Source organism: Vicia villosa, unplaced genomic scaffold (genome assembly GCF_029867415.1).
Source record: "Vicia villosa cultivar HV-30 ecotype Madison, WI unplaced genomic scaffold, Vvil1.0 ctg.001126F_1_1, whole genome shotgun sequence".
Taxonomy (NCBI): domain Eukaryota; kingdom Viridiplantae; phylum Streptophyta; class Magnoliopsida; order Fabales; family Fabaceae; genus Vicia; species Vicia villosa.
The window spans coordinates 241,740-385,918 of NW_026705493.1; the positions used below are offsets into that span (position 1 = coordinate 241,740).

The 144,179-nt window shown below is 37.6% G+C and overlaps 1 protein-coding gene across 1 annotated transcript; it reads left to right on the forward strand.

Moving 5' to 3' along the window:
• Positions 1-10,527: 10,527 nt before the first annotated feature.
• LOC131633471 (uncharacterized) lies at positions 10,528-11,061 on the forward strand. The gene has a single exon (XM_058904185.1). It carries the CDS (start codon positions 10,528-10,530, stop codon positions 11,059-11,061), a length of 534 nt encoding a protein of 177 aa, XP_058760168.1.
• Positions 11,062-144,179: the final 133,118 nt, after the last annotated feature.

A 144,179-nucleotide genomic window follows, 5' to 3' on the forward strand; every position in this document is an offset into this window, starting at 1 on the left:
TTGGTGAAATTTCTTCTTGGTGCATCTGGTCGATGCGTATATTTTGGCTGTTGATCTTTTGGAGGTGCAGATGCGGAGATCAGAACTGCCCCTACAGATTGATGCTGCTCACTTTTGCGACTTTTCTGAATTTGTGTTGCATTGACCTCATTCCTCCCGCTGATGGGCCTTTTTGTAGTACCAGAGGAGGAACCTATTTGAATTTTTCCATTTTGAATGCCACTTTCGACACGTTCTCCGGTCAGTATCAGGTCAGTGAAACCTGATGATGAGCTTCCCAGCAAATGGCTATAGAAAGGGCCAGTTAAAGTGCCCATGAACATGTCGATTAGTTCGCGATCAGATAAGGGTGGTTGAACCCTTCCAGCCATATCTCTCCACTTTTGTGCATATCCTTTGAAACTTTCTTTTGGTCCCATAGACATGCCCCTTAGTTGAGTACGGGTTGGCGCAAGATCAGCATTGTATTGGTACTGTTTGTAAAAAGCAGCAGCTAATTCTTCCCAAGTATGAACCTTGGTATTTTCCAGCTGATAGTACCACTCGATTTGTGTACCCGACAGACTTTCTTGGAAGAAGTGAATCCACAATTTGTTATCCGTTGTATGAGGTTGTATCTTCCTCACATAGGATCTCAGATGTAGTTTCGGGCAAGAAACTCCATCATATTTTGCAAAGACAGGAACTTTGAAATTTGGAGGGATAACAACATCCGAGATGAGCCCCAGATCATTGAAATCTAAGCCAGGTATTTTTTGTATCTCCATAGCTTTCATACGGTCTTCCAGCTGTTGGTATTTGTCATCATCCGGTTCGTCCCCAGAATGATCATTTTCTTCATTTGAAGAGAGAGAGGGTTTAGCAGAACCCTGGTTGCTTTGATTGTCTTCTTGTTCATCATCACCGACTGTTTCAGGGATCGGTGGCTTTTTGAACTTTTTGACTGGAATTTTGATTTTCCTTTTCAGGTGACTCAAGCCTACAGATCCTTTGGGCTTCTTTTTCTTCTTGATTATCAGGGCTTTCAGTTCTTGTTGCCCCTTTGCCAGTTCCAGAATTGCCACTTGAACTTGGGCATTTTGTGCTTCGAGATTCTTGATGCTCATTTCAGATTCCATCTCTTCTGACTGAAATAAACAGCGAGAAGATGAGAAATCCGTCATGTGAACCTGTTATGCAATGTGTATGACTGGATGCCATGTGTATGCAATGTATGAAATGTATGTGCAATGTATATGAATGCAATGTATGAAATGTATATGCAATGCATGAAGTGAAATGTGTGTGCAATGTTTCAAGGATCTTAGAGTTTAGATTTGTTAAAGAAGAAACAAACGTTAGTTAATCAATTTATTTCTTTTTTTTTGCTTCTTTTTTCTTTGCCTCATTTGGGCTTACAAGACAGAAATAAAATAAATGATCCTTCAGGTCTCTCGTGGACGCTTTCTCTTTGCCCCCAGGAATGTGTTGATCTGCTGTTCTTCTTGAAGCTGTCCGGTGAGCTCCAATATCCTTCTCTCATAGTCTTGACAGTATGATTTGAAGGTGTCTCTTTCCTCTTTGAGTTGAACCCAAGATTTTTGCAACTCTTCTAGGTCAGTTGGCATGTCCGGGTGTAGAATAACGTGAGGTTCATATCCTTCGACCTCTGGTTCAATAGTCACAGGTAGAACAGTAGGATATGGCATAAGGAGTTTCTGAGCATGAGTGCGGACCCATCTGAGGTAAGGTTCCATAGGGATAGAATTCCATTGCCCCAAAGTTTTACTTTCTATTCTATAGACACTGTCCCATGCATGTATGAACCTTCGTCGGTGTCTATGAGAATCATTCTCGTAATCAAACACAATGCCACGGATGATCATGTCATGAGGACCGTTGCTCCTTGCATATCCGAATTGGCGTAGAGCTAAAGAGGGATTGTAAGTGATGCCTCCTTTGATGCCAGGGAGTGGCACATTAGGGTACTCTCCACAATGATCAATGATAGTAATGTCTCTTTGAAAGAAGTTGTTCCACCGGATATCTGAATGAGACAAAGACATAATCCTGCGAGACCATTGCATTCTTTGTTCATTTCTCAACACTGATCGGGGAAGATGAAATGTAAACCACCTAGCCAGTAGTGGTATACAGCACATGAGAGTTCCTCGTTTCTTCATGGTACGAGTGTGTAGAGAATGTAGAATGTCTCCCAGCAATGTTGGTACCGGGTTACGGATTAGGAAAAGGTTGATGATGTGTACACTTATGAACTGGTCGGGATTTGGGAATAAAACCAACCCATAGATCAAAAGTGCCATAACTTCCTCAAAAGCTGGATAACTTTTGTTTTCTAGCAGTAGTCGAGCCTTTTCCAACAAGAACTTGGCAAGCAAACCCTTAACTCCACTCTTTGTTTCCCAATTGGACTCGATTTCTGATTTCCGCAGATGTAAAGCAGCAGCAATGACTTCAGGTTTTGGAATCCTTTCTAAACCAGTGAAAGGTAATTGATCTCGAATAGGTAATCCCATTAGTTCAGAGAATTCTTCCAAAGTGGGTACCAACTGGTAATCAGGAAAGGTAAAGCAATGATGTTCAGGGTCATAGAACTGGAACAGGACCCGTATCATGTCTTCTTCAAATTTTGAGGTAACCAAATGGAGTAAGTGACCATGCCTTTCGGTGAATTGAACATTCCTGGGGAATTCTGACACTAAGTCTTTTAGTTCAGATGGTACCGTTGAGATGTTGATTCGGATGTAATCTTTGGTGGCGGGAGCCATTACCTGCAAAAACAAAGGTAAACTCTTTGATCCTTGAAGTGTTTGGTGCAGAAATGATATGCTTATGATGCAAACATGTGGCACACAAAGACAAATCAAACAATAGCCTTAGGTTTAAAGGCTTGCATGGAGCTGATAGGTGATACCCTCCCCACTGAAGTTGAGTTGGTTAAAACCTGTCCTAGAATAGTATTCGGGTTCTATGATCCTTGGAAGTAACATCTCAATACGGCGCTCGAGCGGCCGATCAAAATATTCCTCGAGGATAACTAACTTCGATCAATTTCAAAGCTAGCCACTTAATAGGCCACAAGTCAAGTTCAACTAAAAAGGTTCTAAGACAAATTAATGTTTAATGACATTTCGGAAGCCTAATATACTCCTTGATCGTTTTCAAGGGACATCAGTATAAACCAAAGTATCGCACTAACGATGACTACCAGATCAACCGTATCGGTACATGCCGTACAGTTTCCTTGGTCTATTGTCATATACTTAAGGTATCTCGAGATTCGGGTTAGAATCTTTCACACAAGCAAAATACCCAAACAAACCTTTAAAAAATAGAGCAATCAAGTCAAACAATTGAAAACATCGAAGTGATCTTACTCTCTTAAGGTAACCCCTTTTGAAAACATTTTGTTTTTGAAAGTATCTCCCCAGCAGAGTCGCCAGTTCTGTGGACCTCCGTTTTTATCTGGGCCATACCTCTGTTCGGGAGAGATACGTGAACTGACTCTTTTTTATCGCTTAATGCTTTCGCATTTTTGAAAATTCACAGAGTCGCCACCGACCTTTTATTTTATCCAATTAAGGAAAGGTTTATAAAAGAAACAGAAAAAAGACCTTTAAGAAATTCTGGGTAAGGGGGTAGGTTATACAAAGGGAAGGTGTTAGCACCCTTTGTATCCATGGTTATCCATGGGCTCTTAAGTTTGCTTAGCTCACTTGTTTTTCGATTACTTTTCAATTGCTTTAGAATGCTCACATGTGGTTTCAAATACTTTTGTAAATTGAATTTTGTAATGATCCGTGTGTGGATGTATACAAAATGCTTGTTTATCTTTCGAAAGATGTTTTGAAAAGAACGTTAACTTTGTAATAATCCGTGTTTGGATGTATACAAAGTATTGCCTTTTTTTGAAAGTTTTGTTTTGAAAAACAACAGTGTATGAGAATTTTGTTTGTTTTGATTTGAGCAAGCAAACTAGGAGGTCTACCCTGAGTTATAAGGTCTTTATCCTATTTCCTTTAAAAATCTATCCTTTCACTAGATATAAACAAAAGGTTCGATTTTGTACTCAAAACAATGGAATTTTGACTTTGATTTTGAAAAGAATGAGAAGGGATTACCTTAAGAGGTGCAAGTGTGATTGTGTTTGTATTCAGATATTTTATCTTTGAAGTTAGTGATCTAACGGTTCAATTTTATCTTTGACATACACGCAGTTTATATTTGCTGGAAATTAAAATGCGGAAATGTAAAGTGCGGAAAGTAAATCTACGCTATTACATCGATTGTGCGGGAAATGTAAACTAGCCTATTTACATGAATTTGACATCCTATACATTTATCTAGGAATTTAAATTGCAAGAAAAATAAAAGGCATGTTTTTGGATTTTTTATGATTTATTTTAATTATGATTAATGCATGATTAATTAAAATAAAATGAGGGAAAAGATGAAAATAAATTTTAAACCTAAAAATTAAGTTCAAAATATGTGCAAAATATTTGTCAATTAATGTTAAAACAAAACTAATTTTTTTGGAATTTTTGAAATTGATTTGAAATTGATTAAGTTAATTAAAACATAATTATGCAAATAATTACACAAATAATTAAAACTTAGAGAGAAAATTATTCAAAATATGTACAAAATTAGTTTATAATATATAAACAGTATTTTATATAAAGAACAATTTTTTTATGATTTTTGATTGGTTAGAATAATTAAAAAGCAAATATATAAATATATACTAATTAATTATCCAAAATATTGAAATTTTGAAGAAAAATAAAATATTTTTATTTTAGAAAATAATATATTATTTTAGAAGTCTAAAAATATTTTTTGTGTATTTTTTGGATTTTCAAAACTATTTTTAATTAATTTTACAAAGAAAATTAAAATAAAATAGAAAGTAAAAGGATACCGATCATGTGTGGTGGGATTGAGAGTCCATGGTAAGGACTGCTTTGTCTGGGGCATTGGATTAAATTATGAGGAGATCTTGTGGCTCAGATTTAAAGTCACATGAGGCGCATGGATAAGGAGACAGCATGTGATCATGCAGAGTTTGAGAGTCCAACGTGGGACCCATTCTAGTTGACCAGCAAATGAGGAGCATGGGATGTGCCACGCGTGCAAATAGAATGGTCAATTTTGACTGACGAACCACGCTTGGACGCGTGGTCGTCTTCAACCTCCATCTCTGTAAGACCCATAGTTTTATGTAACTATAAGTATCAGGGTGTAAGATTAATAAGGGAGTTAGAGGTTTTCGATCATTAATTTTAATAAATAGTCTATAAATAAACATCGAGTGGTCGAAACCATACCGGAGCACTATCGAAAATTTAGTAATATTTTCCACGATGCTCTAATAGTTATAATTATCTATGAAAAAGATTTGTCACTTTTATCAAAAATTAAGTAGAAGTTTTCAGGTATACCGGTCGAAACAAATCATTATGCGAAAATTAGCGAGCGAAATATTTCGAGTTTTGATCCTTACCAGATTATTTTATTAATCTATATTACGCATAGAGCGAGTAGGTAAGCTCGTTTTATTTTTTTAACGCAATTTACGGTTATACTTTTACCTGTCAGAGCTTATTTAACCGGGTATTTTTATTTAAGATTTTGATAATTTTCAGTCTGTTTTATTAAACTTCGTACCGCGTAGATCATTTTAACATATTCATTTTTATTTTTTGATAAAATGCACGTTCGACTGTTATTCGTTCCGGGTATTTTTTTTCTATGTGTATACCTCGGTTAAAATAAAATAAAAACATGACATAGTATAACTATTTTTTTCTTACGTATGGTGTCTAAAGTTACTAAGCATCACTAACCAATAAAATATGATGATATTTTACTCAATGTCATAATGACTTTTACTTGTGGGAGAATGATCTAATGGTTAGGGGACAACCTTGTCTCCAACACTATTCAATCCTATGGTTCTAAAATGCATACTCTTAGTTATTAATACAAGATGTGATCTAACTCAAATACAGAAAGCACACAGTTCCTTTTCTCTCTCAACATACATCTATCCCATCTTTCTTTCATATTGTCTCTTCTTCCTCTCCTCAATTCCAACCCTTTTTGAAAGCTCACATTCTGGTATGATTTCTTCCTTCCCTATTAAAGATATAACTTCTACCAATTATTTGATTTTATATCTTATGACCTTCCAAGAGAATAATAATAATAATGTCTACTAATAACTACATGGCTACTGTAATACTTATAGTTAAGACTAGTGCTTTTAGAAAATGGTTTATATCGTGTTTAAACTATATTAATAATTTTATGAGTAACTAAAATGTTGTCTTGATTGTTGGGTTAATAATTGATTTGTGACTTTAACGTTAAAAAAATGGTTATTACATAAATCTGTACATATAACTCACTTATAAAAAAATTTCTTTTCGGTTTTGTTATATTCATGTTGGAGAATAAGAATTCTATTATACTTTTGGTCTAAGTTAAAAACTCACTTAGATATATAATTAAATTAAAAAAAAAAAGAAGAAGATGGAAGTTTCTACTGTGAGAGGAATAACATATATAATTAAATTAATTCATTTCTACTTTAGACCAATTTTATGTCACTTATTTATAAGTATAACTAACCTGTTGGATTAGCAGTATCAAAGTATCAAGTTACCGGATATTGGAATTTATACAAAAAAAAACAAAAGATAAGCATTTGGTTCTAATTTTCAAAATAAAGAATTTCAGTAGTGTGCATTTGTAACTATTCTCCAATTCCTATTAAAGAAAAATAATATATTTATATAAAGTTAATTTTATTTGGTATATTATTTTTGAGAAATATTTATGTTTAATGATTTTAAGGTTAACTTACAATTTCACATTTAATTAGAGGTATGATATAATGACTAATCGATTTCGTTTATACAAAAAGAGTATTAGGATGATGTGTATAACAATTCTCTACTTCCTGTTCTAAGATTTAAGTCCTCATTCATTTTAAATAAATATTTAAGTTGGTATGGATTCTTTTAAATATATATGATTATGATTATTTTAGAAATAAAATCAATATAATGATTTATTCTAAATTAAAAAAATTATATAGGGAATAATATTCTAAATTAGAATTTATAAGTTATTTTTAGAAGGAGACAAATCTAATTCGATTTTAAAATGTATGAAGTTTGATGACTTTGAAAATGATCTCACGGTAGTTTTTTTACGAATGGAAACTACTATCAATATTGTTTTGATAAATTATAAGTTTAAGTATAATAATTTATTTTCAATAGTTTTAATCAAAGTACTTGACAAATGAATTGATCAGAATGATAAATGAATTTAAAACAGTGACTATAAATTAGATAGAAAATTTTCTTTTGAAAGAGAAATTCTAAATTTCAATATGTGTCTCTTTAAATGTATAAAACTGAGCCTATATATTTTTCTATTACTTTGTAAGTTATTAAATAGGTTAAGTGATAATCTTAGTCATATCTATACATGATTTAGGATATAGGTGAATAAGTACAAACAAACTTGTTATAAATATAGTAAAGGAACTAGAATCGCCAATTTTTGGATAAAAGAAAGAATACTATATTTAATGGTAAAACGTTACTTGGTTTAGGGTTTGATAATACTCAGTCGGTGGAAAGTAGAGATAATCGAAAAGCTCGCTACGGTAAGGGCACTTTCTAACGATATTATATGTGATTGAATGCATATGTGTTGGTATGAATGATGGTGTGCCCGGTTGGGGTCTTGTGATAATTGTGTATCTTACTCAGAATGTTTAAATGATGTGTGCCCATATATGAATATGTGTTTATGCTGTGATGCTAAACTTGAGAATGTGTTTTCATATGATTTGTTGAAAATATATGAATTGACTTGTGGTTATGATTACATATGTGAAGATTATGTAAGTTCATATGATTTTTCGAATATATGAATTGACTATTGAGAAAATGTTATGATGCATTTGCATTATGTGCTCATGCATATCATAGTTGCGTGTATGTCGAGAGGACTGCACCGGGTGAGGACTCTAGTAGATTGAGCCCACCTAATCCTGCGGGATTTTATTGAGTTGGTTACTGTTGGGATCACTTCTAGTGAGGCAGTACCTTGGTTTCTGTTGAGATCACTTCTAGTGAGGCAGTACCTCGGTGTCTGTTGGGATCACTTTTAGTGAGGCAGAACCTTTTAGTGGAAAGAGGCCACGACTCTCTGCGGAGAGGTAAAATTCCGGAATTCATGCATGTGAGGAACCCGGTTAGGGGGATCACACCCATGTAGAGTCTGCATTAGGATATTTATACATCACTTCATGTATTGAAATAACTATGGTGACTGTTGTATATCATGTATTACTTGCATGTGTGTATTCTTTCATGTATGCTATTTTTAGATCGTGACCCTCTACTATTATTCTGTTGTGGCTAACGACCACCCAGGCTGTTAGCAATTGGGGATAGTTAAGGTATCCTGGTGTCGTGAAGACTTGCAAGATGTGAATGTCTTTGGCTAGGAGTTCAAGATCAGCTTAGGGTTTTGTTTCAGAGTGTTGTCTGTGTTTGTTTGGGAAGTTTGTTGTTAAAGCTGAATGCTTAATTTGTGTGTGTGGTTTTGACCTTTACTTGTTGTCAAATACTCTGTACGCAATTATATTCAAGTGGTCAAATATTTTATGACCTTGGGCATTGCGCTGGGCCTATTTATGGAAAAGACTTAGACCGAAAAGCTCGTACTCTGATTTATCATTTTTATTATTCCTAAAAGGACAGTGGTCCATATTTTGTAAGGCATTAATTTCGAAAAAAAAAATACACTCTCGCTGTTAAAAATCGGGGTGTTACATTGTGGTATCAGAGCTTTGGTCTAGATTTTCACGGGGCTTTGTGAGTCGGGTGTCCTAAGCTGATCAAGCGTTGGGTTTAGTGGGAGTAAATGTTTGGATTCCTATATGTTATGTGTTATGTGCTTTGTGTGTTGAGTCAAGCATGATATATGCTTAGGTAATCGATTGTTTCTTAATTGAAGTTAATGTACCCTATAGTACTTCAGTAAAAAGGATAGTTAAAACCCTAGAGCATTAGTCGACTTTGGTCGATATGTGTCTCTGAATTCTTTGGATGTGTTGGTTTAGAAGGAATAAATTTGAATCGAGTAATAACTACAAGGTATTCCTTTAGTAACTATATGGATTGGAAGTTGTGTTTGTTCTCGTCACTCAGAGATGCTGAGTGGGGACAAGTGGAAGTTAAACTTACAAATGATTACGAGTAAGAACCTTATTTGGGGGAACCTTTGTAGAAAAATTATTGGATGTTCATTCTGGTGAGATCAGAATGAGATGAGATAAAGTTTATTAACTATTAATAAGGTGATGTCTCTTTGGAATTGAAAAGCAGCCATGGATGTCAAAAAAAAAAACAATTACAATACTTGGATAGTAATGGAGCATCTTCTCTAGAAAGAAAACAGGCGTTTAGCATTTAAAGAGGTTAGGGAAATTAGACAACGATTATACGAATGGCAAGTACATTAAGGGGCAAAGTTGGGATGCTTAAGCTAGGTTAGATAAAAAGACTATTAAGGATGAATCATGTGATGATAAAAGGTAAGAAACAAATTATGACGTGGTAAAGTGATGATCTATATGTAGTTTGGGAGTTAGGAAGTATAAAGGTTGATATGAGATGATGGTACAGGTAGCACCATGAATTTAAGTAATCATAGGAGTTAAGTGGGGCAAGTGTTAAGTTATTCAAGTCATGGATGACAATGTTTGGAGATTTATTAGGAATTTGGAGGAATAATTTTTAGAGCGTTAGATCACGAGAAATATATTGGTTGGTACCTTAGTAAATGTTAGAAATGAATATGTAATCAATGAGTGAATAGATGTGTCTGGATGATTAGCAAGAACTTATTCGGAAAAGATTGAGTTGTGTTATAAAAAAATATTACGATATTTGAATAGTAACAATTTTTAAAGACGTTGTTTGCAATTGACAAAGATAAAGGTCATGATGTGTTGGGAAACAACTCTAGGCGGTTGATTTCTGAAATTTTGAAGTTCTAAATTTTCATATGATCGATGAAGATCTAGTATGAGGGTCTTTGGAGTTGGAATATCGAAAAGGAAGTCTATCGCAAAGGAAGATTGAAGTGGTGCACAAACAAGGAAGTGAGAAGGTAACTCACAATTTTTATTTATATACAGGTTGAGAACCACGTTGTTTAATTGGTTAAAGTTAAAAGGAGTTTTAAGAAGGACTACAATGAGATACCTCAATAGAAAATTAGAAAGAGACTGGGCATTACATGAAGGGTGTATGCTATAGATGATGAGGTCGCGTTCGGACTTAATGTCGATATTTAAGAAGTGATATAAGTGGAAAGAGACTAATCTCGCAGTTAGAAATCTTTTATCACATGGATAAGGAGTATTGTATTTATGACTAGAAGGAAACTTACATTCGAAATCAAGATGGAGAGAATATGATAGTGGGACCAGAGATGGTGCAACAAACTACCGATAAAGTTAAGATGATTCGTCAAAGAATGAAAGTTTCCCAAGATCGCCAAAAGAGCTATGCAGATAGGCGTCGTAGGCCTTTGGAGTTTGAGGAAGGAGAACATGTATTTCTTCGAGTCACCCCAACCACCGGTGTAGGTAGAGCTTTAAAGGCGAGGAAACTGACCCCTAAATTTATTGGACCATACCAAATCACAGAGAGGATTGGGAAAGTTGCGTACAGAATTGCACTACCACCGGTACTATCAAAAATTCATGATGTGTTCCATGTGTCTCAATTAAGGAAATATGTTTCAGATCCCTCGCATGTGATAACACCCGATGACATCCAGTTGAAGGAAAACTTGTCATTTGAAGTACCCCCGGTAAAAATTGGAGATAAGAAGATTAAGCGCCTCAGAAACAAGGAGATACTACTAGTTAAGGTAATTTGGAACGAAGCCACAGGAGATGCAACTTGGGAACTAGAAAGCATGATAAAGGAACAATATCCAGAGCTCTTCAACACCGTCTAAGTTTCGAGGACGAAACTTATTTTAGGAGGGGAGTAATGTAAGACCCATAGTTTTATGTAACTATAAGTATCAGGGTGTAAGATTAATAAGGGAGTTAGAGGTTTTCGATCGTTAATTTTAATAAATAGTCTATAAATAAACATCGAGTGGTCGAAACCATACCGGAGCACTATCGAAAATTTAGTAATATTTTCCACGATGCTCTAATAGTTATAATTATCTATGAAAAAGATTTGTCACTTTTATCAAAAATTAAGTAGAAGTTTTCAGGTATACCGGTCGAAACAAATCATTATGCGAAAATTAGCGAGCGAAATATTTCGAGTTTTGATCCTTACCAGATTATTTTATTAATCTATATTATGCATAGAGCGAGTAGGTAAGCTCGTTTTATTTTTTTAACGCAATTTACGGTTATACTTTTACCTGTCAGAGCTTATTTAACCGGGTATTTTTATTTAAGATTTTGATAATTTTCAGTCTGTTTTATTAAACTTCGTACCGCGTAGATCATTTTAACATATTCATTTTTATTTTTTGATAAAATGCACGTTCGACTGTTATTCGTTCCGGGTATTTTTTTTCTATGTGTATACCTCGGTTAAAATAAAATAAAAACATGACATAGTATAACTATTTTTTTCTTACGTATGGTGTCTAAAGTTACTAAGCATCACTAACCAATAAAATATCATGATATTTTACTCAATGTCATAATGACTTTTACATGTGGGAGAATGATCTAATGGTTAGGGGACAACCTTGTCTCCAACACTATTCAATCCTATGGTTCTAAAATGCATACTCTTAGTTATTAATACAAGATGTGATCTAACTCAAATACAGAAAGCACACAGTTCCTTTTCTCTCTCAACATACATCTATCCCATCTTTCTTTCATATTGTCTCTTCTTCCTCTCCTCAATTCCAACCCTTTTTGAAAGCTCACATTCTGATATGATTTCTTCCTTCCCTATTAAAGATATAACTTCTACCAATTATTTGATTTTATATCTTATGACCTTCCAAGAGAATAATAATAATAATGTCTACTAATAACTACATGGCTACTGTAATACTTATAGTTAAGACTAGTGCTTTTAGAAAATGGTTTATATCGTGTTTAAACTATATTAATAATTTTATGAGTAACTAAAATGTTGTCTTGATTGTTGGGTTAATAATTGATTTGTGACTTTAACGTTAAAAAAATGGTTATTACATAAATCTGTACATATAACTCACTTATAAAAAAATTTCTTTTCGGTTTTGTTATATTCATGTTGGAGAATAAGAATTCTATTATACTTTTGGTCTAAGTTAAAAACTCACTTAGATATATAATTAAATTAAAAAAAAAAGAAGAAGATGGAAGTTTCTACTGTGAGAGGAATAACATATATAATTAAATTAATTCATTTCTACTTTAGACCAATTTTATGTCACTTATTTATAAGTATAACTAACCTGTTGGATTAGCAGTATCAAAGTATCAAGTTACCGGATATTGGAATTTATACAAAAAAAAAACAAAAGATAAGCATTTGGTTCTAATTTTCAAAATAAAGAATTTCAGTAGTGTGCATTTGTAACTATTCTCCAATTCCTATTAAAGAAAAATAATATATTTATATAAAGTTAATTTTATTTGGTATATTATTTTTGAGAAATATTTATGTTTAATGATTTTAAGGTTAACTTACAATTTCACATTTAATTAGAGGTATGATATAATGACTAATCGATTTCGTTTATACAAAAAGAGTATTAGGATGATGTGTATAACAATTCTCTACTTCCTGTTCTAAGATTTAAGTCCTCATTCATTTTAAATAAATATTTAAGTTGGTATGGATTCTTTTAAATATATATGATTATGATTATTTTAGAAATAAAATCAATATAATGATTTATTCTAAATTAAAAAAATTATATAGGGAATAATATTCTAAATTAGAATTTATAAGTTATTTTTAGAAGGAGACAAATCTAATTCGATTTTAAAATGTATGAAGTTTGATGACTTTGAAAATGATCTCACGGTAGTTTTTTTACGAATGGAAACTACTATCAATATTGTTTTGATAAATTATAAGTTTAAGTATAATAATTTATTTTCAATAGTTTTAATCAAAGTACTTGACAAATGAATTGATCAGAATGATAAATGAATTTAAAACAGTGACTATAAATTAGATAGAAAATTTTCTTTTGAAAGAGAAATTCTAAATTTCAATATGTGTCTCTTTAAATGTATAAAACTGAGCCTATATATTTTTCTATTACTTTGTAAGTTATTAAATAGGTTAAGTGATAATCTTAGTCATATCTATACATGATTTAGGATATAGGTGAATAAGTACAAACAAACTTGTTATAAATATAGTAAAGGAACTAGAATCGCCAATTTTTGGATAAAAGAAAGAATACTATATTTAATGGTAAAACGTTACTTGGTTTAGGGTTTGATAATACTCAGTCGGTGGAAAGTAGAGATAATCGAAAAGCTCGCTACGGTAAGGGCACTTTCTAACGATATTATATGTGATTGAATGCATATGTGTTGGTATGAATGATGGTGTGCCCGGTTGGGGTCTTGTGATAATTGTGTATCTTACTCAGAATGTTTAAATGATGTGTGCCCATATATGAATATGTGTTTATGCTGTGATGCTAAACTTGAGAATGTGTTTTCATATGATTTGTTGAAAATATATGAATTGACTTGTGGTTATGATTACATATGTGAAGATTATGTAAGTTCATATGATTTTTCGAATATATGAATTGACTATTGAGAAAATGTTATGATACATTTGCATTATGTGCTCATGCATATCATAGTTGCGTGTATGTCGAGAGGACTGCACCGGGTGAGGACTCTAGTAGATTGAGCCCACCTAATCCTGCGGGATTTTATTGAGTTGGTTACTGTTGGGATCACTTCTAGTGAGGCAGTACCTTGGTTTCTGTTGAGATCACTTCTAGTGAGGCAGTACCTCGGTGTCTGTTGGGATCACTTTTAGTGAGGCAGAACCTTTTAGTGGAAAGAGGCCACGACTCTCTGCGGAGAGGTAAAATTCCGGAATTCATGCATGTGAGGAACCCGGTTAGGGGGATCACACCCATGTAGAGTCTGCATTAGGATATTTATACATCACTTCATGTATTGAAATAACTATGGTGACTGTTGTATATCATGTATTACTTGCATGTGTGTATTCTTTCATGTATGCTATTTTTAGATCGTGACCCTCTACTATTATTCTGTTGTGGCTAACGACCACCCAGGCTGTTAGCAATTGGGGATAGTTAAGGTATCCTGGTGTCGTGAAGACTTGCAAGATGTGAATGTCTTTGGCTAGGAGTTCAAGATCAGCTTAGGGTTTTGTTTCAGAGTGTTGTCTGTGTTTGTTTGGGAAGTTTGTTGTTAAAGCTGAATGCTTAATTTGTGTGTGTGGTTTTGACCTTTACTTGTTGTCAAATACTCTGTACGCAATTATATTCAAGTGGTCAAATATTTTATGACCTTGGGCATTGCGCTGGGCCTATTTATGGAAAAGACTTAGACCGAAAAGCTCGTACTCTGATTTATCATTTTTATTATTCCTAAAAGGACAGTGGTCCATATTTTGTAAGGCATTAATTTTGAAAAAAAAAAATACACTCTCGCTGTTAAAAATCGGGGTGTTACAATCTCCTTTATTTTTTAAACAGATAACGGGGGTTTTAAACCTCCTCTATTTGTACAGTAAAAATGCCATTTTTGGTAGCTTCATCAACCTGCAAAAATAAGTGTTAGGAATAAAAATAAATGACCCAGATCCCCTAATTAGGATGCTCTGAGTCCAAATATGACGTTAGTTTCGCTGTTTGAGTATTGTATTTATGGATTCGAAGAGATCAAAGTTGGAACATGCATGAACACTTGTTAATGGCATAGAGCTATCCTCACGTGGAAACTAACATGTTAGAGCCCAGATCTTCCCAATAGGACCTCATGAACACATTAGGATGATTAGATTACATTGAGACTGATTGAATATAGGAAAACGAAAATTGATCATATATGAATATGAAGAACACTATGCACGTGCTACGACTCTCATGGGACCATATTAAGGGTTCATTCTTACTCTATATGATCTCAAAAGATGATTGAAAGTGTTTGTTTGTATTGATATTGAGACTGATTGAATATAGGAAAACGAAAATTGATCATATATGAATATGAAGAACACTATGCACGTGCTACGACTCTCATGGGACCATACTAAGGGTTCATTCTTACTCTATATGATCTCAAAAGATGATTGAAATTAGGATGATTAGATTACATTGAGACTGATTGAATATAGGAAAACGAAAATTGATCATATATGAATATGAAGAACACTATGCACGTGCTACGACTCTCATGGGACCATATTAAGGGTTCATTCTTACTCTATATGATCTCAAAAGATGATTGAAAGTGTTTGTTTGTATTGATATTGATTGGAATATGGAAAACGAAAATTTACAAAGTTATGAGATTTTTTGAGAATTTTGTGAAGTTCTATGCTATGCCCTCTTGCTATTTTCGTTCTCCTTTGATTGTTGGAGTATGCTAGCCTATTTATAAGCCATGGAGTGCTTAAAAACTAAGCTAAGAAGCATTAATTGTCTTTGTTGGAATCTTGACTTTCAAACTTAAAATTCAAGCAACCATTGCTTCACTTTTCCACACTCTTGCCATAGACTTGCTTTTCACCTTCCTTGCTGCATAATTAAGTCCCATGTGGAGACTTTAGCTTAGAAAATAAGCTATGCTTTATCCTTTCTTTTTTTCCTTTTTAATTTAATCTTAAATGATAAAATTAAATCAAAAAATGGAGAAAAATGTTATGGGGTTGGTCTTGGTCGTGGGAGGCCCATAATATTATGGAAATGATGTTTGAACCATGAAAACTTGGCCCCTTTTGGAAAAAATGCATTTTTGAGCAATGTTGGTTTTATGCATTTTCCAAAATTTAGCCAACTTCAACAAGGTGTAAATCCCTCAATTTTTGTCATATGAAGGAGATCTTGCACTTTTTGGAAACCTCAAAGAGTCCTCTAACCAATGCCTTTGGTCTCATGTCAAAATGATTTTTGATGCTCTTTGTGTGTCCTTTTGAAAAAAGTGTCTTCTTGTTGACTTTGAAAATGACCTGTAATGTCTTTGATCATATTTTTCAAATGGTGAATCCAATGACCATGGGATCAATGGAATTTGAAAGATAATTGAATTTCCTTCAAAATGAGCTTTGGTTTGAATTTTTTGGATGAAGGATGAGAGAGTTATGATCAGTCAAAGTTGAGTTGACTTTTCAGGCAAAAACCCTAATTTTGAATCTTAGGGTTTTGTTGATTTTTGATCTTTCCTTGATGAATTATGATCATCCAATGATCAAATGATGAATCCTTTGACAAAATATGGACTTTGACAAAAAATTTCATTTTTGACTGTCTGTTGACTTTTTTGGTCAAACGGGTCGTCTGTTGACTGTTTGAGCTGCTGACGGTGCGTCTGAGTGAATTGAAGTTTGAAAATTTGTATGATGGTACTTTGAGTTATATGGATGTGCATGAAATCCATTTGAGGTCTCAAAAGCTTGTTTCTCCTGTAAAAACAAGAAAACCCTAGTCAGGGACTGTTTGTGTAGGAGACAGTTAAGCGTACCTGATTTTTGTGCAGTGTTGAGTCTCTGCTAATCGCGTGATATTCAGAAGACTTCTAGAACAAAAATCTTGGAATTTTGAATTGTAAAAGATTGATTTGATTGATGGTACAAAACACTGAGAATTGTACTGCCAGCAGTTTGGCTGTCAACTGACTGTTCAGGTATTGAATGAGTTCTTCAGAAGTTGTTGGAACACTCGTACTAACTTTTTCAGAGTTTCGATGAGCTTTTGTTCTTTCTATTTCAGAAGTTTTGCAGTTTCAACTTCTATATCTGCAAGAGATTCAAACTGCTTTGACTTTTGAGTGCCAAGCTTATCATCAAACCTTACATTAATGGATTCCTCCACAATTCGTGTTTCAGTGTTATACACTCTGTAGCCTTTTGAGCGTTCAAAGTATCCTAACATTAAACACTTTTTTAACTTAGAATCAAACTTGTTCAATTGATCTTTAGTGTTTAATATAAGGGTTAATAGTAATTCACCCCCCTGTAATGTTAGCGAATTTTGCTTTTTCCCCCTCCCTGTCTTTTGGCAATGGTTTTTTCAAAAAAACTGTTGCCAAAACCTGCCTTTGGCAACGGTGGGGGTGTAAACCGAAACTCGCTCATGTTATAGGGGGGTAAACTACTATTAACCCTTATTATAAAGGAGGTACATCCGAAAGGATGAAAATATGAAATGTTGGGCTTTCTGTTCTTCCACAATTCATAAGGAGTCTTTATAAGAATGGATCTTATAGAGATTCTATTTGGAATGTAGCATGCTGTGTTAACTGCTTCCGCCCAAAAGTGTTTATCCATGTTAGTCTCATTGATCACGCTTCTGGCCATTTCTTGTAGACTTCTATTTTTTCTTTCTACAACTCCATTTTGTAGAGGAGTTCTAGGACACGAGAAATCATGAGAAATGTCGTACTCATTGTAGAGTTTTTTGAAACATCTGTTTTCAAACTCTCCACCATGATCACTTCTGACTTTTACAATTCTAAACTATCTTTCATTTTGAACTTGGTTTCAGAAGTTAGAGAACATAGTATATGACTTATCCTTGTGTCTTAAGAACTTTACCCATGTCCATCTGCTATAGTCATTTGCGATCACTAATCCGTACTTCTTTCTACTGATTGAGGCAGTTTTCACTGGTCCAAACAGATCTATATGTAGAAGTTTTAATGTTCTAGAGGTAGAGACAACATTTTTAGATTTAAAAGTAGGTTTTGAAAACTTGCCTTTTTTACATGCTTCACACAGAGCATCTGAGCTGAACTTCAGGTTAGGAAGTCCTCTGACTAGATTGAGTTTGTTAATCTGAGATATTCTTCTCATACTAACATGTCCCAATCTTTTGTTGCAATACGAATTGATCATGAAAGTGAATTGGAAAACCTCCTCTTTGATGATTATTGTGATAAAAACTGTATTTAACATTATATTTCAATTCCAAGAATTCCATAACAAAATGGTGTTGCTGAGCGCAAAAATAAAGTTTTAGAGGAGTTGGCAAGAACTATGAGCAATGCAGGTGGTCTACCAAAATATTTTCGGGCCGATGCGACAAGCATGTCATGTTATATTTTAAATAGTATACTTATACGTCCTATTTTAAACAAAACTCCTTATTAACTTCTTAAAGGTAAAAAACCAAATTTATCACATCTTCACGTCTTCAAATGTAAGTGTTTCGTATTGAACAATGGTAAGGACAACCTTGAAAATTTTGATGTGAAAGCTGATGAAGGTATCTTCCTTGGATACTCTCAATCAAGCAAAGCTTATCTACTATCTATCTATTACTAAGAAATTGACCAAACTGTCAAAATTACCCTTTCCACTAAAAAACATTACACTACAAATTGGACAAAATAGTAACTAACAAAATCACCCAACCACTTTTCTATTGTCCAATGAAAATCAACTTTTTTTCCAAGTGTCAATTGCATGTTTATGATTCAACTTTTTCTCCCAAACACACATCTTCTCTCTCTTACTTAAAATTTCAAATTTCTTTTACATTTCATTTTCTTTCACTTTCTTACTTTCATTTTAATTTTTCTTAATTTATTTATTATCACAAAAAATATTAATAATCTATTTTTAAATTTTAATCTTACTAAAAATTTCAAATTTCTTTCACATTTCATTTTTCCATACTTTCTTACTTTCATTTTAATTTTTCTACATTTATCTACTATCACAAAAAATATTAATAATTGATCATTTAATTGTTGTCCCAAAAATATTTAATTATTTCACGGGTCACTATCAACTCAATATTTAATTTTTTTTAATCGATCATTACACATTTTCTCTATCTTAATTAAAATTTCAAATTTCTCTCACTTTTTTTTTTCGCACTTTCTTAGTTTCATTTTAATTGTTTTCTCTATTTATTTATTATCTCACGGGTCACTATCAAAATAATGTCTATTTTATTTTAATCAATCATTGTCTTTATTTGAGAGATATTATCTTTATTTTTATTTTTTTCCCCATCTCACGATTTTTTATTATTATTTAAAACAATTAAATATCCATGATTATTGTTTATTTTACATTTGTTTTTAAATATATTTTATATCGCATCAAATAATTTTTTATTTCACGGGTCATTATCAACATAGTAGCTATCTTATTTTAATCAACAATTACTATTAATTGAGAGATAATTTTTATTTTTAAATGTTAATATTTCATTTTTATTATCTCCATCTTATAGTATTTTTTATATGATTATTTAATATAATTGAATTTATATGATCATTTTTTATTTATAATTATACCATCCATTTTTAATTTATACGTATCTAATTAAATTTTATACAATATTAGAGTATTTAATAAGAGATTACTTACTTTTGAAGAGTTTCTTCATGTCACTTTTGATGAGTCTTATCAGATAAATATTGTGAAAGGTATTTCTATTTATGATACAGGTATATCTTCAAAAGACATACTCAAAGACACCGAAGAAGGAACTGATCAACCTGAAGCGGTAAAACCTAAGGAGGAAGAAGATGATGATCCTAAAAAAGGAAATGAGTAAAAATCCAACTGAAGTGGATAATATTCCCTTCGCTTAGAATACTTCCAAGGACCATCCAATTGACAACACTCATGGAGATATCACCAAATGCGTGACTACACGCTCTAAGATAAGTAATTTATGTTATTTTGCATTCATGTCACAAATTGAATCTAAAAATGAAAAAGAGGCCCTACTTGATGAGCATTGGCGTATGACCATGCAAGATTAGTTAAATCGATTTAAAAGAAATGATGTGTAGAACCTTGTCCCACCTCCAAGAGATCATCAAGTTATAGGCACTAAGTGGGTTTTTAGAAATAAATTGGATGAAAATAGAGTGATAACAAGGCTCAAAGCCCGACTATTAGCTTATAGATATAAACAAGAGGAGTGCATAGATTATGAGGAAACTTATTCTCCGGTTTCGCGACTCGAGGCTATCCGCCTTTTACTTGCCTTTGAATTCTCTAAAAATTTCAAATTATTCCAAATGGATGTGAAAAGTGTTTTCCTTAAGGGTTACATAAATGAAGAAGTGTAGGTTGCACAACCTCCCAGTTTTGAAAATCACGAGTATCCTAATAATGTCTTTAAATTTAAACGAGATTTGTATGGTCTCAAACAAGTCCCTAGAGCTTGGTATGAGTGACTTAGCAAGTTCTTTCTTGATCAAGGATATTCTAGAGGGAAGGTTGCTACAACACTTTTCACTAAACCTCAATGAAAACATATACTACTCGTTCAAATTTATGACGATGACATTATATTTGGTTCTACTAACATGCAATTATTCAAAGAGTTTTCAAAGATAATGCATGGAGAATTTGAAATGAGTCTAATGGGAGAGTTAAACTAATTTCTCGAACTTCAAATAATATAGCTCCAAGAGTGGACATTTGTGTGTCAAACAAAGTACTGCCAAGAGTTTCTTAAACACTTTGGAATGATAGAAGTAAAGTCAATTGAAACTCCAATAACCACAAATGAAAACTTGGAAAAAGATGAAAACGGTAAGGATGTTGACGTCAAGCAGTATAGAGGTAAGATTGGATCTATTTTATATCTTACTATATTTAGGCCTGACATTATGTTTAGTGTTGCCTTGTCAACTGTTGAGGTGGAATAAGTTGTAGCAGGATGTTTTATGTTCGAATTTTATGTCTTAAACAATAACTACTTAATTTCGACATTAAATTCCGGCGTATTCTTATAATGTGCGATAATACTAGTGCTATTAGCCTAACTAAAAATTTTATGCTACACTCTCGTAATAAATATATTGAGATACATTACCCTTTCCTACGTGATAATGTTTCAAAAGGGGATGTTGTGTTTGAGCATGTTGATAGAAAAATTTAACTTGCCGATATTTTCACAAAACCACTTGCAATTGATTCATTTTTCAATATTTATCAGGAATTGGGTATTCTCGATATCTCAAATTTTGCCTAAATATTTTGATACATGCACTCTTTACAAAACTATTTTAACATTCATTCGAAAGTTCTATTTCATTTGAGTGCATCCTTCATTTCTCATCCAATGAGGTAATATTGTTTCACTTATATCTTTAATCGTAAGTTTTTATTTCTTGTGTTGTTAATTTATGTATCTTGAAATTTGATTCTATGTTTATGTGATATAATCGTATGATGCAATCCGATTAATTTTAATTTCAAAAAATTTTATGGTTAATGTGTGAGTATTTTTAATCCATATGATTATAGTGACTTCATGTTTTAATCATTTGTATTTCATGATCATATGCATCTCATGATATAAATTCTGAACATTTGGATGCCATTGTGTTTAAGCATTTTGTTATCTATATTTTTTTCTAACTTTATTCTAAGAGATTTGTAATGAATTTACATTTCATTTTTGAAGGAGTGAAAAACACTTAGAAAGGGGGGATTGAATAAGTGTAACTCAAAAACTTTGGATGATAAAAACAATGAACACACTTATTTTTATCCTGGTTCGTTGTTAACGAAACTACTCCAGTCCACCCTTGACAAGGTGATTTACCTCAACTGAGGATTTAATCCACTAATCCAACTGATTACAATGGTTTTCCACTTAAATACCCTCTAAGTCTTCTAGAGTCAACATATCACAACTTGATCATTCTAGGAATCCTTTTACAATCAATGTAAAATAAAGTTTACAAGAGTTTGTTTGCTTCTAATAAAGCTGAAATCACAACCGTGATATTTCTCTTAAGTTCTAAACTTAACACTCACTAAATATTACAAGAGTTTATGAGGGTGAAGATGAAGTTCGTAAGCTTTTGAATTCGACGACGTTTCTGTATTTTTGCGCAAGTGTTATAAATATTAAAAGTGCTCTACTTTGCTTCTGTTCAGAACTTCTATTTATAGGCCTTGAGAGAAGATGACCGTTGGGGTGCATTTAATGGTATGCGTGTAAAGTACAACGCTGCATTTAATGTTTCACACTTTTGTCAACTACCTCGAGCCATGCTTTTTTTGCTTTTACTGACTTTGCCTTTTGTAGCTTTTAACGTTCCTTTTGTCAATCAGAGATTAGACTTAGTAGCCGGTCATCTTGTACTTTCTTCTGGACTCAAATTTGAAGATAAACAACATTTGAATATCTGAGTCAACAGCTTAGTGCAGAGCATCTTCTTGTCTTCTGCCTTGGAATAGCTTTGAGCGTGATACCATCAGAGCTTCAGAGCTTATGCTTCTGACTTCAGTCTTCTGATGCTTTACAGTCCATGTTCTGATTCTACTTGACCATCTTATGATGTCTTGCCAGAGCATGTTCTGATGTAGGCACCAGAACCTTCTGAGTCAGTGCTTCTGAGCGCTGCTTTGTGCATACTCTTTATATATTTCTTGAAATGGAAAATGCAAAGGATTAGAGTACCACATTGTCTTATACACAATTCATACATAATGTTATCATCAAAACTAAGAATATTGATCGGAACATTTCTTGTTCTAACAATCTCCCCCTTTTTGATGACGACAAAAACATATATATTTGATATGAATTTGTAACCAAAATATCAGATGAACAAAGATAATTACACAGATATAGCATAAGCATATAATAAGAGTGTGTGAATATGTCTCCCCTAAGATTAACAATCCCCCCCTGAAATTAATACTAGAAGAATTTATAAATAAAAGACTTCTCTGAGTATTTTTCCATTTTAGTCGAGACTTTCACTTTGAATAGAACTTCAGAATGTTCAGAACTTCTCGTTATTGCTTCCATAGGACAACTTCAGAGCTTTGAAATTCTCTTTGTAATCAATTGAATCAGAACAATCCTTGCCTCTGATCTTGAAGCTTCAGAGCACTAAGCTTGCTTCAAATCTTTAGGAGCTTTAGAATTTCTTTTCCCATGTACTTGCTTCTCATGTTTAGCTTTTTCAAGAATATCTCATTCCTGCAAAAACTATGAAAGACAGAGAACTTGCAAATAATGCTAGAAATGTTGAGACTTAATCCCACCAACTGATATAATAAATCAATTCAATTATCATGTTTCTCCCCCTTTTTGTCATAACATCAAAAAACATACAAGATTCAGATGAAAAAGACACACAGAGTGAAGAAGGAAAAAATTGCATTGATTAATCAGAAGATAACAATACAGAAGCAGATGCAAGAAACAGATGCAAAAAACAAAGAAAATAAACTAAGACACAAGACAGACTACGACTGGCTAAGCTTAGAGGCTAAGACGACCAGAAGGTTCTTAATCTCAGTAGTGTCTTCAACTTTCTTCTGAGTAGCTTCTTTCTGATCCTTCATGAAAGATCTGAACTCAGCATGAGTGTCTGAAGGAGTGAAAAACACTTAGAAAGGGGGGATTGAATAAGTGTAAGTTCAAAAACTTGAATGATAAAAACAATGAACACAATTATTTTTATCCTGGTTCGTTGTTAACCAAACTACTCTAGTCCACCCCTTTAGAGTGATTTACCTCAACTGAGGATTTAATCCATTAATCCAACTAATTACAATGGTTTTCCACTTAGATACCCTCTAAGTCTTCTAGAGTTTACAGATCACAATTGGATCACTCTAGGAATCCTTTTACAATCAATGTAAAAATAACGTTTACAAGAGTATGTTTTGCTTCTAATAAAACTGTAATCACAACTGTGATATTTCTCTTAAGTTCTAAGCTTAACACTCACTAAATATTACAAGAGTTTGTGAGGTTGAAGATGAAGTTCGTGAGCTTTGAATTAGACAATGTTTTAGTATTTTGCACAAGTGTTCTACTTTGCTTGTGATCAGAACTTCTATTTATAGGCCTTGAGAGAAGATAACCGTTGGGGTGCATTTAATGCTATGCATGTAAAGTACAACGCTGTATTTAATGTTTCACACTTTTGTCAACTACCTCGAGCCATGCTTTTGCTGCTTTTACTGACTTTGCCTTTTGTAGTTTCTAACGTTCCTTTTGTCAGTCAGAGATTAGACTAAGTAGCCTGTCATCTTGTACTTTCTTCTGGACTCAGGTTTGTAGATAGACAACGTTTGAATTTCAGAGTCAATCAGCTTGGTGCAGAGCATCTTTTTGTCTTTTGATTTTGAAGAGCTTTGAGCGTGATACCATCAGAGCTTCTGCTTCTAACTTCACGTTCTTCTGATGCCTCATAGTTCATGTTCGTATTCGGCTTGACCATCTACTGTTGTCTTGCCAGAGCATGTTCTCATGTAGCCATCCAGAACCTTCTGAGTCAGTGCTTCTGAGCGCTGCTTTGTGCATAATCTTTATGTATTTCCTGAAATGGAAAATGCAAAGGATTAGAGTACCACATTGTCTTATACAAAATTCATATATAATGTTATCATCAAATCACAGAATATTGATCAGAACAAATCTTGTTCTAACAGTGTCCTCGTGCTTGTCAAGACGAGTAGCAAAGCTTGCTTGATTTTGTTGAAGCTTGTCCAAAGTGTTCATCAGAACAGAGACAGAAGGTCCAGCAGAAGTAACATCAAAGCTATTGTCCATAGCAGGAGGATTTGCATCAGCTTCAACCATCAGAACATCTTCATGATATTCCGAAGCAGGAATCTCAGCATCTGGATGTTCTAGAGCTATAAGAATGGCAGCCAGATTCTCTGGAGGAATTAGAGCAACAGGTTCTGGTGGGTATTCGACTTCTGGATATACCATATTTGGTGCTTTAACAGAGGGATTCTCCCTAAGCCAGTTGAATAGGAATTAAACGTCTCTAGTTAGAACTCTGTAGGAGTGTGGCTTCCATACAACTATAGCCAGAGGTTGTACTTCTTCAAGCTCATCAACAATAGACTCCTTATCTATCGCTGGCTTCCAATTTGTTATTGGATGATAGTATTTACCATCATCGAACTCCAAAAAGTAACTAGAAGGTCCAGGAGCATTAGCCAAACACTTCTTCTTGATATCCAGAAAATCAATCTGAATACCCTTCTCAATAACTCTCTATAGTTTGCCTGCAACAACATGATCCATCTTGGAATCATGTGCAGCTTTCAGATCATCTATGCTTGTTCTTACCTTAAGTGTTAACAATTCACAAAGTGTATCAACAGAAGATTTAGAGGGGGATGTTCTGAGAGGAGAGATTGGGATTGGGAGATGGAGAGAAGAAATTGGTTTATTTGAGTGAGAGAGGGCATAAGGTTGAGAAACTCTATCAAGAAAAAACAAAGATTCGGCTTCGTTGTCAGAGTCCAAAACTACAACAACGGGGTTATATTTTTGTTTGGGCTTATAGTTACAAGAACGCATGAGGTCGTTGTAAGAGTCAGAATTTGTGGATTCAGATACGGTGGTATTGCAGTTAATAGGATTGACTACAGGAGTGTAGTTTGAATGAGGAGGTGGTTGAGAAGTTGATATGATAGCGTGAGGTGTGTCATACCCTAATTTTGACCCCCCTGAGATGTCATATCATCAGGCTTCTCATCAGATCAAAACAGATCCTCGGAGCAGCCACTTATTCATCTGGAGCTCAATCGAGGGTTGATCAGTGGTTTTCACACGTATTTTTACCGCTGTTTTTAGTTATCTTTAAGTATTTTATTTTATGTTTTAATTCATTATTCGTCATGTTATGCTTTGGTTTTGTGTTTAAGTGTTTGCAGACTCAGATGAATGAAGTGGAGAAAATCAGTGCAAAACGTGAAGAAATTGATGAAAATGCAGATGGCCTGGCCAAACGCGTCTCCACACGCGTGTGGAGCCTGCACAAGTATATCCTGCTGCTCAAACGCGTCCCCAGACGCGTGTGGAAGTGAAATATTGAGGTCTGCTGGCCAAACGCGTGCCCAGACGCGTCCCTGACTCCCACACGCGTGCCCACACGCGTCCCAAAAGCCACAACTGCAAAGGAAATGCCTGCCCCTCCCAGGACGCGTCCCAGGACGCGTGTCACAGCACCAGACGCGTGTCCACACGCGTGTGCACGAGATTTTTGGGCCTGTTTTGCTGAAAAGCCCAGAATGACAGTAATAAAAGAACCAGAATGCGTTTGGACAGGGGTTCGACGAATTTGGGAGCGAAAATACATTAGAGAGGCTGGATAATTCAAGATTGATGCAAGGAGTGAAGGATTCTATGAGCATTAGCCATTGAAGATCTGATTCCTTCATTTATCTGTAATGTCTACAATCAAAACTATGTTTTCCGTTATTTTTATGAGTAGCTAAACCCCCGATTGCTAGAGGGGTGATCTTGATTCTGAATGTGATAACTTTATTTCTTTGATGCAATAATAATTTGGTTTTCATATAATTGATTTGGTTTACATCTGTTCTTTATGCCTTAACCGTCGGACAAACGGATAATGAATTTGTATGAATAAATTTAGCTGGACAGCAATTGTTCATTGACATGATTAAGAACATAGGATAATAATTATCACCTAGGACTAGGGATATTTTATCTTAACCGGAAATTCTTGGTATTGGAATGCTTGATCATAATTATAATTATCTATGGACATAGCAATTAGGTTGTGACGTCAAAGATCTTTTCACTAAGGCCTTAGGATTAGATATTCTTGAGAACCGGTAATCAATTGTGAAACTATGTTATTGCATTGAGAAGGATAGTTGTTACAGGAAGAATCATTCACCGACCCCTAGCAACCTACTCATCTCTGATCATCGTTTTAATATTTTGCTTATTTACATTATTTGCTAAACCAAGCAAAACCCCTTTTGAACTTTTGTTTAATTGAAACACTGATAAAACTCTATATCGTCAAGCAGTCCTTGAGATTCGATACTTGGGATTTTCCCATTACTACTACATAGGCAAAAATAGTACACTTGCTATTTTCCTATCAAGTTTTTGGCGCCGTTGCCGGGGACTGCCGAAGATAATTGAGTTTTAGATTTATTTCAATTAAAATTTTGTTGCTCTGCGACTAAAATTTTATTTTCTACACTATTTATTTTTCCTAATTATAATAATTAACTAATCTGTTTATGCGAGGCAAGGCCTCAGCTGAATTTCTTTTTGACGCAGAAATTGAAAGAACTTTGCACGCAAGGCGTAGGCAAGCTCGGTTGGCTAATCTGGAACCTGAAGAGGAAATTTTGTCAGTTCATTCCGATTTAGAGTCTGAAAGTGAAGAAGAAACCATGGGGGAAAATCCTCCTCCTCCTGAGAGGCTTCTTGGTGACTACGGTGTTGCAAACAACCCGGGAGGAAGACTCACAATTGTCAACCAACCGGTAAATGCGGCAAATTTTCAATTGCATCCGAGCACAATAAATCAGCTGGAAAGAAAACCTTTCACCGGAAAGGTTAATGAAGATGCAAACAAGCACCTACAGAGATTTCTAACCATGAGCACAACTCTAAAAATTGATGGTCATACTGAAGAAGCAAAGAGACTGAGGATGTTCCCTTTTACTCTAGCAGAAGAGGCAGAAGAGTGGTTCTATTCGCTACCAGCGGGCAGTATCACATCGTGGGGAGAGATGGAAAAAGCTTTCCTAAATGAATATTTTCCAGCTTCAGTTTTTCTACGAAAAAGGTATGAAATTCTGAACTTCAAGCAAAAGGAGGGTGAGTCGTTGGGGGATGCCTATAAAAGGTTCAAGAGGACTTTGGTGGCATGTCCGACACACAATATGGACAAAACTGAACAAATGCAAATGTTTGTGAACGGGTTGAGAATCAAGACAAATCAGTTAATCGACACAGCAGCTGGAGGCTCAACAAATTTCACAATAGCCTCTGGTATCATCAAGATCATTGAAGCAATAGCTGCAAATGAGCATTTGGAGCTGTATGATAGGTGTGCCAGTAAACCAGAAGGAATCATTGATCTCAAGCTGGAAACCTCAAAAATCCGAGTTGAAGATGCAATATCGGCTGAAGTTGAAAAAAGATTGAAGGCTATGAATATATGTACACAACAGGTGGCTCAAGTGCAACAAGCTCAACATGTAATCTGTGAAATTTGCAATGGTCCTCATCAAACTGTTTGTTGTGTTGCGACTCCCAAGCAAATTGAAGAAATCAAATTCTTGAGGCAAAATAATCCTTATTCTAACACCTATAATCCTGGGTGGAAGAATCATCCCAACTTCGCATGGAAAGATCAACATCAACAACAACAACAAGGCCCTCAGAAGGCGGAGTGGGAAGTAGCTATCGAGAGATTGGCGGGACAATGCTCTCAGTTTCAAGAAGAGACAAGAAACAACCATAGGAACACCACAGCTTCAATCAAAAATCTAGAAGTTTAAGTGGGTCAAATAGCACAGCACCTCACTCTACAGGCACAAGGCAACTTTCCGGGTGCAACCGTGAAAAATCCGAAAGATCAAGAGAAGATTAATGCTGTTACAACAAGAAGCAAAAGAGTGACTGAATCTGAAAAAGAAAAAGAGGAAATAGATGATCCTATGGTAATAGAGGTGGATTTGGAAATAAGAGAAAATCCGAAAGAACCAGAAGTTGTGATACCACCGGTTAAACTAGTTGAAGAAAAAAAGAAGAAAGATGCTGAAACGGTGATCAAACTACCCTTCCCTTCCAGAGTGACAAAGAAGAATTCAAAAGAGAAGGACTTTAAGAAGTTTACTGCATTGTTCAAAAGGCTAGAGGTGAATTTACCCTTCTTCGAAGCACTTGAGCACATGCCATTGTATAAGAAATTTCTGAAGGAGGTAATGACAAAGAAGAGATCAGTGGAAGGAGAATAAAAAATTGCAACTGAGAAGTGTGGAATAATCTCGTCAGCAAGAAAGATCCCAATAAAGAGGAAAGACCCTGGAGCGGTGGCGATACCATGCACTATCAATAATACCACATTTAAAAAGGTACTCCTCGATTCTGGTTCTAGTGTGAGTTTAATGCCTTTGTCAATCTTTAAAAAGCTTGAATTGGAAAAGATTAGTGAGAGTAAGACACAGTTAAGGTTTGCTGATCACACCATTAAGAAATCATATGGGGTAGCTGAAGATGTACTAGTGGAAGTTGATAAGTTTGTATTCCCTGTTGACTTCCACATCATGGACATTCCGGAAGACGAAGAAACGCCTATCCTTCTTGGGAGGCCATTTTTGTCGACAGGCCGCTGCAACCTCGACATTGAAAAGGGGACACTAACGCTGAGATCTTTTGATGAAGAAGTAACCTTGAAGATGTTAGGAGTTAAGAAACATAGGGCGGTTGTGAATGATCAAAACTCTGGTGGTATGACAGAAAGTGAAAAAAAAGACAAAAAACCTGAGCAGCTCCAGGAAAAAGTTTCAAGCATAGCATCTCGGGTAGAAACAACTCATGAAGCTATCAAAAGTCCGAAGAAGGCTAAGAAAGTCAAGAAGAATGTGGTAAGTGAATTGAAGAGAAAAGTTGTCCATGCCTTTCATCTTCATGAGTTTTTGGTTGCAGAGGTGAAAAGCAACCAGGTGTGGAATAGAAAATACCCTCCATAATAAAGAGTAATGGACCGTCGAGCCATGCGACGTTAAACGAAGCGCTTCGTGGGAGGTAACCCACAGTTTTAATAATTAATTTCTCTGTTTGTTTGTTTTATTTTAAGGAAATAAAAGGGGCATTTCAAGTAGAAGCTATGGAGTGCATTACCCTCTGTGAGTCACCTCTCTCGAGCTTGTTCTAAAACATTGAGGTCAATGTTTCGTTCAAGTTTGGGGGAGGTTTTACTCTTTGCATTTTAATTTATATTGCTAGTATAATATGTGTAAGACCTACAAAATCATTCTCCCAAATTTTGACCGAAATTTTTAATTTTTGAAGAGTTTTGATCTTAAAGAGCGACCGGGAATAGTATATAGAGATGAAGGGAGGATTGTTTGAGGACAGGAAGTTCGGAATAATGTGACAAGAAGAGGTTTGGTTAAACACCCTTGGTTCCTTAAATGAAATACGAGTCCAACGTGTAGATTTGCACCATAGTACTTGTATCCTGAGAAGTACTCCTCGAGTAGTTTATTGATACAGTCTGGCATAATTCAGATTCACATGCATGATGATTGGTTGAAAAAAAAATAATAAAGGATATAAGGTTGGCACCAAATGATGAAAAGACGGTAAAAGGCAACCGGCTCGCTAAGTTGGGTAACTCTCACCCGGTTATTCAGCCCAAAGGAGGTTGATCCCCAAACGTCGTCCAAAAGGGCAATATATAACTGCAAAGTTTGAAAATTTCATCGGTAATAAAAAGGTAGCAAATGCTGCTCGTTTGGTGCTCGAAAAAGAAAATAAAAAGCCTTGATCTGTCTCATGCATGTGATGATTATAAGAAATACAGTGCCTTAATGTGATTGTTCGAATGAAAGAGGAGAAAAATCGGAAAGAGACTTAAGTGCAAAGCATAGTTGGAGAGGTATCCAAAAGAGGAGCTTAAGGTTTAAAGTGGTGGCAGAAACTCGTCGCGTCATGTGAATGTCGGACCAACTGTTTCTTGATCAATACAAACAGATATCTCACGTATGAACACTGGTGTACTCTGAAGATCATTGACTCTTGTATTTGTTGCTTGAGGTCAAGCAACGGTTTAAGTTTGGGGGAGTTTGATCAGTGGTTTTCACACGTATTTTTACCGCTGTTTTTAGTTATCTTTAAGTATTTTATTTTATGTTTTAATTTATTATTCGTCATGTTATGCTTTGGTTTTGTGTTTAAATGTTTGCAGACTCAGATGAATGAAGTGGAGAAAATCAGTGCAAAACGTGAAGAAATTGATGAAAATGCACATGGCCTGGCCAAACGCGTCTCCACACACGTGTGGAGCCTGCACAAGTACATCCTGCTGCTCAAACGCGTCCCCAGACGAGTGTGGAAGTGAAATATTGAGGTCTGCTGGCCAAACGCGTGCCCAGACGCGTCCCAGACTCCCACATGCGTGCCCAGACGCGTCCCTGACTCCCACACGCGTGCCCACACGCGTCCCAGAAGCCACAACTACAAAGGAAATGCCTGCCCCTGCCAGGACGCGTCCCAGGACGCGTGTCACAGCACCAGACGCGTGTCCACACGCGTGTGCACGAGATTTTTGGGCCTGTTTTGCTGAAAAGCCCAGAATGACAGTAATAAAAGAACCAGAATGCGTTTGGACAGGGGTTCGACGAATTTGGGAGCGAAAATACATTAGAGAGGCTGGAGAATTCAAGATTGATGCAAGGAGTGAAGGATTCTATGAGCATTAGCCATTTAAGATCTGATTCCTTCATTTATCTGTAATGTCTACAATCAAAACTATGTTTTCCGTTATTTTTATGAGTAGCTAAACCCCCCATTGCTAGGGGGGTGATCTTGATTCTGAATGTGATAACTTTATTTCTTTGATGCAATAATAATTTGGTTTTCATATAATTGATCTGTTTTACATCTGTTCTTTATGCCTTAACCGTCGGACAAACGGATAATGAATTTGTATGAATAAATTTAGCTGGACAACAATTGTTCATTGACATGATTAAGAACATAGGATAATAATTATCACCTAGGACTAGGGATATTTTATCTTAACCGGAAATTCTTGGTATTGGAATGCTTGATCATAATTATAATTATCTATGGACATAGCAATTAGGTTGTGACGTCAAAGATCTTTTCACTAAGGCCTTAGGATTAGATATTCTTGAGAACCGGTAATCAATTGTGAAACTATGTTATTGCATTGAGAAGGATAGTTGTTACAGGAAGAATCATTCACCGACCCCTAGCAACCTACTCATCTCTGATCATCGTTTTAATATTCTGCTTATTTACATTATTTGCTAAACCAACCAAAACCCCTTTTGAACTTTTGTTTAACTGAAACACTGATAAAACTCTATATCGTCAAGCAGTCCTTGAGATTCGATACTTGGGATTTTCCCATTACTACTACATAGGCAAAAATAGTACACTTGCTATTTTCCTATCAAGGGTGTTCAGAAACAAAAGAACTCAAGCAAAGGATCAATCAATAGAAGAATTAGTCTCTAATATAATCATGGGACCCAAAAGCTCCATGTTATTCACCTATGATTGATTAGACACCCAGTCATCTGAACTCAGGTGTACCCAGGTCACCAGACTAGGGTTTTGAGCCTATCAAGGACTACAATCAGGGATCACATTTGGGAAACCCTAAAAAGCCCTAAGGTGTCTATCAAAAGCTTCAATCATCTTCAAATGATCCATATAACAACATTCATTGGGCATTACACCTCAATTCAAGATCCACATCCATCAATTTCATCTGGTCGACAATTAGGGTTTTTGTCCTAATTCACCTGGACAGTTGACTTTTAATCAGGACATGAACCCAAAACTCAAAACATGGTTCAACAACTTCTATTACCTCAACATAGTCCATTCATACCATCCATTTGAGGAGAAGAACTTGGTTCATCACAAAAGTCCAAAATCTCACTTCATCTGAAAAAAGTCAATTGTACAGGACCACCTTTGACTTTTAGGGTTTTTGGTCAAATCATGACTTTTAAGGATCAATATCATCAATATATGATTATTAAAGTCATTTGACCAAAGAAATTCAAGAAAATTCACCAAGGATCAAAAAGTCGGGAATTAGGGTTTTTTAAGGGCATTGTAGGAACTCAAAATTTCACCTACATAACTCAAAAAACTTCCAACATGAAAGTTGTAGACCTTGCAAAATAAAACAACATCTTACAATGCAACTTTTTTCAAGAAATCAACCATTTAAGAGATTTGGAATTTTGAAGGTTTAGGTCATAAAAACTTAGAAATTTTTCTAAGTGTTTTTAACCTAGTTTTTTTCCAACTTTGGGCTCATTTTTCACAATTTTCCCAAATGATTATGAAGAAACTCCAAACTAATGATTTGAAGTAGATGTTTAGGGCTTTCCAAATTGTGCTCAACCTTCTCCAAATTCATTTTGAGCTAGGATTTATGCTTGTTCAAAGTTGGCCTCATGAAGTGAAATTATAGGTCATGCATCATTTTGGAACTTTGCAATTTTGTGCATATAGCCTCACTTATGGATGCTACACGACCCATAACACATCTGCAAACATGCCATGCATTCACTTTCACCATGGCATGAGAATTGAAGAAGATTCCCAAAACAAGAACATGTGATTATGTAATGATTACATTTGGGAATTTATGGCAAATAGATGAATCATCAAAGGAATCTTCCTACCAACCAATTAGAGCTTATTCTGAATCAGAAATGTCCCTTAAGATCAGATGGAATCAATGGATAGGGAGCTAGCTTGAAAATGCAATGATCACATTTTGGATATTCCTTGAACTCCTTCATGGCCAAGGAACCAAGTTAACCTCACTAAGCAAGCTCACTATGATCAAATGCTCTGCATCATTTGCCTATAAATAGAAGAGCATACCTTCATATTAATCACACCAAAGCAAATCAATTCCTTGCTTTCTCCTTCTCTCTCTCATGCTTATGGTTTTTCAAAGTTCTTTGGCAAGAAGAATCGTTTTCTTCAAACCAGAGCTCTTCTTTGGAAAGTAAGCATTCTAACATCTCAAGGGGGTTCATTTGAGGTGATCCAAGCACCTGGATCACTTCTGTAAGTGGAGGAACACCATTGTTGCTTTCATTTTGGAGCTCGTGTAGCTGAAGGTCCATAGAGCAATTCAGAAGGTGTCAAGCCAAGCTAAGTATCCAACCACGTTCCTTAGGGTGTGGTGAAGCTATTCAGATGGCTGCAACTCATCTGTAACTGCAGATTCATCAACCTCCATGTCCACTTGAAGCTCAATTTGAAGGGGTCGAGTAGAACAATTCTGAGGTATTCAAGTCACAATAAACATTCAGTTAGCATCAATGAGTCCCAAGGAAGCTTTTGGGATCGTTCATACAAGCCCAGGTGTTTTCCATCAAGCTCACAACCTCCATTTTCAGAGGTATTTTTTCAATCTCCAACTCAATAAATCAAGTACTCTTTCTTGTATATCTCGATACCAGTTTGTTCATCATCATCAAAGGATTGAAAACCCTCTATCATCATTCATTTATTCATCTTATGCATCATTTAATTTTAAAATTAGGTTTTATGTTTTCTTCGTGTTTTATGGAAAATTAGATAGTTATAGTTGATATAAATAAATGTTAGTTACATATTTGAAATCGTGATAGAATTTAGAGCAAGTTTGCTCTTTACATCTTTGCAAATGGTTGAGAATTGAGAGATTTCAGAAATTCAAAAATGAGAAAGCTTGAGGTTGAAGATGACAATGGTGGTGGCGCGCAGAAATTCAAATCCAAGGTCTAAGTTTATTTTATTTTGAGTGGGAGTTATTTTACAAACGACTACATCGTTATAACCCAGTGGTAAAGAGAGTTTATGTGTTGCGCGTGCCCAAGGTCTGGGGTTCGAATCCCCCTCGCCTCAGAGCTTTTGATTTTATTTTCTTTTTTCACTCTATGCACTAGACAACACACATATTGCAATGAAATCCCCTCTATAACACCATGCGCGCGTTGGCTGGTTGGTGTGTGTTTTGATTGTTGGCTTCAAGAGCGTGGGTTCAAACCATGGTGAGGCCAAGACATTATTTTTTATCACTTTTCCTCTTCATTTTCTTCACAACTTCACACAATTAATTCACTTATCAAATTAATTCATTTTAACTTCATTTTTCACACACTTGTTAATTAATATATATATATATATTTTATGAATAATCAAAAAAATCACAAAAATATTATTTATTTTATATATTTTTATTAGGTTAAAAAATGGTGTTATTTTGAGTGTTTTAAATCTATTTTAATGCATGTTTTCATTGAAATTTCAAAACCTAATATCTCATAAATATTTTAGTGGTAAAATCCTAATCATTTAGGTCTTAATTAGGTATAGATATTATCTTTACTCTAATTAAGTTGACTTTTCTCAAAGTTCAAACTGTTTTCAAACTTCAAAGTAAACAGACGATCGAGGTTTTCAAACAACATAACCTCGCATCTTCTCAACTGTTTCTCATAAACAGTAAATCAGTTTTAAAATCTTTGGGCCTCTAATAGAGTGTAAGACCCAACACCTTCTTTTTTTTCTTAGTTTGTTTTCAAAAACTGTATTTACAAAATCCTCTTTCTGTTTTCAAAACATTCTTCTGGTATTTGAAGGGCATTATTCCCGGTGAAACTCTTCAGATACCTATGTGACCTTTGTCCATCTTCACTTCTTCTGTTTTCAAAAACCCTTAATTGTTTATATTAAATATTCAAATGTTATCAATCAACTGCTGGTAAGGCTTTGTGCATACATCTTCAAAGGCCTCCACTCCATCCAGGTTAGGCTTTATAGCTTTCAATTTACAGTCTTTATTTAAATTACTGTCAAATATAGAACTGTTTATATATTGTTTAGAACTACGTCTGAGTGTAAATCTTAGGACAGTTAAACTATATATATATATATATATATATATATATATATATATATATATATATATATATATATATATATATATATATATATATATATATATATTATAGGACTATGACCTAGGACTGAGAATGTCTTCCCGGTGAAGGCTCTTTCCTAATTAGAGATCTTTAGTTCAAACCCTCAAGATGAATTATTCCCGGTGAAACATCTTGAAAAAAACCTTAGAACAAAAAAATAGGACACATCCACCCAAAGAGGAATTATTCCCGGTGAAACCTCTTACCCATTTGCTTAGAGCCAACTTAAGTTCAAAGCCACATAGCTTTCTCTTGTGCTATAACAAGGACCCTCGATGACCCTCGATTAGCCTCCTCTTGGGCTTTGTACAAGGACCCACAGGCTTCTTAAAAGCATTTCCAGCTTCCTCTTGAGCTTGTATACAAGGACCCATCAGGTTTCTTATAAACATAGGAACAGGTCTTTAGTTACCTTTCAACCTACCCTTGTGAGTTTCTTCCACTCTAAAACCATACTTTTAAACAAGCTAAGATTGTCTCAATCTCATATTGAGCACACATTTTGGAATGAGAGACATGGACAGTCTCTGTCACCCTTATCTTCATCAATCTTCCTTAGTAGAGTCTAGGATCCATATTTGCTTATCCTCAGCAAGAGTCAACCTTAATCTTGGGCTTTAAAACAAGAAGTCTTAATTAGATAATTTTTCTACCATAAATAAAACCCCTTTAAAATAAAAATCCCTGGAAAGGGTCAGCCTCCACACATTCCTTCATTAAAATAAAAACCCCTGGAAAGGGTTAGCCTCTAAAATCACTCTTTTAATTAAAATCCCTGGAAAGGGTTAGCTTCCAAAAAAAATCAGTCTTTTAATAGATAAATCCTCCAGTAGATTAAAACTCCCCAAAGAGTCAGCCTCAACCTTAGGCCTCATACAAGGCATCAAATAATAACTTCCCCAGTTAAGAGTCAGCCACCAACCTTGGGCTTTGTACAAGGAAGATAATAGAGTCTCCCTAGTGAGTCCTTCATCATCAAATAGCCACAACCTTGGGCTTGGTACAAGGAAGATAAACCACATTTCCTGTGTCAAAGATTCCTAACCTCTAGGATCTTTTCCCATAGAGTCATCCACACTTAGTTTCCTCAACAGTACCCACAACCTTGGGCTTTGTACAAGGCATAAAACAATGTTTTCCCTAGCCAAAGTAGCCACAACCTTGGGCTTCATACAAGGCACAAAATAGAGTATCCTTAAGTAGATTCAGCCATAATTCTGGGCTTTGTACAGAACACCAAATAAAATCCATCAAACAAATACTTTCCAACTAGAGTCAGCCTCAATTATGGGCTTTGTACAGAACACAAAAACTCTTTAGTTTAAATCCATCCCCAGTGGAGTTATCTCCCAGAGTCAATAAAATAAATCAATCAAAAGCCTCAAGCTTGGGCCTCATACAAGCCAACTAAAAAATCAAATCTTTCAAACAATAGATAGACATAGCTCATCTTCATAGGTAGATATTTCTCTTATCTCACCACAAACAAACAATCATTTCAAATAATCATCATTTCAAAAAAAAATCATCATTTCAAACATTCTCCCATTTAGGACTCGTGAAAGGCATGCTCTGGCAACACACTCAGACTTGTACGACCCTTTCCCTAATTTGGTTGAGAATCTTTCATTTAAGAGGCATTTTGGCTGCCATACTTGATCAACCAAGTAAGCTCCCCTCTTATTGAAACATCATTTTTTTAGCTTTTCTGCCACTTTAAAAATGTTTATGGTGGAATAGTAGAAATACCTCTCTGCAAAGATGATTTCATGCCTCTTTATTGTAAACAAAGATTTAATTTAAAGCTTCAACCTTGAGCTTCAAGCAAGGCACCAAAAATCATTAATTTCCCTAATTAGTTCCCCAGACTACATTAAGCTCTGACTTCCACTAGGGATATGTAGGCATGAGGTTCAAAAGGAATCTCAGCGAGCTAATAAAATACCAAAAATAGTCAGTCAGTCTGTCTTTCTTTTTTAATCAAATTCAATTCCTTCTCCTAACACAAAGGAGAAACTTTCCCAATAGCAGCAACAAACACAATCACAATGACACAGAGAAGGTTCCCGTAGAGTACTACGGATATGTAGGGTGCTTAAACTCTTCCCTATGTATAACCGACCCCCCGGACTCCAGAATTTCTAGTCTAGGTGAATCCCCACACTTAGCAAACTCCTAGGGTTTATTTGAAATCTTTTTCCCCTCTCCTACTCGTTAGGACAATTAAAAAGTTCGTGTGATATCGTAGGAAGAACTGAAACAAAATTCATCCCGCCACGGGCGCATTCTCCTTCCAAATTTCGCGTGAAGGGTCTAGCGTGCCGTCCTCCCAAGTGAAACGGGGAGGCAAAAAAAAACGACACCACAGAAAAATGGCGACTCTGCTGGGGATATAAGTGTTAAAAACCTTGGTTTTTCATCCAAACCAATGGTTGACCTGTTGCTGGTCCAGCCCCAATGAGGAATTAGGGATGCCAAATTCCCCCTCAAACAAGAGAGGTCCTGCCTAACCTCTGTGCCATTTCATGTGATTGTTGCATATATATATTTGTTTATTTTGTTTATTCGTTATCGGGAAAGGGCTTGATTCCCCCTTGTGGTGAGAAATCCTATACCCGGATTTAAGTGCAACATAAGATTGGATGGAGGATGTCTTCTCGGTGAAGGCCCTCTAATCTTGGTTCCCAAATCTACTCTTGGGATTTGCCTGGCTGGTTGTGATTAACTGCGCCAATGCATTCCGAGACTGATTTGTACCAGGAGGACCTAGAAACACATTAACCCCACTTAAAGCCTTTTTTAGGACGTAGAGCGGTGATTACGAAAGTAATTGTCACGCAGATACTACACTCAGAGAAAACTCTCTTATAGATACCAGACAACGTATCTTTAAGGTTGAGCAAAAACTCTAAGATCCCAAGAACCCGTTCTACAAGTACAAAAATCCTTATCCTTAGTTTACCCTGGGGCGAGGTTGCGTTGTGACTCCATGACCACTATACCCTTCTACGCCATGTTTGTTTAAAAACTCTTGTGTGTGCATTCATGCATTCATCATAATAACTAAAAAAACAAAAGAGTCTTTTTCGAGTCATTTTTCAAGGAAACTAAATAACGAACGTTTTGAACTTCAGAGTGTCATACCCCAATTTTTGACCTAAGATACCACCTCATATCATTGCATATGCATCATTTGCATCTCTAACAAATTGCATTAGCTTGTGTTAGCTACTTGTGACTCAGCAGGGTTTAATCAGGAAATCACTCATCAGTGAAAATAACACTCAATTAGAGTTTTGTTCTCCCTTCATCTCAAATGAATCATCTTCATCTACAATCAACATTTGGTCCTCAGAGATTCATTTCAACAAACTCAACAGCTTTGAATCGACTGAATTAGGGTTTTGACTAAAGATAGCATACTCCTGACTCTTGCTCAGAGTTTGACCTAATAACTTGGGACATGACCTCAAAACCCCAAGTACATCATTTTGATCTAATCCATTGGCTCATAACATCTCTATACAAAGATTGATCAGACAAATCCTCAGATTAGGGTTTTGAACTATCAGGGACTGAAATCAGGGATCACATTTGAGAAACCCTAAAAATCCCCAGGAAGTCAATCAAAGGTTTCAATCATCCTCAAATAATCCCTATGACAATATACAATGGAAGTTGTATCTCAATTCAAGACCTACAGGCATCAATTTCATCAGGTCGACAATTAGGGTTTTTGACCTAATTCACTGAACAACTGACTTTTTAATCAGGACATGGCACCACAACTCAAACCATGGCTCAATATCCTCTAATGCTTCAATGAGATCCATTCATACCACTCATTTGGTGAGGATAGCCTGTTTCATTTGAAATCTCCAGAAACGCGATTCGTCTGAAAAAGTCAACTGTACAAGATCACCATTGACTTTTAGGGAATTTTGGTCAACCATGACTTTTGAAGTTTTGAATCATCAATATATGATATGAGAAGTCATTTGATCAAGGAAAATCAAGAAAATCAATCAAAAATCAAAAGTCAAAAATTTGACTTTCCATACTTAGAAAAATTTCTAAGTGTTTTTCATGGTTTTTTCCAAACTTTGGAAGGGAATTTCTCAAAATTTCACCTACAAACTGAAAAAAACTTCCAACATGAAAGTTGTAGATTTTGATCCAATAAACAACTTTGACACATATAAATTTTTTCCATAAGATCAACCATTTAAGAGATATGGTGCTTCAAAGTTGGTATCTTATGAAAATTTCACTTAAAACTTCATTTTCTTCAAAGTTCATGGATCTTTTTCACCCATTTCCTTAAAGGTCTTGAAGAAACTTTCAACTAGGCTTTTGAAGTGTGTAACATGAGCTTTCCAAAATGTCTAAGAGCATGAAAAAACATGGAGTGTAGCTATGGTTTTGAATTTTGACATTAGTGACCATTTCACTTGAAATTTCAAGCCATTTTTGCAAAGTTATGAACCAAATTGCCAAATGGACCAAGTAATGATGCATAGAGGCAATAATTGGAGATATTTTTTCTGATTTGAGACAGATGGGAAAGAGATAAGAAGCTTGGCCAAAATAACCATGGTTTAGTTACTTTAACCATTTGCATTTAATGTGAAAGATTCCATTTTATCTCTTAAGCCAAATCACCAATTTTTGATCAACTTGCAAAGGTCTGAGTTCAGAACTCTTGGCCTATAAATAGAGGTCATTTCCACTCTTCAACTCACACCAAAACCTCACAATTATAGGTTTTCTCTCTTCTTTCTTGAATTGCAAGTTTCATAGTTTTCAAAGAGGTAGAAAACTCAACCTCCAAACCCTTTGAGTTATGGCCAAAGTGATGGTTCTAACATCTCATAAACATCAAATATGATGTGTTTGATCCACTCACACACCCCAAATCACCCTAAATCTCAGAATCACTCTTCAACCTCCATGTTTGCACATAATGAGCCTTATCATGCCAATTCTCATACCAGGCCATATCTGTCCAAGTTAATCATCCTAACACCATCCATATACCATATATGAGCTATCCCAACCATCATCCATGATCTGAAACACCTCCATCATCAGATTCGATTCTCACTTGAAGCAACTGCAGTTCAGGTTCCATAGCTTAGCTCAGATGAATTCAAACCACTCCAAGCATCCAGACACCTTCCATATGGTCCATTGAAGCTATCCAAATCATCAAACAACTTCTGTAACACCTCCAAGCAAGAATTCGATTCTCAGTTGTGCCGTTTTGAGGTAAGTGCACATGAACTTCAAACTCTATGAATCATGCATCATAAATGAAAAACTGGTTTACCATCATGTTTCTGCATACATATGGATCATTAACCCTCAATCAATTGCTATTTATCTTGCACATACACGATTTCATGATCAATCTCAGAATTAGGGTTCTTCGTGTTCATCACAAAATTGATCACCTTAGAGCAAAAATAAATGAATTATGAGGGCACCATCATGATCCTTGTAAAAAAACGAGTGAGATAGACCCTTCACTTGATCAATTTGGTTCAGTTTTCAGAAATTTCAAAATCAAATTGGGGATGTGTTCTTGGCGCCATTTTTTGCGAAGGAAATTTGAAAAATGAGTTTGAAATATAACCAGTTGAATGCGTATGTATTACAAGCTGCGCGCGCAGCTGGGTTGGCAAGTGTTTTGGTCTGCAAACACAAGGGCGTGGGTTCAAGCCCTTTGGAAGACAAAACCAATTTTTTTATCACTATTTTTCTTCATTTTCTTCACAACTTCACCAATTAATTTAACCAATCAAAATTCATTATTTTCACTTCATTTTTTGCATACTCTTTGTTTAATATACATATTTTATGAATACCAAAAAAAATCACAAAAAAAGATTTATTTAATATACTTTTAATTAGGTTTAAAATGACATGTTTTTAGGTATTTTCAAATACCTTAAATATTGTTTTATTTGATTTTTTCAAACTTAATTACTTGTAAATACTTTTGTGATCAAACCCTAATCACTTAGGTCTTAATTAAGCATTAAAACTTGTTTTAAACTTAATTAAGTTGACTTTTGTCATATTCAAATCGTTTTAAAACAAGCGATCGCATTTCTTCTCAAAAACGATAAACCATTTCTTTTTGAAACTTTTGATTAAACTTTTTTAATTGATCAAATGATTTTCAAAACGAAGTGGGGCCTCTCGAATATTAGAGAGTATAAGACCCACTCTTCTTCTTTTTTACAGTTTTTCTTTGTACAGAAAACTTTTTCAAAAACAATACTTTTCAAACTGTTTTTCAAAACAATAAATCTCACATCTTTTTTTCAAAACCATCCACCCTGTTTTATGGAAATAAAACAGGGGCCTCTCGAATATTAGAGAGTGTAAGTCCCATTTCTTTTCTTTTTTTTTGTACAGTTTTTCTTCAAACAGAATAAACTCTTTCAAAACAACTTTCAAACAGTTTTTCAAAAGCGAAACCTCGCGTCTGTAAATAAACAATCAACCATGTTTTAAAAAATACCTTGGGCCTCCATGTAGGTATAAGTCCCGAGCCCTTTCGTACATACCCATTCCTGTACATGAAATTAGGTATTTCATTGTACATACACATTTTTGTACATACCTCGATCAGTTTGTTTTTTAACTTTAATAACAAACCAAAAATGAAGGTTTTCTTTAAATCTTCCCAAAAATATACCATGGGCCTCCATGTAGGTATAAGTCCCAAGCCCTTTTGTAAATACCTGTTTACATAGCTTTGAATAAACTCAAGTGGACTTCTCCCCGAGTGTGAGTCCCGAGCCCCGTGTATACAAATGGATCATGCTTACAGGTATATTTCCTTCATAAACTCCATTATATACACACACTTTGTCATATACATATATAATTGTTCATACCTGTTCATGTTTGTTCATACTTGTTCATGTTTGTTCATATGTGTGATGTGTGTGCTTATTCAACTTAGTACAATACTAGGTTCCCCATAGCCTCCTATTGGGCTTCGTGCAAAGAATCTCCACTAGTTTAGGTTAGGACATAGAGTATGGTTTCCCGGTAAAATCGCTCTAAGAGCTCAAACCAACTATACCATGCCTCCCCTTGGGCTTTGTACAAACGAGTGACCCTCCCATAGCCTCCTCTTGGGCTTACAATGCAAGGACCCTGGATTGTCCCTCCCATAGCCTCCTCTTGGGCTTACAATGCAAGGACCCTCGGATAGCCTCCTCTTGGGCTTCGTACAAGGACCCACGGGCTTCTTATAAGCATCCCCAATATCCAAAACAAATACCCTAGGAGATTAGACATTTTTCATCTCTATGCTAGGAGTATCTCTTCTATATCATCACAAACAATCAATCAATCAATCAATCAAACTTCTTTTTGCCACAAGGCTGGCTAATCAATCAAACTTCTTTTTGCCACAAGGCTGGCTAATCAATCAAACTGTTTTACCACCGTACTGGATGATTAATCAAAGTTTTTTTGTCACAAGGCTGACTTCATTGAAACTTTTGCCACAAGGCTGGCTGATTAATCAAAGTTTTTGTCACAAGGCTGACTTCATTGAAACTTTTGCCACAAGGCTGGTTAAACAAAAACATCTTTATCATTCTAAGCACCCTAAGTGGCATGGCCCCGGGCTTATAATGAAAAGATTTTCAAACAAAATTAAATAGATGTATGTGATGATATAGATTAGATACATCTAGCATTTAGACGACATTTGTCTATTTTCCTTTGCTTCCACTAGCATAAGTGGGAACTACGATTGCTCTGACTTTCTCAACATCCCTTTGAGAATACGTAGGCACAAGGTCGATCCTTGGCGAGCAAAACAAAACACAAAAAAAAACCATTCAAACCTTAGCACCCGTAGACTCCGAGCTACAGATGCTCTGATTCCCTCTAGGGGATATGTATGCAGAGGATCGCGATGATCTTTGCGAGCATAATCAAACAAACACCTTAGGTCCCACCTATTTCACAACAGAACCTCTCAATAACATGGAATGAAAAACAAAGCAAAGAAACCTGTAGAGTACTACAGATACGTTGGGTGCTAATACCTTCCCTTCGTATAACCAACCCTCTTACCCAAGATCTCCCCCCACTTTTTAGGTTATTGCAGCTTTTTTCCTTTTCCTCCTTTGGAAATAATAAAAAGTTTGGTCGAAACAAAGAAAAATCATTTTTTTTGAGCACTCGAGCCCAAAGAAGGCATCAGGTGTCTCATCCCACAAAAAAGAGGAACAAAACGGTTTTTCGCCCGCGACAGAAAAATGGCGACTTCACTGGGGACCATCTTTTTATTGTTTCCAAAGGAAGGGTTAATTCTATTTGCTTTATTTTTCATTTCATTTTTTGTTATATGTGTGGTTCTGGTTCTGCTACTTGTGTGGTTCTGTTACAAGTGATTCATTATGGACAAATCCTAACCCGGATTAAGTACACATAAGAAATTAGGTGGAGGGTATAGTCATGTGCAGGCGCACTTGAGAATCCTTCCGCTCAGTGGAGGTTCCTTGTTGGTAATATATGTTTAGCATGTTTCGTAGCGAAGACATTATTACTTTCATTGAACTGTAGAAGCTGAGAGACCGTAGAACCCCAACCCATCCTGGCCTTATTAGGTTGTGGTGCAGAAACTATTCAGGTGAAGACTTGGATTAGTTGTCATGCGGAGAACCACACTCAGACGAGTTTTTCTTGAGAATATTACTGGCTCATGAGTTTAATTGTGGAAGGCCGGTAATATCCGAAAGAAAAATGTAGACTCTGACGTATCAGTAGAACATGTCATGCAGGTGATTAACTAGATCTATCCCATTTTTTGTTCTCTGACCTCATGCTCGTGACTTTGGACCTTTGAGCCTATGCGTACCATGTTTGCGTTACCATGTTTGTGTACCATGTTTGTAGTACCATGTATGCGTTACCATTACCCTGTTTGCGTTACCATGTTTGCTTTACCATGTTTGAATATGTGGCATCCATGCATCCATGCATTCATACATTCATTAAAAAACCCATCTTTTTCCATAAAAAACATGATTTTTCCAAAAAATTTAGAGAATTTTTCTTTGCAAACATTATAGGATTAAGTTATGAAAAAAAGGTATACCAAAAAGTACGGTTTCAAAACGCCTGATGTAGAAAGACTGATAGAGTTAGCATCTTCTGTACAAGATCCTTGCAATTTTAGGAAAAGTTATGGAAAGCTTTTGCCTATTTTGAACACTCATGTTGATGAAGGACTTCTCAAAACTCTGGTTCAGTTCTATGATCCCGTCTACCGGTGTTTTACCTTTCCAGACTACCAGTTGGTACCAACCTTGGAAGAATATGCCAATCTTCTAGGTATTCCTGTGTCTGACAAAATACCCTTCAATGGTTTGGAAGCCATTCCTAAGTCACACGTCATTGCATCAAGTATCCATATGAAAAAGTCTGAAGTAGAGAGTAATTGGACTACCAAAGGAAACCTCCCGGGTTTAACTTCACACTTCCTGATAAAGAAAGCCTTTGATTTCATCGAAACTGGTAGCATGATAGCTTTTGAAGCTGTACTAGCCTTGCTCATCTATGGGTTGGTTCTGTTTCCCAATATCGATAACTTCGTTGATATCAATGCCATAAAAATCTTTCTGATTAGGAATCCTGTTCCGACTTTGCTTGGTGACATGTATTTCTCTGTCCATCATAGGAATCGCCAAGGCGGTGGAATCATTGTTTGTTGTGCACCTTTGTTGTTCAAATGGATTGTTTCACACTTACCTCAGTCTCCTATTTTCACAGAAAACCGAGAAGGTTTGCGTTGGCCTCGAAGACTTATGTCTCTTACTAATAATGATATCCGTTGGTATACCTTGGCTCGCGGTGGTACAGAAACCATTGATAGTTGTGGAGAGTTTGCCAACGTACCCCTCATTGGTACGCAAGGAGGAATTAACTACAATCCGGTCTTAGCCCGAAGACAACTCGGGTATGCAAATTCAGTTAAACCCATTGGTCCTACAGTGGAAGGTTACTTCTACCGAGAAGGGGATAATCCTAAAAGTTTGAAAGCGAGAATGGTGAGAGCTTGGTACGATGTCCGATGGAAAGAAAAAGGTGAGGAAAGAAATTGCATTGCCATGGACACCTACACTTGCTGGGTAAAGAAAAGAGCAAAAGAGTTCCAAATGCCTTATGCTTATGAAAAACCCATGTTTCCTACAGTGTCTCAACGACCCAACATTCCCGCTATGGAGGAATACCAAGACACTTTGACCAAGATGAGGATAGAAAAAGACGCTTGGGAAGAAAAGTTTCGTAGCACTGAGGTGGAAAATAGAAAGTTGAAGAAAAGAGTGAAAGATCACGAAGAAACTCTCTATCATCAAGATGGATGGCTCATGAGTAAAGATGAGAAGATTCGTCAGAAAGACGCTGCAATCAGAAGATATATCAAAGAAAGCAAGAAAAAACCTGAAGGTTCAACTAGCAACGCTCCGACTCCTGATGATTGGAAGAATATTGTTGACAAGCTGAGGACTGAAAAGGCCGAATTGAAAGCTCACTATGGGAAAGAAATCATGAAGCTCAAGCTGCACAATGCATTTGGTTCTTCGTCTGATGAAGATGTTTAGGATTTGTTTAGATTTTTATTTACCATTTGCTTTTGTAAGGAGCTACGCTCCAATGTTGTAACATTTCCAATTGTTGTAATAAAAAATAAAAAAAATGATGAATAAAAGATTTGTTTGTGTTCAAATGTTTGCAAAGAAATAATCTTTAAAATATTTGGAAAAAAATCATAAATTTCTTTTTGCATGCATCATTCTGCATATCGAGTCTGTTGTATAGAGTCTTATCTTTTGGATCTTTCTCCAATAGATCGTCAAGCTGTCGCGTCTCAAAGTTTCTCGACCGCGCTCGCAATCAGATCACAGATACAATACTCGTTCAAATAGAAGAAGAGTAATGGAACACTCTGAACAAGAGAATATTGAGCTTCGTGGTACAGTGACCACCCTTCAGGAAAAGTTGGAAAGTCTCACTACTCTGGTTGACTCCTTAATGGCCGCACAGAATCAGCCGCCGCCACCTAACAGTCAAGCAACGGTAACATCTGAAGTCACTACTCCAGTTTCTACAGTTGCATTCGGTATTCCATCTTTCTCCATGCCAGAAGGTTGGGGCACGCCTTTCAGCTTTGGTACAGGTTTCCGCCATAATGTTTATGGGGTTCAAACATCCACAACTGAAGCGCCTGCTGCTCAGAGTTCACAGTTCACTCCAAATCAGGGGATAACTTTTTCTCAAGTTACTATGGCACTTTCTCAACCCACTATGACGGTTCCGACCCCTATGGTTCACACTGTTCCTTACGGAGACAATGAGGTTTATCATGATCAGGGTGATAGCACAAATCAGCGAAGCCTTGTAGGAGATCTCCAAGAACAATTCAACAAGATTCAGTTGGAAGTTAAAGCTATCCGTGGAAAAGATTTGTTTGGAAAAAATGCCCAGGAGCTATGTTTGGTTCCCAGTGTACAAGTACCTGCTAAATTCAAGGTCCCTGACTTTGAGAAGTATAAAGGTAGTTCTTGTCTGCAAAGCCATCTTGTGATGTATGCCAGAAAGATGTCTACTTATGCAGATAATCATCAGTTGCTTATCCATTACTTTCAAGACAGTTTGACTGGTGCCGCACTGAAGTGGTACACAGGTTTGGATAGCACCAATATTCGAACTTTCAATGACTTAGGTGAGGCCTTTGTCCGACAATACAAGTATAACTCGGATATGGCTCCAGACAGAGATCAGCTTCGATCCATGGCTCAGAAAGACCATGAAGCTTTCAAAGAATATGCCCAACGATGGAGAGAAACTGCTGCTCAGATTAATCCACCGTTAAAAGAGAAAGAGATGACAAAGATCTTTTTGAATACTCTCAGTCTGTTTTATTATGAACGCATGATTGCTAGTGCTCCAAGTGATTTCACCGAAATGGTAAACATGGGGATGCGTCTAGAAGAAGGAGTCCGAACTGGACGTCTAACTAAAGAAGGTGGATCTTCGAGTGGAACCAAAAAGTTTGGAAGTGGTTTCCCAAAGAAGAAGGAACAAAGTGTTGACATGGTATCCCAAGGAAAGCCAAGAGGAAATGTCAATCGTCAACGACAGGTAGCTGCTATCGCACCAGCCGTTAATACAACACCGAATCCGGGATTTACTCCGCAGTTTCAACAACAACAGCCTCGACCACAGGCTCAGCAGTTAAACAATAATCAGAACCGTGTACAAAGAGCTCCACAGTTTGATCCGATTCCAATGACCTACACAGAGTTGTACCCTGCTTTGATTGAAAGAGGTCTTGTTCAAACTAAAGCACCACCACCAGTACCTGAGAAACTCCCATGGTGGTACAAAGCTGAGGTCTCATGCCCTTATCATCAAGGAGCACCTGGCCATGATCTCGAGCATTGCATAGCTTTGAAACATGAAGTTCAGAGGTTGGTTAGATCTAATCTCCTCTCTTTCAGAAATTTGAATCCTAATGTGCAAGCAAATCCGCTGCCCAATCATGGAGGGCATGTTGTAAACATGGTGTATGGATGTCCTGGTCCATACCGAGTCTATAATATCAATTTCTCAAGAGCCGATTTGGTACAAATGCACGCCACTCTTTGTCGAGGGCAGAATTTTCGCCAGCATCACTACGGTTCCTGTAGAATATGTTGTGTGGATCCTCACGGATGTTTGATTGTGAGAAGAGATCTCCAAGTACTGTTGGATAATGGTACTATTCAGATCTACAGAAATAGGAATGAAAAATGAAGTTAACATGATAGGATGCTATCCGCATGAGCTTTTAGTCTCAGATATCAACTCGGAAATGCCTACAGTTAACGTCATCGTTCCTCATTTCAACATGCCTGAGCGCATGGAAGTTACTTACAACAAGCCGAAGGTTCCTATTGCTCCTTTGATCATTTGTCTACCTGGACCTGTTCCTTATGACTCTGACAAGGCAGTTCCATACAACTACAATGCTACAATGATAAAAGATGGACAAGAAGTTCCTTTGCCTACTCTCTCATCTGTTGAAAACATTGCTGATGTAAGTCGTGTAACAAGAAGTGGACGTGTGTATACTCCGCTACCTTCAAAGCAGCCTGTTGCTCCTGCAACCGGACAAAATCCTGTTAACACACCAGTGGGAAATCCTGTGGAAAATCCTGTCAGTAATACAAACACTAATGTTGGTCAATCCAGTGGAGCCAATGTGAATCCTGATTTTGATGAAATTTTGAAACTTATCAAAAGAAGTGAATACAAGATTGTGGATCAGCTTATGCAGACTCCTTCAAAAATCTCAATACTTTCATTGCTGTTGAATTCAGAAGCCCACCGGGAAGCCCTGATGAGAGTCTTAGATCAAGCTTTTGTAGATCATGATGTGACTGTTGATCACTTTGATGGGATAATAGCCAACATAACAGCTTGTAACAATTTAAGCTTCTGTGATGAAGAACTCCCCGAGGAGGGTAGAAATCATAACCTTGCTTTGCACATTTCTATGAACTGTCAGTCAGACTCTTTGTCCAATGTGTTGGTAGACACCGGATCTTCCTTGAATGTGATGCCAAAGACGACTCTTGCTCGCTTATCTTACCAAGGAATGCCTATGAAGTTCAGTGGTGTAGTTGTCAAAGCATTTGATGGATCGCGAAAATCGGTTATTGGCGAAGTCAACCTTCCCATGACAATTGGTCCACATACATTCCAAATCACCTTCCAGGTCATGGACATTCAAGCTGCTTATAGCTGTCTATTAGGACGACCATGGATCCACGAAGCAGGGGCAGTAACTTCGACGCTCCATCAAAAGTTAAAGTTTGTAACAAATGGAAAGTTGGTAACAATAAGTGGAGAACAAGCCTTGATGGTGAGCCATTTATCCAATTTCTCCTTCATTGGTGCTGATGATGTGGAAGGAACTCAGTTCCAAGGTCTCTCTTTAGAAGAAGAATCTTCTAAGAAGAAAGCATCAATCTCTTCTTACAAAGAGGCGGTAAAAGTAGTGAAAGATGGAACTACCACTGGCTGGGGGCAAGTTGTGATCCCTACCAAGAATGAAACTAGAGCAGGTCTCGGATGTTCACCAACATTCTCAAACTGCACCAAGAAGGATGAAACCCTTCGACCGATCAAAGAAACATTCATTAGTGGAGGATTCCTTAACCCAATTCCTCAAGAGGTTAATGTCCTTATCGAAGAATGCATCGAAGAAGGTCTACCTGATCCTGAAGAAGAATGGAAATGTTATCTCAACGACTCGGGATACATATCTCAGGAAGAACCACATCCTCCTTCAGAGAAATCCAAAGGCGATGAAACTGAACCTGTTCCTGCAGAAATTTGGGACACCTTGGGACAACCAAGTGGAAAGTTTGATTACATGATGAAATACACTGCACCTGAAAGTTACAAGATTGCGATGGAGGATATCCAACCAACTGGATGGGGAGATTCCTTTGAATACAATAGTCAACCAGAAGAGGTTTATCAGCACTGTCAATTTTCTCAGCAGCCTGAAATTACTGAAGATTTCGGATTCAATGCACCTGCCAAGATTGATAATCCTGATGATGGTTATTATCACATAAATGCCATTTTTGAAGATGAAGGGGAAGATGGTCCCGCAACTGACTCAGAAAGTGTCGCTGACAATGAGTCTCTTCATCCTGAAGACTGGGAAATACATCCTGAAAATTCTGAAGATTGTGACTCGTCATATGCTCTTCAAGAAGTAGAAAAAGACCGTTTCAACTCTACAAAGAACAAGAGTGACAAACCAGGACCTTCAAATCCTGCTCGACCAGCGGTCAATGTCAATACTGAAGATAATTCTGGGGAGAATTTTCCTGAATACATAATACACAGAGGAGTTCGTTGCTACTGGAAAGCTGTCGACGTTCCGAATGTTGTTCGCCGCTCAGAGTAATCACCTCGCTGTTATTTTGACCTCCTGCCTTGCCCAAAGCAGAGAGATGTTTTATAGGGCTTTGCTTTTAAATGTTCCGCCCAAATAACTTTGTGTATAGGGCTTTGTTTTAAAAGTTTCCCTCTTTGTCCTGCCCAAGACAAATGAGTTTGTGTTTAGGGCTTTGTTTCAAAAATTAATCATAAATAAAGTGTCATTTTGAATTCCCTACATTATATGTTTTATTTTTGCTTTTTTCTGGAAATGGTAATCCTAAAAAACCAAAATAAGAAAAAGCTTTTCAAAAAAATCTGCATACACTCTTGCATTCATAAATTTTCTGAAATAAATATAAATCACATGTGCAGATTTACTATTGATAAACCCATTGAATGCAATAACCCTATGCCCTCTCCCAACTTTGAGTTTCCTGTGTTCGAAGCCGAAGAAGAGGAAAAAGAGGAGATTCCGGACGAAATCTCTCGATTACTTAAGCACGAGGAAAGAACCATTCTGCCTCACAAAAAGCCTTTAGAAAAGATCAACTTGGGTTCTGAAGAAGACAAAAAAGAAGTGACCATTGGATCACTACTTGATGCTGATATCAAGAGTAAGTTGACAGACCTTCTCAAAGAATATGTTGACGTGTTTGCCTGGTCCTACCAAGACATGCCTGGGTTGGATACCAATATTGTTCAGCATTACTTGCCATTGAAGCCAGAATGTCCGCCGGTTAAGCAGAAATTGCGAAGGACTCACCCTGATATGGCTAACAAGATCAAAGTGGAAGTTCAAAAGCAACTCGACGCAGGTTTTCTTGTCACCTCCGAGTATCCTCAATGGTTGGCCAACATAGTGCCAGTTCCGAAGAAAGATGGCAAAGTCAGAATGTGTGTTGACTACCGTGATTTGAACAAGGCCAGTCCAAAAGATGACTTTCCATTACCACATATTGACACGCTGGTTGATAACACCGCCAAGTTCAACGTCTTTTCCTTCATGGACGGGTTCTCCGGTTATAATCAGATCAAGATGGCTCCTGAAGACATGGAGAAGACATCTTTCATCACCCCATGGGGTACCTTTTGCTACAAAGTGATGCCGTTTGGATTAAAGAACGCAGGCGCAACTTACCAAAGGGCAATGACTACTCTCTTCCATGACATGATGCATAAAGAAATTGAAGTTTATGTGGACGACATGATAGCCAAGTCCAGCACAGAAAAAGAACATATTGAATACCTTCTGAAGTTGTTTCAACGATTAAGGAAATATCAGCTTCGCTTGAATCCTAACAAATGTACTTTTGGGGTTAGATCCGGAAAACTCTTGGGTTTCATTGTCAGCCAAAGAGGTATCGAAGTAGATCCCGACAAAGTCAGAGCTATTCAAGAGATGCCTGTACCAAAAACTGAAAAGCAAGTTAGAGGATTTCTCGGACGATTGAACTATATCTCCAGATTTATCTCTCAAATGACTGCTACTTGTGGGCCAATTTTCAAGCTTCTCCGCAAAGATCAAGGGGTTGTATGGACTGAAGATTGCCAGAAAGCGTTCGATAGTATCAAAGAGTACCTGTTAGAACCACCAATATTGATTCCTCCAGTTGAAGGAAGACCATTAATCATGTACCTTACTGTGTTGGAAGAATCCATGGGTTGTATGCTTGGACAGCAAGATGAAACTGGTAAGAAGGAGCATGCCATCTATTACCTGAGTAAGAAATTCACAGACTGTGAGTCTCGTTACTCCATGCTCGAAAAAACATGTTGTGCTTTGGCTTGGGCTTCAAAACGTCTCCGCCAGTACATGATTAACAATACTACTTGGTTAATCTCCAAAATGGATCCGATCAAGTATGTCTTTGAAAAGCCCGCCTTAACAGGAAGAATTGCCCGATGGCAAATGCTGTTATCTGAATATGACATTGAATACCGTGCTCAAAAAGCGGTCAAAGGAAGCATTCTCGCCGATCACTTGGCGCATCAACCAATCAATGAATATCAATCTCTCAAGTTTGACTTTCCTGATGAAGATGTCTTGTACTTGAAGATGAAAGATTGTGACGAACCGTTACCTGAAGAAGGTCCTGAGCCTGGATCAAGGTGGGGCCTAATTTTTGATGGAGCAGTAAACGCTTTTGGCAATGGAATTGGGGCAATCATCATCACTCCCAAGGGTACTCATATCCCATTCTCTGCCAGATTGCTATTTGATTGCACCAACAACATCGCAGAATACGAAGCTTGTATCATGGGTCTCGAAGAAGCCATTGACTTAAGGATCAAGATCCTTGACATATATGGAGATTCAGCCCTCGTGATCAACCAAATCAAAGACAAATGGGAAACTTTCCACCCTGGCTTGATTCCTTACAGAGATTATGCAAGACGTCTGTTGACTTTCTTCAACAAGGTTGAATTGCATCATATACCTCGAGATCAGAATCGAATGGCAGACGCCTTGGCTACTCTATCTTCCATGTTCAAAGTCAGTCACTGGAATGACGTGACTAAAGTCAGAATTACGCGCCTTGAAAGGCCCGCCTATGTATTTGCAACTGAAGCAGTCATCGATGATAAACCGTGGTTCTACGACATCAAACGCTTCCTTCAAACTCAAGAGTACCCACTTGGGGCATCAAACAAAGATAAGAAAACTCTAAGGAGACTTTCTGGCAGTTTCTTCCTGAACCGAGATGTGCTATACAAAAGAAATTTCGACATGGTTTTGCTCAGATGCGTGGACAGACACGAAGCAGACATGTTAATGCATGAAGTGCATGAAGGGTCCTTTGGAACTCATTCAAATGGGCATGCAATGTCCAAAAAGATCTTAAGAGCAGGATACTATTGGTTGACAATGGAATCTGATTGTTACAAACACGTGAAGAGATGTCACAAGTGCCAGATCTACGCAGATAAGATCCATGTGCCACCAACTCTACTCAACGTTCTCTCATCTCCGTGGCCTTTCTCCATGTGGGGTATTGACATGATTGGAATGATCGAACCGAAAGCTTCAAACGGTCATCGTTTCATCTTAGTGGCAATTGATTACTTCACCAAATGGGTCGAAGCAGCATCTTACGCCAATGTTACAAGACAAGTGGTTGTGAGGTTTATCAAGAATAACATCATTTGCCGATATGGTATTCCCAGCAAGATCATTACTGACAATGGTTCAAACTTGAATAACAAAATGATGAAAGAATTATGTGAGGAATTCAAGATTGAGCATCATAACTCTTCTCCTTATAGACCAAAAATGAACGGCGCAGTTGAGGCTGCTAACAAGAACATAAAGAAGATCGTCCAGAAAATGGTCGTCACTTACAAAGACTGGCATGAAATGCTGCCATTTGCTTTACATGGGTACCGTACTTCAGTGCGTACTTCAACAGGGGCAACTCCCTTTTCTCTAGTATACGGCATGGAAGCTGTGCTCCCCGTAGAAGTTGAAATCCCGTCAATGAGAGTCCTCATGGAGACTAAGTTATCAGAGGCTGAATGGTGTCAAAGCAGATACGATCAGTTGAACTTAATCGAAGAAAAACGTATGTCTGCTCTATGCCATGGACAGTTGTACCAAGCAAGGATGAAACAAGCCTTCAACAAAAAGGTTCGACCTCGTGAATTTCGAGAAGGCGACCTCGTGCTTAAAAAGATCTTGTCTTTTCAACCAGATTCTAGGGGCAAATGGTCTCCTAATTATGAAGGCCCGTATGTTGTCAAAAGAACATTTTCTGGCGGCGCCATGATTCTTGCAACCATGGATGGTGATGAACTCCCATATCCTGTGAATGCTGATGCAGTCAAGAAATACTTTGTCTAAAAAATACAAAAGAACAGCTCGGTAAGTCGAAAACCCGCAAAGGGCGACTTAGGCAAAAATGAGCGTCTCGGTGGACTGAAAACCCGAAAGGGCGGTCCAGGCAAAAATTAGAGACAATAAACAGAAAAAATTCATCCTGGTAGATTGAAAACCTGAAAGGGCAATCTAGGCAAAAATTAGGGATTAATGACAAAGTAACTGTATCAGTCCGTACTTCGTCACCTGAGGAGTCTTTTTCATCAAAGGATCTTCAATCAAATCAACACCAATCTGAAGCAGCAAGCACAGTTGGAACTCAAAGTTGTTAGGGGGAATAGTGGTTATTGCTTTCAATGTAGCCTTTTCCGCATAATTACCATTTCCAACTTTTGTAAATACTCCATGGAATCACGCCTTTAGCGGATTTCCATCCTATTAAATAAATTTGAGCCTTGTGCCCATTTGTTTGCAATCTCTAATTTCTTTTAGCTTGCAAAATGACGCTTTAATTGTGTTATTCGTTTTTGGAAAAAAAAAAGAAAAATAAGTTTTAAATGAATTTACTTCACTTTTCTTTTTTCAAAATAAAAGCGAAATTTTCCTTTGAGTTGTGAACAACAGAAGGAACATCAACAACTATCAAAGATTATGACAAGAAGCTCTTCTATCCCCAGTGAAGAAGCTCTCCTATCCTCAGTGACGAAGATTTTCCATCTCCAGTGAAGAAGTTCTTCCATCTCAATAAGAAAAGATGCTCATCTTCCCCAGAGAAGTTTAAAGCACACAGCATTGTTCACCTGTGTTATCTACACCGTATTGAAAAACATTTGCCAAGTATCTGGTTGTATCGCGACGTCGGTCCTTCTCCAGTATATACTCCTCTGTCTGTCAGTATTGTCAGTATGCATGCTACATTCATGACATTCATCATTCATACATATTTGCATCATTTATGCATTCTTGCATTTTTCAATGTTTGCTTTAAAATCACTTGTTTAGGATATATTTATCCTCAATAAGAAGGAAAAGAGAAAAAAGAAGAAAGAAAAACAAATATGGGCGTGTCATCTCTCCAAGTAGGTTGTCACCCATAAGCAGAAAGAACATCTTCTTTCTCCAGTTCCCCACTGAGATCATTCCTCGTGGAAGAAGGTTGCTTTAGTTTCTCCTCTCAAAACAAAGGAGGAAATCCCCAGTTGAGTTTATTCCTCACGGGTACAAAGTCTTGTTTGACTGTCTCTTTCCAATTCATTCTTGGATAGAACCCTGTCTTTACCAAAGATTCAAATTCCGATTCCTCAAACAGAGTCGTGAAAAACAGACAATAAGCAATAGCCTCATCATCTGAGCAGCTTATGTCTCTTTCAAAATCTTTTTCCTCTCTAGGAAATCAATCATGAAGACCACTTGACAATCAGGGTCTTATTACTGTTCACAAGGCTGAATAACCAGTAATTTCCCTAGCAAAGTCTCCAGGATCATTTTATCACTTGGCTGATAATTGATCATGTCTTCAAAACCACTATCACGAGGCTGGTAGTCGGTAATCCTTTTGTTCTGGTTATATTATTAAACATGTCTATCCCAATGACTGATAGTCGGTAATATTAACCGAACCTTTGAAACTCTTTTTACCTTGTCAAGTCTATCACCATGCTGATAGTCGGTAACACAGTTTCATACCTTTCACCTTCGCATTATTAAACAAGTCTATCCCTGTGTTGATAGTCGATAATGTCGATTGGTAAGTTTTTTACAAAGCTATCATTCGCCGGTGAAGCATACACTTGCTTTCCCGAAAAACAAAAACGGGTTCTCTTCCTAAAACGGATTGAGACATCCTTCCCAATCTCTTTTCCCCAGTGGAGTCAGTTTTTGATATTCCCTCGGTAAAGATATCCTTGCATCATTCGCAATTTTGGTATCTTAGGTCCAAAATTCGCGTCTTCTGATATTTAAGTCTCTTCCACCCTATCAAAACGAAGATTTTCAATCTTCATATCTCAGGTTGAAGAAACTTAAATAGGGGCATCTGTCATACCCCAATTTTTGACCTAAGATACCACCTCATATCATTGCATATGCATCATTTGCATCTCTAACAAATTGCATTAGCTTGTGTTAGCTACTTGTGACTCAGCAGGGTTTAATCAGGAAATCACTCATCAGTGCAAATAACACTCAATTAGAGTTTTGTTCTCCCTTCATCTCAAATGAATCATCTTCATCTACAATAAACATTTGGTCCTCAGAGATTCATTTCAACAAACTCAACAGCTTTGAATCGACTGAATTAGGGTTTTGACTAAAGATAGCATACTCCTGACTCTTGCTCAGAGTTTGACCTAATAACTTGGGACATGACCCCAAAACCCCAAGTACATCATTTTGATCTAATCCATTGGCTCATAACATCTCTATACAAAGATTGATCAGACAAATCCTCAGATTAGGGTTTTGAACTATCAGGGACTGAAATCAGGGATCACATTTGAGAAACCCTAAAAATCCCCAGGAAGTCAACCAAAGGTTTCAATCATCCTCAAATAATCCCTATGACAATATACAATGGAAATTGTATCTCAATTCAAGACCTACAGGCATCAATTTCATCAGGTCGACAATTAGGGTTTTTGACCTAATTCACTGAACAACTGACTTTTTAATCAGGACATGGCACCACAACTCAAACCATGGCTCAATATCCTCTAATGCTTCAATGAGATCCATTCATACCACTCATTTGGTGAGGATTGCCTGTTTCATTTGAAATCTCCAGAAACGCGATTCGTCTGAAAAAGTCAACTGTACAAGATCACCATTGACTTTTAGGGAATTTTGGTCAACCATGACTTTTGAAGTTTTGAATCATCAATATATGATATGAGAAGTCATTTGATCAAGGAAAATCAAGAAAATCAATCAAAAATCAAAAGTCAAAAATTTGACTTTCCATACTTAGAAAAATTTCTAAGTGTTTTTCATGGTTTTTTCCAAACTTTGGAAGGGAATTTCTCAAAATTTCACCTACAAACTGAAAAAAACTTCCAACATGAAAGTTGTAGATTTTGATCCAATAAACAACTTTGACACATATAAATTTTTTCCATAAGATCAACCATTTAAGAGATATGGTGCTTCAAAGTTGGTATCTTATGAAAATTTCACTTAAAACTTCATTTTCTTCAAAGTTCATGGATCTTTTTCACCCATTTCCTTAAAGGTCTTGAAGAAACTTTCAACTAGGCTTTTGAAGTGTGTAACATGAGCTTTCCAAAATGTCTAAGAGCATGAAAAAACATGGAGTGTAGCTATGGTTTTGAATTTTGACATTAGTGACCATTTCACTTGAAATTTCAAGCCATTTTTGCAAAGTTATGAACCAAATTGCCAAATGGACCAAGTAATGATGCATAGAGGCAATAATTGGAGATATTTTTTCTGATTTGAGACAGATGGGAAAGAGATAAGAAGCTTGGCCAAAATAACCATGGTTTAGTTACTTTAACCATTTGCATTTAATGTGAAAGATTCCATTTTATCTCTTAAGCCAAATCACCAATTTTTGATCAACTTGCAAAGGTCTGAGTTCAGAACTCTTGGCCTATAAATAGAGGTCATTTCCACTCTTCAACTCACACCAAAACCTCACAATTATAGGTTTTCTCTCTTCTTTCTTGAATTGCAAGTTTCATAGTTTTCAAAGAGGTAGAAAACTCAACCTCCAAACCCTTTGAGTTATGGCCAAAGTGATGGTTCTAACATCTCATAAACATCAAATATGATGTGTTTGATCCACTCACACACCCCAAATCACCCTAAATCTCAGAATCACTCTTCAACCTCCATGTTTGCACATAATGAGCCTTATCATGCCAATTCTCATACCAGGCCATATCTGTCCAAGTTAATCATCCTAACACCATCCATATACCATATATGAGCTATCCCAACCATCATCCATGATCTGAAACACCTCCATCATCAGATTCGATTCTCACTTGAAGCAACTGCAGTTCAGGTTCCATAGCTTAGCTCAGATGAATTCAAACCACTCCAAGCATCCAGACACCTTCCATATGGTCCATTGAAGCTATCCAGATCATCAAACAACTTCTGTAACACCTCCAAGCATGAATTCGATTCTCAGTTGTGCCGTTTTGAGGTAAGTGCACATGAACTTCAAACTCTATGAATCATGCATCATAAATGAAAAACTGGTTTACCATCATGTTTCTGCATACATATGGATCATTAACCCTCAATCAATTGCTATTTATCTTGCACATACACGATTTCATGATCAATCTCAGAATTAGGGTTCTTCGTGTTCATCACAAAATTGATCACCTTAGAGCAAAAATAAATGAATTATGAGGGCACCATCATGATCCTTGTAAAAAAACGAGTGAGATAGACCCTTCACTTGATCAATTTGGTTCAGTTTTCAGAAATTTCAAAATCAAATTGGGGATGTGTTCTTGGCGCCATTTTTTGCGAAGGAAATTTGAAAAATGAGTTTGAAATATAACCAGTTGAATGCGTATGTATTACAAGCTGCGCGCGCAGCTGGGTTGGCAAGTGTTTTGGTCTGCAAACACAAGGGCGTGGGTTCAAGCCCTTTGGAAGACAAAACCAATTTTTTTATCACTATTTTTCTTCATTTTCTTCACAACTTCACCAATTAATTTAACCAATCAAAATTCATTATTTTCACTTCATTTTTTGCATACTCTTTGTTTAATATACATATTTTATGAATACCAAAAAAAATCACAAAAAAAGATTTATTTGATATACTTTTAATTAGGTTTAAAATGACATGTTTTTAGGTATTTTCAAATACCTTAAATATTGTTTTATTTGATTTTTTCAAACTTAATTACTTGTAAATACTTTTGTGATCAAACCCTAATCACTTAGGTCTTAATTAAGCATTAAAACTTGTTTTAAACTTAATTAAGTTGACTTTTGTCATATTCAAATCGTTTTAAAACAAGCGATCGCATTTCTTCTCAAAAACGATAAACCATTTCTTTTAGAAACTTTTGATTAAAGTTTTTTAATTGATCAAATGATTTTCAAAACGAAGTGGGGCCTCTCGAATATTAGAGAGTATAAGACCCACTCTTCTTCTTTTTTACAGTTTTTCTTTGTACAGAAAACTTTTTCAAAAACAATACTTTTCAAACTGTTTTTCAAAACAATAAATCTCACATCTTTTTTTCAAAACCATCCACCCTGTTTTATGGAAATAAAACAGGGGCCTCTCGAATATTAGAGAGTGTAAGTCCCATTTCTTTTCTTTTTTTTTGTACAGTTTTTCTTCAAACAGAATAAACTCTTTCAAAACAACTTTCAAACAGTTTTTCAAAAGCGAAACCTCGCGTCTGTAAATAAACAATCAACCATGTTTTAAAAAATACCTTGGGCCTCCATGTAGGTATAAGTCCCGAGCCCTTTCGTACATACCCATTCCTGTACATGAAATTAGGTATTTCATTGTACATACACATTTTTGTACATACCTCGATCAGTTTGTTTTTTAACTTTAATAACAAACCAAAAATGAAGGTTTTCTTTAAATCTTCCCAAAAATATACCATGGGCCTCCATGTAGGTATAAGTCCCAAGCCCTTTTGTAAATACCTGTTTACATGGCTTTGAATAAACTCAAGTGGACTTCTCCCCGAGTGTGAGTCCCGAGCCCCGTGTATACAAATGGATCATGCTTACAGGTATATTTCCTTCATAAACTCCATTATATACACACACTTTGTCATATACATATATAATTTTTCATACCTGTTCATGTTTGTTCATACTTGTTCATGTTTGTTCATACTTGTTCATGTTTGTTCATATGTGTGATGTGTGTGCTTATTCAACTTAGTACAATACTAGGTTCCCCATAGCCTCCTATTGGGCTTCGTGCAAAGAATCTCCACTAGTTTAGGTTAGGACATAGAGTATGGTTTCCCGGTGAAATCGCTCTAAGAGCTCAAACCAACTATACCATGCCTCCCCTTGGGCTTTGTACAAACGAGTGACCCTCCCATAGCCTCCTCTTGGGCTTACAATGCAAGGACCCTGGATTGTCCCTCCCATAGCCTCCTCTTGGGCTTACAATGCAAGGACCCTCGGATAGCCTCCTCTTGGGCTTCGTACAAGGACCCACGGGCTTCTTATAAGCATCCCCAATATCCAAAACAAATACCCTAGGAGATTAGACATTTTTCATCTCTATGCTAGGAGTATCTCTTCTATATCATCACAAACAATCAATCAATCAATCAATCAAACTTCTTTTTGCCACAAGGCTGGCTAATCAATCAAACTTCTTTTTGCCACAAGGCTGGCTAATCAATCAAACTGTTTTACCACCGTACTGGATGATTAATCAAAGTTTTTTTGTCACAAGGCTGACTTCATTGAAACTTTTGCCACAAGGCTGGCTGATTAATCAAAGTTTTTGTCACAAGGCTGACTTCATTGAAACTTTTGCCACAAGGCTGGTTAAACAAAAACATCTTTATCATTCTAAGCACCCTAAGTGGCATGGCCCCGGGCTTATAATGAAAAGATTTTCAAACAAAATTAAATAGATGTATGTGATGATATAGATTAGATACATCTAGCATTTAGACGACATTTGTCTATTTTCCTTTTCTTCCACTAGCATAAGTGGGAACTACGATTGCTCTGACTTTCTCAACATCCCTTTGAGAATACGTAGGCACAAGGTCGATCCTTGGCGAGCAAAACAAAACACAAAAAAAAACCATTCAAACCTTAGCACCCGTAGACCCCGAGCTACAGATGCTCTGATTCCCTCTAGGGGATATGTATGCAGAGGATCGCGATGATCTTTGCGAGCATAATCAAACAAACACCTTAGGTCCCACCTATTTCACAACAGAACCTCTCAATAACATGGAATGAAAAACAAAGCAAAGAAACCTGTAGAGTACTACAGATACGTTGGGTGCTAATACCTTCCCTTCGTATAACCAACCCTCTTACCCAAGATCTCCCCCCACTTTTTAGGTTATTGCAGCTTTTTTCCTTTTCCTCCTTTGGAAATAATAAAAAGTTTGGTCGAAACAAAGAAAAATCATTTTTTTTGAGCACTCGAGCCCAAAGAAGGCATCAGGTGTCTCATCCCACAAAAAAGAGGAACAAAACGGTTTTTCGCCCGCGACACAGAGAAAGAGAGAAACGGAGAAAGGACTTAAGGATCTATACCATGTATTACGGAAGAAAGAGAGCTAGGAAATACACCTTCAAGATTCCTAAGGTTGAGGAATTGGAAAAGCTCGGAAAACTGGTGGTCAACCCCCAGGCTTTCAAGGAGAGTATGGAAAACTTCTGCCTCTTCTCAGCACTAACATTGTGGAGGGGATCTTTCCCACATTGGTACAGTTTTACGATCCAACGTATCACTGGTTTATCTTTCCAGATTTTCAACTCATGCCTACGTTGGAGGAGTACTCTCGTCTGATTGGAATACCCGTGTACGCACAAGATTCGTACTCCGGTTTGGAAAAGAATCCTGACGACATTATCATTGCTGCAACTACTCCTTTGAACGTAGTCGACATCAGAACTCATATGGTGAGTAAAGGAGGAATTCATGGATTGCCCTCCAAGCTCCTATTCGATCAAGCTCGGTACTTCGTCAGCATCCAAGATATGAGCGCTTTTGAGGAAGTCTTGGCTTTGCTTATCTACGGATTGTTTTTGTTTCCTAACATTGACAATTTCGTCGACATCAACGCAATTAAGATCTTCTTGATTGGAAATCCAGTTCCAACCTTGCTTGCGGATGCTTATCACTCTGTGCATTCAAGAAACCTGCAGCGAGGAGGATTAATTACATGATGCGTACCGTTGTTATACGAATGGTTCGTCTCGCACCTGCCAAAGTCCAGCACTTTCTGGAACATGAGGGATGGCCTTTACTGGTTATAGAAAATCATGTCCTTCACTCATTCGGACATTGAGTGGTGTAGTCCTAACAACGACGAAACCAAGATCATTTTCAGTTGCGGAAGTTTTCCCAACGTACCCCTTATCGGAACTAAGGGAGGAATCAGTTACAATCCAGCTATAGCCCGTCATCAATACGGCTATCCCATGAAAAATATACCAAGTAGTATTCAATTGGATGGTCTGTTCTTCAAGAACATCGACGATCATGGTAACATGCTGAAGAAGGAAATTGTCCAAGTCTGGCGTCTTATTCGCACAAAAGGGAGAAGATTGTTAGGAAAACATCTTTGCATCTCCCTGGATCCTTACCTTCAATGGGTACGCGTCAGAGCATTCAAGCTCAGGATGCCATATCAACATCAAGAACCTATTCCCCTAAGAGAACCAATATTCCTTTTCTCCACCGATGTTGAAAAACTACAAGCAACATTAAACAAGGTATGCCAAGAAAGGAATGTTTGGAGAAACAAGTATCGAATCGTCAAAACGGAAAATGTTGAGATTCATAACATCCTAAGAAGGAAGGATGAGTTACTAGAAGTACTCGATCGACAAGTGACGCAATCGTCCCTTTCTCATCATATCCCTCCTGCTTCCTGGATCATCGATCAACTCACGTCAAAGAACGCTCAGCTCAAGAAACAGAAGAAAATGTTAGAACATGAAGTCAACTCTTCGTCAAAGTTTTAGAGTCCTTTCTCTCTGTTTCTCTGTATTTCCCTTTTCAAAGTGTGTAAAAAACGGTGTTTTCGCTTAATTATTAAAAAGTTTGATGTTTCATAACGTAATTATGGTGTGTCCTTGAAAAATATTAACTTAATTGCACATCATGCATCGCTTTAGTCGTACGCACTGACACGAGAATTGTCGCGGATCTAATAGTCACTTTCCTTTCTCCAGAAAGACAGGAGGAGAAGGAGGTGAACAAAGACATCCAAGCTGTCTCATCCATACAACACTCGTTCAAGTCGCAAGAAAAGAATGGAAGACTTTCAACAAGAGAATGGAGAACTCAGAGAAGAGGTTACTACTCTCAAAGATGCTGTTGAAAGGCTCAATAGTATGGTAGAAACCCTGGTGGTTGCGTAGAATCAACCAACGCCAGAAGAACCACAAAGGTTTGTGGTTTCCGAGATTGTTTCTACTCCTATTCCTCAGTATACGATGCCACCTAACCGACCTTGGGGCATGCCGTATAATTTTATTCCAGATGGGTACATACCCCCAGTTTCTGAAGTTCCAAGAGTTACAATGGAGATGCAACCACCGGAGGGTTACAGACCTCTGGAAATTGAAGTTCCAAGAGCAACGGCAATGGGTTTCGCACAACAAAACGCTGAGATACCAAGATCTGCTGTCATGGCTTCTCCACAACCGATTATGCATACTTTTCCTCCACCGGGCGGACAAGTATATCATCACGCTCTAAGTGAGGACGCTGGCGTGTATGAAAGATTGGACGAGTTCCAGGAACAGTTTCTACAAATGCAGAAGGAACTCAAGACCTTCTCGAGACAAGATTTATTTGGAAAGAACACTGCAGACCTCTGTCTAGTTCCAAATGTTAAGATTCCTCACAAATTCAAAGTACCAGAGTTCGAGAAGTACAAAGGGAATTCATGCCCACAAAGTCACCTCGTGATGTACGCTCGAAGAATGTCAACTCAGACTGATAATCAACATTTGCTCATTCATTATTTTCAAGACAGCCTGACTGGTGCTGCACTCAAATGGTACATGAACTTGGACAGTTCAGAGATTCGTACTTTTCGAGACCTCGGAGAGGCCTTCGTCAAACAGTATAAGTACAATCTGGATATGGCTCCCGACAGAGATCAACTCCGGGCCATAACTCAAAAGGATAGAGAGAGCTTCAAGGAATACGCTAAGAGATGGCGTGAAGTTGCTGCTCAAATTTGTCCTCCACTTGAAGAGAAAGAAATGACAAAAATCTATCTCAAAACTTTTAGTCCATTTTACTATGGACGAATGGTTGCAAGTGCACCAAGTGATTTTACAGAGATGGTAAACATGGGTGTACGTTTAGAAGAAGCAGTTCGAGAAGGACGCTTGAACAAAGAACCAGAATCCTCTATTGGTCCAAGGAAGTATGGAAGTTCTTTCCAGAAAAAAAAGGATCAAGAAGTCAGCAATGTCTTGCACAAAACCAGAAAGAGGTTTCAACCTCAGGTTGCAACGATAACTCTGGTTGTTAACCCAACGCCAACTTATCAACCTCAAGTTTCGCAATAACCATCTCAACAAGGGTCGCAGCAACCTCCGCAGCAGGTTCGACCTCCAAATTTCAACAACAATCGGGCTCAAAGGTATCCTCCATTTGCCCCCTACCAATCCCATATGTTGAATTGTTTCAAACACTATTGGCGAAAGGACTCATTCAGATAAAGAGCTCTCCAAATCCTGCAAATGAATCTTCGCCATGGTTCAAGGCTGACCAATCTTGTCCCTATCATCAGGGGGCACCAGGTCACAACATTGAGAGATGTCTCAACTTCAAGATCGACGTCCAAAAATTAGTAAAGAGTGGGATGCTGTCCTTCAAAGATACTAATCATAACGTCCAGGCAAATCCTTTGCCGCAACATAAAGAAGCTTTAGTGAATCTGATAGATCAACACCCCAACGTCATTCAAATCTACGACATTCGTCAGATAGGGGAAAATGTCGTCAAAATGCATGCTAGACAAGCTGGGTATGATCATGTACCACCTCACAACTACTTCACATGTGAAATTTGTCCAAAGAATAATCAAGGATGTGCTGTAGTTCAAGCTGCATTACAAGAACAAATGGACTTAGGATGGATTCAACACATCCGAGTCAAAACTGAACACGACGTCAACATGGTTCAAGGATGTCCAGGAGAATACAAAATCTACAAAGTTGAAGATCTCGAAGGATCAGTAGTCAGGTTCCATAAGACTTTAAATGGACTTGCCTACTTTGGAACGAATTTCCATCCTTACAGTAGATGCAGAATCTGTCGAAGAAATTCACGAGGATGTTTGCGCGTTCGCAACGACATTCAGTTCTTGCCAACAGAGAAGATGACGAAGTCTTTACCGTATCTCCTCAAATTAATCAAGATGAACCAGTGCAAGTTAAGTATGATAGCGGGAAGACAGCAATTGCTCCATTAGTCATCTACTTACCAGGTCCTGTACCGTATGAGTCCAGCAAGGCTATACTATACAAGTACAACGCTACATTCATTGAAAATGGTAAGGAAATACCATTACCGTTTGTTGTCAACATTGTTGATGTTAGTCGAGTCACCAGAAGTGGACGAGTCTTCAACAGGACAACAGAAAATATGGAGAAACCTTCGGAAGAAGCACCACATAGGCAAGACAATCATCCGAACAATGTTGTTCAAGCGAAAGAAAATGATTAGATCTTGAAATTAATCCAGAGGAGTGAATACAACATTGTAAGACCAGCTGCTACATACTCCGTCTAGGATATCTGTTCTTTCCCTGCTATTGAGTTCTGAGGCTCATAGGGAAGCTCTACAGAAAGTTTTAGAAAAAGCTTTCGTAGAACCTGGCGTTACAGTAAGCCAATTCAACAATATCATTGCCAACATCTCCGCAGGAACTAACCTGAGTTTCTGTGACGAAGATCTTCCAGGAGAAGGAGTGGACCATAATCTTCCACTTCACATCTCAGTTGGCTGCATGAATGATACACTCACAGGAGTCCTAATAGACAATGGATCCTCTCTCAACGTCATGCCCAAATCAACATTGTCAAGATTATCCTTCAAAGATTACCCGCTAAGGGACAGTCACGTCATCGTCAAAGCATTTGATGGATCAAGGAAGTCAGGTTTTGGAAAAATAGATCTTCCCATAACTATTGGGCCTCAGGCGTTCAAAATCACTTTCCAAGTTATGGATATCCCAGCACAATACAGTTGTTTGCTAGGTCGCCCATGGATTCATGAGGCTGGGGAAATTACTTCAACGCTCCGTCTGAAACTGAAGTTCATAAGAAATGACAAATTGGTAACTGTATGTGGAGAACGGGCTTTGATCGTCAGCAACCTGTCATCATTCTCCGACATAGAACCAAAAGAAGTCGTTGGAATTAAATTCCAAGCACTTTCCTTGGATAAGGAAAAAGGAAAGGAGAAAGCAGCGTATATTTCTTCTTACAAAGATGCAATCCAAGTTGTAAAGGATGGCACTACCAGTGGTTGGGGGCACATTAATATTCCTACCAACAACAAAAACAGAACAGGAGTTGGTTTCTTTCCAACATCATCAAAGACTATTCCAGGAATTGAGGTAGTTCTTCCAATTCAAGAAACTTTCCACAGCGGAGGTTTTCTTCAGCCTGTTCAACAAGCAGTCAATACCATCGGTACAGAAAACACCGATGAGAATTTTAAAGTGGAATGTATGTCTTACCTTCTTGAGGCAGGATACATATCCCTACCAGAGTCTGATTCACCTTGTTGTTATCCAACTAAAGGACCTGAAAGTAAGACTCAACCAAGCAGTGAGGAAGTTACAAACAGCTTCACCACCAGAAGTCATGATTCATCAGAAGAAGTTCCTCCTATCCCCGAAGAAACTTGGGATACATTAGGAGAACCAAGTGGAAAATTTGACTACATGGTGAAATACACCGCTCCTGAAAGTTCAAAAATCTCTCTTGAAGACATTGTTCCAACTGGATGGAACATTGACTATGAGTACCTTACTCAGCCAAAAGAGATATATAACCCTTTCTATTCATCATCATCGACTGGTGAAGTCATCATTGAGGATTATATCCCCAAGTCACCTTCCGAGGCTACGGATCTAAAATTTACATACCCAGTCAATGCTATCTTGGGAGAAGAGCAAGACCAAAATACAGAAGAGGATGATCTTGAAAGTTTCTCCGATAACGAGTCTCTCCATTCAGAAGATTGGAAGTTTCCTCAAAAGAAAGTCCGACATACTCCACTTGGAAATGGATATGCTCACACCGCTCAGTCTGCTGAAGTAGAAGAAGATCGTCTGAGTGTTTCAAAGACAGTGGTTGGTAAATCAAGACCTACCACAGGCCAACTTAAGCCTAAGGTGACACATTACCTAGTGCACAATGGGGTTTGCCACTATTGGACAGCTGTTGAATTTTCAACTGTTGTTTGCACTCCTAAGTAGGAACTTTCACCGTTATTTTGTCCTCTCACCATAGCCCAGGGTGAAGAGATGTTTCATAGGGCTTTGCATTTTACTATTTCATAGGAAAATGTCCCTTTTTGCTTCGCCCAAAGCAATAGAGTTTTGTTTTATAGGGTCTTTGTTTCAAGAAATGACTGTCAATAAATAAAAATGTCATTTTGTTCCTTCGTTAGTTTTTCCTTTTCTTTTTTCGGAAATTGGTAATCCTAAAAAACACCCTAAAAAACATCAGAATATTCCATTAACTGCATACACCGAGTCTTCCCTCGTTGTCTAAATAAAATCATCACACATATGCAGATTAATCATAAAACACCCCGTTGAAACGTGCGATTGTATGACTTCTCCAAGATTTGGGTTTCCTGTATTCGAGGCAGAGGAAGAAGAAGACGAAGAAACATCAAAGGAAATTTCACGGTTACTTCAACAAAAGGAAGAGGCCATTCAACCATACAATGAGCCTCTAGAGATCATTAACCTTGGTTCCGATGGAAACAGAAAAGAGGTTAAGATTGGAGCTTCGCTCAGTTCAGAGATCAGAGAGAGTTTGATACAGTTGCTCAGAGAATTCTCATATGTCTTCGCTTGGTCTTATCAGGATATGCCAGGGTTGGATACTAGTATAGTGGAGCATCACTTACCATTAAAAGCAGAGTGCCCTCCGGTCAAGCAAAAATTGAGAAGAACTCATTCGGAAATGGCCATGAAAATCAAAAAGGAAATTCAAAAGCAAATCAACGCTGGTTTCCTCGTCACTTCAGAATACCCTCAGTGGTTAGCCAACATTGTTCCCGTTCCTAAGAAAGACGGAAAAGTCCGCATGTGGGTCGACTACAGAGATTTGAACAAAGCTAGCCCTAAGGATGATTTTCCCTTACCACATATTGACATGTTGGTAGACAGTACAGCAAAATCCAAAGTTTTCTCATTCATGGACGGATTTTCGGGATACAACCAAATCAAGATGGCACCTGAAGACATGGAGAAAAGAGCTTTCATCACCCCCTGGGGCACGTTCTGCTATCGCGCTATGCCTTTAGGACTAAAGAACGCAGGGGCAACATATCAAAGAGCCATGACTACACTTTTCCACGACATGATGCATAAAGAAGTGGAAGTCTATGTGGATGACATGATTGCCAAATCAGAAAATGAGGAAGATCACATACAGAATCTGACAAAGTTATTTCAACGCTTACGGAAGTTTCAGCTTCGCCTGAACCCCAACAAGTGTACCTTTGGTGTCTACTCAGGAAAACGCCTTGGTTTCATCGTCAGCAAACGAGGAATTGAAGTAGATCTAGACAAAGTCAAGGCAATTCAAGAAATGCCTTCACCCATAACCGAGAAACAAGTTAGAGGATTTCTTGGACGTCTGAAATACATCTCGAGATTCATATATCTCATGACAGCAACTTGTGCTCCAATTTTCAAACTTCTACGGAAGAATCAAAGTTACGTCTGGACAGATGACTGTCAAAAAGCGTTCGACAGCATTTAGGAATATCTGCTCGAACCACCCATCTTGTCTCCTCCAGTGGAAGGAAGACCTTTGATAATGTACTTAACCGTCTTAGAAGATTCCATGGGTTGTGTCCTTGGACAGCAAGACGAGACAAAGAGAAAAGAGCATGCCATCTACTTCCTGAGCAAGAAATTCACTGACGGTGAATCTCGCTACTCCATGCTCGAGAAAACCTGTTGTGCTTTGACCTGGGCTGCCAAGCCTCTCCGCCAGTACATGATTCGACATACTACTTGTTTGATCTCCCATATGGATCCAATCAAGTACATCTTTGAGAAGCCTGCCTTAACTGGGAGAATTGCCCGTTGGCAGATGTTGTTATCAGAATATGACATTGAGTATCACGCTCAGAAAGCCGTGAAAGGAAGTATCCTAGCTGAGCACCTGGCTCACCATCCACTCAATGGTCATGAATCAACCAGTTTTGACTTTCCGGACGAGCACGTTATGTACCTTAAGATGAAAGACTACGATGAGCCACTACCAGACGAAGGACCTGAGATAGGATCCCGATGGGGCTTGATTTTTGACGGAGCCGTCAACGCTTATGGACGAGGAATTAGGGCAATCATTGTTACCCCTCGAGGTACCCATATTCCATTTTCCGCCAGATTAACTTTCAAATGTACAAACAATGAGGCCGAATATGAAGCTTGCATCATGGGTCTCGAAGAAGCCGTGGATCTAAGAATCAAACACTTGGATGTAAACGGAGATTCTGCTTTGGTCATCAATCAAATCAAAGGAGAATGGGAAACACGCCAACATGGGCTAATCCCTTACAAAGACTACGCGAGAAGATTGTTACCATTCTTCGACAGGGTAGATTTTCATCACATTCCTCGTGAAGTAAATAACTTGGCTGATGCATTAGCCACTCTCTCTTCCATGATTAGGATAAATCATTGGAATGACATTCCTCAGATCAATGTTATGCGTCTGGATAGGCCCGCTCATGTTTTCGTAGTAGAAGCAATCATCGACGACAAACCGTGGTATCACGACATCAAAAACTTTCTTCAAAAGCAAGAGTACCCTCTTAGTGCATCAAAGAAAGATAGAAAAACATTGAGAAAGTTAGCTTGCAGATTCTTCCTGAATGAAGATGTTCTGTACAAGAGAAATTTCGACATGGTTCTGCTCAGATGCATTGACAGAAAAGAAGCAGAAATACTCATGAGAGAAATACATGAAGGTTCGTTTGGTACTAACACCAATGGACACGCCATGACAAGGAAAATACTGAGAGTAGGATATTATTGGCTGACGGTGGAGTCAGATTGCTACCAGTATGCAAAGAGGTGTCACAAATGTCAGATCTACGCCGATAGAATTCATGTGCCACCATCTCTTCCCCTTGGCCTTTCTCCATGTGGGGAATCGACATGATTGGAATGATCGAGCCAAAAGCGTCCAACGGACATCACTTCATCTTGGTAGCCATAGACTATTTCACAAAATGGGTTGAAGCAGCTTCGTACGCAAACGTCACAAGACAAGTTGTCGTCGGGTTTATCAAGAATCACATCATCTGTCACTACGAAATTCCTAGCAAGATAATCACTGACAATGGGTCAAATTTGAACAACAAAATAATGAAGGAGCTTTGTGAAGAATTCAAGATTGAACATCACAACTCATCTCCTTAGAGACCAAAGATAAATGGGGCTGTAGAAGCAGCTAACAAAAACATCAAGAAAATCATTCAGAAAATGATCATCACTTACAAAGATTGGCATGAAATGCTCCCGTTTGCTCTTCACGCTTACCGTACATCTGTACGTACTTCGACTGGAGCAACTCCTTTCTCCCTTATATATGGCATGGAAGCAGTCCTACCCATAGAGGTTGAGATCCCATCAATGAGAGTCTTGATGGAGGCAAAATTAACAGAAGCCGAGTGGTGTCAAAGCAGATTCGATGAATTGAACTTAATCGAAGAAAAGCGCATGACAGCTTTATGCCACGGACAGCTATATCAACAAAGAATGAAGAAAGCTTTCGACAAAAAGGTTCGACCTCGCGCAATCAAAGAAGGCGGCCTTGTACTAAAAAAGATTCAATATTTTCTCACAGATTCGAGAGGGAAAAGGACTCCCAATTATGACGGCCCATACGTGGTCAAGAGAGCTTTCTTGGGAGGAGCCTTACTACTCACGACTATGGATGAAGAAGAATTCATCCGTCCTGTGAACGTCGACGCAGTCAAGAAATACTTCGCCTAAATAAAGAAAAGAATAGCTCGCTAAGTTGAAAACTCGCAAAGAGCGGCTTAGGCAAAAAAAGAGCGTCTCGGTGAATCGAAAACCCGAAAGGGCGATTCAGGCAAAAGTTAGAGACACAAAAAATAATAATCAATCCCGGTAGACTTAAAACCCGAAAGGGGTAGTCTACGCAAAAGTTAGGGATATATGGCAAGTAACTGTGTTCAGGACAAACTTGATCATTCAAAATCCATAGCGGAGTATTCATCATCGGTAGGTCATCTTCTACAAAGCCCGCATGCAGCGCAATTCAGAGTGGAAGGGAAAGATAACGGTCATCACGTTTCATCGTAGCCCTTTTTCCAAAAATTACCAATTTCCAACTTTGTAAATACTCTATGGAATCAAGCATTTGGCTGGTTACCATTCCATAAATAATAATTCGAGCCTTGTGCCCTTTCTTTGCAATCAAGTCTTTTTCAGTTTCTTAAAATGCATTTTCAGTTTAAATAGTCATTTTCTTGAAACAAAACGTTTTCATAAAATAAAATGAATTTACTTGCAAGATAAAGGTGAAATTTCTTTCTAAGGTTTACAAACAATAGGAAGAATGCAAACAGTTGCTCCAAGAACGGTTGAGACTCCGGGAACAAATTTCCCCATGAGGTCGCTTTGCGAACATCTCCCGATGCTGGATCATCACTTCACATCACTTCAAAACAGCGGGCAACTGATAAACCAGTTATCCCCAACGGAGTTCAAACTTCAAGGAGAAGACATCTTCTGATCATCACAAGATTCAAGTCGTATCATAGGATTTCACATCCGCGACAATTCTATTCATATTCACTTTACATTTTTATAATCATCATAATATTCATGCATACTTCACCTCATAATTAGCATAGTCTAGTTAGGCTTTGATCATGTTAATGCCCGAGTCACTCGGACATGTACTCGAGTTTCCCCTGCAAGTCGCGAAAGAACTTCCTTCTTCATGATGACGGTTCATACGCAAGGATCTCCCCAGCAAGTCAACAAATGGTAATCTCCTTCAAAGAGATAGTTTGTTCACTTTTGGATTTCCCCAGCTAAGATTCCCCCACAGAGCGACCCTCGACAATCTTCTTCAGATAAGATAGTTTGTTTCGCATGTGAATTCCTCACAGAGTCGGCAAGCGTTGTTTCTTCTCCAAGTAGTTCAGATTTCCCAGTAAATTTGACAAGTGACAATTTGTTTTTCCCTCTTGGAAAACAGTCGGATAAATCCCCAGCGGAGTCCATGAATGACAGTCTTCGTCATGAAAATAATTCTGATTCCTCAGCATAAGTCGATGAACGGCAGTTTTCATCTAAGAAAACAATTTGTTTCCCACCCCAGCGGATCGACCAAAGATGGTCCTCCCGCGGAAAACAGTTCATCCACCTTCAAGTAAAGTCATTAGCCCCTCAAAAGGACGCATGATCATATGGCATTCATTTAAGAGCTTTGAATTAAAAGAAAGCATAATGAAGTTTCTTATCAATCATCAAACGACATCTCTCCAAAAACGCTGGTGAGAAGTTTGGTGAGGGAACGAACCTTAAGAAATTTTCTCTTTATCTGAGATATTGTCCAAATTACAACTAAAACCAGTTTCGAGATATGGACATCCGAAACGAGGGGAGGTTGTTTATCGTTATTATAACTGAGACCAGTTCTGCGATATAGCCATCCGGATCGAGGGGAGGTTATCACAACAGAGATTAGTTTCGAGATACGGACATCCGAAACGAGGGGAGGTTGTTTATCGTCATTATAACTGAGACCAGTTCCGCGATATAGACATACGGATCGAGGGGAGGTTATCACAACTGAGACCAGTTTCGAGATACGGACATCCGAAACGAGGGTAGGTTGTTTATCTTTATTATAACTGAGACCAGTTTCGCGATACAGACATCCGGATCGAGGGGAGGTTATCACAACTGAGACCAGTTTCGAGATACGGACATCTGAAACGAGGGGAGGTTGTTTATCGTCATTATAACTGAGACCAGTTTCTAGATACGGACATCCGAAACGAGGGGAGGTTGTTTATCGTCATTATAACTGAGACCAGTTCCGCGATACAGACATCCGGATCGAGGGGAGGTTATCACAACTGAGACTAGTTTCGAGATACGGACATCCGAAATGAGGGGAGGTTGTTTATCGTCATTATAACTGAGACCAGTTCCGAGATACGGACATCCGGATCAAGGGGAGGTTATCACATCTGAGACCAGTTTCGAGATACAGACATCCGAAATAAGGGGAGGTTGCTTACCTTTTCTAAGTGTCAACACTCGGTTAAAGAAGATGGATTGCACGTTCTACATTGTCGTCCATTCACCAGAATCCACATAACATGTTCCTACAGGAGTTTGTCTCCCTATCCCCCGTAGAATGCGACGACGGGACCAAGACATGCAAAGAATTTTATCACTAAAACATCTTAAGAAGCGCCCAAAATTCGGGCATTCTTTGGTATTTAAGTCTCTTTCACGCAGAGGGGATCGAGATATCAATCTCTCTCCCTCCGGATGAAAGAAACTTAAATAGGGGCATCAGTCATAACCTAATTTTGACCCCCCTGAGATGTCATATCTTCAAGCTTCTCATCAGATCAAAACAGATCCTCGGAGCAGCCACTTATTCATCTGGAGCTCAATCGAGGGTGTTCAGAAACAAAAGAACTCAGGCAAAGGATCAATCAATAGAAGAATTAGTCTCTAATACAATCATGGGACCCAAAATCTCCATTTTATTCACCTATGGTTGATTAGACACCCAGTCATCTGAACTCAGGTGTACCCAGGTCACCAGACTAGGGTTTTGAGCCTATCAAGGACTACAATCAGGGATCACATTTGGGAGACCCTAAAAAGCCCTAAGGTGTCTATCCAAAGCTTCAATCATCTTCAAATGATCCATATAACAACATCCATTGGGCATTACACCTCAATTCAAGATCCACAGCCATCAATTTCATCTGGTCGACAATTAGGGTTTTTGACCAAATTCACCTGGACATTTGACTTTTAATCAGGACATGAACCCAAAACTCAAAACATGGTTCAAGAACTTCTATTACCTCAACATAGCTCATTCATATCATCCATTTGAGGAGAAGAACTTGGTTCATCACAAAAGTCCAAATAGTGATAGCTTTCTGCTTGCTTATCCAAATAGGATCACACTCAGAACCAGCTTCCCTGTGCATAGCGATGTAGTGAACAGTAACTTATGGTCGTTCATTCCTGAAGAACAACTCAAAATCAGCCAAAATAGGACCTCTTCTGGTCCTAACTTTTGGGTTTGCTTGAGGAGTAGAATCAATAGACCTGATTATACCCATTTTCTTCGGAGTATGAGCATTCAGAGTACTTCCATCAATGGTGTAAGGATTGTTGATTATACCAACAGTCTCCAGATGTTCAACAATCTTGGTTTGAACTAGAAGATTTGTGATAATCCTTCCAAAAGGAATAACATTCCTCTTTTTGTTTGGATACAGCATCCTGATTTCGTCTCTAGAATCATTCACAACACGCCACATCTGATTGAAGATGATGTAGAGAAGATCAACCTTTTATTGCTTTCCAATACAATACATGATGTATTGTTGGTCCTTGTTAACGAAGTTTGATGAACTTGTTTATTTTCTGTGATAAAAACAACCCAGAAGAATCTTAGTCCATACCTTTTATATAGTTTTCAGATCCTTAACCTCCTTGGATTTCTTCCCATTCTGAAAGATTTCTGTGTAAACAACATCCCAACTAGTTCTAGGAGTTGCTTCAGTAGCACCTTCAGCGTTCACCAATGCAAACAACTGTCTGAGAAGGGGTTCAGTTATTGAGAGAAATTCACCATGAACAATGGAGAGAATTGCTTTGGGCATAACGGTTGCATGAACCCAGAATTCCTTCACTAAATCTCGGTAGACTGTACCACACAGGTCATAGAATAAAGGTCCCCAACCTTGAAACACCATATTCTCTGTAAGATGAACTTCATGTTTCTCCAGATTATCAAAATCTACCATCAAATCGCAGATAACTTCCAACTGATCCCACAGAATAGAACAGGTTATCGGGGGAACAAGTTGTTGCTCTTGTTCTTGTTCTTGTTCTTGTTGATGTTGTTGTTTAGAATATGAACCGACATTTTGCTTTGAGGAGGAAGCCATTGAAGCACTTCTGAGATTTCTTGATTTAGGTTTAGGGTTTCTGAAAAGAGAAAAGAGGAGGCAGAAATGCATAAAATAGGATGAATGAAGAATGCGTGAAAAGAGTAAAAAGAATGAGAAAAGGGTTTAAATAGCCACGGATGTGAAACAAAATGCAATTAAATTATGAGAATGAACAGTTACAGAATGCAGATAATCAAAGCATTAAATGTTGAATGGCGTTAGGAGAGATAACGTAATATTTGAAATGATTTGCACAGTTACCTAGGGAGGCGTCTCATCAATTGCACGCATGCTTGTTCCTTTAGAGTTAACACGTGTTCATCATCTTGAATAGCTGGTGACAGCTGTTTTTCTTTAACAGAAATTCTGAATCAACTTAGACATATGAAACGTTAGCAAGAACAGAATCAGAATGTCTAAATGATCAACATATTCAAAATATCTGATAAGAAAAAATAAATAAGCATTTCAAATCTAATCCATATACCAGATCTTGTCATCCTTTCATTCTGGGCATAAATCCATAGTGATATTCTTCAGAATGAACTTAAACCTATCTTCAGCAAGGGGTTTTGTAAAGATATCAGCCCATTGATGGTCTATATCAACGAAGTTTAAAGATAGAACACCCTTGTGAACATAGTCCCTAATAAAGTGATGTTTGATCTCAATATGTTTAGCTTTAGAATGAAGAATTGGATTCTTAGATAAAAAAATAGAAGAAGTATTATCACAAAATATGGGAATGTTACTCTCATATATCTAATAATCTTCAAGCTGACTCTTCATCCAGAGCATCTGTGTACTACATCTAGCAGCAGCAACATATTCTGCTTCTGTTGTAGAGAAGACAACTGTAGCTTGCTTCTTGCTGTACCAAGAGATCAGATGACTTCCCAGAAACTGACTGTAACACCCGAGGCCGAAGAAGGCGAGGGGTGGTTGCACTGCATGGAACACCTGAGACCAGTGGGGGCTAGGGTGGTCGCCACATCGGAAGGAGAGGGATCCGGAGGCTGTGCAGGGATGAGACTGCATGGTTGAAAGATGTCTTATAAGGATTGATAGGTACTACCTATACCAACAAAATGCATCTTCTTTTCGGGAGCCCGTTCCGTAAGAACTCCACAGTTAAGCGTGCTTGACTTGGAGTAGTATTGGGATGGGTGACCTTCTGGGAAGTTTCCCGGAAAGCGTGCGAGTGAGGTCAAAGCATGCTGAAAAGACCCGTGTTGGTAATCAACATCACAATATTTGTGGGGTCAGTCGATCATCCCGAAAGCAGTCTGGGGCGTTACACTGACAGCTTCCAGATGTACTTTTCCTTTCAACTCTATCTTCAGCGTAATCAACATCACAATATCCTACTAAGTTGTATTCTTCAGATCTTCTGTAGACTAAGCCAACCTTAGTAGTACCTTTCAGATACCTCGGAATTCTATTAACAGCAGTTAAGTGAGATTCTCAAGGATCTGATTGGAATCTTGCACATAGAAAAACACTGAATAAAATATCAGTTCTAGAAGCAGTAAGATATAGAAGTGATCCAATCATACTGATCGGAAAAATAGCAAGTGTACTATTTTCTACCGATGTAGTTATTAAAGTGGAAGGTATCCAAGTATCGATCACAAGGACTGCTGTGGCACTATAAGTTTTGACAGTAATTCAATTGAACAAAAAGCACATGGGGTTGATTTGATTGGTTTGTTAAAGATTAAACTAAGTTGAAATAAGCAATATTTAAAAACGAGATTTTGTAATAAAATAAGAGAAAACATGCTAGGGTAGATGTATGAACCGCCTTGTAATTCGTATGACCCCTATTTCATGAAAGATTCGTTTGTATGAGTAAGTAACAATTCTTAATAGTTATTTTCCCTAATTCCTTAGCGGAAAATCATATGGTACATAAATTATGTTTTAATTCCTTAACAACCTAACTTTGTACCACTAACCATGTTCATGTAATCAAGAATGGATGATCACAATAGTTAAACCCTTATTCCTAAGCGATTCACTAATAGTGTTATAATTCAAAAAGCATTAACGTGGTTTGTCCGACCTAACGTTAATCGTAAATCAAGAATCTATTTTCCAATAGATAAAAGCATTAGACACTTTGAATATAAACTTAACTCATAAAACTTCAAAATCATAAAATAACGGTAATTCGATTCATTACATACTAGCAATTCAGGGACATCCCCCTACCATAAAGATGTTTAGCTACTCATAGTAATTAAGAAAACAACAAAGGTAATCGTAAACATTACAAGAGATGAGGATTTCTTCAATCTTCAATTGCTTCTGCTCTTGAAGATCTCCCTTTTCCAAACCCTTGATTGCTCTTCTCTCCTTTGTAGAAAATCTCCAATATGATCCAAGATCCTCAATCCTCCTCAGAATTAGGTTTTAGTACTGCTGATTCAAGTTAAAAACGTGCGAAAAGTCCACTCTACCCTTAATGAACTCGGAGCCCTCAAAAATAGAAAATTGGAAAAATTGCTCGCGCCTGCCAACACGGGCCGTGTCCTGTGACACGGGCACCCGTGTTGGCCTTCTGTCACTGCCCAAAGTTATTTTTCTTCCCAGGCTTCCTGACACGGGCCGTGTCCTGTGACACGGGTACCCGTGTCAGACCACTGATTTCTCCATTCTTTTGTTCCTTCTCCTGCTTCCTGACACTGGCCGTGTCCTGTGACACTGGTACCCGTGTCAGGCCACTGTATGCACCAAATCTTCATTTTTTCTTCGATTCATCTTTGTTCAGCCCTGTATTCTTCTCATGGACTTAAAGGCATAAACCTGAAACACAATCACTACCAAAAACAAGCATCAAAGCATCTTGAAAACATGAGTTCTTAGCATCAAAACAAAACACACAACTTAAACGAAACTTTCAAAATAAGAACGAAAACTATAAAAGACGGGCCATTGTGTTACCGAATTGACGAGATTTATGCCGAGAGATTGATGAAAACACCATACAAATTGGTGACCGATCACAACCCCAAACTTAGCTCGTTGCTTGTCCTCAAGCAATGCCTGAGACATCAAACAGAGGTCACCCCTAAATTTATGCTTCCACAATACAACCGTGTTTTTCACAACTCGACTTCCACCATTCCGGTCAATCATGCTAGCTTTTACTCCCCGAATTTTCCGCTCCACTTTCATGTTAAAATTCTCCTTCACCTGTAAGCTTTTTCACACTTCTCACCAAGTCTCTCACGGTTAAAAGCAATTCACTCATAAATCACGATATGCAATATCAACTTTTAAATTTGAACAAATTCTACTTTCATACACAAACACTTTGCACACACTTTTTGAGGTCTTCGGGTTGAAACGGGGCTTAGGACAGGTGGGATAAACAAGGAAACGGATACACAAAGGTTTTGGGGGCTCGGCAATCATGTTGTCTTTCTTGTTATTGTGCTCATTTTAGTACGATGGGGTTTAATCATTGACTCTTGACTTCACTCACTTATTCGAGTGTTTCAAATGTAACCAAGTCATTTAGTCAGGACAAGTGTGTTTTGGTGAGTTCTATAATTTTTTTTTCTTCTCTTCTTTTTTTTTTCACTTGCCCTTTTTGTATCACCACCCCAAACTTAGAATTTTGCACAACTTTTTCATCCACCACGTTTATGCCGAGCACGGGTAAAAGGGAATATTTTTTTCTTTTGGCCAAGGGGTAATATATGCGGGTTTTTAAAAACAAACAAGGGATAAAGGCTCAAAGGGGTTTGCAAATGGTAAACATGAATCAGGGATGGCTAAAAAGGCTCAAGGGGAAACACAAAAAACGTGCCTCAGTGTGTGTTATCAGGTAGTGTCATATGAATAGAACTTACGCAAATTCAAAGTGATAAAGTCATACCTGACTACTCTCTCATGATGATAAATGTCTGGCTTTTTATGATCTCACTATGTTGGGCATAGCTTACAGGATCCCGAGTGCTTATTGTGTAATGTCGCTTCTTTTCCGGTTCGTATGTACCAGCTTTCAATCTCAGACCAGTGTCATCGAGTTGCGTCCAACTATTTTTTTCAGTTGTATCAACTTTCAGGGGTGCCTCGGGTGCAAGCTTGGGTTGGATCTTTCATCCACTCGGTACTGGTTCACCTCTCTTTGACACAATCCTCGTCCTTCTGCAACACAATGTTCCTTCAAGCAAACTAATTAAAACAGAACGAAAAACTTAGCAAATAAACTGAAAATAAAAACTGAATGCAATAACCCCCCCCCCCCCCCACACTTGAACCAAACATTGACCTCAATGTTTAAATTCGAGATAGCGAGGGTGAACTCACAAAGGGTACTGCGACTTCAGCTTCCGCTTCCTAGCTTCCACCAGAGAGACCCATTTTTTTTATTTTCTGAAAAACAAAACAAAGAGTAAACTGCATTATTAAAGTCGTGGGTTGCCTCCCACGAAGCGCTTCGTTTAACGTCGCATGGCTCGACGATCCATTACCCTTTATTAAGGAGGGTACTTCCTCCTCCAAACCTGGTTGCTTGTCATTTCTCCAAACCTGGTTGGTTTTCTTTTCAAGTTATTATCCATTTTCATCTTCTCACTTTGATTGTCCTCTTTTTTCTTCTTTTTGACTTCTTGAATGAATGCAGAACTTATGATAGATGCATGAGCTGAGCCCACATGAGAGACTATGCTCGAGACTTTTTCTTGGATAGGTTTTGGACTTTTACTTTCTCCCTCACTTCTAATCATACCAACCGACGATTTATTATTTCCACATTCACCTTTCTTTTTGACATCCAAGACCTTCATTGTTACCTCTTCATCAAATGATTTTACTGTTAGTGTCCCTTTCTCGAGATCCAGATTGCATCGACTAGTAATCAAAAATGGCCGCCCAAGAAGGATAGGAGTTTCTTCATCTTCGGGAATGTCCATAATATGGAAATCAACTGGAAAGATAAACTCACCGATCTCCACCAATACATCTTCAACTATCCCATATGACTGCTTAATGGTATGATCAGCAAATTTCAATTTGGTCTCACTCTCACTTATCTTTCCAATGTCAAGCTTTTTGAAGATAGACAATGGCATTAAACTTACACTAGAACCAGAATCAATTAACACCTTCTTGAACGATCTGTCATTGATAGTGCAAGGAATTGCCACTGCTCCAGGGTCTTTCTTCTTGATTGGGATCCTCCTTTCTGGTGAGACTCTACCACACTTTTCAGTTATCACTTCAGGCTCCACTCCTACTGGTCTCTTTTTAGAAATCACTTCTTTCATGAATTTCTTGTACAAAGGCATATTCTCTAGTGCTTCAAAGAAAGGTAAGTTAATCTCTAACTTTTTGAACATTGCAGCAAACTTCTCAAAATCCTTCTCTTTCGAATCCTTCTTGGCCACTCTAGAGGGGAATGGTAATTTGACCACCGGTTTAGTTTCTTTCTTACTTTTCTCTTCCAGCGGCTTAGCCGGTGATATCACTACTTCAGGCTCTTTCGGATTTTCTCTCACTTCTAGATCTACTTCGATGATATCATCATACTCGGTTTCATTTTTTTCTTCTGGTTTTGATCTCCTCAGACTTCTTGTTGAGATGACATTCACATTCTGATGCTCCCTTGGGTTTGTAACAATTCCACTAGGTAAGGCACCTTGTGGTTGAGCATTGGCGAGTTGTTGTGCTATCTGACTCATCTGAACCTCAAGATTTTTGATGGATGCACCCGTGTTTCGAAAATTACTCCTTGTTTCTTCTTGAAACTGAGAGCTTTGAGCTGCCATTTTTTCGATGGCAATCTCCCAATCTGCTTTTCTGGGGGTCTGTTGTTGAGGTTGTTGATAATGTTGTTGAGGAGTTCTATACTGTTGCTGCGACTGCTGACCTTGATATAGAATAACCTCTTGTTTAGGAGCATTCCCTGGTTGATCCTTCCATGAAAAATTTGGATGATTTTTCCACCCCGGATTGTATTATTTGAGTAGGGGTTGTTTTGCTTCAAGAACTTTATTTCCTCCACTTGCTGAGCTGTAGCAACACACTGAACAGTAAAATGAGGTCCTCCACATATTTCACACCCCACCGGTTGACTTTCTTGAGCCGGTTGAATTTGTGCTACTGTTTGTTTTTCAAGACCCATTTGTTTCAATCTCCGCTCAACTTCTGCAGCTACCTGATCTTCTATTTTCACAACTTGCGTTGACAATTTCATATCCACTAATCCTTCAGGTTGGCTAACACTCCGGTCATATAACTCCAAGTGTTCATTGGCCGCAATAGCTTCTATGATTTTTTTAACACCAGTGGCTGTTGAAAAGTTGGATGAGCCACCAGCTGCTGTGTCAATCAATTGCTTAGTCTTCATTTTAAGACCATTCAGAAAATTCTGCATTTGTTCAGTGACATCCATGTTGTGAGTTGGGAATGCCACCAATAACCTCTTGAATCTCTTATAAGCATCTCCGAGTGATTCTCCCTCCTTCTGTTTAAAATTAACAATATCATACCTCTTACGGATATAAACAGCAGCAGGGAAATACTCATTCAGAAAGGTAGACTCCATTTGTTGCCATGTGGTAATACTCCCAGCAGGTAATGAGTAGAACCACTCTTCAGTGTCATCAGCTAACGTGAATGGAAACATAACCAACTTCTTGGCTTCTTCAGAGTGTCCTTCTATCTTCAGAGATGTTGTCATAGTAAGAAACCTTTGTAAATGCTTATTAGCATCTTCATTTATTCTTCCCAAAAATGGTTTCTTCTCCAGCTGTCGAATCGTTGCTGGGTGTAGCTGAAAGTGAGCAACATCGACCGGTTGATTTACAATTGTCATTCGGCCAGCTGGTGCATTTGCTCCACCATAATCACCTAACAACCTTTCTACGGGAGCTGCCATTGTTTCAGCCTCCGAATCTGAATGCTCAAAATGAATAGAGAGAATTTCCTCGTTATCAGATTCCGAAGCTGTCAGAATGTCTTCTAATGCTTCCAGTCGTTCTTGCTTCGCTTTTCGAAGCCTAGCTCGCAATGATCGTTCTGGTTCTGCGTCAAAAATAAATTCTGCTGAGGCTTTACCTCGCATACAAAGGTTAGACGATTATAATTAATAAGCAAATGAAATACCAGACAAATAAAAATAAAAATTTTAGTTGCAGAGCAACAAAAATTCAATTGAACTATTTTTTAACTTATAATTTGGCAGTCCCCGGCAACGGCGCCAAAAACTTGATCGGAAAAATAGCAAGTGTACTATTTTCTACCGATGTAGTTATTAAAGTGGAAGGTATCCAAGTATCGATCACAAGGACTGCTGTGGCACTATAAGTTTTGACAGTAATTCAATTGAACAAAAAGCACATGGGGTTGATTTGATTGGTTTGTTAAAGATTAAACTAAGTTGAAATAAGCAATATTTAAAAACGAGATTTTGTAATAAAATAAGAGAAAACATGCTAGGGTAGATGTATGAACCGCCTTGTAATTCGTATGACCGCTATTTCATGAAAGATTCGTTTGTATGAGTAAGTAACAATTCTTAATAGTTATTTTCCCTAATTCCTTAGCGGAAAATCATATGGTACATAAATTATGTTTTAATTCCTTAACAACCTAACTTTGTACCACGAACCATGTTCATGTAATCAAGAATGGATGATCACAATAGTTAAACCCTTATTCCTAAGCGATTCACTAATAGTGTTATAATTCAAAAAGCATTAACGTGGTTTGTCCGACCTAACGTTAATCGTAAATCAAGAATCTATTTTCCAATAGATAAAAGCATTAGACACTTTGAATATAAACTTAACTCATAAAACTTCAAAATCATAAAATAACGGTAATTCGATTCATTACATACTAGCAATTCAGGGACATCCCCCTACCATAAAGATGTTTAGCTACTCATAGTAATTAAGAAAACAACAAAGGTAATCGTAAACATTACAAGAGATGAGGATTTCTTCAATCTTCAATTGCTTCCGCTCTTGAAGATCTCCCTTTTCCAAACCCTTGATTGCTCTTCTCTCCTTTGTAGAAAATCTCCAATATGATCCAAGATCCTCAATCCTCCTCAGAATTAGGTTTTAGTACTGCTGATTCAAGTTAAAAACGTGCGAAAAGTCCACTCTACCCTTAATGAACTTGGAGCCCTCAAAAATAGAAAATTGGAAAAATTGCTCGCGCCTGCCAACACGGGCCGTGTCCTGTGACACGGGCACCCGTGTTGGCCTTCTGTCACTGCCCAAAGTTATTTTTCTTCCCAGGCTTCCTGACACGGGCCGTGTCCCGTGACACGGGTACCCGTGTCAGACCACTGATTTCTCCATTCTTTTGTTTCTTCTCCTGCTTCCTGACACTGGCCGTGTCCTGTGACACTGGTACCCGTGTCAGGCCACTGTATGCACCAAATCTTCATTTTTTCTTCGATTCATCTTTGTTCAGCCCTGTATTCTTCTCATGGACTTAAACGCATAAACCTGAAACACAATCACTACCAAAAATAAGCATCAAAGCATCTTAAAAACATGAGTTCTTAGCATCAAAACAAAACACACAACATAAACGAAACTTTCAAAATAAGAACGAAAACTATATAAGACGGGCCATTGTGTTACCGAATTGACGAGATTTATGCCGAGAGATTGATGAAAACACCATACAAATTGGTGACCGATCACATACCTCTGTAGAGCTTCTGATCTACTTTCTTACTTACCTCATCCTTACCTAATACACACGTTGGATGCATAAGAGTCTTTTCTTCTTTGCTTTCTGAAAGATTAAACTTCTTCAGAAGTTCTTTCACATACTTGGTCTGATGAACATAAGTTCCTTCAGAAGTTTGATTGATCTGGATCCCAAGGAAATACTTGAGTTCTCCCATCAAGCTCATTTCAAACTTTGCCTGCATAAACTTAGCAAACTCCTTTCCAAGTGTAGCATTAGATGTTCCAAATATAATATCATCAACATATATTTGAGAAATTAAAATATCCTTTTTAAAGGTTTTAAAGAAGAGAGTTGTGTCCATTTTTCCTCTAGTGAAGCCATTACCCAGAAGAAAAGAACTTAATCTTTCATACCAAGCTCTAGGAGCTTGCTTCAGTCCGTATAATGACTTCTTTAGTTTATAAACATGTTTTGGAGAATTAGAGTCTTCAAAACCAGGAGGTTGATTGACATAGACTTCTTCATCTATATAACTATTTAAAAAGGCACTCTTAACATCCATCTGATACAGAGTTGTCATACCCCAAAATTTGCCCAACATATTTATTCATATTTCAGTCCATCTGACTTTCAAATGCTCAAAGACACACAAGAAGAAAGCATGCAGTCTCTCTCATAAACAACAGTCTCTAAATTAGGGCTTCTGATTTAGTCTAGGAATTTGAACTTCTGATACCTCAAGTGGATTCCATGACCTCTCATATGATTCAAAATACCCTCATGCCAAGCTTCAAGCCCTGATTCAAAAGATTGCTCATTCAATGACCCAAATAATCAACAATCGACTGGTTGACTTAAAAGTCAAACTATGGTCAAATCACAGTCAAAGTTCCTGATTCTTTGTCAACATTCTCATTTTGAAGTTTCATTCATCATTTGATCAAGATTTGATCATCATCAAGAAAAGGTCAAAAATCCACAAAAGTACAAAGTTGCTAAATTAGGGTTTCTAGGTAAAAGTCAACTCAACTTTGTCTGATCATATCTCCCACATACTTTATCAGAAATTCCCCAACCGAAGCTCATTCTTAAGGAAATTTAATTCTCTACAACTTTGATGTAGAGCTCAAGGTCAAGAAATGCTCCCGCATAAGAGATATGAGCCAATACATTACAAGTCCTTCTAGAAGTTTGCAAAAAGCTGTTTTTGTCTGGAGCAATATCATCAAGATAAAATCTCCAAATGAAAAATATGTTCCAAAGTGGCTTTTAGAAGACATCTTGGGCTTCCAAAAAGTACTATAACACCTCCATATGATAAAAATTAATGGAGTTATGGCTTGCACAAGTTGGTCGATTTTGGAAAAATGCATGAAAGTTAAAATAGTGAATTTTGAGTTTGTGACTAAATGGGCCTAGGATATGGATTTCAAACTTGTCTGTGGGCTCTATAATGACTCTTAAAACAATTATTTTATTTTTTTATTATTTATTTGAATTTTAATTCATTTAAATATTAATAAGTCATATAAAAATTTAAATAAATTGTTTTACATCCAAGATTTGGTTTTCCAATCATTTTTATATCAAATATATTGTCTAATTTCATGGAAATCGAGATTGGAGAGAGATGAACAAGATTGGATCATGATTGAAACAAAAAAATCAAGTTTTAATGCAAATTGGAAATCAAATATTTTCTTCACAAAGACAAGATATTTTCCCATATTATTTGACCTAAAATCTTCCTCTATTTAAACACGAGAGAGAGAGAGAGAGAGAGAGAGAGAGAGAGAGAGAGAGAGAGAGAGAGAGAGAGAAACCCTAACACGAATTGGCAGCCTCAAGAGAAACCCTATCACTCACAAAATTTCTCCAAAATAGGGCAATCCTTATTTTCAATTACAGCCAATCTCGAGCTATTCATGGCATTGGATCATCTTCCTAAAGAGGTCAGGAGCTCATTCCAATCATTGCATAAGTCCTTTATTGCTCAGAAGGCTTGTGTTCAATTTCACCGGAGGTAAGGTTATTCAAATTTCGAAATCATTGATCCGAATCTTGCTAACCTATTTGTTGTTTATAGTTATGTTCAGGGACCTATTTAAGACTGAATGGACGTGCTACATGTGATTTAATGGACCTGAATCACGACCTGCCATTGGTAGGCATTAAGGTCGTGATTCTTCAAAACCGTATCTATAGGACGTTTTGACCTAAACTAAGTGTTCAATTGAATTCGCAATATTGCATTTGGTGGATCTGGGTGGTTTTGGTGTCTATTTTGGTTGAGTTTGCAGGTTTTCGAAAACAGTCTCGCCGGAGAGGATGGAAGAAACCACCGCCGGTGGTGGTTTGAAAACTCCAGGGTTCGGTCAAAGTACGCGTGGCTGCTTCGCCTCTTGCCATTGGCCAGTCAAAATCAGAACCTCATCTCTCTTCTTTTAATTGGTTCACCGTGACACTGCAGGGCCCCACATTACATGTTCTTTGACTTTATCCATCAGGGGTTTATTTCATATATATTTTATTTTAAGTGTGTGTTATATGACTAACGATGCGTAGCTCAACTGGCAAGAGGGAGAGGAACGTGACTACAAAATCCTGGGTTCGATCCCCAGTGTTGCAATGTTTTTTTACATATTATTTAAGTGCAGATCCAACGTATCTCATGCACAGGTGCCCACCATACAACATCACAAACCATCCCTCAGATCACCAGATATTCAGATCCAACGCCCTAGAATGCGAAAGCCTATCATGCATCCTCAGAGCTCCTCCACACAGGATCCAGAGCTAAGATTTCTAAACACTTTTTTTATAGATAATTAATTGCATTTTTCTTATATCAATTGTTTTAATAATTATAAATCATTATTAGTTATTTTCTTTTTTTCTAAAAATCATATAAATAAATAAAGATCATATAATTATGATATTTAATCGAATGTTCGACTTTTTTTTTACAAAACAACTTTTAATTATTATTTAAACATTAAAATTATTTGTTTTACATAATTCTTTTTTTTTCAATTATTTCAAATTAGGATTTAGGTTTTTACTAATTAATTTTGGTATAATTTTAAACCATAGTCCGTAGGTCTTAACCTTAGGATTTCTTTGACCTTTGCCCCTGACTCTAAAAATTTCATTCTGGTAGGTGTTGCCCATTAACCCTGTTTAACTTTTGGCTCATTCAGGGCTTGCCTTTTGCCATGCCCTTTTTGTTTGCTTAAATTATTACCATTTTAATTTTTGATCTGTTACATTATAACTGTTGAGATCTTTAATGCACTAACATTCCTCTTCTTTGTGCCCAATTTTCAGGGTTAATCAGAGATCTTTCAGCCACGCGCCCCGCCATACCAAAAAAAGCTAAGTTTCTATTTAACATCATTTTATTTTTATTTTGCCTTTTGAATTAAAATAAGGTTTGCCTCCATAGTTAATGAACCTGTAATACACTTACCCTTGTTTATTTTCCTTTTAATTTTCAGAGTCGATTGAGAGTTTGAGGGAGATCAAGGCATTCAAGGGTTTATCTTAATTATTGTTCCCTCTTATTTTATGTCTTTTATTTCCCCTCCCCCGCAGGTGTTTATTGTAAAAGGACATTATGTTTTTCTGCCTTTATTATTTTAACTGCGTGATTAGTAATCCTAGGGAGTGCAAGCCTTGTTTAAAACAAATTAGTTCACTAACTATAAGATAAATAACTGAATTGACTCACGTGATTGTTGCACCCACACACCTTTAGGGTAATCCCTCTGGTTTCCTTGTTGCCTTATACTGTTGCCTTAATTGTTGCCTATTGCCTCTAAGTGTACGAAATATTCAAGTCCCTCGATTCCGAGGATACCTCAAGCAAGGTTGCCTTAAAGAATAAAAATCATCTAGTCCCTCGATGTTGCCTCGAAAAAATAAGATGATTGTCCCCTTGCTAAGGTATCCTCGCATGATGCCTAAAAAGATTAATGACAATTTTATCCTTCCATTAGACTACCTTCCTTCTTTATGGCATGGGACAGTCTTATGGTGAACGATAATTTCGATGACCCTTCACATCCAATTGAAAGACTTACTGCCTTCTCATGGTATGGATAGATCCTTTCGCCCGAAAGACTTACAGAACACGAAAGACAAACTTAGGGTAGGTAGTTCTCAATTGCTTGCTCAATTTAAACAAAATACTTTTCCACACCTCCTTTCAAAACTATTCAAAACAAGGCTACGCTTATTTACAAGCTAAATTCCTTAACGAAATCTTTTACTATTCACACACGACACTTCAAACAATTCAAACAAACAAGTGAGCTAAGAAATTAAGAGCCCATGGATAACCATGGATGCAAAGGGTGCCTTACACCTTCCCTTTGTATAACCTACCCCCGAACTCAAAATATTTCAAAGGTCTTTCCTGTTCTTTTTGTCTTTCCAAATGGATAAAATAAAAGTCGGTGGCGACTCTTGCTTAACCGCGACATTTTCAAATAAAGTCAGTTCACCGTATTACAAGAGTGATATTCTTCTTAGTGGCAAATGAAATTAACAAGCGAATATATTCTAACCTGGCCACTAGTACAAAGGTTTCTGTATAGTCAATGCCTTCTTGCTAACTATAGCCCTGAGCAACCAGTCAGGCTTTGTTTCTTACAACTTCTCCTTTTTCGCTTAGCTTGTTTCTGAATACCCATTTAGTTCCAATGATGTTAAATCCTTTTGATCTTGGAACCAGATCCCAAACATCATTCCTTGTAAACTAATTTAGTTCTTATTGCATTGCAATTATCCAGACAGCATCTTCCAGAGCTTGATCAACAGAAGTTGGCTCGATCAGAGATACTAGACCAAATTGACATTCTGCATTGTTCTTAAGGAATGCTCTTGTTCTGATGGGATCATCTTTCTTTCCAATGATAACATCTTCTGAATAAATAAATTTGAGTCTAGAAGAAAGATCTTCTGGGTGTTGGCTCTTCAAATATTCTGAGATTCTCCAAAGAAGAAGCAACTTGATCTTCTGAAACTTTGCTTCTGGGTTCTTCTTGATCTGAGTTAGAGATATCTATATCTTCAAAATTTTCAAAGTGCTTTGGCTTTTCCAGACCAAGCTTATCATCAAATCTGATATTGATTGATTCTTCAACAACCAATGTTTCAGTATTGTATACTCTGTAGCCTTTAGAGCGTTCAGAATATCCAAGAAGGAAACACTTATGTGCCTTAGTATCAAACTTATGCAGATGATCTTTAGTATTCAGAATATAACATACACATCCAAATGGATGGAAATATGAAATGTTGGGGTTTCTGTTCTTCCACAATTCATAAGGAGTCTTATTAAGAATAGGTCTTATGGAGATTCTATTCTGAATATAACATGCAGTGTTAATTGCTTATGCCCAGAAATGCTTAGCCATATTGGTTTCATTGATCATGGTTCTGGCCATTTCTTGTAGAGTCCTATTATTTCGTTCTACAACTCCATTTTGCTGTGGATTCTAGGACAAGAGAAATCATGGGCAATACCATTTTCTTTGAAATAAATTTCAAAGAATCTGTTCTCAAATTCACCACCATGATCACTTCTAACCTTTATGATTTTACATTCTTTCTCATATTGGATCTGAGTGCAGATGTCAAAGAACACGGTATGTGACTCATCCTTGTGTTTCGAGAACTTTACCCATGTCCATCTGCTATAGTCGTCTACGATGACTAATCCATATTTCTTCCCTCTGATTGATACAGTTTTGACAGGGCCAAAAAGATCAATGTGTAAAAGTTCCATCGGCCTAGAGGAAGCGACAACATTTTTAGACTTGAAGGTAGGTTTTGAAAACATCCCTTTCTGACATGCTTCGTAAAGAGCATCTAATTTGTATTTCAAATTAAGGAGTTCTCTGACCAGATTAAGTTTTTTAATCTGAGAAATCTTTCTCAAACTAGAATGACCTAATCTTATGTGCCAGACCCATTGCTCCTCACTAACAGACAGAAGGCAAGTAACCTTTTGATTCTTAAGATCTGTAAGATCAATCTTGTAAATGTTGTTCTTTCTCTTGCCTGTAAATAGGATTGAGCCATCCTTCTGACTAATAGCTTTACAAGACTTTTGATTAAAGATTATGTCATAACCATTGTCACTTAATTGACTTATGGATAATAAGTTATGAGCTAATCCATCTACTAGCAGAACATTGTTATAGAGGGCGAATTACCAATGCATATGGTTCCAGAGCCATTGATCTTGCCCTTCTGGTTCCCTCCAAACTTTACTTCTCCAGCATACTTAAGCACCAGGTCTTGGAACATAGACCTTTTTCCCGTCATGTGCCGCGAGCACCTAGAGTCCAGGTACCATGACATGTTTTCCTTTGTCTTTTTGGCTGCCAAGGATATCTGCAACATGAATTATCTTTTCCTTAGGTACCCACATTCTTTTGGGTCCTTTTGGGTTAGCCTTCCTCAAGTTCTGATTGAACTGAGGTTTAGCATGAAAATTAACAGGAGGTACAGAATGATATTCCCTATTCTGAATAGCATGATATTTTATAGGACGTGCAACATTATGTTTCTTTGTGTGTGATATGTGGAAACTCTTGGCATGTGATGTGTGCCTAATATCATGGGAGTGGCCATACCTGAACTGATCATACAAAGGTTTGTATTTGATTTTCATCTCATCAACTGGTTCAAGTTTATACGGGGTTTCACCCTTATAGCCTATGCCAACTCTCTTGTTTCCACTAACTGCATATATCATAGAGGCTAGCTGACTTCTGCCAATGCCTCTAGATAGAAACTTCCTGAAACTCAAGTCATATTCCTTAAGAATATTGTTCACGCTCTGATTAGACTTTTCTGAACTAGAAGATGATTCAACATCTTTAGATAGTTTTAAAACTTTTTCCTTAAGTTCAGAATTTTCTAATTCAAGCTTCTTAGTTTCATATGCAAAGAGCTTCTTCAGCTTTTTATATTTGATACTAAGTTGAGCCTTGATTTCCAGAAGTTCATTTAGACTAGAAACCAACTCATCTCAAGAAAGTTCAAAAAATACCTCTTCAGAATCTGAGTTTGGTGTAGATTCTGATTCTTCATCAACAGTGGCCATCAGTGCTATGTTTGCCTGCTCATCTTTAGAGTCTGATTCTTGGTCAGAAGAATCTGATTCTTTACAAAGTTATGAGATTTTTTGAGAATTTTGTGAAGTTCTATGCTATGCCCTCTTGCTATTTTCGTTCTCCTTTGATTGTTGGAGTATGCTAGCCTATTTATAAGCCATGGAGTGCTTAAAAACTAAGCTAAGAAGCATTAATTGTCTTTGTTGGAATCTTGACTTTCAAACTTAAAATTCAAGCAACCATTGCTTCACTTTTCCACACTCTTGCCATAGACTTGCTTTTCACCTTCCTTGCTGCATAATTAAGTCCCATGTGGAGACTTTAGCTTAGAAAATAAGCTATGCTTTATCCTTTCTTTTTTTCCTTTTTAATTTAATCTTAAATGATAAAATTAAATCAAAAAATGGAGAAAAATGTTATGGGCTTGGTCTTGGTCGTGGGAGGCCCATAATATTATGGAAATGATGTTTGAACCATGAAAACTTGGCCCCTTTTGGAAAAAATGCATTTTTGAGCAATGTTGGTTTTATGCATTTTCCAAAATTTAGCCAACTTCAACAAGGTGTAAATCCCTCAATTTTTGTCATATGAAGGAGATCTTGCACTTTTTGGAAACCTCAAAGAGTCCTCTAACCAATGCCTTTGATCTCATGTCAAAATGATTTTTGATGCTCTTTGTGTGTCCTTTTGAAAAAAGTGTCTTCTTGTTGACTTTGAAAATGACCTGTAATGTCTTTGATCATATTTTTCAAATGGTGAATCCAATGACCATGGGATCAATGGAATTTGAAATATAATTGAATTTCCTTCAAAATGAGCTTTGGTTTGAATTTTTTGGATGAAGGATGAGAGAGTTATGATCAGTCAAAGTTGAGTTGACTTTTCAGGCAAAAACCCTAATTTTGAATCTTAGGGTTTTGTTGATTTTTGATCTTTCCTTGATGAATTATGATCATCCAATGATCAAATGATGAATCCTTTGACAAAATATGGACTTTGACAAAAAATTTCATTTTTGACTGTCTGTTGACTTTTTTGGTCAAACGGGTCGTCTGTTGACTGTTTGAGCTGCTGACGGTGCGACTGAGTGAATTGAAGTTTGAAAATTTGTATGATGGTACTTTGAGTTATATGGATGTGCATGAAATCCATTTGAGGTCTCAAAAGCTTGTTTCTCCTATAAAAACAAGAAAACCCTAGTCAGGGACTGTTTGTGTAGGAGACAGTTAAGCGTACCTGATTTTTGTGCAGTGTTGAGTCTCTGCTAATCGCGTGATATTCAGAAGACTTCTAGAACAAAAATCTTGGAATTTTGAATTGTAAAAGATTGATTTGATTGATGGTACAAAACACTGAGAATTGTACTGCCAGCAGTTTGGCTGTCAACTGACTGTTCAGGTATTGAATGAGTTCTTCAGAAGTTGTTGGAACACTCGTACTAACTTTTTCAGAGTTTCGATGAGCTTTTGTTCTTTCTATTTCAGAAGTTTTGCAGTTTCAACTTCTATATCTGCAAGAGATTCAAACTGCTTTGACTTTTGAGTGCCAAGCTTATCATCAAACCTTACATTAATGGATTCCTCCACAATTCGTGTTTCAGTGTTATACACTCTGTAGCCTTTTGAGCGTTCAAAGTATCCTAACATTAAACACTTTTGTAACTTAGAATCAAACTTGTTCAATTGATCTTTAGTGTTTAATATAAGGGTTAATAGTAATTCACCCCCCTGTAATGTTAGCGAATTTTGCTTTTTCCCCCTCCCTGTCTTTTGGCAATGGTTTTTTCAAAAAAACTGTTGCCAAAACCTGCCTTTGGCAACGGTGGGGGTGTAAACCGAAACTCGCTCATGTTATAGGGGGGTAAACTACTATTAACCCTTATTATAAAGGAGGTACATCCGAAAGGATGAAAATATGAAATGTTGGGCTTTCTGTTCTTCCACAATTCATAAGGAGTCTTTATAAGAATGGATCTTATAGAGATTCTATTTGGAATGTAGCATGCTGTGTTAACTGCTTCCGCCCAAAAGTGTTTATCCATGTTAGTCTCATTGATCACGCTTCTGGCCATTTCTTGTAGACTTCTATTTTTTCTTTCTACAACTCCATTTTGTAGAGGAGTTCTAGGACACGAGAAATCATGAGAAATGTCGTACTCATTGTAGAGTTTTTTGAAACATCTGTTTTCAAACTCTCCACCATGATCACTTCTGACTTTTACAATTCTAAACTATCTTTCATTTTGAACTTGGTTTCAGAAGTTAGAGAACATAGTATATGACTTATCCTTGTGTCTTAAGAACTTTACCCATGTCCATCTGCTATAGTCATTTGCGATCACTAATCCGTACTTCTTTCTACTGATTGAGGCAGTTTTCACTGGTCCAAACAGATCTATATGTAGAAGTTTTAATGTTCTAGAGGTAGAGACAACATTTTTAGATTTAAAAGTAGGTTTTGAAAACATGCCTTTTTTACATGCTTCACACAGAGCATCTGAGCTGAACTTCAGGTTAGGAAGTCCTCTGACTAGATTGAGTTTGTTAATCTGAGATATTCTTCTCATACTAACATGTCCCAATCTTTTGTTGCAATACGAATTGATCATGAAAGTGAATTGGAAAACCTCCTCTTTGATGATTATTGTGATAAAAACTGTATTTAACATTATATTTCAATTCCAAGAATTCCATAACAAAATGGTGTTGCTGAGCGCAAAAATAAAGTTTTAGAGGAGTTGGCAAGAACTATGAGCAATGCAGGTGGTCTACCAAAATATTTTCGGGCCGATGCGACAAGCATGTCATGTTATATTTTAAATAGTATACTTATACGTCCTATTTTAAACAAAACTCCTTATTAACTTCTTAAAGGTAAAAAACCAAATTTATCACATCTTCACGTCTTCAAATGTAAGTGTTTCGTATTGAACAATGGTAAGGACAACCTTGAAAATTTTGATGTGAAAGCTGATGAAGGTATCTTCCTTGGATACTCTCAATCAAGCAAAGCTTATCTACTATCTATCTATTACTAAGAAATTGACCAAACTGTCAAAATTACCCTTTCCACTAAAAAACATTACACTACAAATTGGACAAAATAGTAACTAACAAAATCACCCAACCACTTTTCTATTGTCCAATGAAAATCAACTTTTTTTCCAAGTGTCAATTGCATGTTTATGATTCAACTTTTTCTCCCAAACACACATCTTCTCTCTCTTACTTAAAATTTCAAATTTCTTTTACATTTCATTTTCTTTCACTTTCTTACTTTCATTTTAATTTTTCTTAATTTATTTATTATCACAAAAAATATTAATAATCTATTTTTAAATTTTAATCTTACTAAAAATTTCAAATTTCTTTCACATTTCATTTTTCCATACTTTCTTACTTTCATTTTAATTTTTCTACATTTATCTACTATCACAAAAAATATTAATAATTGATCATTTAATTGTTGTCCCAAAAATATTTAATTATTTCACGGGTCACTATCAACTCAATATTTAATTTTTTTTAATCGATCATTACACATTTTCTCTATCTTAATTAAAATTTCAAATTTCTCTCACATTTTTTTTCCGCACTTTCTTAGTTTCATTTTAATTGTTTTCTCTATTTATTTATTATCTCACGGGTCACTATCAAAATAATGTCTATTTTATTTTAATCAATCATTGTCTTTATTTGAGAGATATTATCTTTATTTTTATTTTTTTCCCCATCTCACGATTTTTTATTATTATTTAAAACAATTAAATATCCATGATTATTGTTTATTTTACATTTGTTTTTAAATATATTTTATATCGCATCAAATAATTTTTTATTTCACGGGTCATTATCAACATAGTAGCTATCTTATTTTAATCAACAATTACTATTAATTGAGAGATAATTTTTATTTTTAAATGTTAATATTTCATTTTTATTATCTCCATCTTATAGTATTTTTATATGATTATTTAATATAATTGAATTTATATGATCATTTTTTATTTATAATTAAACCATCCATTTTTAATTTATACGTATCTAATTAAATTTTATACAATATTAGAGTATTTAATAAGAGATTACTTACTTTTGAAGAGTTTCTTCATGTCACTTTTGATGAGTCTTATCAGATAAATATTGTGAAAGGTATTTCTATTTATGATACAGGTATATCTTCAAAAGACATACTCAAAGACACCGAAGAAGGAACTGATCAACCTGAAGCGGTAAAACCTAAGGAGGAAGAAGATGATGATCCTAAAAAAGGAAATGAGTAAAAATCCAACTGAAGTGGATAATATTCCCTTCGCTTAGAATACTTCCAAGGACCATCCAATTGACAACACTCATGGAGATATCACCAAATGCGTGACTACACGCTCTAAGATAAGTAATTTATGTTATTTTGCATTCATGTCACAAATTGAATCTAAAAATGAAAAAGAGGCCCTACTTGATGAGCATTGGCGTATGACCATGCAAGATTAGTTAAATCGATTTAAAAGAAATGATGTGTAGAACCTTGTCCCACCTCCAAGAGATCATCAAGTTATAGGCACTAAGTGGGTTTTTAGAAATAAATTGGATGAAAATAGAGTGATAACAAGGCTCAAAGCCCGACTATTAGCTTATAGATATAAACAAGAGGAGTGCATAGATTATGAGGAAACTTATTCTCCGGTTTCGCGACTCGAGGCTATCCGCCTTTTACTTGCCTTTGAATTCTCTAAAAATTTCAAATTATTCCAAATGGATGTGAAAAGTGTTTTCCTTAAGGGTTACATAAATGAAGAAGTGTAGGTTGCACAACCTCCCAGTTTTGAAAATCACGAGTATTCTAATAATGTCTTTAAATTTAAACGAGATTTGTATGGTCTCAAACAAGTCCCTAGAGCTTGGTATGAGTGACTTAGCAAGTTCTTTCTTGATCAAGGATATTCTAGAGGGAAGGTTGCTACAACACTTTTCACTAAACCTCAATGAAAACATATACTACTCGTTCAAATTTATGACGATGACATTATATTTGGTTCTACTAACATGCAATTATTCAAAGAGTTTTCAAAGATAATGCATGGAGAATTTGAAATGAGTCTAATGGGAGAGTTAAACTAATTTCTCGAACTTCAAATAATATAGCTCCAAGAGTGGACATTTGTGTGTCAAACAAAGTACTGCCAAGAGTTTCTTAAACACTTTGGAATGATAGAAGTAAAGTCAATTGAAACTCCAATAACCACAAATGAAAACTTGGAAAAAGATGAAAACGGTAAGGATGTTGACGTCAAGCAGTATAGAGGTAAGATTGGATCTATTTTATATCTTACTATATTTAGGCCTGACATTATGTTTAGTGTTGCCTTGTCAACTGTTGAGGTGGAATAAGTTGTAGCAGGATGTTTTATGTTCGAATTTTATGTCTTAAACAATAACTACTTAATTTCGACATTAATTTCCGGCGTATTCTTATAATGTGCGATAATACTAGTGCTATTAGCCTAACTAAAAATTTTATGCTACACTCTCGTAATAAATATATTGAGATACATTACCCTTTCCTACGTGATAATGTTTCAAAAGGGGATGTCGTGTTTGAGCATGTTGATAGAAAAATTTAACTTGCCGATATTTTCACAAAACCACTTGCAATTGATTCATTTTTCAATATTTATCAGGAATTGGGTATTCTCGATATCTCAAATTTTGCCTAAATATTTTGATACATGCACTCTTTACAAAACTATTTTAACATTCATTCGAAAGTTCTATTTCATTTGAGTGCATCCTTCATTTCTCATCCAATGAGGTAATATTGTTTCACTTATATCTTTAATCGTAAGTTTTTATTTCTTGTGTTGTTAATTTATGTATCTTGAAATTTGATTCTATGTTTATGTGATATAATCGTATGATGCAATCCGATTAATTTTAATTTCAAAAAAATTTATGGTTAATGTGTGAGTATTTTTAATCCATATGATTATAGTGACTTCATGTTTTAATCATTTGTATTTCATGATCATATGCATCTCATGATATAAATTCTGAACATTTGGATGCCATTGTGTTTAAGCATTTTGTTATCTATATTTTTTTCTAACTTTATTCTAAGAGATTTGTAATGAATTTACATTTCATTTTTGAAGGAGTGAAAAACACTTAGAAAGGGGGGATTGAATAAGTGTAACTCAAAAACTTTGGATGATAAAAACAATGAACACACTTATTTTTATCCTGGTTCGTTGTTAACGAAACTACTCCAGTCCACCCTTGACAAGGTGATTTACCTCAACTGAGGATTTAATCCACTAATCCAACTGATTACAATGGTTTTCCACTTAAATACCCTCTAAGTCTTCTAGAGTCAACATATCACAACTTGATCATTCTAGGAATCCTTTTACAATCAATGTAAAATAAAGTTTACAAGAGTTTGTTTGCTTCTAATAAAGCTGAAATCACAACCGTGATATTTCTCTTAAGCTCTAAACTTAACACTCACTAAATATTACAAGAGTTTATGAGGGTGAAGATGAAGTTCGTAAGCTTTTGAATTCGACGACGTTTCTGTATTTTTGCGCAAGTGTTCTAAATATTAAAAGTGCTCTACTTTGCTTCTGTTCAGAACTTCTATTTATAGGCCTTGAGAGAAGATGACCGTTGGGGTGCATTTAATGGTATGCGTGTAAAGTACAACGCTGCATTTAATGTTTCACACTTTTGTCAACTACCTCGAGCCATGCTTTTTTTGCTTTTACTGACTTTGCCTTTTGTAGCTTTTAACGTTCCTTTTGTCAATCAGAGATTAGACTTAGTAGCCGGTCATCTTGTACTTTCTTCTGGACTCAAATTTGAAGATAAACAACATTTGAATATCTGAGTCAACAGCTTAGTGCAGAGCATCTTCTTGTCTTCTGCCTTGGAATAGCTTTGAGCGTGATACCATCAGAGCTTCAGAGCTTATGCTTCTGACTTCAGTCTTCTGATGCTTTACAGTCCATGTTCTGATTCTACTTGACCATCTTATGATGTCTTGCCAGAGCATGTTCTGATGTAGGCACCAGAACCTTCTGAGTCAGTGCTTCTGAGCGCTGCTTTGTGCATACTCTTTATATATTTCTTGAAATGGAAAATGCAAAGGATTAGAGTACCACATTGTCTTATACACAATTCATACATAATGTTATCATCAAAACTAAGAATATTGATCGGAACATTTCTTGTTCTAACAATCTCCCCCTTTTTGATGACGACAAAAACATATATATTTGATATGAATTTGTAACCAAAATATCAGATGAACAAAGATAATTACACAGATATAGCATAAGCATATAATAAGAGTGTGTGAATATGTCTCCCCTAAGATTAACAATCCCCCCCTGAAATTAATACTAGAAGAATTTATAAATAAAAGACTTCTCTGAGTATTTTTCCATTTTAGTCGAGACTTTCACTTTGAATAGAACTTCAGAATGTTCAGAACTTCTCGTTATTGCTTCCATAGGACAACTTCAGAGCTTTGAAATTCTCTTTGTAATCAATTGAATCAGAACAATCCTTGCCTCTGATCTTGAAGCTTCAGAGCACTAAGCTTGCTTCAAATCTTTAGGAGCTTTAGAATTTCTTTTCCCATGTACTTGCTTCTCATGTTTAGCTTTTTCAGGAATATCTCATTCCTGCAAAAACTATGAAAGACAGAGAACTTGCAAATAATGTTAGAAATGTTGAGACTTAATCCCACCAACTGATATAATAAATCAATTCAATTATCATGTTTCTCCCCCTTTTTGTCATAACATCAAAAAACATACAAGATTCAGATGAAAAAGACACACAGAGTGAAGAAGGAAAAAATTGCATTGATTAATCAGAAGATAACAATACAGAAGCAGATGCAAGAAACAGATGCAAAAACAAAGAAAATAAACTAAGACACAAGACAGACTACGACTGGCTAAGCTTAGAGGCTAAGACGACCAGAAGGTTCTTAATCTCAGTAGTGTCTTCAACTTTCTTCTGAGTAACTTCTTTCTGATCCTTCATGAAAGATCTGAACTCAGCATGAGTGTCTGAAGGAGTGAAAAACACTTAGAAAGGGGGGATTGAATAAGTGTAAGTTCAAAAACTTGAATGATAAAAACAATGAACACAATTATTTTTATCCTGGTTCGTTGTTAACCAAACTACTCTAGTCCACCCCTTTAGAGTGATTTACCTCAACTGAGGATTTAATCCATTAATCCAACTAATTACAATGGTTTTCCACTTAGATACCCTCTAAGTCTTCTAGAGTTTACAGATCACAATTGGATCACTCTAGGAATCCTTTTACAATCAATGTAAAAATAACGTTTACAAGAGTATGTTTTGCTTCTAATAAAACTGTAATCACAACTGTGATATTTCTCTTAAGTTCTAAGCTTAACACTCACTAAATATTACAAGAGTTTGTGAGGTTGAAGATGAAGTTCGTGAGCTTTGAATTAGACAATGTTTTAGTATTTTGCACAAGTGTTCTACTTTGCTTGTGATCAGAACTTCTATTTATAGGCCTTGAGAGAAGATAACCGTTGGGGTGCATTTAATGCTATGCATGTAAAGTACAACGCTGTATTTAATGTTTCACACTTTTGTCAACTACCTCGAGCCATGCTTTTGCTGCTTTTACTGACTTTGCCTTTTGTAGTTTCTAACGTTCCTTTTGTCAGTCAGAGATTAGACTAAGTAGCCTGTCATCTTGTACTTTCTTCTGGACTCAGGTTTGTAGATAGACAACGTTTGAATTTCAGAGTCAATCAGCTTGGTGCAGAGCATCTTTTTGTCTTTTGATTTTGAAGAGCTTTGAGCGTGATACCATCAGAGCTTCTGCTTCTAACTTCACGTTCTTCTGATGCCTCATAGTTCATGTTCGTATTCGGCTTGACCATCTACTGTTGTCTTGCCAGAGCATGTTCTCATGTAGCCGTCCAGAACCTTCTGAGTCTGTGCTTCTGAGCGCTGCTTTGTGCATAATCTTTATGTATTTCCTGAAATGGAAAATGCAAAGGATTAGAGTACCACATTGTCTTATACAAAATTCATATATAATGTTATCATCAAATCACAGAATATTGATCAGAACAAATCTTGTTCTAACAGTGTCCTCGTGCTTGTCAAGACGAGTAGCAAAGCTTGCTTGATTTTGTTGAAGCTTGTCCAAAGTGTTCATCAGAACAGAGACAGAAGGTCCAGCAGAAGTAACATCAAAGCTATTGTCCATAGCAGGAGGATTTGCATCAGCTTCAACCATCAGAACATCTTCATGATATTCCGAAGCAGGAATCTCAGCATCTGGATGTTCTAGAGCTATAAGAATGGCAGCCAGATTCTCTGGAGGAATTAGAGCAACAGGTTCTGGTGGGTATTCGACTTCTGGATATACCATATTTGGTGCTTTAACAGAGGGATTCTCCCTAAGCCAGTTGAATAGGAATTAAACGTCTCTAGTTAGAACTCTGTAGGAGTGTGGCTTCCATACAACTATAGCCAGAGGTTGTACTTCATCAAGCTCATCAACAATAGACTCCTTATCTATCGCTGGCTTCCAATTTGTTATTGGATGATAGTATTTACCATCATCGAACTCCAAAAAGTAACTAGAAGGTCCAGGAGCATTAGCCAAACACTTCTTCTTGATATCCAGAAAATCAATCTGAATACCCTTCTCAATAACTCTCTATAGTTTGCCTGCAACAACATGATCCATCTTGGAATCATGTGCAGCTTTCAGATCATCTATGCTTGTTCTTACCTTAAGTGTTAACAATTCACAAAGTGTATCAACAGAAGATTTAGAGGGGGATGTTCTGAGAGGAGAGATTGGGATTGGGAGATGGAGAGAAGAAATTGGTTTATTTGAGTGAGAGAGGGCATAAGGTTGAGAAACTCTATCAAGAAAAAACAAAGATTCGGCTTCGTTGTCAGAGTCCAAAACTACAACAACAGGGTTATATTTTTGTTTGGGCTTATAGTTACAAGAACGCATGAGGTCGTTGTAAGAGTCAGAATTTGTGGATTCAGATACGGTGGTATTGCAGTTAATAGGATTGACTACAGGAGTGTAGTTTGAATGAGGAGGTGGTTGAGAAGTTGATATGATAGCGTGAGTTGTGTCATACCCTAATTTTGACCCCCCTGAGATGTCATATCATCAGGCTTCTCATCAGATCAAAACAGATCCTCGGAGCAGCCACTTATTCATCTGGAGCTCAATCGAGGGTTGATCAGTGGTTTTCACACGTATTTTTACCGCTGTTTTTAGTTATCTTTAAGTATTTTATTTTATGTTTTAATTCATTATTCGTCATGTTATGCTTTGGTTTTGTGTTTAAGTGTTTGCAGACTCAGATGAATGAAGTGGAGAAAATCAGTGCAAAACGTGAAGAAATTGATGAAAATGCAGATGGCCTGGCCAAACGCGTCTCCACACGCGTGTGGAGCCTGCACAAGTATATCCTGCTGCTCAAACGCGTCCCCAGACGCGTGTGGAAGTGAAATATTGAGGTCTGCTGGCCAAACGCGTGCCCAGACGCGTCCCAGACTCCCACATGCGTGCCCAGACGCGTCCCTGACTCCCACACGCGTGCCCACACGCGTCCCAAAAGCCACAACTGCAAAGGAAATGCCTGCCCCTCCCAGGACGCGTCCCAGGACGCGTGTCACAGCACCAGACGCGTGTGCACGCGTGTGCACGAGATTTTTGGGCCTGTTTTGCTGAAAAGCCCAGAATGACAGTAATAAAAGAACCAGAATGCGTTTGGACAGGGGTTCGACGAATTTGGGAGCGAAAATACATTAGAGAGGCTGGATAATTCAAGATTGATGCAAGGAGTGAAGGATTCTATGAGCATTAGCCATTGAAGATCTGATTCCTTCATTTATCTGTAATGTCTACAATCAAAACTATGTTTTCCGTTATTTTTATGAGTAGCTAAACCCCCCATTGCTAGAGGGGTGATCTTGATTCTGAATGTGATAACTTTATTTCTTTGATGCAATAATAATTTGGTTTTCATATAATTGATTTGGTTTACATCTGTTCTTTATGCCTTAACCGTCGGACAAACGGATAATGAATTTGTATGAATAAATTTAGCTGGACAGCAATTGTTCATTGACATGATTAAGAACATAGGATAATAATTATCACCTAGGACTAGGGATATTTTATCTTAACCGGAAATTCTTGGTATTGGAATGCTTGATCATAATTATAATTATCTATGGACATAGCAATTAGGTTGTGACGTCAAAGATCTTTTCACTAAGGCCTTAGGATTAGATATTCTTGAGAACCGGTAATCAATTGTGAAACTATGTTATTGCATTGAGAAGGATAGTTGTTACAGGAAGAATCATTCACCGACCCCTAGCAACCTACTCATCTCTGATCATCGTTTTAATATTTTGCTTATTTACATTATTTGCTAAACCAAGCAAAACCCCTTTTGAACTTTTGTTTAATTGAAACACTGATAAAACTCTATATCGTCAAGCAGTCCTTGAGATTCGATACTTGGGATTTTCCCATTACTACTACATAGGCAAAAATAGTACACTTGCTATTTTCCTATCAAGTTTTTGGCGCCGTTGCCGGGGACTGCCGAAGATAATTGAGTTTTAGATTTATTTCAATTAAAATTTTGTTGCTCTGCGACTAAAATTTTATTTTCTGCACTATTTATTTTTCCTAATTATAATAATTAACTAATCTGTTTATGCGAGGCAAGGCCTCAACTGAATTTCTTTTTGACGCAGAAATTGAAAGAACTTTGCACGCAAGGCGTAGGCAAGCTCGGTTGGCTAATCTGGAACCTGAAGAGGAAATTGTGTCAGTTCATTCCGATTTAGAGTCTGAAAGTGAAGAAGAAACCATGGGGGAAAATCCTCCTCCTCCTGAGAGGCTTCTTGGTGACTACGGTGTTGCAAACAACCCGGGAGGAAGACTCACAATTGTCAACCAACCGGTAAATGCGGCAAATTTTCAATTGCATCCGAGCACAATAAATCAGCTGGAAAGAAAACCTTTCACCGGAAAGGTTAATGAAGATGCAAACAAGCACCTACAGAGATTTCTAACCATGAGCACAACTCTAAAAATTGATGGTCATACTGAAGAAGCAAAGAGACTGAGGATGTTCCCTTTTACTCTAGCAGAAGAGGCAGAAGAGTGGTTCTATTCGCTACCAGCGGGCAGTATCACATCGTGGGGAGAGATGGAAAAAGCTTTCCTAAATGAATATTTTCCAGCTTCAGTTTTTCTACGAAAAAGGTATGAAATTCTGAACTTCAAGCAAAAGGAGGGTGAGTCGTTGGGGGATGCCTATAAAAGGTTCAAGAGGACTTTGGTGGCATGTCCGACACACAATATGGACAAAACTGAACAAATGCAAATGTTTGTGAACGGGTTGAGAATCAAGACAAAGCAGTTAATCGACACAGCAGCTGGAGGCTCAACAAATTTCACAATAGCCTCTGGTATCATCAAGATCATTGAAGCAATAGCTGCAAATGAGCATTTGGAGCTGTATGATAGGTGTGCCAGTAAACCAGAAGGAATCATTGATCTCAAGCTGGAAACCTCAAAAATCCTAGTTGAAGATGCAATATCGGCTGAAGTTGAAAAAAGATTGAAGGCTATGAATATAGGTACACAACAGGTGGCTCAAGTGCAACAAGCTCAACATGTAATCTGTGAAATTTGCAATGGTCCTCATCAAACTGTTTGTTGTGTTGCGACTCCCAAGCAAATTGAAGAAATCAAATTCTTGAGGCAAAATAATCCTTATTCTAACACCTATAATCCTGGGTGGAAGAATCATCCCAACTTCGCATGGAAAGATCAACATCAACAACAACAACAAGGCCCTCAGAAGGCGGAGTGGGAAGTAGCTATCGAGAGATTGGCGGGACAATGCTCTCAGTTTCAAGAAGAGACAAGAAACAACCATAGGAACACCACAGCTTCAATCAAAAATCTAGAAGTTTAAGTGGGTCAAATAGCACAGCACCTCACTCTACAGGCACAAGGCAACTTTCCGGGTGCAACCGTGAAAAATCCGAAAGATCAAGAGAAGATTAATGTTGTTACAACAAGAAGCAAAAGAGCGACTGAATCTGAAAAAGAAAAAGAGGAAATAGATGATCCTATGGTAATAGAGGTGGATTTGGAAATAAGAGAAAATCCGAAAGAACCAGAAGTTGTGATACCACCGGTTAAACCAGTTGAAGAAAAAAAGAAGAAAGATGCTGAACCGGTGATCAAACTACCCTTCCCTTCCAGAGTGACAAAGAAGAATTCAAAAGAGAAGGACTTTAAGAAGTTTACTGCATTGTTCAAAAGGCTAGAGGTGAATTTACCCTTCTTCGAAGCACTTGAGCACATGCCATTGTATAAGAAATTTCTGAAGGAGGTAATGACAAAGAAGAGATCAGTGGAAGGAGAATAAAAAATTGCAACTGAGAAGTGTGGAATAATCTCGTCAGCAAGAAAGATCCCAATAAAGAGGAAAGACCCTGGAGCGGTGGCGATACCATGCACTATCAATAATACCACATTTAAAAAGGTACTCCTCGATTCTGGTTCTAGTGTGAGTTTAATGCCTTTGTCAATCTTTAAAAAGCTTGAATTGGAAAAGATTAGTGAGAGTAAGACACAGTTAAGGTTTGCTGATCACACCATTAAGAAATCATATGGGGTAGCTGAAGATGTACTAGTGGAAGTTGATAAGTTTGTATTCCCTGTTGACTTCCACATCATGGACATTCCGGAAGACGAAGAAACGCCTATCCTTCTTGGGAGGCCATTTTTGTCGACAGGCCGCTGCAACCTCGACATTGAAAAGGGGACACTAACGCTGAGATCTTTTGATGAAGAAGTAACCTTGAAGATGTTAGGAGTTAAGAAACATAGGGCGGTTGTGAATGATCAAAACTCTGGTGGTATGACAGAAAGTGAAAAAAAAGACAAAAAACCTGAGCAGCTCCAGGAAAAAGTTTCAAGCATAGCATCTCGGGTAGAAACAACTCATGAAGCTATCAAAAGTCCGAAGAAGGCTAAGAAAGTCAAGAAGAATGTGGTAAGTGAATTGAAGAGAAAAGTTGTCCATGCCTTTCATCTTCATGAGTTTTTGGTTGCAGAGGTGAAAAGCAACCAGGTGTGGAATAGAAAATACCCTCCATAATAAAGAGTAATGGACCGTCGAGCCATGCGACGTTAAACGAAGCGCTTCGTGGGAGGTAACCCACAGTTTTAATAATTAATTTCTCTGTTTGTTTGTTTTATTTTCAGGAAATAAAAGGGGCATTTCAAGTAGAAGCTATGGAGTGCATTACCCTCTGTGAGTCACCTCTCTCGAGCTTGTTCTAAAACATTGAGGTCAATGTTTCGTTCAAGTTTGGGGGAGGTTTTACTCTTTGCATTTTAATTTATATTGCTAGTATAATATGTGTAAGACCTACAAAATCATTCTCCCAAATTTTGACCGAAATTTTTAATTTTTGAAGAGTTTTGATCTTAAAGAGCGACCGGGAATAGTATATAGAGATGAAGGGAGGATTGTTTGAGGACAGGAAGTTCGGAATAATGTGACAAGAAGAGGTTTGGTTAAACACCCTTGGTTCCTTAAATGAAATACGAGTCCAACGTGTAGATTTGCACCATAGTACTTGTATCCTGAGAAGTACTCCTCGAGTAGTTTATTGATACAGTCTGGCATAATTCAGATTCACATGCATGATGATTGGTTGAAAAAAAAAATAATAAAGGATATAAGGTTGGCACCAAATGATGAAAAGACGGTAAAAGGCAACCGGCTCGCTAAGTTGGGTAACTCACACCCGGTTATTCAGCCCAAAGGAGGTTGATCCCCAAACGTCGTCCAAAAGGGCAATATATAACTGCAAAGTTTGAAAATTTCATCGGTAATAAAAAGGTAGCAAATGCTGCTCGTTTGGTGCTCGAAAAAGAAAATAAAAAGCCTTGATCTGTCTCATGCATGTGATGATTATAAGAAATACAGTGCCTTAATGTGATTGTTCGAATGAAAGAGGAGAAAAATCGGAAAGAGACTTAAGTGCAAAGCATAGTTGGAGAGGTATCCAAAAGAGGAGCTTAAGGTTTAAAGTGGTGGCAGAAACTCGTCGCGTCATGTGAATGTCGGACCAACTGTTTCTTGATCAATACAAACAGATATCTCACGTATGAACACTGGTGTACTCTGAAGATCATTGACTCTTGTATTTGTTGCTTGAGGTCAAGCAACGGTTTAAGTTTGGGGGAGTTTGATCAGTGGTTTTCACACGTATTTTTACCGCTGTTTTTAGTTATCTTTAAGTATTTTATTTTATGTTTTAATTTATTATTCGTCATGTTATGCTTTGGTTTTGTGTTTAAATGTTTGCAGACTCAGATGAATGAAGTGGAGAAAATCAGTGCAAAACGTGAAGAAATTGATGAAAATGCACATGGCCTGGCCAAACGCGTCTCCACACACCTGTGGAGCCTGCACAAGTACATCCTGCTGCTCAAACGCGTCCCCAGACGCGTGTGGAAGTGAAATATTGAGGTCTGCTGGCCAAACGCGTGCCCAGGCGCGTCCCAGACTCCCACATGCGTGCCCAGACGCGTCCCTGACTCCCACACGCGTGCCCACACGCGTCCCAGAAGCCACAACTACAAAGGAAATACCTGCCCCTGCCAGGACGCGTCCCAGGACGCGTGTCACAGCACCAGACGCGTGTCCACACGCGTGTGCACGAGATTTTTGGGCCTGTTTTGCTGAAAAGCCCAGAATGACAGTAATAAAAGAACCAGAATGCGTTTGGACAGGGGTTCGACGAATTTGGGAGCGAAAATACATTAGAGAGGCTGGAGAATTCAAGATTGATGCAAGGAGTGAAGGATTCTATGAGCATTAGCCATTTAAGATCTGATTCCTTCATTTATCTGTAATGTCTACAATCAAAACTATGTTTTCCGTTATTTTTATGAGTAGCTAAACCCCCCATTGCTAGGGGGGTGATCTTGATTCTGAATGTGATAACTTTATTTCTTTGATGCAATAATAATTTGGTTTTCATATAATTGATTTGTTTTACATCTGTTCTTTATGCCTTAACCGTCGGACAAACGGATAATGAATTTGTATGAATAAATTTAGCTGGACAACAATTGTTCATTGACATGATTAAGAACATAGGATAATAATTATCACCTAGGACTAGGGATATTTTATCTTAACCGGAAATTCTTGGTATTGGAATGCTTGATCATAATTATAATTATCTATGGACATAGCAATTAGGTTGTGACGTCAAAGATCTTTTCACTAAGGCCTTAGGATTAGATATTCTTGAGAACCGGTAATCAATTGTGAAACTATGTTATTGCATTGAGAAGGATAGTTGTTACAGGAAGAATCATTCACCGACCCCTAGCAACCTACTCATCTCTGATCATCGTTTTAATATTCTGCTTATTTACATTATTTGCTAAACCAACCAAAACCCCTTTTGAACTTTTGTTTAATTGAAACACTGATAAAACTCTATATCGTCAAGCAGTCCTTGAGATTCGATACTTGGGATTTTCCCATTACTACTACATAGGCAAAAATAGTACACTTGCTATTTTCCTATCAAGGGTGTTCAGAAACAAAAGAACTCAAGCAAAGGATCAATCAATAGAAGAATTAGTCTCTAATATAATCATGGGACCCAAAAGCTCCATGTTATTCACCTATGATTGATTAGACACCCAGTCATCTGAACTCAGGTGTACCCAGGTCACCAGACTAGGGTTTTGAGCCTATCAAGGACTACAATCAGGGATCACATTTGGGAAACCCTAAAAAGCCCTAAGGTGTCTATCAAAAGCTTCAATCATCTTCAAATGATCCATATAACAACATTCATTGGGCATTACACCTCAATTCAAGATCCACATCCATCAATTTCATCTGGTCGACAATTAGGGTTTTTGTCCTAATTCACCTGGACAGTTGACTTTTAATCAGGACATGAACCCAAAACTCAAAACATGGTTCAACAACTTCTATTACCTCAACATAGTCCATTCATACCATCCATTTGAGGAGAAGAACTTGGTTCATCACAAAAGTCCAAAATCTCACTTCATCTGAAAAAAGTCAATTGTACAGGACCACCTTTGACTTTTAGGGTTTTTGGTCAAATCATGACTTTTAAGGATCAATATCATCAATATATGATTATTAAAGTCATTTGACCAAAGAAATTCAAGAAAATTCACCAAGGATCAAAAAGTCGGGAATTAGGGTTTTTTAAGGGCATTGTAGGAACTCAAAATTTCACCTACATAACTCAAAAAACTTCCAACATGAAAGTTGTAGACCTTGCAAAATAAAACAACATCTTACAATGCAACTTTTTTCAAGAAATCAACCATTTAAGAGATTTGGAATTTTGAAGGTTTAGGTCATAAAAACTTAGAAATTTTTCTAAGTGTTTTTAACCTAGTTTTTTTCCAACTTTGGGCTCATTTTTCACAATTTTCCCAAATGATTATGAAGAAACTCCAAACTAATGATTTGAAGTAGATGTTTAGGGCTTTCCAAATTGTGCTCAACCTTCTCCAAATTCATTTTGAGCTAGGATTTATGCTTGTTCAAAGTTGGCCTCATGAAGTGAAATTATAGGTCATGCATCATTTTGGAACTTTGCAATTTTGTGCATATAGCCTCACTTATGGATGCTACACGACCCATAACACATCTGCAAACATGCCATGCATTCACTTTCACCATGGCATGAGAATTGAAGAAGATTCCCAAAACAAGAACATGTGATTATGTAATGATTACATTTGGGAATTTATGGCAAATAGATGAATCATCAAAGGAATCTTCCTACCAACCAATTAGAGCTTATTCTGAATCAGAAATGTCCCCTAAGATCAGATGGAATCAATGGATAGGGAGCTAGCTTGAAAATGCAATGATCACATTTTGGATATTCCTTGAACTCCTTCATGGCCAAGGAACCAAGTTAACCTCACTAAGCAAGCTCACTATGATCAAATGCTCTGCATCATTTGCCTATAAATAGAAGAGCATACCTTCATATTAATCACACCAAAGCAAATCAATTCCTTGCTTTCTCCTTCTCTCTCTCATGCTTATGGTTTTTCAAAGTTCTTTGGCAAGAAGAATCGTTTTCTTCAAACCAGAGCTCTTCTTTGGAAAGTAAGCATTCTAACATCTCAAGGGGGTTCATTTGAGGTGATCCAAGCACCTGGATCACTTCTGTAAGTGGAGGAACACCATTGTTGCTTTCATTTTGGAGCTCGTGTAGCTGAAGGTCCATAGAGCAATTCAGAAGGTGTCAAGCCAAGCTAAGTATCCAACCACGTTCCTTAGGGTGTGGTGAAGCTATTCAGATGGCTGCAACTCATCTGTAACTGCAGATTCATCAACCTCCATGTCCACTTGAAGCTCAATTTGAAGGGGTCGAGTAGAACAATTCTGAGGTATTCAAGTCACAATAAACATTCAGTTAGCATCAATGAGTCCCAAGGAAGCTTTTGGGATCGTTCATACAAGCCCAGGTGTTTTCCATCAAGCTCACAACCTCCATTTTCAGAGGTATTTTTTCAATCTCCAACTCAATAAATCAAGTACTCTTTCTTGTATATCTCGATACCAGTTTGTTCATCATCATCAAAGGATTGAAAACCCTCTATCATCATTCATTTATTCATCTTATGCATCATTTAATTTTAAAATTAGGTTTTATGTTTTCTTCGTGTTTTATGGAAAATTAGATAGTTATAGTTGATATAAATAAATGTTAGTTACATATTTGAAATCGTGATAGAATTTAGAGCAAGTTTGCTCTTTACATCTTTGCAAATGGTTGAGAATTGAGAGATTTCAGAAATTCAAAAATGAGAAAGCTTGAGGTTGAAGATGACAATGGTGGTGGCGCGCAGAAATTCAAATCCAAGGTCTAAGTTTATTTTATTTTGAGTGGGAGTTATTTTACAAACGACTACATCGTTATAACCCAGTGGTAAAGAGAGTTTATGTGTTGCGCGTGCCCAAGGTCTGGGGTTCGAATCCCCCTCGCCTCAGAGCTTTTGATTTTATTTTCTTTTTTCACTCTATGCACTAGACAACACACATATTGCAATGAAATCCCCTCTATAACACCATGCGCGCGTTGGCTGGTTGGTGTGTGTTTTGATTGTTGGCTTCAAGAGCGTGGGTTCAAACCATGGTGAGGCCAAGACATTATTTTTTATCACTTTTCCTCTTCATTTTCTTCACAACTTCACACAATTAATTCACTTATCAAATTAATTCAGTTTAACTTCATTTTTCACACACTTGTTAATTAATATATATATATATATTTTATGAATAATCAAAAAAATCACAAAAATATTATTTATTTTATATATTTTTATTAGGTTAAAAAATGGTGTTATTTTGAGTGTTTTAAATCTATTTTAATGCATGTTTTCATTGAAATTTCAAAACCTAATATCTCATAAATATTTTAGTGGTAAAATCCTAATCATTTAGGTCTTAATTAGGTATAGATATTATCTTTACTCTAATTAAGTTGACTTTTCTCAAAGTTCAAACTGTTTTCAAACTTCAAAGTAAACAGACGATCGAGGTTTTCAAACAACATAACCTCGCATCTTCTCAACTGTTTCTCATAAACAGTAAATCAGTTTTAAAATCTTTGGGCCTCTAATAGAGTGTAAGACCCAACACCTTCTTTTTTTTCTTAGTTTGTTTTCAAAAACTGTATTTACAAAATCCTCTTTCTGTTTTCAAAACATTCTTCTGGTATTTGAAGGGCATTATTCCCGGTGAAACTCTTCAGATACCTATGTGACCTTTGTCCATCTTCACTTCTTCTGTTTTCAAAAACCCTTAATTGTTTATATTAAATATTCAAATGTTATCAATCAACTGCTGGTAAGGCTTTGTGCATACATCTTCAAAGGCCTCCACTCCATCCAGGTTAGGCTTTATAGCTTTCAATTTACAGTCTTTATTTAAATTACTGTCAAATATATAACTGTTTATATATTGTTTAGAACTACGTTTGAGTGTAAATCTTAGGACAGTTAAACTATATATATATATATATATATATATATATATATATATATATATATATATATATATATATATTATAGGACTATGACCTAGGACTGAGAATGTCTTCCCGGTGAAGGCTCTTTCCTAATTAGAGATCTTTAGTTCAAACCCTCAAGATGAATTATTCCCGGTGAAACATCTTGAAAAAAACCTTAGAACAAAAAAATAGGACACATCCACCCAAAGAGGAATTATTCCCGGTGAAACCTCTTACCCATTTGCTTAGAGCCAAATTAAGTTCAAAGCCACATAGCTTTCTCTTGTGCTATAACAAGGACCCTCGATGACCCTCGATTAGCCTCCTCTTGGGCTTTGTACAAGGACCCACAGGCTTCTTAAAAGCATTTCCAGCTTCCTCTTGAGCTTGTATACAAGGACCCATCAGGTTTCTTATAAACATAGGAACAGGTCTTTAGTTACCTTTCAACCTACCCTTGTGAGTTTCTTCCACTCTAAAACCATACTTTTAAACAAGCTAAGATTGTCTCAATCTCATATTGAGCACACATTTTGGAATGAGAGACATGGACAGTCTCTGTCACCCTTATCTTCATCAATCTTCCTTAGTAGAGTCTAGGATCCATATTTGCTTATCCTCAGCAAGAGTCAACCTTAATCTTGGGCTTTAAAACAAGAAGTCTTAATTAGATAATTTTTCTACCATAAATAAAACCCCTTTAAAATAAAAATCCCTGGAAAGGGTCAGCCTCCACACATTCCTTCATTAAAATAAAAACCCCTGGAAAGGGTTAGCCTCTAAAATCACTCTTTTAATTAAAATCCCTGGAAAGGGTTAGCTTCCAAAAAAAATCAGTCTTTTAATAGATAAATCCTCCAGTAGATTAAAACTCCCCAAAGAGTCAGCCTCAACCTTAGGCCTCATACAAGGCATCAAATAATAACTTCCCCAGTTAAGAGTCAGCCACCAACCTTGGGCTTTGTACAAGGAAGATAATAGAGTCTCCCCAGTGAGTCCTTCATCATCAAATAGCCACAACCTTGGGCTTGGTACAAGGAAGATAAACCACATTTCCTGTGTCAAAGATTCCTAACCTCTAGGATCTTTTCCCATAGAGTCATCCACACTTAGTTTCCTCAACAGTACCCACAACCTTGGGCTTTGTACAAGGCATAAAACAATGTTTTCCCTAGCCAAAGTAGCCACAACCTTGGGCTTCATACAAGGCACAAAATAGAGTATCCTTAAGTAGATTCAGCCATAATTCTGGGCTTTGTACAGAACACCAAATAAAATCCATCAAACAAATACTTTCCAACTAGAGTCAGCCTCAATTATGGGCTTTGTACAGAACACAAAAACTCTTTAGTTTAAATCCATCTCCAGTGGAGTTATCTCCCAGAGTCAATAAAATAAATCAATCAAAAGCCTCAAGCTTGGGCCTCATACAAGCCAACTAAAAAATCAAATCTTTCAAACAATAGATAGACATAGCTCATCCTCATAGGTAGATATTTCTCTTATCTCACCACAAACAAACAATCATTTCAAATAATCATCATTTCAAAAAAAAATCATCATTTCAAACATTCTCCCATTTAGGACTCGTGAAAGGCATGCTCTGGCAACACACCCAGACTTGTACGACCCTTTCCCTAATTTGGTTGAGAATCTTTCATTTAAGAGGCATTTTGGCTGCCATACTTGATCAACCAAGTAAGCTCCCCTCTTAATGAAACATCATTTTTTTAGCTTTTCTGCCACTTTAAAAATGTTTATGGTGGAATAGTAGAAATACCTCTCTGCAAAGATGATTTCATGCCTCTTTATTGTAAACAAAGATTTAATTTAAAGCTTCAACCTTGAGCTTCAAGCAAGGCACCAAAAATCATTAATTTCCCTAATTAGTTCCCCAAACTACATTAAGCTCTGACTTCCACTAGGGATATGTAGGCATGAGGTTCAAAAGGAATCTCAGCGAGCTAATAAAATACCAAAAATAGTCAGTCAGTCTGTCTTTCTTTTTTAATCAAATTCAATTCCTTCTCCTAACACAAAGGAGAAACTTTCCCAATAGCAGCAACAAACACAATCACAATGACACAGAGAAGGTTCCCGTAGAGTACTACGGATATGTAGGGTGCTTAAACTCTTCCCTATGTATAACCGACCCCCCGGACTCCAGAATTTCTAGTCTAGGTGAATCCCCACACTTAGCAAACTCCTAGGGTTTATTTGAAATCTTTTTCCCCTCTCCTACTCGTTAGGACAATTAAAAAGTTCGTGTGATATCGTAGGAAGAACTGAAACAAAATTCATCCCGCCACGGGCGCATTCTCCTTCCAAATTTCGCGTGAAGGGTCTAGCGTGCCGTCCTCCCAAGTGAAACGGGGAGGCAAAAAAAAACGACACCACAGAAAAATGGCGACTCTGCTGGGGATATAAGTGTTAAAAACCTTGGTTTTTCATCCAAACCAATGGTTGACCTGTTGCTGGTCCAGCCCCAATGAGGAATTAGGGATGCCAAATTCCCCCTCAAACAAGAGAGGTCCTGCCTAACCTCTGTGCCATTTCATGTGATTGTTGCATATATATATTTGTTTATTTTGTTTATTCGCTATCGGGAAAGGGCTTGATTCCCCCTTGTGGTGAGAAATCCTATACCCGGATTTAAGTGCAACATAAGATTGGATGGAGGATGTCTTCTCGGTGAAGGCCCTCTAATCTTGGTTCCCCAATCTACTCTTGGGATTTGCCTGGCTGGTTGTGATTAACTGCGCCAATGCATTCCGAGACTGATTTGTACCAGGAGGACCTAGAAACACATTAACCCCACTTAAAGCCTTTTTTAGGACGTAGAGCGGTGATTACGAAAGTAATTGTCACGCAGATACTACACTCAGAGAAAACTCTCTTATAGATACCAGGCAACGTATCTTTAAGGTTGAGCAAAAACTCTAAGATCCCAAGAACCCGTTCTACAAGTACAAAAATCCTTATCCTTAGTTTACCCTGGGGCGAGGTTGCGTTGTGACTCCATGACCACTATACCCTTCTACGCCATGTTTGTTTAAAAACTCTTGTGTGTGCATTCATGCATTCATCATAATAACTAAAAAAACAAAAGAGTCTTTTTCGAGTCATTTTTCAAGGAAACTAAATAACGAACGTTTTGAACTTCAGAGAAAGAGAGAAACGGAGAAAGGACTTAAGGATCTATACCATGTATTACGGAAGAAAGAGAGCTAGGAAATACACCTTCAAGATTCCTAAGGTTGAGGAATTGGAAAAGCTCGGAAAACTGGTGGTCAACCCCCAGGCTTTCAAGGAGAGTATGGAAAACTTCTGCCTCTTCTCAGCACTAACATTGTGGAGGGGATCTTTCCCACATTGGTACAGTTTTACGATCCAACGTATCACTGGTTTATCTTTCCAGATTTTCAACTCATGCCTACGTTGGAGGAGTACTCTCGTCTGATTGGAATACCCGTGTACGCACAAGATTCGTACTCCGGTTTGGAAAAGAATCCTGACGACATTATCATTGCTGCAACTACTCCTTTGAACGTAGTCGACATCAGAACTCATATGGTGAGTAAAGGAGGAATTCATGGATTGCCCTCCAAGCTCCTATTGGATCAAGCTCGGTACTTCGTCAGCATCCAAGATATGAGCGCTTTTGAGGAAGTCTTGGCTTTGCTTATCTACGGATTGTTTTTGTTTCCTAACATTGACAATTTCGTCGACATCAACGCAATTAAGATCTTCTTGATTGGAAATCCAGTTCCTACCTTGCTTGCGGATGCTTATCACTCTGTGCATTCAAGAAACCTGCAGCGAGGAGGATTAATTACATGATGCGTACCGTTGTTATACGAATGGTTCGTCTCGCACCTGCCAAAGTCCAGCACTTTCTGGAACATGAGGGATGGCCTTTACTGGTTATAGAAAATCATGTCCTTCACTCATTCGGACATTGAGTGGTGTAGTCCTAACAACGACGAAACCAAGATCATTTTCAGTTGCAGAAGTTTTCCCAACGTACCCCTTATCGGAACTAAGGGAGGAATCAGTTACAATCCAGCTATAGCCCGTCATCAATACGGCTATCCCATGAAAAATATACCAAGTAGTATTCAATTGGATGGTCTGTTCTTCAAGAACATCGACGATCATGGTAACATGCTGAAGAAGGAAATTGTCCAAGTCTGGCGTCTTATTCGCACAAAAGGGAGAAGATTGTTAGGAAAACATCTTTGCATCTCCCTGGATCCTTACCTTCAATGGGTACGCGTCAGAGCATTCAAGCTCAGGATGCCATATCAACATCAAGAACCTATTCCCCTAAGAGAACCAATATTCCTTTTCTCCACCGATGTTGAAAAACTACAAGCAACATTAAACAAGGTATGCCAAGAAAGGAATGTTTGGAGAAACAAGTATCGAATCGTCAAAACGGAAAATGTTGAGATTCATAACATCCTAAGAAGGAAGGATGAGTTACTAGAAGTACTCGATCGACAAGTGACGCAATCGTCCCTTTCTCATCATATCCCTCCTGCTTCCTGGATCATCGATCAACTCACGTCAGAGAACGCTCAGCTCAAGAAACAGAAGAAAATGTTAGAACATGAAGTCAACTCTTCGTCAAAGTTTTAGAGTCCTTTCTCTCTGTTTCTCTGTATTTCCCTTTTCAAAGTGTGTAAAAAACGGTGTTTTCGCTTAATTAATAAAAAGTTTGATGTTTCATAACGTAATTATGGTGTGTCCTTGAAAAATATTAACTTAATTGCACATCATGCATCGCTTTAGTCGTACGCACTGACACGAGAATTGTCGCGGATCTAATAGTCACTTTCCTTTCTCCAGAAAGACAGGAGGAGAAGGAGGTGAACAAAGACATCCAAGCTGTCTCATCCATACAACACTCGTTCAAGTCGCAAGAAAAGAATGGAAGACTTTCAACAAGAGAATGGAGAACTCAGAGAAGAGGTTACTACTCTCAAAGATGCTGTTGAAAGGCTCAATAGTATGGTAGAAACCCTGGTGGTTGCGTAGAATCAACCAACGCCAGAAGAACCACAAAGGTTTGTGGTTTCCGAGATTGTTTCTACTCCTATTCCTCAGTATACGATGCCACCTAACCGACCTTGGGGCATGCCGTATAATTTTATTCCAGATGGGTACATACCCCCAGTTTCTGAAGTTCCAAGAGTTACAATGGAGATGCAACCACGGAGGGTTACAGACCTCTGGAAATTGAAGTTCCAAGAGCAACGGCAATGGGTTTCGCACAACAAAACGCTGAGATACCAAGATCTGCTGTCATGGCTTCTCCACAACCGATTATGCATACTTTTCCTCCACCGGGCGGACAAGTATATCATCACGCTCTAAGTGAGGACGCTGGCGTGTATGAAAGATTGGACGAGTTCCAGGAACAGTTTCTACAAATGCAGAAGGAACTCAAGACCTTCTCGAGACAAGATTTATTTGGAAAGAACACTGCAGACCTCTGTCTAGTTCCAAATGTTAAGATTCCTCACAAATTCAAAGTACCAGAGTTCGAGAAGTACAAAGGGAATTCATGCCCACAAAGTCACCTCGTGATGTACGCTCGAAGAATGTCAACTCAGACTGATAATCAACATTTGCTCATTCATTATTTTCAAGACAGCCTGACTGGTGCTGCACTCAAATGGTACATGAACTTGGACAGTTCAGAGATTCGTACTTTTCGAGACCTTTGAGAGGCCTTCGTCAAACAGTATAAGTACAATCTGGATATGGCTCCCGACAGAGATCAACTCCGGGCCATAACTCAAAAGGATAGAGAGAGCTTCAAGGAATACGCTAAGAGATGGCGTGAAGTTGCTGCTCAAATTTGTCCTCCACTTGAAGAGAAAGAAATGACAAAAATCTATCTCAAAACTTTTAGTCCATTTTACTATGGACGAATGGTTGCAAGTGCACCAAGTGATTTTACAGAGATGGTAAACATGGGTGTACGTTTAGAAGAAGCAGTTCGAGAAGGACGCTTGAACAAAGAACCAGAATCCTCTATTGGTCCAAGGAAGTATGGAAGTTCTTTCCAGAAAAAAAAGGATCAAGAAGTCAGCAATGTCTTGCACAAAACCAGAAAGAGGTTTCAACCTCAGGTTGCAACGATAACTCTGGTTGTTAACCCAACGCCAGCTTATCAACCTCAAGTTTCGCAATAACCATCTCAACAAGGGTCGCAGCAACCTCCGCAGCAGGTTCGACCTCCAAATTTCAACAACAATCGGGCTCAAAGGTATCCTCCATTTGCCCCCTACCAATCCCATATGTTGAATTGTTTCAAACACTATTGGCGAAAGGACTCATTCAGATAAAGAGCTCTCCAAATCCTGCAAATGAATCTTCGCCATGGTTCAAGGCTGACCAATCTTGTCCCTATCATCAGGGGGCACCAGGTCACAACATTGAGAGATGTCTCAACTTCAAGATCGACGTCCAAAAATTAGTAAAGAGTGGGATGCTGTCCTTCAAAGATACTAATCCTAACGTCCAGGCAAATCCTTTGCCGCAACATAAAGAAGCTTTAGTGAATCTGATAGATCAACACCCCAACGTCATTCAAATCTACGACATTCGTCAGATAGGGGAAAATGTCGTCAAAATGCATGCTAGACAAGCTGGGTATGATCATGTACCACCTCACAACTACTTCACATGTGAAATTTGTCCAAAGAATAATCAAGGATGTGCTGTAGTTCAAGCTGCATTACAAGAACAAATGGACTTAGGATGGATTCAACACATCCGAGTCAAAACTGAACACGACGTCAACATGGTTCAAGGATGTCCAGGAGAATACAAAATCTACAAAGTTGAAGATCTCGAAGGATCAGTAGTCAGGTTCCATAAGACTTTAAATGGACTTGCCTACTTTGGAACGAATTTCCATCCTTACAGTAGATGCAGAATCTGTCGAAGAAATTCACGAGGATGTTTGCGCGTTCGCAACGACATTCAGTTCTTGCCAACAGAGAAGATGACGAAGTCTTTACCGTATCTCCTCAAATTAATCAAGATGAACCAGTGCAAGTTAAGTATGATAGCGGGAAGACAGCAATTGCTCCATTAGTCATCTACTTACCAGGTCCTGTACCGTATGAGTCCAGCAAGGCTATACTATACAAGTACAACGCTACATTCATTGAAAATGGTAAGGAAATACCATTACCGTTTGTTGTCAACATTGTTGATGTTAGTCGAGTCACCAGAAGTGGACGAGTCTTCAACAGGACAACAGAAAATATGGAGAAACCTTCGGAAGAAGCACCACATAGGCAAGACAATCATCCGAACAATGTTGTTCAAGCGAAAGAAAATGATGAGATCTTGAAATTAATCCAGAGGAGTGAATACAACATTGTAAGACCAGCTGCTACATACTCCGTCTAGGATATCTGTTCTTTCCCTGCTATTGAGTTCTGAGGCTCATAGGGAAGCTCTACAGAAAGTTTTAGAAAAAGCTTTCGTAGAACCTGGCGTTACAGTAAGCCAATTCAACAATATCATTGCCAACATCTCCGCAGGAACTAACCTGAGTTTCTGTGACGAAGATCTTCCAGGAGAAGGAGTGGACCATAATCTTCCACTTCACATCTCAGTTGGCTGCATGAATGATACACTCACAGGAGTCCTAATAGACAATGGATCCTCTCTCAACGTCATGCCCAAATCAACATTGTCAAGATTATCCTTCAAAGATTACCCGCTAAGGGACAGTCATGTCATCGTCAAAGCATTTGATGGATCAAGGAAGTCAGGTTTTGGAAAAATAGATCTTCCCATAACTATTGGGCCTCAGGCGTTCAAAATCACTTTCCAAGTTATGGATATCCCAGCACAATACAGTTGTTTGCTAGGTCGCCCATGGATTCATGAGGCTGGGGAAATTACTTCAACGCTCCGTCTGAAACTGAAGTTCATAAGAAATGACAAATTGGTAACTGTATGTGGAGAACGGGCTTTGATCGTTAGCAACCTGTCATCATTCTCCGACATAGAACCAAAAGAAGTCGTTGGAATTAAATTCCAAGCACTTTCCTTGGATAAGGAAAAAGGAAAGGAGAAAGCAGCGTCTATTTCTTCTTACAAAGATGCAATCCAAGTTGTAAAGGATGGCACTACCAGTGGTTGGGGGCACATTAATATTCCTACCAACAACAAAAACAGAACAGGAGTTGGTTTCTTTCCAACATCATCAAAGACTATTCCAGGAATTGAGGTAGTTCTTCCAATTCAAGAAACTTTCCACAGCGGAGGTTTTCTTCAGCCTGTTCAACAAGCAGTCAATACCATCGGTACAGAAAACACCGATGAGAATTTTAAAGTGGAATGTATGTCTTACCTTCTTGAGGCAGGATACATATCCCTACCAGAGTCTGATTCACCTTGTTGTTATCCAACTAAAGGACCTGAAAGTAAGACTCAACCAAGCAGTGAGGAAGTTACAAACAGCTTCACCACCAGAAGTCATGATTCATCAGAAGAAGTTCCTCCTATCCCCGAAGAAACTTGGGATACATTAGGAGAACCAAGTGGAAAATTTGACTACATGGTGAAATACACCGCTCCTGAAAGTTCAAAAATCTCTCTTGAAGACATTGTTCCAACTGGATGGAACATTGACTATGAGTACCTTACTCAGCCAAAAGAGATATATAACCCTTTCTATTCATCATCATCGACTGGTGAAGTCATCATTGAGGATTATATCCCCAAGTCACCTTCCGAGGCTACGGATCTAAAATTTACATACCCAGTCAATGCTATCTTGGGAGAAGAGCAAGACCAAAATACAGAAGAGGATGATCTTGAAAGTGTCTCCGATAACGAGTCTCTCCATTCAGAAGATTGGAAGTTTCCTCAAAAGAAAGTCCGACATACTCCACTTGGAAATGGATATGCTCACACCGCTCAGTCTGCTGAAGTAGAAGAAGATCGTCTGAGTGTTTCAAAGACAGTGGTTGGTAAATCAAGACCTACCACAGGCCAACTTAAGCCTAAGGTGACACATTACCTAGTGCACAATGGGGTTTGCCACTATTGGACAGCTGTTGAATTTTCAACTGTTGTTTGCACTCCTAAGTAGGAACTTTCACCGTTATTTTGTCCTCTCACCATAGCCCAGGGTGAAGAGATGTTTCATAGGGCTTTGCATTTTACTATTTCATAGGAAAATGTCCCTTTTTGCTTCGCCCAAAGCAATAGAGTTTTGTTTTATAGGGTCTTTGTTTCAAGAAATGACTGTCAATAAATAAAAATGTCATTTTGTTCCTTCGTTAGTTTTTCCTTTTCTTTTTTCGGAAATTGGTAATCCTAAAAAACACCCTAAAAAACATCAGAATATTCCATTAACTGCATACACCGAGTCTTCCCTCGTTGTCTAAATAAAATCATCACACATATGCAGATTAATCATAAAACACCCCGTTGAAACGTGCGATTGTATGACTTCTCCAAGATTTGGGTTTCCTGTATTCGAGGCAGAGGAAGAAGAAGACGAAGAAACATCAAAGGAAATTTCACGGTTACTTCAACAAAAGGAAGAGGCCATTCAACCATACAATGAGCCTCTAGAGATCATTAACCTTGGTTCCGATGGAAACAGAAAAGAGGTTAAGATTGGAGCTTCGCTCAGTTCAGAGATCAGAGAGAGTTTGATACAGTTGCTCAGAGAATTCTCATATGTCTTCGCTTGGTCTTATCAGGATATGCCAGGGTTGGATACCAGTATAGTGGAGCATCACTTACCATTAAAAGCAGAGTGCCCTCCGGTCAAGCAAAAATTGAGAAGAACTCATTCGGAAATGGCCATGAAAATAAAAAAGGAAATTCAAAAGCAAATCAACGCTGGTTTCCTCGTCACTTCAGAATACCCTCAGTGGTTAGCCAACATTGTTCCCGTTCCTAAGAAAGACGGAAAAGTCCGCATGTGGGTCGACTACAGAGATTTGAACAAAGCTAGCCCTAAGGATGATTTTCCCTTACCACATATTGACATGTTGGTAGACAGTACAGCAAAATCCAAAGTTTTCTCATTCATGGACGGATTTTCGGGATACAACCAAATCAAGATGGCACCTGAAGACATGGAGAAAAGAGCTTTCATCACCCCCTGGGGCACGTTCTGCTATCGCGCTATGCCTTTAGGACTAAAGAACGCAGGGGCAACATATCAAAGAGCCATGACTACACTTTTCCACGACATGATGCATAAAGAAGTGGAAGTCTATGTGGATGACATGATTGCCAAATCAGAAAATGAGGAAGATCACATACAGAATCTGACAAAGTTATTTCAACGCTTACGGAAGTTTCAGCTTCGCCTGAACCCCAACAAGTGTACCTTTGGTGTCTACTCAGGAAAACGCCTTGGTTTCATCGTCAGCAAACGAGGAATTGAAGTAGATCTAGACAAAGTCAAGGCAATTCAAGAAATGCCTTCACCCATAACCGAGAAACAAGTTAGAGGATTTCTTGGACGTCTGAATTACATCTCGAGATTCATATATCTCATGACAGCAACTTGTGCTCCAATTTTCAAACTTCTACGGAAGAATCAAAGTTACGTCTGGACAGATGACTGTCAAAAAGCGTTCGACAGCATTTAGGAATATCTGCTCGAACCACCCATCTTGTCTCCTTCAGTGGAAGGAAGACCTTTGATAATGTACTTAACCGTCTTAGAAGATTCCATGGGTTGTGTCCTTGGACAGCAAGACGAGACAAAGAGAAAAGAGCATGCCATCTACTTCCTGAGCAAGAAATTCACTGACTGTGAATCTCGCTACTCCATGCTCGAGAAAACCTGTTGTGCTTTGACCTGGGCTGCCAAGCCTCTCCGCCAGTACATGATTCGACATACTACTTGTTTGATCTCCCATATGGATCCAATCAAGTACATCTTTGAGAAGCCTGCCTTAACTGGGAGAATTGCCCGTTGGCAGATGTTGTTATCAGAATATGACATTGAGTATCACGCTCAGAAAGCCGTGAAAGGAAGTATCCTAGCTGAGCACCTGGCTCACCATCCACTCAATGGTCATGAATCAACCAGTTTTGACTTTCCGGACGAGCACGTTATGTACCTCAAGATGAAAGACTACGATGAGCCACTACCAGACGAAGGACCTGAGATAGGATCCCGATGGGGCTTGATTTTTGACGGAGCCGTCAACGCTTATGGACGAGGAATTGGGGCAATCATTGTTACCCCTCGAGGTACCCATATTCCATTTTCCGCCAGATTAACTTTCAAATGTACAAACAATGAGGCCGAATATGAAGCTTGCATCATGGGTCTCGAAGAAGCCGTGGATCTAAGAATCAAACACTTGGATGTAAACGGAGATTCTGCTTTGGTCATCAATCAAATCAAAGGAGAATGGGAAACACGCCAACATGGGCTAATCCCTTACAAAGACTACGCGAGAAGATTGTTACCATTCTTCGACAGGGTAGATTTTCATCACATTCCTCGTGAAGTAAATAACTTGGCTGATGCATTAGCCACACTCTCTTCCATGATTAGGATAAATCATTGGAATGACATTCCTCAGATCAATGTTATGCGTCTGGATAGGCCCGCTCATGTTTTCGTAGTAGAAGCAATCATCGACGACAAACCGTGGTATCACGACATCAAAAACTTTCTTCAAAAGCAAGAGTACCCTCTTAGTGCATCAAAGAAAGATAGAAAAACATTGAGAAAGTTAGCTTGCAGATTCTTCCTGAATGAAGATGTTCTGTACAAGAGAAATTTCGACATGGTTCTGCTCAGATGCATTGACAGAAAAGAAGCAGAAATACTCATGAGAGAAATACATGAAGGTTCGTTTGGTACTAACACCAATGGACACGCCATGACAAGGAAAATACTGAGAGTAGGATATTATTGGCTGACGGTGGAGTCAGATTGCTACCAGTATGCAAAGAGGTGTCACAAATGTCAGATCTACGCCGATAGAATTCATGTGCCACCATCTCTTCCCCTTGGCCTTTCTCCATGTGGGGAATCGACATGATTGGAATGATCGAGCCAAAAGCGTCCAACGGACATCACTTCATCTTGGTAGCCATAGACTATTTCACAAAATGGGTTGAAGCAGCTTCGTACGCAAACGTCACAAGACAAGTTGTCGTCGGGTTTATCAAGAATCACATCATCTGTCACTACGAAATTCCTAGCAAGATAATCACTGACAATGGGTCAAATTTGAACAACAAAATAATGAAGGAGCTTTGTGAAGAATTCAAGATTGAACATCACAACTCATCTCGTTAGAGACCAAAGATAAATGGGGCTGTAGAAGCAGCTAACAAAAACATCAAGAAAATCATTCAGAAAATGATCATCACTTACAAAGATTGGCATGAAATGCTCCCGTTTGCTCTTCACGCTTACCGTACATCTGTACGTACTTCGACTGGAGCAACTCCTTTCTCCCTTATATATGGCATGGAAGCAGTCCTACCCATAGAGGTTGAGATCCCATCAATGAGAGTCTTGATGGAGGCAAAATTAACAGAAGCCGAGTGGTGTCAAAGCAGATTCGATGAATTGAACTTAATCGAAGAAAAGCGCATGACAGCTTTATGCCACGGACAGCTATATCAACAAAGAATGAAGAAAGCTTTCGACAAAAAGGTTCGACCTCGCGCAATCAAAGAAGGCGGCCTTGTACTAAAAAAGATTCAATATTTTCTCACAGATTCGAGAGGGAAAAGGACTCCCAATTATGACGGCCCATACGTGGTCAAGAGAGCTTTCTTGGGAGGAGCCTTACTACTCACGACTATGGATGAAGAAGAATTCATCCGTCCTGTGAACCTCGATGCAGTCAAGAAATACTTCGCCTAAATAAAGAAAAGAATAGCTCGCTAAGTTGAAAACTCGCAAAGAGCGGCTTAGGCAAAAAAAGAGCGTCTCGGTGAATCGAAAACCCGAAAGGGCGATTCAGGCAAAAGTTAGAGACACAAAAAATAATAATCAATCCCGGTAGACTTAAAACCCGAAAGGGGTAGTCTACGCAAAAGTTAGGGATATATGGCAAGTAACTGTGTTCAGGACAAACTTGATCATTCAAAATCCATAGCGGAGTATTCATCATCGGTAGGTCATCTTCTACAAAGCCCGCATGCAGCGCAATTCAGAGTGGAAGGGAAAGATAACGGTCATCACGTTTCATCGTAGCCCTTTTTCCAAAAATTACCAATTTCCAACTTTGTAAATACTCTATGGAATCAAGCATTTGGCTGGTTACCATTCCATAAATAATAATTCGAGCCTTGTGCCCTTTCTTTGCAATCAAGTCTTTTTCAGTTTCTTAAAATGCATTTTCAGTTTAAATAGTCATTTTCTTGAAACAAAACGTTTTCATAAAATAAAATGAATTTACTTGCAAGATAAAGGTGAAATTTCTTTCTAAGGTTTACAAACAATAGGAAGAATGCAAACAGTTGCTCCAAGAACGGTTGAGACTCCGGGAACAAATTTCCCCATGAGGTCGCTTTGCGAACATCTCCCGATGCTGGATCATCACTTCACATCACTTCAAAACAGCGGGCAACTGATAAACCAGTTATCCCCAACAGAGTTCAAACTTCAAGGAGAAGACATCTTCTGATCATCACAAGATTCAAGTCGTATCATAGGATTTCACATCCGCGACAATTCTATTCATATTCACTTTACATTTTTATAATCATCATAATATTCATGCATACTTCACCTCATAATTAGCATAGTCTAGTTAGGCTTTGATCATGTTAATGCCCGAGTCACTCGGACATGTACTCGAGTTTCCCCTGCAAGTCGCGAAAGAACTTCCTTCTTCATGATGACGGTTCATACGCAAGGATCTCCCCAGCAAGTCAACAAATGGTAATCTCCTTCAAAGAGATAGTTTGTTCACTTTTGGATTTCCCCAGTTAAGATTCCCCCACAGAGCGACCCTCGACAATCTTCTTCAGATAAGATAGTTTGTTTCGCATGTGAATTCCTCACAGAGTCGGCAAGCGTTGTTTCTTCTCCAAGTAGTTCAGATTTCCCAGTAAATTTGACAAGTGACAATTTGTTTTTCCCTCTTGGAAAACAGTCGGATAAATCCCCAGCGGAGTCCATGAATGACAGTCTTCGTCATGAAAATAATTCTGATTCCTCAGCATAAGTCGATGAACGGCAGTTTTCATCTAAGAAAACAATTTGTTTCCCACCCCAGCGGATCGACCAAAGATGGTCCTCCCGCGGAAAACAGTTCATCCACCTTCAAGTAAAGTCATTAGCCCCTCAAAAGGACGCATGATCATATGGCATTCATTTAAGAGCTTTGAATTAAAAGAAAGCATAATGAAGTTTCTTATCAATCATCAAACGACATCTCTCCAAAAACGCTGGTGAGAAGTTTGGTGAGGGAACGAACCTTAAGAAATTTTCTCTTTATCTGAGATATTGTCCAAATTACAACTAAAACCAGTTTCGAGATATGGACATCCGAAACGAGGGGAGGTTGTTTATCGTTATTATAACTGAGACCAGTTCTGCGATATAGCCATCCGGATCGAGGGGAGGTTATCACAACAGAGATTAGTTTCGAGATACGGACATCCGAAACGAGGGGAGGTTGTTTATCGTCATTATAACTGAGACCAGTTCCGCGATATAGACATACGGATCGAGGGGAGGTTATCACAACTGAGACCAGTTTCGAGATACGGACATCCGAAACGAGAGTAGGTTGTTTATCTTTATTATAACTGAGACCAGTTTCGCGATACAGACATCCGGATCGAGGGGAGGTTATCACAACTGAGACCAGTTTCGAGATACGGACATCTGAAACGAGGGGAGGTTGTTTATCGTCATTATAACTGAGACCAGTTTCTAGATACGGACATCCGAAACGAGGGGAGGTTGTTTATCGTCATTATAACTGAGACCAGTTCCGCGATACAGACATCCGGATCGAGGGGAGGTTATCACAACTGAGACTAGTTTCGAGATACGGACATCCGAAATGAGGGGAGGTTGTTTATCGTCATTATAACTGAGACCAGTTCCGAGATACGGACATCCGGATCAAGGGGAGGTTATCACATCTGAGACCAGTTTCGAGATACAGACATCCGAAATAAGGGGAGGTTGCTTACCTTTTCTAAGTGTCAACACTCGGTTAAAGAAGATGGATTGCACGTTCTACATTGTCGTCCATTCACCAGAATCCACATAACGTGTTCCTACAGGAGTTTGTCTCCCTATCCCCCGTAGAATGCGACGACGGGACCAAGACATGCAAAGAATTTTATCACTACAACATCTTAAGAAGCGCCCAAAATTCGGGCATTCTTTGGTATTTAAGTCTCTTTCACGCAGAGGGGATCGAGATATCAATCTCTCTCCCTCCGGATGAAAGAAACTTAAATAGGGGCATCAGTCATACCCTAATTTTGGCCCCCCTGAGATGTCATATCTTCAAGCTTCTCATCAGATCAAAACAGATCCTCGGAGCAGCCACTTATTCATCTGGAGCTCAATCGAGGGTGTTCAGAAACAAAAGAACTCAGGCAAAGGATCAATCAATAGAAGAATTAGTCTCTAATACAATCATGGGACCCAAAATCTCCATTTTATTCACCTATGGTTGATTAGACACCCAGTCATCTGAACTCAGGTGTACCCAGGTCACCAGACTAGGGTTTTGAGCCTATCAAGGACTACAATCAGGGATCACATTTGGGAAACCCTAAAAAGCCCTAAGGTGTCTATCCAAAGCTTCAATCATCTTCAAATGATCCATATAACAACATCCATTGGGCATTACACCTCAATTCAAGATCCACAGCCATCAATTTCATCTGGTCGACAATTAGGGTTTTTGACCAAATTCACCTGGACATTTGACTTTTAATCAGGACATGAACCCAAAACTCAAAACATGGTTCAAGAACTTCTATTACCTCAACATAGTTCATTCATATCATCCATTTGAGGAGAAGAACTTGGTTCATCACAAAAGTCCAAATAGTGATAGCTTTCTGCTTGCTTATCCAAATAGGATCACACTCAGAACCAGCTTCCCTGTGCATAGCAATGTAGTGAACAATAACTTATGGTCGTTCATTCCTGAAGAACAACTCAAAATCAGCCAAAATAGGACCTCTTCTGGTCCTAACTTTTGGGTTTGCTTGAGGAGTAGAATCAATAGACCTGATTATACCCATTTTCTTCGGAGTATGAGCATTCAGAGTACTTCCATCAATGGTGTAAGGATTGTTGATTATACCAACAGTCTCCAGATGTTCAACAATCTTGGTTTGAACTAGAAGATTTGTGATAATCCTTCCAAAAGGAATAACATTCCTCTTTTTGTTTGGATACAGCATCCTGATTTCGTCTCTAGAATCATTCACAACACGCCACATCTGATTGAAGATGATGTAGAGAAGATCAACCTTTTATTGCTTTCCAATACAATACATGATGTATTGTTGGTCCTTGTTAACGAAGTTTGATGAACTTGTTTATTTTCTGTGATAAAAACAACCCAGAAGAATCTTAGTCCATACCTTTTATATAGTTTTCAGATCCTTAACCTCCTTGGATTTCTTCCCATTCTGAAAGATTTCTGTGTAAACAACATCCCAACTAGTTCTAGGAGTTGCTTCAGTAGCACCTTCAGCGTTCACCAATGCAAACAACTGTCTGAGAAGGGGTTCAGTTATTGAGAGAAATTCACCATGAACAATGGAGAGAATTGCTTTGGGCATAACGGTTGCATGAACCCAGAATTCCTTCACTAAATCTCGGTAGACTGTACCACACAGGTCATAGAATAAAGGTCCCCAACCTTGAAACACCATATTCTCTGTAAGATGAACTTCATGTTTCTCCAGATTATCAAAATCTACCATCAAATCGCAGATAACTTCCAACTGATCCCACAGAATAGAACAGGTTATCGGGGGAACAAGTTGTTGCTCTTGTTCTTGTTCTTGTTCTTGTTGATGTTGTTGTTTAGAATATGAACCGACATTTTGCTTTGAGGAGGAAGCCATTGAAGCACTTCTGAGATTTCTTGATTTAGGTTTAGGGTTTCTGAAAAGAGAAAAGAGGAGGCAGAAATGCATAAAATAGGATGAATGAAGAATGCGTGAAAAGAGTAAAAAGAATGAGAAAAGGGTTTAAATAGCCACGGATGTGAAACAAAATGCAATTAAATTATGAGAATGAACAGTTACAGAATGCAGATAATCAAAGCATTAAATGTTGAATGGCGTTAGGAGAGATAACGTAATATTTGAAATGATTTGCACAGTTACCTAGGGAGGCGTCTCATCAATTGCACGCATGCTTGTTCCTTTAGAGTTAACACGTGTTCATCATCTTGAATAGCTGGTGACAGCTGTTTTTCTTTAACAGAAATTCTGAATCAACTTAGACATATGAAACGTTAGCAAGAACAGAATCAGAATGTCTAAATGATCAACATATTCAAAATATCTGATAAGAAAAAATAAATAAGCATTTCAAATCTAATCCATATACCAGATCTTGTCATCCTTTCATTCTGGGCATAAATCCATAGTGATATTCTTCAGAATGAACTTAAACCTATCTTCAGCAAGGGGTTTTGTAAAGATATCAGCCCATTGATGGTCTATATCAACGAAGTTTAAAGATAGAACACCCTTGTGAACATAGTCCCTAATAAAGTGATGTTTGATCTCAATATGTTTAGCTTTAGAATGAAGAATTGGATTCTTAGATAAAAAAATAGAAGAAGTATTATCACAAAATATGGGAATGTTACTCTCATATATCTAATAATCTTCAAGCTGACTCTTCATCCAGAGCATCTGTGTACTACATCTAGCAGCAGCAACATATTCTGCTTCTGTTGTAGAGAAGACAACTGTAGCTTGCTTCTTGCTGTACCAAGAGATCAGATGACTTCCCAGAAACTGACTGTAACACCCGAGGCCGAAGAAGGCGAGGGGTGGTTGCACTGCATGGAACACCTGAGACCAGTGGGGGCTAGGGTGGTCGCCACATCGGAAGGAGAGGGATCCGGAGGCTGTGCAGGGATGAGACTGCATGGTTGAAAGATGTCTTATAAGGATTGATAGGTACTACCTATACCAACAAAATGCATCTTCTTTTCGGGAGCCCGTTCCGTAAGAACTCCACAGTTAAGCGTGCTTGACTTGGAGTAGTATTGGGATGGGTGACCTTCTGGGAAGTTTCCCGGAAAGCGTGCGAGTGAGGTCAAAGCATGCTGAAAAGACCCGTGTTGGTTTGTGGGGTCAGTCGATCATCCCGAAAGCAGTCTGGGGCGTTACACTGACAGCTTCCAGATGTACTTTTCCTTTCAACTCTATCTTCAGCGTAATCAACATCACAATATCCTACTAAGTTGTATTCTTCAGATCTTCTGTAGACTAAGCCAACCTTAGTAGTACCTTTCAGATACCTCGGAATTCTATTAACAGCAGTTAAGTGAGATTCTCAAGGATCTGATTGGAATCTTGCACATAGAAAAACTGGGGCGTTACACTGACAGCTTCCAGATGTACTTTTCCTTTCAACTCTATCTTCAGCGTAATCAACATCACAATATCCTACTAAGTTGTATTCTTCAGATCTTCTGTAGACTAAGCCAACCTTAGTAGTACCTTTCAGATACCTCGGAATTCTATTAACAGCAGTTAAGTGAGATTCTCAAGGATCTGATTGGAATCTTGCACATAGAAAAACACTGAATAAAATATCAGTTCTAGAAGCAGTAAGATATAGAAGTGATCCAATCATACTGATCGGAAAAATAGCAAGTGTACTATTTTCTACCGATGTAGTTATTAAAGTGGAAGGTATCCAAGTATCGATCACAAGGACTGCTGTGGCACTATAAGTTTTGACAGTAATTCAATTGAACAAAAAGCACATGGGGTTGATTTGATTGGTTTGTTAAAGATTAAACTAAGTTGAAATAAGCAATATTTAAAAACGAGATTTTGTAATAAAATAAGAGAAAACATGCTAGGGTAGATGTATGAACCGCCTTGTAATTCGTATGACCCCTATTTCATGAAAGATTCGTTTGTATGAGTAAGTAACAATTCTTAATAGTTATTTTCCCTAATTCCTTAGCGGAAAATCATATGGTACATAAATTATGTTTTAATTCCTTAACAACCTAACTTTGTACCACTAACCATGTTCATGTAATCAAGAATGGATGATCACAATAGTTAAACCCTTATTCCTAAGCGATTCACTAATAGTGTTATAATTCAAAAAGCATTAACGTGGTTTGTCCGACCTAACGTTAATCGTAAATCAAGAATCTATTTTCCAATAGATAAAAGCATTAGACACTTTGAATATAAACTTAACTCATAAAACTTCAAAATCATAAAATAACGGTAATTCGATTCATTACATACTAGCAATTCAGGGACATCCCCCTACCATAAAGATGTTTAGCTACTCATAGTAATTAAGAAAACAACAAAGGTAATCGTAAACATTACAAGAGATGAGGATTTCTTCAATCTTCAATTGCTTCTGCTCTTGAAGATCTCCCTTTTCCAAACCCTTGATTGCTCTTCTCTCCTTTGTAGAAAATCTCCAATATGATCCAAGATCCTCAATCCTCCTCAGAATTAGGTTTTAGTACTGCTGATTCAAGTTAAAAACGTGCGAAAAGTCCACTCTACCCTTAATGAACTCGGAGCCCTCAAAAATAGAAAATTGGAAAAATTGCTCGCGCCTGCCAACACGGGCCGTGTCCTGTGACACGGGCACCCGTGTTGGCCTTCTGTCACTGCCCAAAGTTATTTTTCTTCCCAGGCTTCCTGACACGGGCCGTGTCCTGTGACACGGGTACCCGTGTCAGACCACTGATTTCTCCATTCTTTTGTTCCTTCTCCTGCTTCCTGACACTGGCCGTGTCCTGTGACACTGGTACCCGTGTCAGGCCACTGTATGCACCAAATCTTCATTTTTTCTTCGATTCATCTTTGTTCAGCCCTGTATTCTTCTCATGGACTTAAAGGCATAAACCTGAAACACAATCACTACCAAAAACAAGCATCAAAGCATCTTGAAAACATGAGTTCTTAGCATCAAAACAAAACACACAACTTAAACGAAACTTTCAAAATAAGAACGAAAACTATAAAAGACGGGCCATTGTGTTACCGAATTGACGAGATTTATGCCGAGAGATTGATGAAAACACCATACAAATTGGTGACCGATCACAACCCCAAACTTAGCTCGTTGCTTGTCCTCAAGCAATGCCTGAGACATCAAACAGAGGTCACCCCTAAATTTATGCTTCCACAATACAACCGTGTTTTTCACAACTCGACTTCCACCATTCCGGTCAATCATGCTAGCTTTTACTCCCCGAATTTTCCGCTCCACTTTCATGTTAAAATTCTCCTTCACCTGTAAGCTTTTTCACACTTCTCACCAAGTCTCTCACGGTTAAAAGCAATTCACTCATAAATCACGATATGCAATATCAACTTTTAAATTTGAACAAATTCTACTTTCATACACAAACACTTTGCACACACTTTTTGAGGTCTTCGGGTTGAAACGGGGCTTAGGACAGGTGGGATAAACAAGGAAACGGATACACAAAGGTTTTGGGGGCTCGGCAATCATGTTGTCTTTCTTGTTATTGTGCTCATTTTAGTACGATGGGGTTTAATCATTGACTCTTGACTTCACTCACTTATTCGAGTGTTTCAAATGTAACCAAGTCATTTAGTCAGGACAAGTGTGTTTTGGTGAGTTCTATAATTTTTTTTTCTTCTCTTCTTTTTTTTTTCACTTGCCCTTTTTGTATCACCACCCCAAACTTAGAATTTTGCACAACTTTTTCATCCACCACGTTTATGCCGAGCACGGGTAAAAGGGAATATTTTTTTCTTTTGGCCAAGGGGTAATATATGCGGGTTTTTAAAAACAAACAAGGGATAAAGGCTCAAAGGGGTTTGCAAATGGTAAACATGAATCAGGGATGGCTAAAAAGGCTCAAGGGGAAACACAAAAAACGTGCCTCAGTGTGTGTTATCAGGTAGTGTCATATGAATAGAACTTACGCAAATTCAAAGTGATAAAGTCATACCTGACTACTCTCTCATGATGATAAATGTCTGGCTTTTTATGATCTCACTATGTTGGGCATAGCTTACAGGATCCCGAGTGCTTATTGTGTAATGTCGCTTCTTTTCCGGTTCGTATGTACCAGCTTTCAATCTCAGACCAGTGTCATCGAGTTGCGTCCAACTATTTTTTTCAGTTGTATCAACTTTCAGGGGTGCCTCGGGTGCAAGCTTGGGTTGGATCTTTCATCCACTCGGTACTGGTTCACCTCTCTTTGACACAATCCTCGTCCTTCTGCAACACAATGTTCCTTCAAGCAAACTAATTAAAACAGAACGAAAAACTTAGCAAATAAACTGAAAATAAAAACTGAATGCAATAACCCCCCCCCCCCCCCACACTTGAACCAAACATTGACCTCAATGTTTAAATTCGAGATAGCGAGGGTGAACTCACAAAGGGTACTGCGACTTCAGCTTCCGCTTCCTAGCTTCCACCAGAGAGACCCATTTTTTTTATTTTCTGAAAAACAAAACAAAGAGTAAACTGCATTATTAAAGTCGTGGGTTGCCTCCCACGAAGCGCTTCGTTTAACGTCGCATGGCTCGACGATCCATTACCCTTTATTAAGGAGGGTACTTCCTCCTCCAAACCTGGTTGCTTGTCATTTCTCCAAACCTGGTTGGTTTTCTTTTCAAGTTATTATCCATTTTCATCTTCTCACTTTGATTGTCCTCTTTTTTCTTCTTTTTGACTTCTTGAATGAATGCAGAACTTATGATAGATGCATGAGCTGAGCCCACATGAGAGACTATGCTCGAGACTTTTTCTTGGATAGGTTTTGGACTTTTACTTTCTCCCTCACTTCTAATCATACCAACCGACGATTTATTATTTCCACATTCACCTTTCTTTTTGACATCCAAGACCTTCATTGTTACCTCTTCATCAAATGATTTTACTGTTAGTGTCCCTTTCTCGAGATCCAGATTGCATCGACTAGTAATCAAAAATGGCCGCCCAAGAAGGATAGGAGTTTCTTCATCTTCGGGAATGTCCATAATATGGAAATCAACTGGAAAGATAAACTCACCGATCTCCACCAATACATCTTCAACTATCCCATATGACTGCTTAATGGTATGATCAGCAAATTTCAATTTGGTCTCACTCTCACTTATCTTTCCAATGTCAAGCTTTTTGAAGATAGACAATGGCATTAAACTTACACTAGAACCAGAATCAATTAACACCTTCTTGAACGATCTGTCATTGATAGTGCAAGGAATTGCCACTGCTCCAGGGTCTTTCTTCTTGATTGGGATCCTCCTTTCTGGTGAGACTCTACCACACTTTTCAGTTATCACTTCAGGCTCCACTCCTACTGGTCTCTTTTTAGAAATCACTTCTTTCATGAATTTCTTGTACAAAGGCATATTCTCTAGTGCTTCAAAGAAAGGTAAGTTAATCTCTAACTTTTTGAACATTGCAGCAAACTTCTCAAAATCCTTCTCTTTCGAATCCTTCTTGGCCACTCTAGAGGGGAATGGTAATTTGACCACCGGTTTAGTTTCTTTCTTACTTTTCTCTTCCAGCGGCTTAGCCGGTGATATCACTACTTCAGGCTCTTTCGGATTTTCTCTCACTTCTAGATCTACTTCGATGATATCATCATACTCGGTTTCATTTTTTTCTTCTGGTTTTGATCTCCTCAGACTTCTTGTTGAGATGACATTCACATTCTGATGCTCCCTTGGGTTTGTAACAATTCCACTAGGTAAGGCACCTTGTGGTTGAGCATTGGCGAGTTGTTGTGCTATCTGACTCATCTGAACCTCAAGATTTTTGATGGATGCACCCGTGTTTCGAAAATTACTCCTTGTTTCTTCTTGAAACTGAGAGCTTTGAGCTGCCATTTTTTCGATGGCAATCTCCCAATCTGCTTTTCTGGGGGTCTGTTGTTGAGGTTGTTGATAATGTTGTTGAGGAGTTCTATACTGTTGCTGCGACTGCTGACCTTGATATAGAATAACCTCTTGTTTAGGAGCATTCCCTGGTTGATCCTTCCATGAAAAATTTGGATGATTTTTCCACCCCGGATTGTATTATTTGAGTAGGGGTTGTTTTGCTTCAAGAACTTTATTTCCTCCACTTGCTGAGCTGTAGCAACACACTGAACAGTAAAATGAGGTCCTCCACATATTTCACACCCCACCGGTTGACTTTCTTGAGCCGGTTGAATTTGTGCTACTGTTTGTTTTTCAAGACCCATTTGTTTCAATCTCCGCTCAACTTCTGCAGCTACCTGATCTTCTATTTTCACAACTTGCGTTGACAATTTCATATCCACTAATCCTTCAGGTTGGCTAACACTCCGGTCATATAACTCCAAGTGTTCATTGGCCGCAATAGCTTCTATGATTTTTTTAACACCAGTGGCTGTTGAAAAGTTGGATGAGCCACCAGCTGCTGTGTCAATCAATTGCTTAGTCTTCATTTTAAGACCATTCAGAAAATTCTGCATTTGTTCAGTGACATCCATGTTGTGAGTTGGGAATGCCACCAATAACCTCTTGAATCTCTTATAAGCATCTCCGAGTGATTCTCCCTCCTTCTGTTTAAAATTAACAATATCATACCTCTTACGGATATAAACAGCAGCAGGGAAATACTCATTCAGAAAGGTAGACTCCATTTGTTGCCATGTGGTAATACTCCCAGCAGGTAATGAGTAGAACCACTCTTCAGTGTCATCAGCTAACGTGAATGGAAACATAACCAACTTCTTGGCTTCTTCAGAGTGTCCTTCTATCTTCAGAGATGTTGTCATAGTAAGAAACCTTTGTAAATGCTTATTAGCATCTTCATTTATTCTTCCCAAAAATGGTTTCTTCTCCAGCTGTCGAATCGTTGCTGGGTGTAGCTGAAAGTGAGCAACATCGACCGGTTGATTTACAATTGTCATTCGGCCAGCTGGTGCATTTGCTCCACCATAATCACCTAACAACCTTTCTACGGGAGCTGCCATTGTTTCAGCCTCCGAATCTGAATGCTCAAAATGAATAGAGAGAATTTCCTCGTTATCAGATTCCGAAGCTGTCAGAATGTCTTCTAATGCTTCCAGTCGTTCTTGCTTCGCTTTTCGAAGCCTAGCTCGCAATGATCGTTCTGGTTCTGCGTCAAAAATAAATTCTGCTGAGGCTTTACCTCGCATACAAAGGTTAGACGATTATAATTAATAAGCAAATGAAATACCAGACAAATAAAAATAAAAATTTTAGTTGCAGAGCAACAAAAATTCAATTGAACTATTTTTTAACTTATAATTTGGCAGTCCCCGGCAACGGCGCCAAAAACTTGATCGGAAAAATAGCAAGTGTACTATTTTCTACCGATGTAGTTATTAAAGTGGAAGGTATCCAAGTATCGATCACAAGGACTGCTGTGGCACTATAAGTTTTGACAGTAATTCAATTGAACAAAAAGCACATGGGGTTGATTTGATTGGTTTGTTAAAGATTAAACTAAGTTGAAATAAGCAATATTTAAAAACGAGATTTTGTAATAAAATAAGAGAAAACATGCTAGGGTAGATGTATGAACCGCCTTGTAATTCGTATGACCGCTATTTCATGAAAGATTCGTTTGTATGAGTAAGTAACAATTCTTAATAGTTATTTTCCCTAATTCCTTAGCGGAAAATCATATGGTACATAAATTATGTTTTAATTCCTTAACAACCTAACTTTGTACCACGAACCATGTTCATGTAATCAAGAATGGATGATCACAATAGTTAAACCCTTATTCCTAAGCGATTCACTAATAGTGTTATAATTCAAAAAGCATTAACGTGGTTTGTCCGACCTAACGTTAATCGTAAATCAAGAATCTATTTTCCAATAGATAAAAGCATTAGACACTTTGAATATAAACTTAACTCATAAAACTTCAAAATCATAAAATAACGGTAATTCGATTCATTACATACTAGCAATTCAGGGACATCCCCCTACCATAAAGATGTTTAGCTACTCATAGTAATTAAGAAAACAACAAAGGTAATCGTAAACATTACAAGAGATGAGGATTTCTTCAATCTTCAATTGCTTCCGCTCTTGAAGATCTCCCTTTTCCAAACCCTTGATTGCTCTTCTCTCCTTTGTAGAAAATCTCCAATATGATCCAAGATCCTCAATCCTCCTCAGAATTAGGTTTTAGTACTGCTGATTCAAGTTAAAAACGTGCGAAAAGTCCACTCTACCCTTAATGAACTTGGAGCCCTCAAAAATAGAAAATTGGAAAAATTGCTCGCGCCTGCCAACACGGGCCGTGTCCTGTGACACGGGCACCCGTGTTGGCCTTCTGTCACTGCCCAAAGTTATTTTTCTTCCCAGGCTTCCTGACACGGGCCGTGTCCCGTGACACGGGTACCCGTGTCAGACCACTGATTTCTCCATTCTTTTGTTTCTTCTCCTGCTTCCTGACACTGGCCGTGTCCTGTGACACTGGTACCCGTGTCAGGCCACTGTATGCACCAAATCTTCATTTTTTCTTCGATTCATCTTTGTTCAGCCCTGTATTCTTCTCATGGACTTAAACGCATAAACCTGAAACACAATCACTACCAAAAATAAGCATCAAAGCATCTTAAAAACATGAGTTCTTAGCATCAAAACAAAACACACAACATAAACGAAACTTTCAAAATAAGAACGAAAACTATATAAGACGGGCCATTGTGTTACCGAATTGACGAGATTTATGCCGAGAGATTGATGAAAACACCATACAAATTGGTGACCGATCACATACCTCTGTAGAGCTTCTGATCTACTTTCTTACTTACCTCATCCTTACCTAATACACACGTTGGATGCATAAGAGTCTTTTCTTCTTTGCTTTCTGAAAGATTAAACTTCTTCAGAAGTTCTTTCACATACTTGGTCTGATGAACATAAGTTCCTTCAGAAGTTTGATTGATCTGGATCCCAAGGAAATACTTGAGTTCTCCCATCAAGCTCATTTCAAACTTTGCCTGCATAAACTTAGCAAACTCCTTTCCAAGTGTAGCATTAGATGTTCCAAATATAATATCATCAACATATATTTGAGAAATTAAAATATCCTTTTTAAAGGTTTTAAAGAAGAGAGTTGTGTCCATTTTTCCTCTAGTGAAGCCATTACCCAGAAGAAAAGAACTTAATCTTTCATACCAAGCTCTAGGAGCTTGCTTCAGTCCGTATAATGACTTCTTTAGTTTATAAACATGTTTTGGAGAATTAGAGTCTTCAAAACCAGGAGGTTGATTGACATAGACTTCTTCATCTATATAACTATTTAAAAAGGCACTCTTAACATCCATCTGATACAGAGTTGTCATACCCCAAAATTTGCCCAACATATTTATTCATATTTCAGTCCATCTGACTTTCAAATGCTCAAAGACACACAAGAAGAAAGCATGCAGTCTCTCTCATAAACAACAGTCTCTAAATTAGGGCTTCTGATTTAGTCTAGGAATTTGAACTTCTGATACCTCAAGTGGATTCCATGACCTCTCATATGATTCAAAATACCCTCATGCCAAGCTTCAAGCCCTGATTCAAAAGATTGCTCATTCAATGACCCAAATAATCAACAATCGACTGGTTGACTTAAAAGTCAAACTATGGTCAAATCACAGTCAAAGTTCCTGATTCTTTGTCAACATTCTCATTTTGAAGTTTCATTCATCATTTGATCAAGATTTGATCATCATCAAGAAAAGGTCAAAAATCCACAAAAGTACAAAGTTGCTAAATTAGGGTTTCTAGGTAAAAGTCAACTCAACTTTGTCTGATCATATCTCCCACATACTTTATCAGAAATTCCCCAACCGAAGCTCATTCTTAAGGAAATTTAATTCTCTACAACTTTGATGTAGAGCTCAAGGTCAAGAAATGCTCCCGCATAAGAGATATGAGCCAATACATTACAAGTCCTTCTAGAAGTTTGCAAAAAGCTGTTTTTGTCTGGAGCAATATCATCAAGATAAAATCTCCAAATGAAAAATATGTTCCAAAGTGGCTTTTAGAAGACATCTTGGGCTTCCAAAAAGTACTATAACACCTCCATATGATAAAAATTAATGGAGTTATGGCTTGCACAAGTTGGTCGATTTTGGAAAAATGCATGAAAGTTAAAATAGTGAATTTTGAGTTTGTGACTAAATGGGCCTAGGATATGGATTTCAAACTTGTCTGTGGGCTCTATAATGACTCTTAAAACAATTATTTTATTTTTTTATTATTTATTTGAATTTTAATTCATTTAAATATTAATAAGTCATATAAAAATTTAAATAAATTGTTTTACATCCAAGATTTGGTTTTCCAATCATTTTTATATCAAATATATTGTCTAATTTCATGGAAATCGAGATTGGAGAGAGATGAACAAGATTGGATCATGATTGAAACAAAAAAATCAAGTTTTAATGCAAATTGGAAATCAAATATTTTCTTCACAAAGACAAGATATTTTCCCATATTATTTGACCTAAAATCTTCCTCTATTTAAACACGAGAGAGAGAGAGAGAGAGAGAGAGAGAGAGAGAGAGAGAGAGAGAGAGAGAGAGAGAAACCCTAACACGAATTGGCAGCCTCAAGAGAAACCCTATCACTCACAAAATTTCTCCAAAATAGGGCAATCCTTATTTTCAATTACAGCCAATCTCGAGCTATTCATGGCATTGGATCATCTTCCTAAAGAGGTCAGGAGCTCATTCCAATCATTGCATAAGTCCTTTATTGCTCAGAAGGCTTGTGTTCAATTTCACCGGAGGTAAGGTTATTCAAATTTCGAAATCATTGATCCGAATCTTGCTAACCTATTTGTTGTTTATAGTTATGTTCAGGGACCTATTTAAGACTGAATGGACGTGCTACATGTGATTTAATGGACCTGAATCACGACCTGCCATTGGTAGGCATTAAGGTCGTGATTCTTCAAAACCGTATCTATAGGACGTTTTGACCTAAACTAAGTGTTCAATTGAATTCGCAATATTGCATTTGGTGGATCTGGGTGGTTTTGGTGTCTATTTTGGTTGAGTTTGCAGGTTTTCGAAAACAGTCTCGCCGGAGAGGATGGAAGAAACCACCGCCGGTGGTGGTTTGAAAACTCCAGGGTTCGGTCAAAGTACGCGTGGCTGCTTCGCCTCTTGCCATTGGCCAGTCAAAATCAGAACCTCATCTCTCTTCTTTTAATTGGTTCACCGTGACACTGCAGGGCCCCACATTACATGTTCTTTGACTTTATCCATCAGGGGTTTATTTCATATATATTTTATTTTAAGTGTGTGTTATATGACTAACGATGCGTAGCTCAACTGGCAAGAGGGAGAGGAACGTGACTACAAAATCCTGGGTTCGATCCCCAGTGTTGCAATGTTTTTTTACATATTATTTAAGTGCAGATCCAACGTATCTCATGCACAGGTGCCCACCATACAACATCACAAACCATCCCTCAGATCACCAGATATTCAGATCCAACGCCCTAGAATGCGAAAGCCTATCATGCATCCTCAGAGCTCCTCCACACAGGATCCAGAGCTAAGATTTCTAAACACTTTTTTTATAGATAATTAATTGCATTTTTCTTATATCAATTGTTTTAATAATTATAAATCATTATTAGTTATTTTCTTTTTTTCTAAAAATCATATAAATAAATAAAGATCATATAATTATGATATTTAATCGAATGTTCGACTTTTTTTTTACAAAACAACTTTTAATTATTATTTAAACATTAAAATTATTTGTTTTACATAATTCTTTTTTTTTCAATTATTTCAAATTAGGATTTAGGTTTTTACTAATTAATTTTGGTATAATTTTAAACCATAGTCCGTAGGTCTTAACCTTAGGATTTCTTTGACCTTTGCCCCTGACTCTAAAAATTTCATTCTGGTAGGTGTTGCCCATTAACCCTGTTTAACTTTTGGCTCATTCAGGGCTTGCCTTTTGCCATGCCCTTTTTGTTTGCTTAAATTATTACCATTTTAATTTTTGATCTGTTACATTATAACTGTTGAGATCTTTAATGCACTAACATTCCTCTTCTTTGTGCCCAATTTTCAGGGTTAATCAGAGATCTTTCAGCCACGCGCCCCGCCATACAAAAAAAGCTAAGTTTCTATTTAACATCATTTTATTTTTATTTTGCCTTTTGAATTAAAATAAGGTTTGCCTCCATAGTTAATGAACCTGTAATACACTTACCCTTGTTTATTTTCCTTTTAATTTTCAGAGTCGATTGAGAGTTTGAGGGAGATCAAGGCATTCAAGGGTTTATCTTAATTATTGTTCCCTCTTATTTTATGTCTTTTATTTCCCCTCCCCCGCAGGTGTTTATTGTAAAAGGACATTATGTTTTTCTGCCTTTATTATTTTAACTGCGTGATTAGTAATCCTAGGGAGTGCAAGCCTTGTTTAAAACAAATTAGTTCACTAACTATAAGATAAATAACTGAATTGACTCACGTGATTGTTGCACCCACACACCTTTAGGGTAATCCCTCTGGTTTCCTTGTTGCCTTATACTGTTGCCTTAATTGTTGCCTATTGCCTCTAAGTGTACGAAATATTCAAGTCCCTCGATTCCGAGGATACCTCAAGCAAGGTTGCCTTAAAGAATAAAAATCATCTAGTCCCTCGATGTTGCCTCGAAAAAATAAGATGATTGTCCCCTTGCTAAGGTATCCTCGCATGATGCCTAAAAAGATTAATGACAATTTTATCCTTCCATTAGACTACCTGCCTTCTTTATGGCATGGGACAGTCTTATGGTGAACGATAATTTCGATGACCCTTCACATCCAATTGAAAGACTTACTGCCTTCTCATGGTATGGATAGATCCTTTCGCCCGAAAGACTTACAGAACACGAAAGACAAACTTAGGGTAGGTAGTTCTCAATTGCTTGCTCAATTTAAACAAAATACTTTTCCACACCTCCTTTCAAAACTATTCAAAACAAGGCTACGCTTATTTACAAGCTAAATTCCTTAACGAAATCTTTTACTATTCACACACGACACTTCAAACAATTCAAACAAACAAGTGAGCTAAGAAATTAAGAGCCCATGGATAACCATGGATGCAAAGGGTGCCTTACACCTTCCCTTTGTATAACCTACCCCCGAACTCAAAATCTTTCAAAGGTCTTTCCTGTTCTTTTTGTCTTTCCAAATGGATAAAATAAAAGTCGGTGGCGACTCTTGCTTAACCGCGACATTTTCAAATAAAGTCAGTTCACCGTATTACAAGAGTGATATTCTTCTTAGTGGCAAATGAAATTAACAAGCGAATATATTCTAACCTGGCCACTGGTACAAAGGTTTCTGTATAGTCAATGCCTTCTTGCTAACTATAGCCCTGAGCAACCAGTCAGGCTTTGTTTCTTACAACTTCTCCTTTTTCGCTTAGCTTGTTTCTGAATACCCATTTAGTTCCAATGATGTTAAATCCTTTTGGTCTTGGAACCAGATCCCAAACATCATTCCTTGTAAACTAATTTAGTTCTTATTGCATTGCAATTATCCAGACAGCATCTTCCAGAGCTTGATCAACAGAAGTTGGCTCGATCAGAGATACTAGACCAAATTGACATTCTGCATTGTTATTAAGGAATGCTCTTGTTCTGATGGGATCATCTTTCTTTCCAATGATAACATCTTCTGAATAAATAAATTTGAGTCTAGAAGAAAGATCTTCTGGGTGTTGGCTCTTCAAATATTCTGAGATTCTCCAAAGAAGAAGCAACTTGATCTTCTGAAACTTTGCTTCTGGGTTCTTCTTGATCTGAGTTAGAGATATCTATATCTTCAAAATTTTCAAAGTGCTTTGGCTTTTCCAGACCAAGCTTATCATCAAATCTGATATTGATTGATTCTTCAACAACCAATGTTTCAGTATTGTATACTCTGTAGCCTTTAGAGCGTTCAGAATATCCAAGAAGGAAACACTTATGTGCCTTAGTATCAAACTTATGCAGATGATCTTTAGTATTCAGAATATAACATACACATCCAAATGGATGGAAATATGAAATGTTGGGGTTTCTGTTCTTCCACAATTCATAAGGAGTCTTATTAAGAATAGGTCTTATGGAGATTCTATTCTGAATATAACATGCAGTGTTAATTGCTTATGCCCAGAAATGCTTAGCCATATTGGTTTCATTGATCATGGTTCTGGCCATTTCTTGTAGAGTCCTATTATTTCGTTCTACAACTCCATTTTGCTGTGGATTCTAGGACAAGAGAAATCATGGGCAATACCATTTTCTTTGAAATAAATTTCAAAGAATCTGTTCTCAAATTCACCATCATGATCACTTCTAACCTTTATGATTTTACATTCTTTCTCATATTGGATCTGAGTGCAGATGTCAAAGAACACGGTATGTGACTCATCCTTGTGTTTCGAGAACTTTACCCATGTCCATCTGCTATAGTCGTCTACGATGACTAATCCATATTTCTTCCCTCTGATTGATACAGTTTTGACAGGGCCAAAAAGATCAATGTGTAAAAGTTCCATCGGCCTAGAGGAAGCGACAACATTTTTAGACTTGAAGGTAGGTTTTGAAAACATCCCTTTCTGACATGCTTCGTAAAGAGCATCTAATTTGTATTTCAAATTAAGGAGTTCTCTGACCAGATTAAGTTTTTTAATCTGAGAAATCTTTCTCAAACTAGAATGACCTAATCTTATGTGCCAGACCCATTGCTCCTCACTAACAGACAGAAGGCAAGTAACCTTTTGATTCTTAAGATCTGTAAGATCAATCTTGTAAATTTTGTTCTTTCTCTTGCCTGTAAATAGGATTGAGCCATCCTTCTGACTAATAGCTTTACAAGACTTTTGATTAAAGATTATGTCATAACCATTGTCACTTAATTGACTTATGGATAATAAGTTATGAGCTAATCCATCTACTAGCAGAACATTGTTATAGAGGGCGAATTACCAATGCATATGGTTCCAGAGCCATTGATCTTGCCCTTCTGGTTCCCTCCAAACTTTACTTCTCCAGCATACTTAAGCACCAGGTCTTGGAACATAGACCTTTTTCCCGTCATGTGCCGCGAGCACCTAGAGTCCAGGTACCATGACATGTTTTCCTTTGTCTTTTTGGCTGCCAAGGATATCTGCAACATGAATTATCTTTTCCTTAGGTACCCACATTCTTTTGGGTCCTTTTGGGTTAGCCTTCCTCAAGTTTTGATTGAACTGAGGTTTAGCATGAAAATTAACAGGAGGTACAGAATGATATTCCCTATTCTGAATAGCATGATATTTTATAGGACGTGCAACATTATGTTTCTTTGTGT

Bases quoted from the DNA above. Each gene is read 5' to 3' on its own strand.
- LOC131633471 (XM_058904185.1), top strand. From the start codon at position 10,528: ATGGTGCAACAAACTACCGATAAAGTTAAGATGATTCGTCAAAGAATG.